At 44.3% G+C, this 140,000-nt stretch overlaps 4 protein-coding genes across 7 annotated transcripts in view; all 4 read right to left on the minus strand.

The window, feature by feature from the left end:
• Positions 1-38,018: 38,018 nt before the first annotated feature.
• uacab (uveal autoantigen with coiled-coil domains and ankyrin repeats b) lies at positions 38,019-88,047 on the minus strand. Of its 2 annotated transcripts, none has more exons than XM_080490455.1 (19): positions 87,820-88,047; positions 61,276-61,406; positions 54,504-54,592; positions 51,412-51,476; positions 49,554-49,611; positions 47,905-47,975; positions 47,684-47,790; positions 45,382-45,563; positions 44,389-44,426; positions 43,651-43,707; positions 43,453-43,560; positions 42,783-42,815; positions 42,257-42,343; positions 42,032-42,062; positions 41,909-41,958; positions 39,025-41,694; positions 38,668-38,820; positions 38,425-38,490; positions 38,019-38,309 (listed from the first exon to the last, which is right to left on the minus strand). In XM_080490455.1, exons 1-19 carry the CDS (start codon positions 87,865-87,867, stop codon positions 38,238-38,240), a joined length of 4,116 nt encoding a protein of 1,371 aa, XP_080346581.1. In that variant the 5' UTR covers positions 87,868-88,047; the 3' UTR covers positions 38,019-38,237. The 2 variants fall into 2 exon arrangements, with proteins under 2 accessions (XP_080346581.1, XP_080346582.1); XM_080490456.1 differs by lacking the exon at positions 87,820-88,047 and adding an exon at positions 62,382-63,050.
• Positions 88,048-91,229: 3,182 nt separating this feature from the next.
• Positions 91,230-103,753, minus strand: LOC308126568 (mortality factor 4-like protein 1). 3 transcript variants are annotated; one of them, XR_013936451.1, is made up of 13 exons: positions 103,531-103,727; positions 103,057-103,103; positions 102,226-102,293; positions 100,966-101,052; positions 100,160-100,240; positions 99,632-99,657; positions 99,125-99,213; positions 98,909-99,010; positions 98,005-98,093; positions 94,762-94,934; positions 94,273-94,357; positions 92,434-92,615; positions 91,232-91,663 (listed from the first exon to the last, which is right to left on the minus strand). XR_013936451.1 is itself a non-coding variant. In XM_080491069.1 (12 exons), the coding sequence occupies exons 1-12, from the start codon at positions 103,568-103,570 to the stop codon at positions 92,531-92,533; spliced, it is 972 nt and encodes a 323-aa protein (XP_080347195.1). In that variant the 5' UTR covers positions 103,571-103,753; the 3' UTR covers positions 92,066-92,530. The 3 variants fall into 3 exon arrangements, 2 of the variants coding, with proteins under 2 accessions (XP_080347196.1, XP_080347195.1); XM_080491069.1 differs by lacking the exon at positions 91,232-91,663 and having other exon boundaries at positions 92,066-92,615; positions 103,531-103,753; XM_080491070.1 differs by lacking the exons at positions 92,434-92,615; positions 94,273-94,357 and having other exon boundaries at positions 91,230-91,663; positions 94,755-94,934.
• A 3,068-nt stretch (positions 103,754-106,821) lies between these two features.
• On the minus strand, positions 106,822-108,299 carry rxfp3.3a1 (relaxin family peptide receptor 3.3a1). The gene has a single exon (XM_080458472.1). It carries the CDS (start codon positions 108,263-108,265, stop codon positions 107,279-107,281), a length of 987 nt encoding a protein of 328 aa, XP_080314598.1. The 5' UTR covers positions 108,266-108,299; the 3' UTR covers positions 106,822-107,278.
• Positions 108,300-114,835: 6,536 nt separating this feature from the next.
• The window catches only part of pias1a (protein inhibitor of activated STAT, 1a), a 57,559-nt gene continuing 32,394 nt past the window's right edge, over positions 114,836-140,000 (minus strand). Inside the window, 14 exon segments of the mRNA XM_080488772.1 lie at positions 114,836-115,584; positions 118,130-118,170; positions 118,945-119,084; positions 119,954-120,179; positions 121,364-121,500; positions 122,371-122,531; positions 123,117-123,190; positions 124,007-124,028; positions 124,030-124,113; positions 124,475-124,609; positions 124,718-124,765; positions 124,767-124,857; positions 124,991-125,075; positions 138,626-139,121. Of these exon segments, the coding sequence (XP_080344898.1) occupies positions 115,228-115,584; positions 118,130-118,170; positions 118,945-119,084; positions 119,954-120,179; positions 121,364-121,500; positions 122,371-122,531; positions 123,117-123,190; positions 124,007-124,028; positions 124,030-124,113; positions 124,475-124,609; positions 124,718-124,765; positions 124,767-124,857; positions 124,991-125,075; positions 138,626-139,118 (2,094 nt within the window). The 5' untranslated portion in view covers positions 139,119-139,121 and the 3' untranslated portion in view covers positions 114,836-115,227.

Raw genomic sequence — 140,000 nt, forward strand, 5'->3', positions numbered from 1 at the left:
GAGGCTCACAACTAATACCCCCGCACCGGGGGGAGTGCGGGGGACGAGAGGCAATATAATTGAGGCCAGGAGGCAGATTGTGATCTATTGACATTAAGCTCGGGCTCTTAATCTGACAGTCGTCCCCTCGGAGGTGTTGACAGACAGCTGGGTGGGCAACAGCAGCCTCGTACATGGAGACGAGTCCCACAGGCCGGCCGTGATATTCACGCCGCACAACACCCACAACAATCCCCCAAACACCAACAACAATCCCTAACACCACCAACACCCCCAACAACTCTCCCCCATGGACCACGTTTTTTTTGGGTTTTAAAACTAATTTTGCAATGACGCTTTTCAGTCTGCTGCCGGGACTCCGCCCACTCACCGCCTCCACCAGGTAGGCCGTCCAGGTGATATCCAGAGTCCAGCATGTTAAGGTTAAGCCAGTCCTCAGTGAGCACTAAAGCACAGCAATTCTTCAATTTCTGTGTGGAAGTTCAGTCTCAGCCTGAGCAGATCGATCTTATTGTCCCGGGTGCTAGACAGGAGCAGAACTGGAAGAGTCCGTTTCTTGATAGCTTTTAGCCTGGTTAGCATTAGCACACCAGCTCTCTTCCCTCTCCTCTGCTGCTGAAGCGCTCCGCCGTCTGTTTCCATGCCGCCGTTTCCATGCCGCCGTTTCCTAAATTCACCGTCTTTCAGGAGACAAATCTCCCCAATGCTGGTTCCAGTCCCGTGTTACGGTTCCTCAGAAGATGTCGGTCGCAGTATTTCAGCCTCGGTCTGTTGTGCAGACTGCTAGTAAAAGTACAAAAAGGCCGGAGCCAAAAAGCTGCCAGAGCATCGTGCACTGCAATCTTAAAGTCTTAAAATAACTTCATACTGTTGTGGGATCATGTCGGTTTCACTGTTGAATAAGACAGTGAGGGAGAGAAAACAGTCAACAGGAATTTCACCATCTGGAAATGTTGCTTGAAACATGTCCCATACGTAAAAGGGTACACAAGCATGTCTCTCCAGATGCAAACTTCTGGCAGTCGAGGACTCGAGAAGACAACAGAAGCGAAAACGAACTATTAACTTCTGTTGCACCGCTACAACCTCCTCAACAACACCCCCACCTCCAACAACACCACCAAAAACAACACAAACACCACCAACACACTGACAAAACCAACAATCTCTCCCCAACAAGCCCAACACCACCACCAACATCTACAACCTCCCAAAAACCAAACAAACTCCACCAAACAAACTCCACCAAACAAACTCCACCATACAAATCCCACCAAACAAACTCCACCAAACAAACTCCACCGAGCGACACAAGAACAAAGGAAGATAAAATGGCGGCGAGAAACTAAAGCTGCTGATCAGTGAATGCACCCAGTGTGAAATTCTTTCATTTCTACATTTCACACACTGCTCTGTGAAACACACACACACACACACACACACACACACACACACACACACACACACACACACACACACACACACACACACACACACACACACACACACACACACACACACACACACTCACACACACACAGCTCTCCAAAGCCAATTAGATTACATGTGTGAGTCACATGCTCGATGGCCTCACCACTTAAGTGTTCCCAAACGGCAGCCATTTTTTCCGGGCCGTGATGTACATTTAAATATGTGTGTCTGCGAGGCATGCCCCCCCCCCCCCCCCCCCCCCCCCCCCCCCACACACACACACACACATCCCACATGCTCGGCGCGCTGATTTACTGAGGCCCAGTGACACGGGGAGGAGATAACTGAGCGAGAAACCCAACGCACCACAACTGATGCGAAACGCAGCCCGGCGTCTGAAATGGTTTGCAGTTGCACTCCCGAGGCCCCGGTGATTTAAAGAGACGTACTTCAGAGGGCCCCGGTGTCTGGCAGGCAAATGTAGTCACATCGCATTAGAACCAAAGACATGCAAATAAATGCTGGGCCGGTGGAATCAATCGAGGCACATCACAGTTTCAAGGTTTCACTTCCCATCCTGGACTGTTCACGGCGACCTCCTGGGTTTCATTCAGCACAGCCGCATGTTTGAATATCATTTGATTGCACGAGCACCTTGAACTGTCAGGCTGAGCCAATCCACAGGAAAGAAGAAAAAAAAACAACTCACATATCTAAAAATGGGCTCATTTGCGACGGAAACTTCGACCACTCCTTTTAAAATCCAGCACCGTGCGATCAATGTGCAGTTTGAGTAACGCCAGGCCCATTAGGGCCAACCGAACTGCTGCGGGAGGCAGACAAAGAGTGTCATCTATTGTGGGAAACGATTGCTTAATATAGCAGCGGGGGCTTGAAGGAGTGCTTACCAGAGCACAATCCGCTAAAATCAATAGCAACAGTCAGGCTATATTGTTTCAAATGAGGAAAAAGTGCGGCTACGATAAAAAGCACTCAATATGGGTGTCTGGGCAGCGGAGACGCTGAGTCAGGAGTCAGGAGTAAGTAATGCAGTGCTGGAGGGAGACGGGGGGGTGGGGGTGGTGGGGGGGTAAACAGAGGGAGCATGCTCCATCCATACTGAAGGTCAGTACAACTCTTCAGGTTACAAACACAATGTATTTCCCTTTACATGCTCCACTCATATCAACAATAATCTCTTCAAAATTCCAGAACTATACAGAAGAATCGGACCGCAGCAGGAAACTATACCAACAATATCATTCAAATTAAGATTATTTGACTAGTTTGTAATTGATTTTTGGATGAAGTGTCAAAAATATTAATCAGTAGTTAGCAGCATTGGGAACAACCCGCAATAAAGTTACTCTAATGTTATCTGAAGGAGTCACATATAAATATGAAACATGTCCCATTGTGAGCGACATTAGCGTTAGTCTGTATTCAAAGTAACTGGGATTAGCTTTAGCAGCCTGTAATAAAGTTTAGGTATCACTTTAGAAGCTTTTCATTTTTCCTGTACATCATGCTGTAACATCTGTTAGCTATAGCATTCGCTGAAGCAAATGTCCTGACATTCACTCTAAATTGTAACTTTTGCTTCATGAATCCAGAGCTAACTGACATGAACAATATCCCTCTGTATGTAGCATTAGCATCAGCCTATAGCCTACAGTGTTTATGATAAGCTTTAGTGTGCTGAAATAGCACTTAGCTTCCCTTTCTAGGAGCTGTCTGCATGGTGGGCGTTTATATCAGCTGTGTTGCTAACCGAACACCAATGTAACATCAGCTAACATCCAGATTATAGAGCATCTTCCTCCACTAACATCCAGATTATAGAGCATCTTCCTCCACTAACATCCAGATTATTGAGCATCTTCCTCCACTAAGATCCAGATTATTGAGCATCTTCCTCCACTAACATCCAGATTATAGAGCATCTTCCTCCACTAACATCCAAATTATTGAGCATCTTCCTGCCACTAACATCCAGATTATTGAGCATCTTCCTGCCACTAACATCCAGATTATAGAGCATCTTCCTCCACTAACATCCAGATTATTGGGCATCTTCCTCCACTAACATCCAGATTATAGAGCATCTTCCTCCACTAACATCCAGATTATTGAGCATCTTCCTCCACTAACATCCAGATTATTGAGCATCTTCCTGCCACTAACATCCAGATTATAGAGCATCTTCCTCCACTAACATCCAGATTATAGAGCAGAGGTCTCCGACCTCGGTCCTCGAGAGCCCTTGTCCTGCATGTTGTAGCTCCTCCCAGTTTCAACACACCTGATTGCAATGAGGGGCTCGTTATTGGGCTTTTTCACAACCTTGGTGATGACATCATCATTCGATTCAGGTATGCTGAAGCAGGGAGAACTAAAACATGCAGGACAGGGGCTCTCGAGGACCGCGATTGGAGACTTCTGTTATAGAGCATCCTCCTGCCACTACCGCACCATTTCCGTGTCAATAGATATCATTTTCCAAAAGTTGCTGTGTAAATGTGAAACTTTTCTGAAAGGAAATGCAAAAAACGACATTTCCCCTGGAAGTGTTGTCACGTAAACGGGACCTCAGAAGAAGCTAATTTACATGTTTGTTTTTTCCAATAAATAACTGAGAACAGTCTTATTTCGTTAGATGATCAATAACTTGAACTTTCAGCCATAAGTTATCAAGCTTATCTCCGGTCTGCATACATTTCACATTTCTTTTAGATTTACAGACAAGCCGCCTCGGTAAATTTCCCGGGTGAAAGAAAAAGAAATGAACCCACATTCCTCCCGCAGACCTCGGTTTCACTGTGATCTCCTCATCCTGGACTCGGCCTCAGCGTGTCTTTGAGCTGCAGCCCGGAGTCCAGCTCCCCTCATCAGTATGTATGCGCCCTCTTCATCCCCCACAACAACACAGGCAGCGGGATGAAACACCGAGCGGGATCCCTTAATAAAACAGGGCTGGATGGAGCCTTGTGAAGCCACATTCCCTTCATTCTGGACCTGATATTTGTTGAGCGCAGACTGCAGACTCTTCAAAGGCAGGGAACATTCCTGCAGGCCTCCTCAGATCTGAGACCGGGCTGCCCTCGCTGCTCCCAGCTCACACGCACGTGCACGTGCACGTGCACACACACACACACACACACACACACGCAACTTCCTCTGCAGACTTATCAGTACACATCGGTTCATTAGTGTGCATCCTGTGTGTCTTTGTTTACCGATGACTTCTCCCCGCAGGATTCAGTAGTAACTAACACACATGCTGCGGTTACACACTCATTTACCGGCCCGAAGCCTGAAGCGGCGGGTGATTTTAGTAGCTGTGGAGCCACGCAAACCGCAGAGTTATAATTACATATATGGGAGGAGGAAGTCTTCACCGCCGAACACGGGAGGGAAAACAATGTCTTTTGAAACATGTCTAATGACAGAACGTCCAGTTTGTTCTAGAAAAAGTGTCCTAGAAAAACTGGGAGGGTCCTAGTTTTGGAACGATGAGGAAAGATGAGGAGGCTGAACCCTGCCTACACCTCACCTCCATGCTGAGATTTCATCACAACTCACAGTGTTAAAAAAAAAAAAGGTTTTAAAAGACATCGTCATGACAATGCAGAGACGTTTTGACGGAGACTGAGGCAGAGCAGCGTGATCAAGTGGAAGTGAAGAACCGTCAGTAGGAAGTGGACGTACAAAGTGATCTGTAAGACGATCCTGTTTGTGCGAAGCGGCTCCATGAAGAGGGAGGATTTCCTTACGGCGGACCCGCTCTCTCCGAGGCGTCGAATGGCGTCGGCCTCACAACGACTAAATCCATTCCCGTTGAGCGAGACCACATTCCTGAATGTCATCCGAGTCACTTCCCAGTTTCCATCGCCGCATCCACTCAGCAGATCAATGGCGTCTGAGTAATTAATGCTTGAGCAGATCCGTGGCGGTAAGGTAACTCTGCCAGGTGAGCGCTAATTCCAGGAGAGTCGAAGTCGTAGCCACGAGACGACGTGCGGCTACGTCGAGACGTCGCTAACAACGTATTAGCCCTGTTGCTTTGTTTACCTTCTGGCTCGGCTTTCCTAGAGGCTACTATAAATTAGCATTAGGCAGTGTGGCGATACACAATTAAGCGCAGTCTGCTCCGTGTGACAGGCGGATCAACAGCGTGCAAAGTCATGCTAATTGGCTTTAGCACTAAGCCTGTTTGAAGTGCACTAGGTAGCAGCACTGGCTTACCACTGATACACAAATCTGGCCTCATCAAAGCGACGCCCGGGCAGCCTAACCTTCGCTTTAGTCATACACCACTGATTGATTTATTCAGGAGCCGCTCCGCAGTTGATTACCGAGGTTCCCCCAACGAGGCGGCGAGAGCGAGGCGGGAACTGGCATCTGGAGCTGAATGAGCAATGAGCTTCTCCAAATCCTCTCAGCACCTCAGCGAGCGACCAACAGGCCTGGAATTAACAACCGTACCCGGTAATACTCTTTTTAGTCAACCAATCACTTTGTTACAATTCACTTCTGATAGGCAAGCGAGAAACACTTCATCCATGTTGGACCTTTTATGGGGCAAATAAGCACTGTAATCACAGGTCGCATCCGTTTTCAAACATGTGATGATAAAGATGGAATAACAGGTGTTTGGGGTCAAAATTAAGTTTAATTGAATAAATATGTAACTTAATTATGTAATTGTAAGAAGATTTGTCACATACTTGAAAAAATATTTAAGTTATTCCCAACTTTCATTTTGAAAGTAGTTCAGCAGATTAAATGGAATAATTAGATACCAGACACGTTACCTTAAAGTAACTAAAAATAACTAAGTTACTCAGTGTATTGAATTAGATTACATGATGTGAATTATAGTCATGAACGCATAATAAAAGAAAATACCCAAGAAGGAAGTAGAAATACTACCTAGAATTGCAGAGCAACTATTTATTTTGGCGCATGCGCATGAACAGTGCTTCAGTAAAGTTGCCTTTCCGCCCGTTTCCACGGAGACAGAGTCAGTGTTTCCAAAAAGTTCCACCTGGGAAGCCATTTTCAAAAAGTGACTCCGAGCACCGTTGTCATGTAAACAGACCCCCAAAACATCACTTGGGAACGTTTTCGTGTGAACATGTCTTCTGATGTTGAAAGTAGCAGAAAGATTGAAAGCACATACTTGAGAAAAGTACTTCTAAAAGTGTCCAAAAATACTACCCGATTACAGTCATGTGACTTCCGCTGGTGTCTGAACATTTATTTCAGGGATTCGGAGGAATGAAGCAGCTTGAGTTGAAATCTCCACTCGGTCCAGGTGCTCACAGCTTATTGGACTTGTTTTCTTCGTCTTCTTACGATGTTTCTTACGACGTTTCTTACGAGACTTTTAAAGAGTTTGGATCGTCTTCTGTGTTTTCGTCTCTTTTCGATCTCTTACATCGGGCCTGTTTCAGGTGATGAACTGAAGTTTGTTTGAAGGAGACGACGGGTGCAGGTGTGAATATGGAGAGAAGAAAGCCTTTCTTGATCTTCCTCTCCTGCCTGCCAGCATCCTCACACCGTCTCTCTTTCCAGGAAGGCATTAGTATTCCTGCAGCGCTTCAATCCCCACGCTGCTTGTTGGGTCAGAGAAATCAAAGCGCTGCACATCTGAGAAATATCAGAGAGGGGACGCATAGATTAGTGCCCACGGGTTGTATCGCTAATTAAAGAATAAGAGGGAAAATGGTGCTTGGCTGCTCTCTGAGGAGACACTGCTGTCAAGTGATTGGCTTCAGGTAATCAATAGGCTCCCTGTGTGGGGAGGCAGCGGGAGCCCACTTTCACTGCTGAATATTGAGCAAAAACAAATGTGTTTCACTGTGAGGGAACATTTGGATTGGGAAAAAGAAATCTAAAAACAGGAAGAGTTTGCTAGAGTTTACAAGTAATCTTTAAAAAAATGTAGTTTCTTCTTCTTATGGATCTGATGCTTCTCTCACTCTGCCCAGATCCGATCATTTGCTGCAGTTTGTTTTAAAATGTGGCCACCATCAGACTCAGTGTGATCAGGATAATCACTGAGCTGAGCTCCAGAATGAAGACGTCACACGTGACTCACTTTGTTTAGACGTCCAGCATTAGTTCTTATATAAAACCAGCCGCTCGTTACTTTCAGTATGAAAGGAAACATTCAAATCAAACTCACTGAGGTTCGGTTATTTTAATTGTCTGTTAATTGAGTCAACTATATACCCAGGTGTTTACTTCTCTACGAATGTCTATGTACTACCAGTCTTAATGTTTTTAGTGTATTGTGTGCTGTGTATTGAAACATTGTGAAGAAAATGACTCGGCTCTTTGACATCTATATCTAATCATCCATCGGAAACACTTGTGTGTCTCAGAGGTGAACCATAGTTCAGCTGCATCGTCACGGAGCCTCTTCGACAGATTCGAGTCGTATTGTTGTGTTTACAGACCACCAACCGTCCAATATGAGACCAGCCTGCATCCTGTGTGCAGCTTAACGAAGCCTGTCAGACACCAAGACGTCACAACACAGTGAGAGCAGGAAGAGGACTCCTCCTCACCTCTTCCCTCCTCCATTTATCCCACAATCCCCTGCTGTGATCCGGGGAACGTGTCCTCAGGGACGCTGCCTACAGCAGAGCAGGTAATTCAGGCTCCCCGCCCTCAAGAGTCCATCAAGTCCGGGGCAAAACAAGCCGCTCTCCCCGAGGAACCGGCCCTGATTTAAACCCAACGCGTCAACCTTTTGTTATCGTCTGAAGAAAAGCGTAGTTTAATACCCTCAGCGTGGAGACAGACGCAGGATTACAGCCAAGGATAGAACACAGACTTATTTACAACCGACAATGTTTGTTCTGTTTTCTGTGGAGAAGCCGCCCTTAATTTGCTGCCTAATAACTGACTTCCACGACCATGTTCACCCCCCCCCCCCCCCCCCCCCCCCCCCCGAGAGGCTTTTGTGGTTTGTTTGCGAGATGTCTCCGCTGCCTGCACTGCAAATTATTAGCCTTTTCAGAAAAAGAACCTCACCTTCCGGCCACAGCTTGCAACACTTTTTTTTTTTCTGTCTTCCCCTGTTCCTTTCTACTTCTCTCTGCCAGTAATAACCTTCAACTAACCTTTAACCACCCTGAATAATTTAAATCCTATTTTCATATCAATGGAGGAGTCGAGCCAGGCAATTATCTTTTATCTGTGTACTTTGCTGTCGGAGCAAAGCATAATAAAGTCTTCCCGAGAGAGAGAGAGAGAGAGAGAGAGAGAGAGGAGGGTAAAATAACAAGGCAGAGATAGTAAAGCCACAGGCCATAAGGCAGCGGTGTCAAACATGCAGCCTGTGGGCTATAATCGGCCCTTAAGAGGCTTCAGTCCAGCCACACACAATACAGAAGAAGACAAACTGCACTTCTTTAGTAAAAAGTCATAAAAGCTACCTGCACTTCCTGATTTGTCCACTGGTCCACTGTCCACTGTGCCATTTCAGTAAAAGTTACGGTCATAACATTCCCACGACGTTATCAAGTGAAAAGGGAAAGTGTTTGTTGGGTTTTGGGGGCTGGTTTACGCAACAATGGTGCTCAGAGCCGGAGCTTTTCGAAAAACGGATTCAAAAGTGGAACTTTTAGCAAACACTTTGTCTCTCTGGAAACAGGAGAAAACAATTTTACGAGAATGCTTCAAGTCTGTCTCAATGGAAACGGGAGAACAGGTAACTTTGAAAACACTCCGACTTAAGGAAAACAGCCTCCTGCTACCGTGTGTGCACACCACGGCTGTAGTAACTCGTTCTGCACATGCTCAGTAGATGGACAATAACAACAATGTTTACTTCCAGAGTGTCATGACTCCATCTTCTCCTGGGACTTGGTAGTTTTTTGTTGACAGTCACCGTGATAACAATCCAACTTGGTCGTCTGTCCATACGAATGTCTGTGTTCTCCCATTCTTAAGGTTTATAGCGTGTTGTTGTCTGTGCGCATGTGTGTGTGGTTTCAATATAAAAACAACCAACAGCATCCCCTTGTGGCCTAGTGTGCCAACTACATCATTTTCGCTGTTTTTGCCGTTTCCCTGTAATCAGACATCGTTTTCAGAGCGTTGCTGTGTAGATAGACGTGAAGCTTTTCTGATGCCAAAACCTGAGAAATTATACCTTTTCACTTGAAATGTTGTGTAAATGGTGCCTTAGTCTGGTTTCTTTTGACTTGTGAAAATCTAATTTTACACCCTTGAAGCAAAGCCAGAGTCCTTTCTTGTCCTTAATGCGACCCCGGGACCACGGGTTGGGAACCACGGTGACAGATGACCGGTGCTCGGTGGTGGAAGGCAGCAAAGAGAGGCGACGAGGCAGAAACACCCGCAGAGAGTGTGGACGTGTGTGATGCTATCTGTTAGGCCCTAATGAAAAGAATGAATAATTCACTAACGAGCAGCAGATCTGTCATGGACAGAAACATCGCTTACATCTGCGCCGGTCGCCAGGAAGTGGGACGTGGCGGGTGCTGCATGTGTGGTTTGGTGGCTGCTGGAAGACAGGGAAGATAAACATGACAAATTGGCAGTTCAATTAGACCTTCGGGTCGTCTGTTTTCTCGGTGCGGAGCCGACAGCTCCATTCAGCGACACGCTCCGTCCGGGGCCAAAGCAGCTCAGTGTTAAAGCTCATTTGTGTGACAGTGATATAGAGGCGTGCAGTCGATGGGTGCATCCCGGGGAAGGAGGGGGGGAGAAAAAAAAAAATGTGAGGAAGAAATTCCCGGTGGTACTCATTAAAATTCAGCAGTACAGCAACACCCCCACCACTTTGCTCTCCTTCCCTCCCTCCCTCCTCCGTCTGTTCCCACTGCCGTCGTCTCGCCTTGTTGCCTCCCTGCACGCCTCCCCGGATTGTCCATGATCATTTTGATGAATTCATAAAACTTGCTGCATTCTTGATTGAGATGGAGCGGAGGAGAAAACAAGAGAGATGGAGAGAAGAAAAGCAATATCCACAAGCAGAGAGGAGGGATGGAGGAAGCACTGAGGCGGGGGTAGGGGGGGTGGAGGGGAAGTGGATGTGTTTGGGAGTGATGGGATGCAGGGATAACAAGAGACAGAGAGGATGAGGGTAGCAGCTACAGGCTTTGCAATATTAATCTGTGGTGCAGAGATAAAAAGAGCAGGTGAGCAGGATTTCCTTTGGTTGGGAGTGAATGCAGGGCACGTTATTGAAAGTGCTGCCATCTTTGAACCCAGGCCAAACTTTTTCCTGACTTGCGAGCGTCTGTTTCACCAAATCCCCGAGCAGGCCGGAGGCAGAGCGCATAACACCGGGGATCAGATCACACAGGGGCCCTCCGGTGTTCACCAAAGCCGGGGTGAGGAAGGATGCACCGTTAACCCTTCAGTGTATGCACAGGCACTGAGTGGGAGGGTTTAAGGCTCCATCGATCCATCTTCAAAACTGCTTTATCTAACTCAGGATCACGAAGTGTTGGATCTGATCCCGGCTAATGTCGGGTGGAGGCAGGTTATCCCAGTGCCGTTATGGGGATGCACAGATCCAAACTCACATTCAGGTCCCGTTTCTATGACAACGTAACATTTTTGCGTTTCACGTTTACACATTTGAAAATGATGTCCGTTTACACAGAAACGTCAGAAATGCTAATAATGATGTAGTTAGTGTGCCAGGCCATATGGTGGTGCTGCTGCTTGTTTTTGTGGTGAAACGACATACACACACAAAATGCAGAGATTAACATGCCAGAAACAACAACAATGGCAGAACACGGACATTCTAGTGGACAGTCGACCAAGTTGGATTGTTACTACATATAAAACTGCCAAGTCCCCGGAGAATCTGGACTGGGAGTCGTGACACTCTGGAGGCAAACATTGTTCTGGTAGTCCATCTACTGAGCATGTGCAGAATTACTATTTACTACGGCCGTGGTGCGCAGGACCAGCAGCAGCAGATTTCTCCCGTTTTCACAAAGACAAATTCAAAAGGGTCCACCTTGGGAGCCATTTTCCAAAAGTTGCCTTTTCAAGGCTTCGGGCACTGTTGTGGTGTAAACGGCGCCTCCTAGTGACCAACTTCAGACATGTTTTTGAATTGTGTGCAGAAGGATCGCTGAGCAATAAACCCCCGATTCAGCGAGCCAACCTGTTTGTCGTGTCGAGAGCTTCCTCATTTCAATATGGAGTTTGCATGTTCCCACCATGCGTGCTGGGTTTCCCCCCAGTTGTCCTGTGACGGACTGATTCCCCGTCCAGGTGGAACCTTCCTTCACCCACAGATGAACTGGTGTAAAGGCTGATGGACGAATCTTTTGACCGATAAAAGAATCCGTTCGGAAAGGCTGTAAACTGAACGTGAGATGACATTTGAGAATGAATCCTGGTGGATTTTCTGCTGAACTTTATCCTCGGTAAGACACGGGAAGCGCAGGGAACTGTAAAGCCATGTGAGATCTGCCCTCTACACAGGAGATTTACTGTATGTATTCCACAGCTGACAGCAGTTAACTGCCGGGGTTAACCGGCGGCCCCGCTCTAACGTAAATGAGAACAATGGCGAGCCAGATGTACGATTAGCCCATCGGACCGCTGGCATTATGCGAGCGTGAGGCGGCTCGGCTTGACGGGGAGACAGACGCTGACTGAGGGGAAAACAGCCATACGTCTACCAGCTATAAATAATAAACCTGCTGTTGAGTTCCGTGAGGTCTGCGACCCTGAAAATTCAATAACACAACTGTGGAGCACACATGATTTCTGCATTAACACGTTTGCATTAAGCTCACAGAGAGAAGTCGAAGTTTCAAAGCTATAAATCCAAAGTCAGCACGAAGACGATCCTCGCGGAGGGAAACGTTCCTGCCCGAAAGCAGATTTTTTTAAAAAAAAGAAGGCGGAGCTTCGGGTGCAGCCAAGCAGATGGAGACGACAAATGAAGTCAAGGCTTTCCTGTGCAGAGTTTGCACCTTCTCCCTGTGAATGTGTAGTTTCCTCCAACAGTCCAAACAGTTCATTTGTGAATATTTTTTCCTCTGCACATCACTCAGCATGAACTTAACATCATTTTCTCAGAACGTCAATGTAAGGATGGATCACCAATCAGTGACACTAGTGACAATGACTGCTGCTGCTCCTCAACAGGGGCTGGAACATTTAGGCTCCACCGACACGTTTCCAGTCAAAATGCATCAAGACCAAGACCGAGGCCGACTCAAGACCGAGACCAGAGCATCGTAAGACCAAGACTGAGCCAAGATCAAGACCTTCAGACTCCTGAGTAATACAACACTATTTTAAGAATTTCCTCTCAGATAACTAAAGTATTTGGATTCTATTTTTAACTTTGTCCCTTTGTCCATGGTGGTGCAGTGGTTTTTACTCGCGGTGAGATCATTTCTGGTACGATTTAAGGTCATTTAATGCTCAGTGCTAAATACGTAATATACTTAACACAGCAATGTTTTAAGTGAAACTTAGTAGTAAAAATACCAAGTCCCAGGAGAATATGAACTGGGAGTCATCTACTGAGCATGTGCAGAACAACTGTTTTCTACAGCCATGGTGTGCGTGACGAGGAGCAGCGTTTAAGAAAAGTTCCGTTTTGCCCTGTTTCTCAACAGTGCGGCAAATGTGGAAAATGATCATTATTTTCTTTTATAATCTAGACATTTTTTAGAATATTACTCATGTTCATGAAGAATGAAGTAAAAAACAAATGACATATTTATGCGTTTATCTTGTCCTGACTTTGACAGTCACCTTAAGTAAGTAATGTACAAAAAAAACAACAACATGTAATTACTGAATCTGTTGTACAGGAGAAAAGCGGCACATCGCTAAACACGAGTTTAGCCTAGAATCGAGTTGGTGTAGTTATTAAACCAGCCTGGTTTGTGTTTGAGGTGTAAAAACTATTATATAAAAACCATTTGTCCTTGGTCTGTTTAACAATGTGGGCACACCCCTGCTGTGGATGTGAGGCAGTTCGATATTTCCCACATTACAAAGACTAGATGGATGACCCTGAGGCCAAACATCCATTAAGCGCACTATTCTTTATTATTATTATTATTATTATTATTATTATTATTATTGTTTCCTGCTCTTTAACACCACCCGTACACACACATACACACATACGCACACGCACACACACGGCTGAAAACACATAATCTCCATCTCCCTCTGGTCGTTTCTCAGCCTTTGAATTACATACATGGACTAATTGACCAACAGGCTGGTGCAGAATCTCTCCCCAGAGGAGGCGCGAGGAGGTGCGGGGATGCTGGTTAGGCACCATCACAATGGGAGAGGACTTAATGATGTGCTGAACATCAGAAAAACAGCAATCCTTAATAAGCTGAGGAAGCCTCTGCCTTCTTCCCCGATGCAGAGAGCTTCTAAAACACACTGTATATATTTCTTTGGAGAAGCACAATTAGACAATTACACTATAAAGTATAAATATCATTAAGACATATTCCGAGCTAATTAATTTAGAGGATGTAGCTCTCTCATGTGGGGAAAGAGATGGAAAATACAGAAATAACAGCGGCAGAGAATGTTGCATTCAATTTTCTTTTTGTTAATTTACAGACTCCCCGCTGGGAGAGGTAAAATAACCCCCAGTCAGACTTTTTTCTTTTGCTGTTAATAATAATAGAGTTGCTTTTTCAGACTAGGCAAACACAGAGCCTCATTTGCATAGCTTAGGATGTGCATCGCTGCAGAAAAAGGGCCAAAATGTCTTTAAAAGCCGCAGCAGCTTCGCTTTTATTTTGTTTCCCCTCCGTATTCTTCTTCTTCTTTTTTTTTTTTAACTTTAATGTGCTAATAAGTTGTCAGAGGCAGTTCTGGGTTTTGGCAGCACACACTTGTACACAAACACACACACACTTTCTCATTATTCCTTTATCAGGGCTCTTTCTCTCTCAGTGCCACTCGTCTCTCTCACCCCCGTCCCCCCCGGGGAAGGGGTGGGGGTGGGGGGGGGGGATTGGGGGTGCCCGGGCTTTTTTTCTGTTTCTGGTGACAGATCTGCTCCCTGCAGATTTGATCCGCACCTCCCGCCTCTCTTCAAGGTGACAGACGGTTGTTTGCCTTTGCTCTAACCCGGTTCGCCCCTGAAGCGAGCCCCGACGTCTCTGCGGCACAAAGCGGGAACGTTTTGCACGGATCAAACTTCACCTCATCCCCTGAACACGCCATCGGAGGAGAGCCGGGTGGGACCTCCAGGGAGAGAGCCCCGATGACCCGCCACAGGTGAGAACACACACTCTCACCTGTGTGCAAGGTTTCTACAGATCTGTGCCAACATGTAGGAAAAAATTTATTAGAGTATACACAAATAAAACTGCAAAATGTTTACCGGAAGAGACAAGGTAAGTGGATGGGGGGGGGGGGGGGGGGGGGGGGGGGGGACGTGGGGGGGGGGGGGGGGGGGGATTACCAGTAGTGTTGTAATACGTGGGAGCTTCTTATCTCTTCTTGTCTCAGTCTCAGGCCCTTAAAGTCTTGAGCTGGTCTTCATTACAACACGACTTACCAACATTGGACCACACTGTAGTGATAATTTACAGCAAATGCAGTGAAATATGAATTAAGCACCAAATATGTAAATTCTATCGGTACATACTTGTTACAGCTTGACAGTAAATCAATAAGACAGATAAATTAATAAGATTTTGCAAACTCACCGGTTTCCTTTCTATCTCATGTTTAACAACATTATTATGAACTGTTACCTTTGAGTATTTTGAACTAAACAGATCTGATGTTTGGAGTTTGAAAGTCAAGATTTTAAATTAGTGACACAAAATGCAGGTTTGAAAGGACTGAACCAATCACACAGCACTACTTACTGTATATGTAGCGAATAAAGAATTCGACCAATGATTGAACAGAGACGGAAATAAACCCTCTTGTCTATTTGCATGTTTTCCCATTTTCAGGCTTTGAGGTAACTGTCGAAGAAAAACTCCCGTTCACCTTGAAATGAGACACGTTTATGTGCTAAATGGAGCGAGATGACAGCAGCATGGCGCTGAGACTGTGTTACCACTCTTCAAGACGTATGAAGGTATCCATCGTTTCCCCCATCCGTCGCATCCAATCAAGGGGAAACAGGAGCACAGGCTCGGATAGGACCCACTTTCCAATCTTTCCTCTCTCTTTCCACCTCAGGCGAGTCACAGCCAGTTAGCATCTCACCCCGACGTGTTCATAATTCAAACGGCAGCACTGTCTGTGGTGCTGACGCCCTATGCATTATTCAGCACAACCCTCAGCGCCTGCGAACAGACAAACACGGCGCTGTTACAGCGTCACCAAGGCAAACAGCAAACAATCAAAGCGCTGTGCATTAATTGCTTAATTAGGAGACAAAACAAATGGAAAGTTGACAGCGAGGGAGCAGCCGCTTCATCCCGGCAGACACACAGATCTGACGCCGGCTCAGGGAGTCATACAGGTGCTTCTGCTGGTTATTACCAAGCCCAGACACAGACCAGCAACAGGACCACCACTGGACTTGTATATCTGTTTACTCTTTATTCAGCTTGAGGCTCAGGTGAGCAGTCCATCACAGGACAACCACTGAGAGACAGACAGCCAGGATCAGAATCAGACGTTAAACTGGATAGAGTGATAATAAAGATGGATGGGTTGAAAATAAAGCAGAGTGGGAGATAGATAGAGCAGAATGGTGGGTTATTTTACCCTGAACCCCACTAAGGAAAACCAACCAATCAAGCCTTCGTTCAGGCTGTCCTCCTGCTGAACCTGAAACAATAAACTCAACACTCTGATTCAGACATCACCTTGTTTAACCCCCATAACAGGTCATTAGTGATATTACTCTGCTCGCTGCCCCCCACAGGTCGTCAATGGTATCACCCGGTTTGAAAAACATCTGTAATCTCCTTGAAGTTAATCAAATTACATACTTAATGAACAAAGAAGTCAGAAGTTCCATCTGAGCGTAAATCAGCCTTTTTTATGCTTTCTGATATTATCATTAATGTTGAATCACTTTTACAAAATACGATGATAATGATGATGATGATGATGATGATGACGATGATGATGATTGTATAGACTAATTAAATGTTTGCAACAGGAAATACTGGCTGCTTCAGACCGAAAGGTAACGGATAATCGTCCATGTTGCATTCGGCGTCCTCTTCCTCACTACAGGACAAAGAAATAAACATTCTGCTCTGAGTCGGTTGAACATTGTTCAGCAACGTTGTCCAGTCTGATGAAGGGTTAAAGAGATAATCTGAACTGAGGAGTGGCTGTTGTTTCTCAGAGGGACAGAGCCACCAGGTGGCCATTGAAGATGAGGACACACACACACACACACACACACACACACACACACACACACACACACACACACACACACACACACACACACACACACACACACAAACACACACACACAAACACACAAGTGAACACACACTGGATGCGTTGTTGTTAATGCATGTGACGGACAAAAACACACACTTGCCACGCCACACACTGGGTGACAAAAGCTTTAAAAGAAAGAGAGAAGGAGACACTTGTTCTAAAAAGACACTGATTTATATTCCAAAGTGCTGGTGTCAGATCCCTCCATGTAAAAAGGTTTCTATTACTAATAAATGAACACGCGATAAAAAAGAAGATTCCCTTCAAATCTGCCGCTGTTGCGTGAATCTTTTATGCAAATGGAATTTCAAATGAGGAGGAGCCATCTTCAGAGACCTTGACTGTTTTTCCACAGCCCTCCATTAAAATTTATGCCACCGCTGATTTATAAATTTTATTAATAGCGTGCTGCTGAGGAAGAAGAGGGAAGCCAAAGTGATGAAACAGCTTCGGTGGCGTCTTTCTTGTGCACGGTCCCTCCGTCCCATCGCTGGTCCAGCAGCTCCCTCGTCCCCCTCCCTCTCTTTCATGCTCCCTCCGACTCCTCTGTGGTGGCTCATAGTGATTTTATAATTGGGCTCCACTCATTGTTATTCAAAACCCTGTAGAACCAATTAGTGGCAGACCTCCCGACCTCCAGTCGCTATGTAATGGTGCTAACTAAAGACTGTAAGTGAGGCAGCCGAGAGCAAAGGTCTGGATTTTCTTTAGTTCCTGATTAATAATTCTGTCAACCGAATCACATGCAGACATTAAACAGCATGGCTAGTTTGAAGCGCCCTCTCCTTTTTTTTTTTTTTTGAGGCTTTCTGGGGTTTTTTTACCGCCTCTTATTAATCTTTAAAGATGGCCTGGATACCCCCTGCCTGCTCTCTTGTCAGATAAATGTTGAAATAAAAGGATAATGAGACTGTGCAGGGAACCTGGAGTCAGTGAGGACCACAAAGTGACCTCTGTCTCACAAAGTGAGACGTTTCATGCAAAGAAGTCCTGGAGAAGGTTTTTGTTGTTGCTGGGACTTAAAAAAATAAAGCTCTGCTCATCTTTTATCACAGCAAACAGGAAGTTTTAGATAATCCTGATCACAGATACTGGTGCTGTAATCCAATGAATCGTTTTCAGGAGAACTTGGTTAATTGATGATTAATGAGGTTACATCAGTCAGTGGGAGGAAGATGCTCTATAATCTGGATGTTATCAGGAGGAAGGTGCTCTATAATCTGGATGTTATCCGGAGGAAGATGCTCTATAATCTAGATAATAGCTCTTCTTAAAAAAAAAAAAAACATTCACAAACTATTAAGAAGCAGCAGCAACAAAACAGCTGAGACAAACTACCATCATGTAGAGACAGACGTTTATTAGACAGACAAGCTATTAATTAAGCACTAATGCAAATTGCAGACACTGTTTGTTAAATACAGGCTAATGCTAATGATGCTACTTACGGTGGGACATCTTTATGTTGCTTTCAGGATTGTGGTCAGGATTAATGAGGCTCTTCTTTGGTAAGCAGGAGTTCAGAGACATGGTACTTGACAAAATCTGGCTCATTAAAAAAAAAACTTCTCCTGTTTTTATCATCTAGTCAAGAAATACTGAGGCTCCGGAGGTAAAAGACTCTGGAACTTCTAATTTTGTAGAACAATCTTTAACTCCTGTAAGGTTTCACATTTCTCTGCTGTGAAAATGAGCTCAGAAGTTGAATTTCCAGCTCGGAGACTGATAAGAAAACATGTCAGAGTCGGCTTTCAGTGACTGGATTCCTTGATCCTTATCTCCAGAGACGTTTCCTCAAATGAAATCCACCAACATGTTATTGAATTTTAGACCTTGTAAAAAGCAGGGGGCATGAAGAACAAAGGAAATGAGAAAAAAAAGAGAGAGAAAGTCAGCTCCACCTGAAGTTGTCCTTTGACATCCACGGAGAAATGTCTGTTATCAGCCTAAACAAAGACAAGCTGCCACAGCCTATCCACGTCTGGCCGGGCCGCGGTCACGCTCCCGACAAACAGAACATGAACTCCCCGCGACCCTGTCAACACCGAGTCTGAGTCAGGAGGAGGGAGGAAGTCTTTGTTCACCTACGACACAAAGCACAGACTAATATCATCAGACAGTCCACAGTCACAACAGATAAGTCACATGTAGCATTAGACCGGGCCGGACGTCAGCCTGCAACGCTGCACCTGACGGCGCTCAGCATCCACAGAAACCTCCAGAAGAAGAAGAAGGAGCCCCGGGAAAGAAACCTCTGAACAAATCTGCACGCCGGCCGGAGAGACGCTGACGGACTGACGGACATGCAGACCGGTGGAAGCAGACAGACTGAGAGGTTTTAAAGAAAGAGAGGGGGACTCCTCAGATTCAGGCCCCGTTTACACGTCGACGTTTCAAATGAAAACTCAGCGTTTTTGCGTCAAAGAAAGTTTTGCATTTACACATAAGAGTCTTGAAAATGACGTCCGTTTCCACAGAAACCACAGCAATGCGGAAAATAATGTAGTTAGCATGGAAGGCCACTAGTGGGCGCTGTTGTTTGTTGTTGTGATGAAGCCACACACACACGTGTGCAGAGAGCAAAACACTGTAAACTTTAACATTGGGAGTACACAGACATTCCTGATTTATGAGGGGGTCACGACGTCCTCCTGAAACTATCTGAATCGACATTTAATCCATTTATGTCACAAAGTTAAGTTTAAAGTGTTTACATTAGCAACGGGAGTAAGAATGGTGGCGCGTCAGGCTACAGAGAAAGACGGATCAGTCAGATAGAAAAAGTACCAAGAGAGTTAAACAGATTATGGCTCAGAGCCGAATTCATGTTTCGTGGTTAACAAAAAAAAAATGTCGAAATAAAGTTTGAAACTCCAAACTGAAGCAACACCAGCCCACCAAACACCTGGAGACCGCTGGTAAACACAAAGAGTTTATGCTCAGAGGAAAAGGAACTGAACGTTACAGAACAAAGAAACTGTACCTCACATTCATGAGTCATGAGGTTCCTTCAACTTTGTTTTGTGGGGGAGGGTCGTCTGTGTTTACAATGGTAAGATTTGGGTCCCTGAAGACAAACGTTGTGTATCACCGACTTAAACAGAGACACAAACTTTTCCATTTTCACTTGAAATCGTTGTTGGTGTGAACAGGGCCTTAATGAAGACCAACCACCTTCTATCAATAAACCACTAATGGAAACCTCATAAAGTACACACCGAAAGAATTTCCCTCTGGGATTACTAAAGTATTTCTATTCTAGATAATTTATTGGAAAAAAAAACACCTTCAGTGGGGCAGTATGGAGCATGTTAGCCTGTACAGACAGATGAACTGTTTGGACTGTACAGAGGGGATCTGCCTCATCGGCCTCAGAAAGCTGTCAAACTCCTACCTGACATCTCGTATGGAATCCTGACAGACAGCACAACATGTTGTTGACAGGACTGGTTGGGGGAACCGTGATTCCGCCGGCGCGTTCGCAGTAAACTGCAGGAGTAATTGGACCTCGAGCCAGACGGAAAGTAAACACTTCTATCGCCACTGGCGTAATGTGCCGTGATTGACATCGAAAAGCAGCGACTGCCATTTGAATAATCTCACTTTAATAAGAATTCACGAGGGCGCTTTGCCTGATTTTCTTCTTTTATTCCCCTCAGCGGCCGTCGGTGTGTGTTTGTGATAGGAGGAGTGTGTGGGTGCAGATTTGTGTATGTGCAGGATGGAGATGCTGCAGGGTGTGATGGAGGAGTGGGTGCAGGACAGAAACAGCAAAACAACATCCATCCGTCTTCTACACCTGAGTTATCCAACCCAGACTCGGTGAGCCGATCCCAGCTGAGTGTGGACGAATCCTGGAGGACACTCTCACCCATTAACCCATTTATCTGCTCTGTTCTACGTCATAACCAATCTGTGTGATGATCTTGTTGGGATTACTTTTGGCTTTCCGGGTTTATTACAGTTTTCCGGAGGAAATATTTAATAAAGACCATTTTCAGTTCGAACCCTTTTCTGCATTTGAGTGCCTGATTTCTGCACCGCTGAAGGAAACCCGAGTAGCCCTAAAACAACGATGCGTGCACGGGGAGAACATGCAACCTCACCAAAAAAAACGCCATCCCCCCCAAAAGCTTAGAAATGAACCTTGAAGACTTGATGATCATTTTAACCACGACACCGCCACGTGGCCGCACAACAACATCAAACAACACGTCAGCTGGCAGAGGACCCAAGAGAAGAAACGGTAGTGAAAAGCAGAAAAGGCCTGTTTCCAGTGTGCAGACACCACACTGTTGTGTAAGAGCAGCTAATGACACAGATGAGGAAACAGCCCTACCATTAGCTTTACTCATAATAAACTTTGGGAGCGTTCACGCAGCAGTCTAAAACCCCTTCAGCGCAGGTTGCTCGGGGCCAGTGTGCGGTGCATAACACCGAGCCATTAAAGGTCTACAGTTCCCATTAATCAGCGCTGCCTCCCTCTCCCGCGTAATAAACACGGCTTTATTTAAGGCCGAGGCTCCCGCTCAACAAACTGCCAGTTAGAGAACCAAACCAATCCAACCACCACAGACTCAAGGGGATTACTTGATTCAATGCATGAACGCATGCATGCGTGAGGACAAACACAAACAAGACGCGCTCCCACGCATGTGTACAGCTCACTCACATCACATGAGGATGAGAGCTAATGAGAGGCAGAGCAGCGCTGCAGGCCGAGGCACGACAGACACGGCTGCTCTTAACGCAGCAGCTTCGGGGAAGTAGAACGTTCAGGTAATTGGCAGGAGAGATATCAGGTGGCATCAGGCTGCACGGCGGCGCAGTGGTCTCGCCTCACAGCACAAACATGCCCGGTTTCAATGTTCTCGCTGTGCAACATATCCAGAATGTACGTTACAGTACAGCAGAGTGTGAGTGTAGTGTGAAAGCAGACACACCAGGGGGCGCAGCAACATCCACAAGTTTGAGGAAGACAAATAGTCCGGTAGTCTGATGAGCAATGCATGGTAGGTAGCGCCGAGATCAAACAGCTTGAAGGAAAACACCAACATATTCAACACGTCTTTCATATTCGATCATTTCAAACAATGACAAGCAAATCATATGAAAAGTGAAGAATAGTAAAATTAAATTCCTTTGTGCAACAGGACTGCATCAAATGTAAATGTGGAATATAACAAAGTCTGATTCCTAAGAAATGGAAGATAAACTGTGGAAAATGAAATTCATGTGCTTCAGCAAGCGACAGAAATTGATTTGGGGAAACACCTGTTGTAGCTTTCATGGAAAAATGAAACTTCCCATGTTGTCAAACTAAGTACATATTCATGGAAACATGACGCCGCTTATGTCTTTAAAACATGATGTGTTTCATGTTGTCATGGAAGCGTGACCCTTCTCATGTCATCACTGACACATGACACTCCCAAGTTTGTCATGGAAACATGATGATCCTCATGTCACTTTGGAAAATCGTGTAGAAATGTCACGTTGTCATACATGACGCGCCTCATGTCGTCATGGAAACCCGCCCCGGGAACAGTTGGCGTGACCTTTGGCTCTGAGCTTAAAAAGCAGTTTTGAACGGGAGCCAAACTAACTCTGATGTATCTTACAGGTTGGTTACCATTGTCCACACTAACAGGGAGGAAAACACTCAACGGGACTTCCTGGTCAAATAAAAGCAAATGAAATGAATATCGAGCAGATTAGCAGTCCTTCCAAGATAACATGATTTGATGTGCATTAAGATGCGTATTATTCATTTCTGCCATTTGCTGTTTGGTTCCGGGTCTCGGTTAAATCCTCTGGGGACAAATATATCCATTCTGTAATGTTTACACACTGTTAAGTCCAATGACGTGTGTGATTCAGAGTCAGACACGCATATAAATGAACCCAAGAGATTTGCCAGCTTTCATTCCGATTGCTGACTGTATTTCATATCTCAAAGTAGAAAAGGTTCACATGTGGCAAAAGAAGAATATGACGTCTGTTTCCGTATGTATGATGTCAAATGTCCATTAACTTCCTGACAGTCCAGTTTGGACCCATGGGCTTGATGTTTGACACACTTGCTGATGAGGAAAAACAAAGTGAAAGAAGTCAAAGTGAAGAACAAGAAAGCAGAAGTAGCTCGATGTGGAGAGAAAAATAGGTGTGAAGCAGAACATGAAGTAGCCATTATTCTGGGCGATGGTTGAAGCGTCATGTGGTTGTGGTGGACACACACACACACCGGCATCCGTTCAGCTGAGTGGAAACCAGGTTGTGAAATACAAATATGCTGAGCCAAACCGACATGTTCCGCAAAAGCGAGGAGCGGTTCCACGTTCACACCGTGAAAAGCAAAAGCTGAAGATTAAAGTTGACTAACGCAGGCAGAAATTCTTCCTCTTTCTCTGTAACCTAATAAACAAACTGAACACGCCGCGGTCGGAGCCTTTATCTGTTTGTTCATCGTCTATTTAAATGTGTGTGTTGCTCTCAAACTACTTAAACGAAAGGTTCAATTCACGGTTTTGCTCTTTGTACCGAACGAAAGAATTCGGCAGGTTTACTCTTTGTACTTAAGGAAAGAAACTAAAATCCAAGTATCAAATACAGGGTCTTATTTTCCTTGTCGCCCTACGAAGGAGTGGGAGCAGAGACTTTGACTGGAGTCCCAAGAAAGGGTAAAGGTCATAGCGCAGGAGGTTCACCTCCTGATCGTCCTCTGGCGAGTTTGTGCTCCTGATACAGCTTCATTATCTGTTTTAATGTTTTTCTTTCATTTCTTTTAAAGCTTTAATGTATTTCTTTGATTAATATATTTCTTATGTCTTTGTAAAGTTTTTCTGGATTTTTTTTTTTTAAAGCACTGTGCCGGCGCTCTATAAATAAATTTGCCTTGCCTTGCCTTGCCTTGCCTTGCCTTGCCTTGCCTTGCCTTGCCTTGCCTTGCCTTGCCTTGCCTTGCCTTGCCTTGCCTTGCCTTGCCTTGCACTGCTCTGGAGTCGACGCAAGTTTCATTGAGTTTTTATGGTTTTCAGTGAGCGTGAGCCAAAGCGCTTCGATATAATGTTGACTGGATAAACATGACGAGTCATTATCCCGGGGTTTTTCCTCCAAACCCCTAAAACCACTAAACAGATGGCAATCCACAAAATTGTTTTCGAAACAAGAGAGAGAAACCAGCCAGCACAGTGACGCGGCAACTCCACGGCCAAATTAAAACCCCCAAACGACGGGCAAACCTAATTGCTTTCACATTGCCGGGTGTGAAGTTAGCGTCGGTAAATCTCCACTCTTATTCCTGCTTCGGAGCGCTGGCACCTGCCCTCAAAGGAGTCCAACCCCAACCCCACCTTCATGTCTGGAGAAAGGTTCAGAAGTCTCCTGCAGCCCGCCATAAATCCCCAACGACAAACTCTATAAACTTCTCTGGGTTTGAATATTTATGCTTGCCTGCGGTTCCCCGGGGTGCCGTTTCCTGTCTGGGCCTCAACACACAACAGAGAACCTCCCCGAGCCGCTGCAGCTCGGTGGAAAAGAGCATGCAGGAACAGACGCGGTGGTCCGCGCAGCTTAAGGTCGTAAACAAAGCAGCCCCCCTGCGGTAAACCAGGAGGAACGTATCAGTTTAAACAAATCCAAAGCACGAACTGCCGTTTCCAGCTGCAGCTCAGACCGCCGAGGGGGGTGGGGGTGGGGGTGGGGTATGGGGGGGGGTGGGAGGGTGGGTGTGGGCGAGGGTGAGGGTCTCCCAGCCTCCTGATCTCATCCAACCTTCTGTGTTTTAGGACATTTTAACGCCACAAAACGACCAGAGTTCACTCCCTGGGACAGGATCCATTGTTTTTTGCGTTTGCGTTTTAGAAAGGTTTTGCGTTTGAACGGCAACATTTTGAAAAGGATGTCCGTTTCCACGGAAACGACAGAAACATTAAAAACAACGTCGTGAGCGTGTTGGGTACACGAGTCGGTGCTGCTGGTTATTTTTGTAATGAAACCACACACACACACACACACACACATGCGCGCAGAGAAAAATACGCTATAACCGTTAACAAGGGGAACCACTTTAGCATGTAGCATCGCTGGTGTGTGGCGTGCTTTAGCGGTTCGACTAATGAGCGACGTCGGGCCAAGTCTGTTGGTCTCTGGTGATTAAGTTGCTGCTGTTGTACAAAAAATCTGTCACCTGCTCTTGATGTTTTGTCAGAGCATGTATCACAGTCCCGTCTTATTTTCGTCATTCGTATTAATATTGAAGAATCTAAAAAAGTGTGGACATCGTACGCGCTCGCTAGCATACCTGCCACGACGATACGTCACGACGATGCTCGCCGGGTTGCATTGGGGGTCTTTCACAAGTACAAGCACTCCGTGGCGTATCGGACCCGATGCTGGTATCAGTGTTAGTGCGTCCTTATTACTAATGATATATTTTGTGTGTTGGCGTCGTAGTGTGTGACATTACTTTCCGCCACGTGTCCCTGAAAACGCTCTCAGGTGCTTCCGAAGCGCCGGCTCGCTCTCTGGATTATTTTCATGGCAGGAAGCAGAAACTCGGAGACACCTCATGAAACTCTGACACCAGCAGAACCCACACTGAGGTTTTATCGTGTCTGCTCACGTGTTTGCGGAGGTGTTAACACTTAGTGGAGCTGGCGGTGGCTCGGCCGGCTCAGACCAAGCACAATACTTTTAATTTTACAAGTCTCCCAGCGCCATTTCACGACGGCACTTTTACATTTTATAATAACTTTCACTCTCACTAATAACAGTTATTCCCCCAGTTTTATTCGTCTGATTCATGAGTATTTTATCTTTAAGGAGAAAACACTATTCGTGGAGGTCTGCCAGCGCTCGGCTGAACAGAAAAAGGGCCTTGCTGGTAATTTCCCCCTGGAGTTGGTGGAAGTTTGAATTCAATCCGACCGCTCTGAAAATGAGCGTTAGTTAGATTTTGAGAGGCGGGTGGAGCGGCGCTAATGCGCTGACATGACTACAATAACAATCAAACAGATTCTGGCAATACTTGGGCCCCGTCTACACAACGGGGTTTCAGGTGAAAAGATATGATGTTTTGCATTTAAGTTTCAGAAAAGTTTTTTGGTTGACAGAGCAACTTAGTGAAAGCAACGACTGTTTCCACGGCAACGGCAGAAACACTGAAAATGATGCAGCTCGCCCCGGCCGGGCCACAAGTTGGTACGGTTGGTTTGTTTTTGTAATGAAACCACACACACGTGCCCACAGAGAACAATATGCTAAAAAGTATTCACCATGGCAGAACACAAACATTCCCGTGGACAGACGACCAACCTGGATTGTTTTTACAGTGACTGCCAAAATAAAAGTACCCAGGAGACCCTGGACTGGGAGTCATGACACTCTGGAGGAAAACGTTGTTCTTATTGTCCGTCTACTGAGTGCAGAACCAAATATTTACTATGACCGTGGTGTGATTAAACAGGAGCAGCATTTCCACCGTCGAACACACGCGTTCCCAGAAATATTCGTTTTTTTTGTGTTTTCAGGGGTTCCGAGCAGCGCCGTCATGTAAACAAACACCAATAACGCAACCTTAAGTTTTGCGTTGTCACTTGAAAACGTTGGGTGTAAACAAAGCCTGAGCATTCCCTCGCAGTGTCACTCAGGTTCGGCCTGTGCTGAGTGACTGTGCTTCGACAGCAATCATTGACTTTTCCCCCGCCGACTCCCAGTGAAAAGTCCTGCGGTGAGCAGCAAAGTTCACCATTGGGTCGAGTGTCAGTGGGCAATTATGGAGACCTGCTTGACGGAGCATGTGGTTTCCACTGATGAATCCGTCCACAACCTGCAGCCCAGTTGCTATTTCTGAATCCCGGCCCGCTGTGACATTAACCTCGCTACGCGGACTTCAAAGTTCACCGAGTGTGAAAGGTTTGATTGTCCATTACAAGCTCCCGGAGCACTTCTGAACGACGGCGCAGGAGGAAATCATTTCAGGAGGGAGGGGGCGATGTTATCGCAGACTTGGAAAAACACGGCGGTGAAATTTAAACTGTACGTTTGACTGCGGCGCAGGTGGAAGCGATTATTACATGAATGCAGAACGTGTCGGGTCGGCGCTGGGCGTCCAGACTCTGACCTCCTCAAACATTCACATTTCGGCGCGGCGCAGACCGGGGACGCGCACCGTTTCCCACCAAGAGAAGTGAATTAGGTTTCACCCTCAGCTGTCACACGGAAGCTCCAGGCCTCGAATTACAGTCCCGTTTACACGACAACGTTCCGAGTGAAAACACAACGTTTTTGTGTCGATATGGGAACATTCTGAAAAGTGTGGAAAAACAATGTAGATTTCGTGGTGGGCCACTAGTGGGCGCCGTTAGTTGTTTTTGTAATGAAACCACACACACACACACACACGAGCAGAGAACAATACGCTCTAAACATTAACAATGGGAGTACATGGACATTCATACAGTGGGGCAAAAAAGTATTTAGTCAGCCACCGATTGTGCAAGTTCTCCCACTTAAAATGATGACAGAGGTCTGTAATTTTCATCATAGGTACACTTCAACTGTGAGAGACAGAATGTGAAAAAAAAATCCAGGAATTCACATTGTAGGAATTTTAAGGAATTTATTTGTAAATTATGGTGGAAAATAAGTATTTGGTCACTTCAAACAAGAAAGATCTCTGGCTCTCACAGACCTGTAACTTCTTCTTTAAGAAGCTCTTCTGTCCTCCACTCGTTACCTGTATTAATGGCACCTCTTTGAACTCGTTATCTGTATAAAAGACACCTGTCCACAACCTCAAACAGTCAGACTCCAAACTCCACTATGGCCAAGACCAAAGAGCTGTCGAAGGACACCAGGAAAAGAATTGTAGACCTGCACCAGACTTGGAAGAGTGAATCTACAATAGGCAAGCAGCTTGGTGTGAAAAAATCAACTGTGGGAGCAATTATCAGAAAATGGAAGACATACAAGACCACTGATAATCTCCCTCGATCTGGGGCTCCACGCAAGATCTCATCCCGTGGGGTCAAAATGATCATGAGAACGGTGAGCAAAAATCCCAGAACCACACGGGGGGACCTGGTGAATGACCTGCAGAGAGCTGGGACCAAAGTAACAAAGGTTACCATCAGTAACACACTACGCCGCCAGGGACTCACATCCTGCAGTGCCAGACGTGTCCCCCTGCTTAAGCCAGTGCATGTCCAGGCCCGTCTGAAGTTTGCCAGAGAGCACATGGATGATACAGCAGAGGATTGGGAGAATGTCATGTGGTCAGATGAAACCAAAATAGAACTTTTTGGTATAAACACAACTCGTCGTGTTTGGAGGAAGAAGAATACTGAGTTGCATCCCAAGAACACCATACCTACTGTGAAGCAAGGGGGTGGAAACATCATGCTTTGGGGCTGTTTTTCTGCTAAGGGGACAGGACGACTGATCCGTGTTAAGGAAAGAATGAATGGGGCCATGTATCGTGAGATTTTGAGCCAAAACCTCCTTCCATCAGTGAGAGCTTTGAAGATGAAACGTGGCTGGGTCTTCCAGCATGACAATGATCCCAAACACACCGCCCGGGCAACGAAGGAGTGGCTCCGTAAGAAGCATTTGAAAGTCCTGGAGTGGCCTAGCCAGTCTCCAGACCTCAACCCCATAGAAAATCTGTGGAGGGAGTTGAAAGTCTGTGTTGCTCGGCGGCAGCCCCAAAACATCACTGCTCTCGAGAAGATCTGCATGGAGGAATGGGCCAAAATACCAGCTACTGTGTGTGCAAACCTGGTAAAGACCTATAGTAATCGTTTGACCTCTGTTATTGCCAACAAAGGTTATATTCCAAAGTATTGAGTTGAATTTTTGTTATTGACCAAATACTTATTTTCCACCATAATTTACGAATAAATTACTTACAAATCCTACAATGTGAATTCCTGGATTTTTTTTTCACATTCTGTCTCTCACAGTTGAAGTGTACCTATGATGAAAATTACAGACCTCTGTCATCATCTTAAGTGGGAGAACTTGCACAATCGGTGGCTGACTAAATACTTTTTTGCCCCACTGTATTTAACAACGACAAAGTTGGATCGTCAAAATAAAGCTACCAAGTCCTAGAGGAATATAAAATGGCAGTCGTGACACTCTGGAGGAAAACTCTGTTACTGTCCGTCTACTGAGCATGTGCAGAACAACTCTTAACTCTAGTGCACATGAGCAGCGTGTCCACTGTCAACAAGCAGACGGAACCGCCCAGCATTGCCGTTTCATTTGACCCCGTTTCCACGGAGACGAGCGTTTTCAAAAAGTTCCATTTTCAGTGGCTCTGAGCATCGTTGTCGTGGAAACGAACACCCAAAACAACCAGTTTTGCGTTTTTGCCTGAAGTTGTTGGCCTTAATCAAAATGCACACCTGCAATATAAAAAAATATAAAAAAAAATTAAAATAAAGTCAGAAATGCTGTAATTTGTTGTCGATTCAATTAATACAAATATGCTTCCAATCCCCATCAGCCTGCTGTTACCTGCGAACGAAATCTATTGATTTCTGGGTTGATTTATAAGTTATTATTCTCTCATTTTACTGCTTGGATCATAAAGCACTAATGTAAACATCAACTTTAATAAAAAAAAACATTTTCTCCTTTTGTCTTTTTTATTCCATAATTAGTTTAACGACCCCGACTGAAGATCCAGTAACTACTCACAGTTTCACACCGTCAAAATCCTGCAGGTTTTATTATGTTTACTCTCCAACAACACACACACACACACACACACACACACACACACACACACACACACACACACACACACACACACACACACACACACACACACAATTACATCAATAAACAGACAGCAAATGAAGGAGCTCATTTGAAATACAGCTCAGTCACAATCAACTATTTTCAGAACAAAGTACGACGGAGATCAAACATCGCAGGAGTTTATTAGCACCCAGAGTATCTCCGCTAACAACCGGCGGATAAATAATTTATAGCTTTTACCCGACAGCTGCCTGGATGTGAACGGCAGCGAGAAAACAAGTGGGCAGTGGAGCAGGAGGCTGTTTACCGGCTGCAGGAGGCAGAAAACGCTTCACAATCCACCGGAAGCAGATGATCAACACGCATCGAGATTCAACCTGCAGATTCATCATCATCTTTAAGTTTTATTCAGTCTGCATTCATGTTCTGGAACAAACAACAACAACAACTCGTGGCCCGGCACGCCAATGACCTCGGCGGCACAAATTGTGAAAACGAGGTCATCATTTCAAAACGTTTTCTGGAATGAGAAAGTAAAAATCGAAGCGTTTTCACTCGAAGCGGCGCGTCAGCGTCTCTGGAGTGCGGCTGCATGACGTCACGTGACCGTGTGGAATGTAGTGAGCTTATTCAGGATCGTCATCGCGATATGATTTGTGAAAAATACAAACACTTACGCAGACGACGTCACGTTCACGTCTTGACCGAGGACCAGTGCTCTTTTTCTGGACGGCCCGTTTGTTTCTACACACACTTTTATTCACTCACGTTTCCTTCAGATTTGTTGGTTTGGAGCCGGAATCCAACATTGAAAAGGTTCAGTCACGACTCAACAACAGATATAGTTTTAAGCAATATTTGCAGAATTCGTGAGAATTTTCAACAAACTTCCTTGTGCTTTACGACTGACATCATATTTCATAATATCCTCTCTGCACATAAAGACTAATGTGGAACAAAGGTAGAACTTTTTTGTTTTGGAATATAAAGTCATAAAAATTGCGATTTAGGTGATTTTCTTCATCAGATTCCAATGTTTAAGTAACAATGTTAAAATATTTTACGATAAGAAGATTCAAATTTTAATTCCGTTAACCTTTATAGTGATTAATACGTCCGTGAGACGTGGAAAGATCCTTGATCGGACTCAAACTGGGGATTTTCTCAGTGTGAGGAGAGAAACTGCACCGCTCTCCTTCAAACTTAAAAAATCCTGTTTAGCGAGATTTAACTCGTAAATGTATATTTTCTTACCTTAAATTTTACGCATTTCATGTGATTCGCTGGAAACTCGTTAAACGTCCTTTAAAATCTGCATATGTTGATTTTTTTTTTTTTTTGTTTAAAAAACACTTTAATGTTCCTTATAAAGAGCAAAGTCCAGGCTGAAACAACCGACCACTGGTCTGTTAATATTGAGATAATGAGTCCAGCTGCCTTTCGATTAGAGAAGAGTAAAACACGCAGATGCTTCCATTAGAGGAGAGTAAAGTGGCTGCAAACACAGATTCTTGAAAATAAACAGTTCGGTAACAGTCTTGAAGCAATTAGCTGCTTTCTGGCTCTCAGCAGACTTTAAACACAGAGGTACGACTTCAGTGGGTAAAACTGAAACACAAATGAGGGATTAAAGAGGCTGAGAGAGAGAGAGAGAGAGAGAGAGAGAGAGAGAGAGAGAGAGAGAGAGAGAGAGAGAGAGAGAGAGAGAGAGATAATCTAATTAAGATCTCAATCACTCAATTAGATTGAAGCAGGAGAAACAAATGGCAAGTAAATTCTTTCATCATAACAACCAGTTTAATTGCTCCAAGACGGAGCGCTGACATCTGGCATGTCCCCTCCAGACTGCTCTCACACACACACACACACTCTGAGTGTTTAGCACAACATGAATGAGGTGGAAGGCGGGAGTTGAGCGATGCTCTCACTGAGCCCCGACTGTGTTTATGAGCAGCGGGCTGCCCCGGCGCGGTGGAGCAGTGGAGCGCTGCTTTATGCATCTGCACTTCAGCCACCTGGTCATCGGAGAGCCGTGGAGTTAATGGGATCGGGGGCCGTGTCTTCCTCCTGAGCGCTCGTCGCTCAGAGCGAGGTCAGCGGCTCTTTGAGGAAGAGGAGAAGTGGTGTAGTCCCACACTCCTGACACACGGTTCGATCCCCCAAACCGCCCGGGGGGAGTTCCTGAGGAATCATGGTGGGGGGGGGGCGGCGGGAGGAGGAGAGGAGGAGGAAGTATTTTGCCAAAGACAAAGAGGATCTGCGTGTTGCTGCGTGTCTGTAACCACTTCCTCATGCTGCAAGCATAGAGGTCAAAGGTCACGCAGGTCCTCAGACAGGCTGCAATAACAAGAGCTGGAAACCAGAACTCACTCACATCACCTCCACCCCCCCCCCCCCCCCTCCCCCATTCCTCCCCCGGTAGAGAGGGTAAGTAAGAAAGTACTGATAAAGAGTATTTATTGTAAAATTGATTGGTAAAGATTTTCCTCACAGTGATTCCCACTCCAGGCGATGGAGTGACGTTAGATTACAACCATCCATCAAAATACACACTCACTGTTCAAAATACACACTCACTGTATATGTTCAGTTCAGGAGAGGGTTTTTTCACTGAGACGACTAAATGATCAAACATCTACGTCCTCATAACCAATCAGAGATCGATTCAAATACGAAGAGGCTCGTCATGCAGCCTCCCACCACCAGGCGGAGCTACTGAGTCGTCAGACGGCCGTCCTCCTCTCTGCAGTGCTCCAATGGTTTGTACTTTTAAAATAGCCGGATAAGATAGAGAGATTTCCTCTCATAAAACCAGCATGGTTTGTCGGAACTTTCTTATTCTGACTTATGAGTCTACGGGAGCGAAGCACGACCACATATACTCAAGTATTCACGTATTAACCGGCACTGGACGGCGAGGGCGTCAAAATACCTTAATACAAACCTTTAAATACATTTAAATACAATATATTAGGAGTAAAATAGGAGAATATGCCAGCTAAAGCAGTCAAAACACAAGAGTTGCACTGAGGGTTTGAATCACTTCAGTGTGTTTCTGATGTGGTTTTGCTGCCCTCTGCTGGATGACAGTGAGACTGCAGTTTCATTTAAGGGCCCAGAAACTCTTTCAAACAGACACATATTTTCCGATTAACAGTAAAACGACACATAAAACTAAATAAGTTAAGGGAAATAAGTTATTCTTACTAAATATTTGAATATGTGGTGATATCTAAAAAAATTTTTTAATTTGTTATAATTTCGATGAAGTGCTGAATTTGAATGAGCGTACTATAACACTGCAACTAGGACTATACATTGTACATGGCTGTAGGATTATATACACAAACAATTGTAAATAATAGACTAAATGTGGTCTGTTGATATATGACAAGCTGAATTTTTACCTTAAATTAGTTTTTCTTAACATGTAAAACGTGTGTTTACATAAACAAAGAAAGAAATGTCATTTCAAGTAAATGTAGTGAAATTTTATCACAAAAGTGTTAAAGCCATTTCTGCACTTTAGACACATGCTAATACGTCAGGCTGTTTATTTATTGGTAGGAGTATGATTTAAGAGTTTTATTATTAACTTGTCAGTATTTCTACCTCAATATATTGTTGATATTACAAAAAAGATTTCAAAATTAAACATGCAAACTGAATTTTAGCCTCGTGTTTGAAACAGTTTCAATTTTAAACTATTCAGCTTCTGTTTTACTTTTAACTTTTAGTCAATAAAAGCTATATTTTTACCTTAAATGTTCTTTTCTGCAGTAATCAGTGGAGTTTCATATAACCCTTCTGGTTATTTGTGCCGTTTGGTTACTTCACCAACAGAAACATGATCTATTTGATCAGTTTTGCTTCATAGTTCAGTCTGACACGTTGAGTATTCTCCTGCTCGTTGGATTTATTGCCGGGATTTGATGGAAAAGCAAGTTTAAAACGTTGTTTTTGTGTGTTTTACGACCTCTGTGACACATTTATTAGTTATGATTTAACTTATGTTGGCACATTTCACCCAGAATACTCTTCACAGATAACAACTTTCGAGCCACTAATAAAAATGTTGGAGATAAATCTTGTAGTTTGTCATGCTGCTCGCCGTAGGTTCTCTTCTCTCCACTTGTCCGGACTCTGGATGAGTCACTCAGCGACCTTCGGAGTTGCTGAAGCCTCCTTTCATATCTTGGCTGTGAGTTTCGGGTCGTTGTCCTGCTGAAAGATGAACCGTTGACCCAGGTCTGAGAACCAGAACACTCCGGAGTAGGTTTTCAGCAGGCAGGATGTCTCTGTAACTTAATCTTTCCCTCTATTCCAGGGAGTCTACCGACAGCATGATGCTGCCTCCACCATGCTTCACCGTGTGGAATTGTCCTGGTGAAGCATGCAGCTGCCTCCACCTAATTTTCGTTTTTTTATGTTAAATGTTTTTCAGTGGCATACACATGAACAAAACGCCCCGTTTCAGCTGCACAACAACAAACTAAGGGTGAGTATATATTTATTTACCAGCACGTTAAAGTTATTTGCTTTAAAATCAAAAGGCCGTGACGGAAGCAACAGAAACAGAGCACACGCCTATGTGTGTGAGTGTGTGTGTGTGTGTGTGTGTGTGTGTGTGTGTGTGTGTGTGTGTGTGTGTGTGTGTGTGTGTGTGTGTGTGTGTTTACGTGCTGAATGGCTTTGGCCTTGCAGGTCAGCTCCAATATTTGTCCTGTGGATGATCCATAAATATTTCCCTCTGGGCCGTGGGAGGAGCTCGCTCTGATCTGAGGCCATGAAAGTGAAGCTTGTGATCATACCTGCTGAAACTCAGACTCGGGTGTAAAAACCCTGGTTCAGCCTCCCGCCGGAGAGAAACAACCGCTGAGAACTTCCCAGCTGATTACAAGCCGCAGCTCCGGAAACCTCCGATCACATCAAACTCTCCAGAATCCTCCATGAAAGAGGAGTCTTCATCACAGTGCCACGCTGTACTTAAACTCTCAACGTGCTTCCAATGACAGGGGCAAGAGGACAGTAATTAAGTCAGGGCAGTTCACAGCGGGGGGTGTGGTGGGGGTGGGGGGGGGTGGGAGTCCGTTTGATCAGCATCACAAGGGGAGATTACAAGAAACGTCACATCAGGAAGTTCTGACCAACCGTTTATTTTGTAGGTATAAACTATTCATTAGACCATAATGGAACTAATGAAGGTCTTGTTTTCATTCGCTGCTTTGCTGCACTAGGAAATATAATTATTCTATTTTATCTCAGGGATGTTTTTAATTGTTTGTTTTTTTTAAATCGCTGACCCTTTCATCGTCATTTCATTCTGCAGTAAACCTCTGTGGTAATTTCCCTGAACAACTATAAAGAAATAGTACAAATGTGAAATACTGGTACAATGCACTAATGTTTATGGTTGATTTGTCAGGATGACTCATATAAACACTGTTGTTCCACCATGGCATCCAGAACCTGAACCTGAACCAGAACCTGAACCTGAGGGAGAGGCTGATGAGAGCGAATTATACAGAAATTATACAGAACTATTCTGTATGTTACTTAGTTTGGTCATACGTGTTGGTCCAGTTACTGCCAAGTATCTAACGCTGGCTCCTGCTCACTGTAAAGGTCGCTGTTATGGGTTTTCATGATGTACTGAATTTATTCAGTACATCAGTAAGGCAGAGCTACATTAACAGAAGGAGTGGTTATCTCCTCAAATGACATCATGAAGGGAAAATGTCTGATTCGCCTGTATGAGCACATATTTGCTAAAAAAGTAGAGCAAGTGAAAAAGAAAGGAGATCCTTTCCTCACTTCCGGGGCCTCGTACACAGGCTGAGGACGCCTACTACTGTTAATCAATCACTGCAAAGATGGACGAAACCTGGAAAAAACAAAGGTAGTGGTTTGCATGCGCTGCTCCCATTGGCTGAATCAGACCCCACTGGTTTTCAGTAAAAAGAAAATAAATAAATAAATACACGTTTTATTAAAAAAAAAATAAAAAAAATGTATTCAGGTTAATTTAACAGATTAATTTCTATTAATCATGATTAATCATGATCAATCATTCATTTTCAATCTACACTAATTGTGTTTTATTTTGCATGAGGAAACAGACTCAAGAAAGAAAGGATTATATCTGCGCTTAATGTACTTTTACACTTATTTTTCGAAGCATTCATCCACATTAATGTGTTGCCGTTACTCCTTTTTTTTCCAGCAACTAACTTGTTGTGGTAATTTAAGCTGGAAGTGCTTCAGTGAGTAGAAAAATGTGGACGGTACTACCAGCTCACTGCCTGAAAACACGTTTCAAATCATTCATCACCGCAGATAGATTCACTGCATCGTTATTAATAACATTCATACTTGGCAGAGTCTGGATGTCCATCCATCCACTGGAAGCATCTTGGGGTTTAGTGTCTTGCTCAAGGACACTTCAACACATAGACAAGCAGAGATGTGAGTCCAACCGGCAACCTTCCTATTGGCAGACGACTGCTCTACCAACCGAGCCACAGACATGATATAGACAGATGCTTAATGGATTGATGGATGGACACACGGAGGGACGGCTCTCCAGTGGACGGTATGAGACACCTTTGGTTAAACAACAAGAAGCTGTTCCAGACAAACAGACTGAGGCGGGAATAGTTTTCTATATTAGCAACTTTAATTGAATTGTTCTGGTCAACAAACAGGAGAAAGGCAGAATGTTAAACAGTTTGATTCAGATCCACGGTGTTCGCGTTAACACTCTGCTGACAGAATCTGAGCTGACAAGAACCAGAGATATAAAAACGGAGTGAGAAATGTCGGCGTGACGAAGACAGGAGTGCTGATGGTTCATGAAATGTGGTCCTACAGTGAATTCACCTCCAGCTACTTCCAGACCTGCTGAACGTCACGACTGTCACACTGGAGTCAACAACGCTACGAAAAAAGACCAAGAGACTCGCTCCACAATCACTACACCACTACACTACACCCGCTGGGAGGGGGGGGAGGGGGGGGGGGTGGGGGACCATCTGCTGGAGGAAATACTACTACACTACACTATCAGGGGGCACAGGGGTGGGGGGGGGGGGGGTTGAATCAGGTTTCACGGAGCTTACAAGGAGTTTTTCCAGTGGACATTGGAGGGTCGAAGGGCGTCACGGATTATTTATTTTTTTATTTTTTGGGGGGGGGGGGGTTTCAAAGGCGGTCTCAGGGGGGCTCAGCCTGTGCTTGAATAAACAAAGCACAAAAAGAGATTTTATTTAAAGACTTATTTTCTTAAAGAATGTAATTAAAGCAGGTTCAGGAGATTTGATTCAAACTGCAAACATGAGAGGGCAAACAAGCTGTGTGTGTGTGTGTGTGTGTGTGTGTGTGTGTGTGTGTGTGTGTGTGTGTGTGTGTGTGTGTGTGTGTGTGTGTGTGTGTGTGTGTGTGTGTGTGTGTGTGTGTGTGTGTGTGTGTGTGTGTGTGTGTGTGTGTGTGTGTGTGTGTGAGACACACACCTTTATTTTCCCTCTTTATAAATCCACCCTGTGTGTAATGAGAAACTTCTTCTCTGTTTAGCAGATGTTTTAGCCTCTTCAGACTGTCCTCCTCCACACCGCCCGAGTCCCTGTCTGGGCCATCTAGGTTCCCTCCAGACCCCCTCCACCCCCTCCACCCCCCCCCCCCCCCCCCCCCCAGCCCCACACACATTATTACACTTCTACCAACTTGGCCTGCCAAGTCTGACCACTAGGGGACACTCAACAAAAAGACGAGGAGTCACTGCAAACTGTCGACACAGCAAGAGAGACACAGCTCAGAACCCCCGAGACCCGAATGCAGCAGGACTGAAGGACACACAGACCTGAACCAGATCCAGATCCCAGACCCAGATCCTCCTCTGACCCTCCTGAACCCGATCGTCCACACGTGGATTTAAACTCATTTCTGTGGCTCCACTTCCATTTAAATGCAACTTTAAAGTATTTGAATTAATTTAGAGAAACTATAAGAGAGTGTGTGTGTGTGTGTGTGTGTGTGTGTGTGTGTGTGTGTGTGTGTGTGTGTGTGTGTGTGTGTGCATGGAGTTCAGAGGAGTGTGTTCAGAAGTGTGTCTCCTTCAGCAGATCCACATCCTCCATCTGAAGGAGTTCAAGCTGCGTTAAATCCAGATTCACATCAGAGTTTGTAAAATATTAGTCAGAAATGTGTTAAATTCTAGTATTATTCACTCAGTACTTCTTTTTTAATGCTCAGTTGGATTTTTCTAGATATTAGGTGTCGGTCGAGTTACAGATTGGTCTTTAAATCCAGAATGAACCGGTCGTACCTCCAACACTTTGTTCATTTTAATTCTTCTGTTGATTAAATTCGTATGAACTTACGAACAGTTTTTCTTTGTGATTACTTTAATCTTCAGTTTATTGATTTAGGTCTTACTGTCCTCTGTATCCACGGCAGAGACAGTTATGTGGACAAAATGCCATGATAGAGGACACAACGATGGTCTGAGAGCAGCTTGTTGGGGGACTTTGACCCACAGGGACCCAGCCAGGGGTCACAGGGTGGGGGTGGGGGTGGGGGTGGTTAGGGTTAGTGTTGGAGGCGCGCGGGAAGCTTCAGCAAACAAACTCCTGCCTCATGCGGATGATCTGCAGTAGAGCGGCCTGGACGTCCTCGTCCATGTGACCCTGTGAGACAAACACAAGAAGTCCAGTTAACAGAACCTGGAATTAAAGACTTATCCAATCCCAGACGGATGGATGGATGGATGGAGGGATGGATGGAGGGATGGATGGAGCTCACCTGTGCTGCGCTGAGCAGGTGAGTCCGGTAAATAGAAACCACCTCTCTGTGTTGCCTCTCAGCATCCTTCATCAGGGCAAAGAGGAGAAGAAAATACAAAACAACAAATTTTAAAATAAAATCTACCGCGTATTAAGTGTGTGTGTGTGTGTGTGTGTGTGTGTGTGTGTGTGTGTGTGTGTGTGTGTGTGTGTGTGTGTGTGTGTGTGTGTGTGTGTGTGTGTGTGTGTGTGTGTGTCTTACAGCCAGCTGCTGCTGCAGGCTCTTGATCTGAGCTTGGAGTGTGTCGATGTGCTGCGTCTGCCTCTTGTGCGGCGTGTTGCTGGTGTAGGCCAGCTGAGACAGACCGTTCAGAGCCTGCTTCAGCCGCTCTACGTCCACCAGCAGCTCTGTGATCTGAGAGAAAGGAAGTAAAGTAACCACAGTGCGTTAACGCCAATGTTCCACATAAAGTCAAAGGCTTTACAGACAAGAATCATTTCAAATAAAGTGCTTGGATTTTCTCTTTAAATGTCATGGAGACCTGGTTTACTGCTACTTCTACTACTACTACTACTACTACTTCTACTACTACTACTATCTCTGGATCAGTGTTCTTACCTTCTTGTCTTTGGCCTCGGTCTGCTGGGCGGATGCCTGGATCCTCCTCTGCAGGTCACAGATGGTGCTCAGGGACTGGTCGTACCTCTCCTTCAGCTCTCGGACCTCCCTCTCGATGGCCCGTCCCTTCTCCTGGACCTCCTCCGTCTCTGTCCTGGCTCTGCTCTCGCCTCCTCGGGCCTGCGCCGCCTCCTGATGAGCTTCCTCGCACTCCTGCGCTAAGCTGAGCAGCTTGTTGCCGAGGCTGGCCGTCTCCTCCTCCAGCTGCTGCTTCTCCTTCTCCACCTGGTTCATCTGGTCCTCCTTGTAGTGCACCTCCTCCAGGGCCTGGGTGGCCCGGAGGAGCTCGGACTGCAGGGCGGAGACGTCCTCCGCCCTCTGGGCGCTGTTCTCCTCCTCCTCTCGGAGAGCCCTGTGCAGCTCCCGGACCTGGGCCTCCAGGGCCTCCTTGGCTTTGTGCTGATCCCTGCGGAGCTCCTGCAGCTCCTTCTGTAAGGAGGCGGCCCTGTGCGCCTCCTCCTGCTGAGCCTCCCGGGCCTTCTTGCAGTCAGCCTGGGCCTGCTGCACGACGTCCTGGAGGCTCTGCAGCTCCGAGTCGTAGGTGGCGATCCGAGTGAGCTCGGACTTGAGGCGCTCCTGCAGGTTCTGGATCTGGGAGGTGTTGGAGGTGTGCTCCTCCTGAAGCTCGGCGTTGTGGAGCTTCTCCTCCTGCAGCTGCTGCTCCGAGATGATCAACTTCTGACTCATCTCCTCGTATTTGGCCTGGAGCTGCTCCTGCAGCTCTCGGTGCTTCTCCCCGCTCTCCAGCGCGGACTCCAACCTCTGCTGGACCGCCTCCTTCTCCTCCCTCAGCTTCTCCGTCTCCTGCTGGATGCTTTCTGAGGCAGATTTCTCCTGATGGTACTTCTCCTCCACCTCCAGCAGCCTGGCGCTCAGCTCCTTCACCTGTGTGCTGTAGGAGCTCTCCTTCTCCTCCGCTGCAGTCAGAGGGACGAACTTGGACAGAATGGCCTCCTGGATGGTGTCCAGCTCTTTCTTCTGGGCCTCCAGTTCCTGAGTGAGCTTCAGGACTTCCTGCCGAGCCGCCGTGTGCAGCGCTGAAGCTTCGTTCGCTCGGTTCTCAGCCTGGACGGCGGCGGCGCTCAGCCTGTCCGTGACTTCTCGGTGCTCTCTGACACTAACGTAGTCCTTCTTCATCGCCAACGAAACTTGATCCAGCTGCTCTTTCAACTTCTCGTTTCCTTCTTTCACATTCTTCAACTCTTCTTCTCTCTCTCTCTCCCTGGTCTCCATCTTCGACGTGCCCTCCTTCGCCCTCTCTAAGGCGGAGTTTAACTCCGTCCTGACCTGCTCGTGCTGCAGTCGGGGGACGTACTGTCCGTCCAGGCTCTGCTGCAGCTCTTCACACTCCCTGTCTCGGTCTTCGCATCTCTTCTGCAGCAGCTGAAGGGTCTTCATGAGCTCGGAGTTCCTCTCCTCCACCGCCTCCATGTGACTCTGCTGCTTCTGGCTGTCGCTGCTCAGCTGGCTGACCTTCTCCTGCAGGCTGCCGCTCTCCGCCTGGAGCTGCTGCACCTGGGCCTCCGCCTTCCCGCACTGCTCGCTGGCCTCCACTAGTTTGTCCTCCAGCTCCTCCAGAGCGGCCACCATGTTGCCGCGGACGTCCTCGTGCTCCTTCAGGGGGATGAAGTCCGCCTCCATCCTGCTGCTGAGCTCCTCCAGCTGCTCTCGGAGCAGATCCCGCTCCTCCTCGCTCTCCTCCACCTCCTGGATCAGAGCCTGGCTCTTGGCCGTCACGTCCACCAGCTTCCTCTTCAGGGAGGCGTTCCGCTCCTCCAGGGCAGCCTGGATCCTCTGTTGCTCCTCGCTGGAGGAGGCTCCCGCTCCTCCCTGAGACGACGGACTGTCCAGCCTCCGGTGGAGCTCCGCCACCTCCTCCAGGACCCGGTCGTAGTCTTCTCGGAGCTCGGCCAGCTGCCGCTCCTTCTCGTCCACGGCGTTGCTCAGCAGGTTCTTCATGTTGTCGAACTTCTCGGCGGGGACGGTGCCGCCGTGTTTGGTCTGCGCCTCCTTCAGGTGAGTCTCCACCTGCGAGAGGGCGTCGGCCAGCTCGTCCCGATCCGCCGTCAGCGCCGTCAGCTCCCGGTGCAGCCGCTCCGTCTCGGCTGCCAGCTGGCTCTCGCTGCTCTTGTACTCCTCCAGGGCCTTCTCGCTCTGCTTCAGCCGGTTCCGGACCCGGCCCACCTCGGCCGACGCCCCCTCGTACTTGGTCTTGACGTCTTGCAGCTGAGCGCGCAGCTCCTCGCTGGCCTGTCCTCCCAGGTGCTCCTTCACGGCCACCACGTGCGCCTGCAGCTGTTTGACCTTACACTCCGAGTCCAGCATCCTCTTCTGGACGTCTCCCAGAGCGTCCTCCAGCTCCTGGACCTGCCGGTCCGCCTGCTTCTGGACCGCGTCCCGACTCTGGACCAGCTCCTGGCACTCTCGGTTCTTCCTGTTGAGGGCGGACTGAAGCCGGGCCGTCTCCTCCTCCGCCGCCTGCTGTCTCCTCTTCACTGCATCCAGTTCACGACGAAGAGCGTCCAGTTCAGAGGGGATGTCCCAGCCCACCGCGGGAGGACTCTTCTCTGGTCTGGACAGCGAGCGGGACATCGGCGGATTCTGCAGCATCTGAGCACATCAAGACAAGTCTACATGTCAGAAAATATCTCGTAATTTTTATTCGGGATATCGTTTGTGTATAAAGTACGAATTAGGTTTAATGGTATTTATTATGTATTATGAATTTCCTTAATGTACCACTGGAGGGCGCTCTACAGGAATTCCTTTTCACACTTGATAGTCTTATCAAGTTGTTTATTAGGAATAAAGAAATTATACTTACGTGTTCAGAATCCAAACTGTGAGCTTGTTTGACCAGAAGATTTTCTTTACCTGCAGAAAGTATTTCATTAACTCATATTCCGCTGAAGCAAAAATATAATAACAACATCGAAGAGTCACTGACCTTTGATAACAGACTGTCCAGAGTACTCCCCCTGTGAGGACACACAGAGAAACACTCAACATGTAAGAATCAAGAAGAATAAATCACGCTTTTACCTTTAGAAGAACACTTTTAAAGAGGTGATAAACTGAAGCAGAACCACAGTGAGTTACAATACAGAAATCAATCTAAATGATAAAAACGACAGATGCTGAAGTTTTCAGATAAAAATCAAGTCAAACTCACCAGCGTGCTGCGGAGTTGGACCTTGACGGTTTCTCGAGCTGCTTCGTCTCTTTCTTTGGAGTTCAGTAAAACCTTCAGCTGCTCCTTCTGAGGAGAGGAGAGGGGAGAGGAGAGGAGAGGAATCAGCACCGCTTCACAGGCACTCCGATAGAAAATAATCAGCAGATTACCTCCAGATTATTTACAGGCTACCTTCAGGTTATTTACTGGTTATCTCCAGGTTATTTACAGGTTGTCTACAGGTTATTTACAGGTTGTCTCCAGGTTATTTACAGGTTGTCTACAGGTTATTTCTAGGAGGTGCTTCTTTGGATGATTTCACAGTCCGTAAATTAAATTATTTCGAAGCTACAAAAACAGTCTGGTGCTTGTCAGATTATTTACTCAGGACTTTTATACAGATTTTGTTTTGGTCTCATAAAAGCTGAGAGTTGAGATAATATTTACTTGTATTGTGTCACTGCTGTTTGAAATCGAATAATCTGCAGGCTTATCAGAGAGGAAACATCCAGTGTGACATGATTACCTCTTTGTGAGTGTCTTCTGCAGCCATCTTCTCCTGCAGAGTAAAAATATCAAAATACTTCAGTGAAATTCACCAGTTTGATTCAGTCAGATTACCTTTTTATAAATTGTGGACTCCATGTTCAGACCACCGACCTGCTGCAGCGAAACCGAGTACACATGTTTTATTTATAAGGCACATTAAAGCTGTTTTAGTCTGTGAAGTACAGAGTCACATACTGCCTCGTTTATTCTCAAAGTGAGAGGAAACTTCTACATTTTGGATAAAATTTAGACCAAAAAAAAAAAAAAAATATATGAAAAAGTGTTGCGCTGAGGTCCTTTTTGAACAGGAGTCCAGACATAAAATCTCAACATACTGAAAATACACAAATGCAAATAACTACGGTAATGACATCAAATTAATGAAAGCATTGAAACCAGACAGTCAGATACAATATTTTGCTAAAAGGATGAAATGATCTATAATAAACCAAGTAAAGTCAAACCAACAAATGGAGAGAAAATAATGCATATAACAGGTGTAAATCCACTAATATTTAAAAGTGGCAAATAGAATTAAAGGACAGACTGAAGGCTCAAGACTTTGGACCCTGGTTCTGGTTCTGACCTGGTCTTCACCTGTGTGAGGTTGTGGATGGAACATGTTCTGGTTGTGACTCGGCTCTGACCTGCGTGAGCTGCTGCTGCAGCATGTTGACCGTGTCCACCAGATTTTTCTGCTCCAGATGAAACTTCCTCAGACTTTCTTGAAGGGTCTCGTTCTGCCGCTCCAGATCCTGACGAACACAAACGTCCATTAAAGAACGTTCACAGAGACTCCCAAACATTTAGTCTGGTCCGTCTGACGTCCTGGTGCTCTCGCTCACCTGTACGGCTTGGTCTCTTCTGCTGGCTTCCGCTGCCTCTGTCCTGTCCACTGAATACTGAGGAAGAGGAGGAGGAAGAGACAGGAGCTTTAGCAAAATACACAACAGAACCACCAGAGGGCAGTCACGTCTCACAGAGACACAAACTGCTCAAATGGCTGTGAAAAGTGGCAGAAAGGGAGGAAAACACAGAAAAGGAGGTTTGAAAATATCAAAATCGAGCTCTGAACATCTCTGACCTTCACCATTATTAAAGGAAACGTCACTCTCAATGAGTATTCATCATTATGTGTGAAAGCATTGAAATACAATATCTTAAAACTTTAAGTAGTTTTCATATAAATCATTAAGTGTTTGTTAATTTAGTCAGTGAGTTCCTAAAACATGACTTCATTGCTTTTTAATTCCCTCAGACTTTTTCACGTTACTTCTCAGACTCTTGCCCAGCTCACAAGGATGAGGTTGAGGTTCAAGGACGGCCGTTGTCATTGTCTTGTGACTAAAGACAACCTGCAATCAAATTCAATCATTTTGTTCACCGTTCAATCGGCACACAGCCAACTTCATAGTTTATTAGATTCATGTCGTACAGTGGAGCGGGCCGTGAAATTATAACATAGTTAAAATTGCAGTGTGTGTGTATGTAATGAGTAATGCGTGTATCAGACCCAATACTGGTATCGATGTCGGTGGTATCTTATCGGTGCATCCCTAACCTGACATAGTCTGAAGGATTACCTGTCGTTTCCACTGCTCGATCCTCGCAGCCTCTTTGTCTGAAAACAAGAGAAAACAGGTTCAAGCTCCATTTTCCTTCAAATCTCATTAATAACATCTCAGTTTACCAAGAAAGGCTCAAAGATCAGCAACATGCAGACTGAAAAACATCTGGATGAAAAGATCTGATCAAAATCTAAAACCTAATGAGAAAACATAAGAAAACCTTTTCAATCCAAACTGATTCAGATAATCAATTATCATATTTTCATGAATTAAATCAATAAATTCAAGCTGGTTTGACTCTGACTTTAGTTTCTTTTGGCTCCTTATTTAACTCCAGTGTCAGTTTAATGTGTTTTTTTTGGTGAATTGTAGTGTTTTAACAGCTTTTCAGATCTTTTATTTCACCCTGTTTCAGTTGGAATTCAGTCTGGATTTCTCTGCTCTGCTTTTCCCCGTTTTTTAAAGTTCTTTTGCCAGATTATGATATAATTTCATCCTGGTTTTATCTCCATTTTTACGGTCTGATTTTCGACCTTAGTTATTCAGGTTTCAGGCTGCGTTCTCTTTGGATGAAGTCCTTTAGTTTGTTGAATAAACTGTTTCCAGTCTGGTTCTTGACTGAATTTGACCTTAAAGTGTGTGTTTGATGGAGAGTTTTCATCCTGTTCTTGTTCTTTGTGCCAGGCTCAATCAGACTGTTGTATAACATGCTTTCAATGTCTATTGCCTTTTGTCCTCATTTGTTGTAATTTATAGATATCTAGCTGCAGACAGATGTTGCTGTACTGTATCAAATCCTCATTCTGCTCTGAGGACTAATAGAAATGTTCACATGATTTATCCAAACACACAGAGAGAAAAGAGAAAGTAGCTGAAGCTTATGTGCTTCAGACTGTTTGGACTTCACAGTTTAAGTAGAAATCCCAGGTGACTGGAGTGAGATGAGGCTTTTTAAATGTGTCTTGTTAATAGATTCTTAGAAGACTTTGAGGTTTGGTCTCGTCTGACCTCTGGTGGCTTTGTCCAGGTAACTCTTGACCAATGAGACGAGCTCCTGGTTCTTGCTGAGTCGAGCGTAGTGATAGGCGTCGTGTCCCAGCCCGTCCACGGCCTTCACCTCGGCGCCGCTCCGCAGCAGAACCTCCACGGCGTCCTTACAGCCGAACTCGCAGCCCAAGATCAACGCCGTCCTGAGTGGGAGCGAGGACAGATATAAAGAACAGGAAATATCGGGGTTATACGGCTGAAAAAAGAAGAAGTGTCAAGGATTTATTTGTGTGTGTGTGTGTGTGTGTGTGTGTGTGTGTGTGTGTGTGTGTGTGTGTGTGTGTGTGTGTGTGTGTGTGTGTGTGTGTGTGTGTGTGTGTGTGTGTGTGTGTGTGTGTGTGTGTGTGTGTGTGTGTGTGTGCCTATAACATGTACAAATATGCTCTCATTCATGATTTTCCTCTTTTCTTTCGTCTCATTTTTACTTTGCTGACGCATTTTAAAATCCTTCAATCGATCAATCATTAAACCTCCTCAAACAGTAAGAACCAGAACCTTTCACAGAATTAAAACAGGTCTTTAAATAAATGTGAGGTAGACTCTAAAACACAGGTTTACTGCCTGCAGAGGAAACAAAACGATGCGTGACAAAGATCTGACTGTTTCAAGAGGAACAGGAAGGAAGAGATTTAAATTTCAAACTGAAAATCATCCTGTTCGTCTGAAGGACTCCACCTTCTCCACCTTCTCCACCTTCTCCACCTTCTCCACCTTCTCCACCTTCTCCTGGTTGAGACTTTGATGGTTTCACAGAAGAGCAGGAAATCCGTGGAGCGAGTCCACTTAACTGGATTAAGTTAGAAATATTACGCGAGTTGCTCGATCAGTGTGAATCTTGGGACATGCAAGGCTAATAATGAGTTTGACAGCTCTGATGTCGCCGGTCCAGCAGATTACTCAGGCGGAAACAACCTGACAGACATTTAAATGAGCTTGACTGAAGACAAAGTCAGTACTACGCTGACTCAGCATCTCCTCTTTCTATCCACAAACTGCCGATTTAACATACTATTATCACTCTGAGGGTTCGTTTACTCGACAATGGTACTTGCAGTCACTGAGAAGGCGAATTTTTGAAAATCCTCAGGCTCCATACTGAGTAGACGACGGGTAGGTTGCTACTGCACATGAGCACCACGGCCGGAATAAAGAGTGGTTCTGCACATGCTCAGTAGATTGACAATAACGAGGTTTTCCTCCAGAGTGTCGTGACTTCAAGTCCATATTCTCCTGGGACTTGGTAGTTTTATTTTGACAGTCAGTGTAATGACAATCCAAATGTCCATGTACTCCTATTGTACAACAACATGCTCACTACATCATTTTCAGCATTTCTGTCGTTTCGTTGTGAACAAACATCGTTTTCAAAACGTTGTCATGTAGATGTGAAAGTCTTCTGTCACTTCAAACATTGTGGAGATGCGGCCTGAGTTATAAAATGAGGTATTAGTGTGCTTGCAACTTGTAAAAGTACTGAGGCCACGTTTACATGTACCCGTTTTGTTTTTTGTTTTATTTAAACTGATATTTCCCCCTCTACGATTACAGAACATTCTTCATAGACAAGGGGCCTGCCTGCACACCAGGTTCAGAGCTGCTATGAGCAGCCACACCTGTAGGGGGCAGTGTAGCGAGAAGCATGAAGCTGTGATAGCCAATCAGAATTCTTGAAAAAAACACGTCACGAATTGTGACCTAAATATCCGCCTAAACAGAGACAGAGTTTTTCCAGACCTCCACTGTGGCCGGAGTTTTCAGGAATCATCGTTTGTGGAGCGTCGTGGCTGCGTTTATGTGACGATGCACAACCCAAACGCAGAGAAATATCACAGTTCTTTTCAAATACCCGGTTACGTGTAAACGTCGTATTTTTCTTATTGTAGCATTTAACAACCAATAATGTCATAATTGTCCTTTTTGATGTAATAAAGCCATTATAATTGAGTAATAGTAATAATAGTGTAATAAGACATTTGATTCAATATCTGAATACTGTTTTGACAATAATTTAATAAGTTTTCACATGACTGAGGTGGCATTAAAAATCCTTTTAAGATATAATAACTGCAGCCAATTGTAATAACACATGAATAAGGCCGCATGCGCCGGAGATAGGAGCCTTAAAAGCCACACTGAGGACAAGCAGCTGCTTCAGGTTCAGGTTCTTCCTCTGATCATTTGCATTAAGAGAGAAATGAATTATTGATGGTTCATTTTAAAGCTTTCTTTCCTCCTTCACACACACAGAGAATGCAGCTCTTACTTGCTCTGTTTGTCTCGGATGCTGATGTCCGCCCCGCGCTCCAGCAGCAGCTGACAGATCCGAGGGTGACACATCTGGGTGGCCAGGACGAGGGGGGTCTTACCCTCCTGGGGGGAAAGAAGGCAAACAGAGTTCAGGTGTAAACGTCCATCGGAGGGACACGTGAGCAGAAAGCAGGAGGATTTCTGAACACGGTGAAATGAAGACGGGCGTAAACGTACAAAGTCGCTGGTGTTGACCGAGGCCCCGCTGTCACAGAGCAGCTTCACACTGGAGGGGCAGCCCGCCATGACTGAGGGGGCAAACAGAGGAAACATTCAGCGGTCCACTCTGCCTCTTTCCCACCGACGTGGGTCCAGGTCCAGTTCGGAGGCAGAGCCCGACTTAGCACCAGTTCTTTGTTTTTCGTGACTTTGTGATTCTAAAAACCTTGGCTGGGCCAGACCGAAGCACCGACACGTCAGCGTTACGGGGGGCGGGGTTATCCAGACCGCTGGAAACGCAGAACCGCAGAACCGCAGGACCGCCATCTTTGAAACTACAGCAGAGCCTCTTCATTCATTTATATTTAATTTGCAGTGGGCGCATAATGAAAGCAGCATTGGAATGAGGCTGAGAACCAGAGCTTCCTGACACTGTGGTCTGACACTGAGGTGCAAATTAAGTTGGAGGAGCCTCTTGGACCAGGCAGGAGGAAAGACAGCGGGACACGGCGGCAGCAGCATCGGCAACTCGTCAAGTCCACCAGCTCAACAACCAGCGGAGTCTCTGTTCCCGAGAAGTCTTCTTGTGATTGGGTTTTAAAAAATGCCGGGGTGAATGAGCTGCTCTCCTGACTCATCTGTGTCCTCACACCCCAGCCAATCAGTGACCTGCCATCTGTCGTCAAAATGTCTCCTTGTCTCGGCCCACTTGGAACCACAGTTGAGGAGGTACTACAAAAGTACTTGGTATCAGGTAATAACATGGAATTAACATGTTAAACATCTGATGTAACTCGGCTCTCTGCACAATGACTTGTTCACCTCTGAGTTAACCTTCAGGTTCACTGGAGCTGAGCGTCTCCAGGTCCAAGGTTCAGGGTCTGTCACATCAGAAATGTTGCTGTATTTTTTATAACTCCCCAACAGAAGACTAAACAAACTGCTTCTCAATCAATGTGGAGAACCGATGGCAGATCATGTCCATGTTTTCTGGACCTGTCCCTCTATTCAGACCTTCTGGAAGGACGTAGGAACAATAATTTCAAATATACTGGGTTTTAGTTTCAGCTCAACCTTTACATCTCTTTATTTCGGTCATATTCCTGATGGACTGAGTAAAGACGACAGGGACCCCTTGAAGATTTTGCTGACTGCAAGTAAAAAGGCCATTACAACATGCTGGCTCCAAAAGAACCAGTCCTACTGCTGGCCTTTTTGTTAATATAGTTAAACACCTACATCTCTTAGAACAGATGACCCACTCCATACGACTCCAAAAAGAATTGGGGAAAAAAACTGGTAAAAATGGTGTATTTATTTAGCCAATGAGACATTTAACTTTATTCTGTGTGACATTACATTGTAAAGATGCTAAATTTGCCTTGATTCACTTTCATCCCGTGACCTTATATGTTCGTTCTGTATTGTGTTGTGTTTGTTTACTCCCGTCAATGTAAAAATATTCATAAATAAAAAGTAAAAAAAAAAAGAAAGAAAACGAAATGTTGCTGTACAAAAGCTCACTGTGCTTTTCTGTCTCCAGCAGCTGCGTGAAGCTTTCAGGCCTTTAAACTCAAACATTAACATGCGTACTCTCAAATAATCCAACATGTGGGACCTTTCTGACACTGACTGGACGAAAGTCTTTTCTTTTCTATCAGTCTTACCAGCGTCGTGTAGAGCAGTTCGTCCCTGTAGGTCCACGTTTCCCACGGGACAGTTGAACTGTTGGATGAAGACAATACGTCAAGAAAGGATATGTTTCTGAGTGTGTGCTTCTGTGTGTACTAATGTAGGGGGACTCAGAAATCCCAGGTAAATTTTTTTTTGCCATTTTACTCATGTATATATTATTCATGATTTATCTGCTTTAAACATTTAGACTTTTTAAGACATTTTGGTTGTTTTCCAATTCAGGCTTCTTCTTTTTTTTTTCGAACAATTTTACCTCCTTCACAAGAATAAAAGAGGTTTTTTTGAATATTTGTCTTTTTACACGCAAACTTTCTTGGCGTTTTGGGGTCTGTTTATACGACAGCGGTGCTCGAAGCCACTGAAACCCGCAGTCGACGCTCGAGCTCTCTTGCGTACCCAAGACGTTCCTGACGCATGACGTCAAGTCGTACTCACCACGTCGTATCGAGGAGCTTTCAGGAGTACGATTGCTCCGTGCAGTATCGGATCCAATACTGGTATCAGTGCATCTCTAATTATAATTATTATTATTATCATAGCTCATTCATACCTGCTGTGACTGGCACTTCTTTCCCCCCGTGCCGTCAGTTGAAATTATAGAACGTTAATTGCATTTTTGTGAATTAATCAGTTCAGTTCATAACAAGTTTGCAGAGCATGAATTCTCCGTGTACAGAAACATTCTTTACTGAATTCCCCGGTCGGTTCTGCAGGCCTGATTTTGATGTTTCTGTGCCGTAAGAGTAGAAGGAGAATGTCGTCGTAAATATGGTTGATTTCTAGACAGTGGACGCTGAGGGTCCGCGGCAGGCGGGTCATATTAGGCGACGCGGTGCTGTGCTGAAATGCCGGTGACATCTCTACACACTGAGTCAGCTGCCGAGCCGCGATGAGGCTCCGCTATGAAAGCCGTGAGGACTCAATGCTAACAGGGCCTGATGTTGCTGGGTAAGCTTGGCTGGCGGCGTGGAGCCCCTCCTCTATAAAAACCCCACTCTCTCCAGCAACAGGGGCCAAAAATGAGCAGCACGCTCAAATGACAAGAGGGGGGGTGGGAGCCCCCGGCAAAGCCTGGAGGGGGGGGGGGGGTATTCTAGACCTTGAGGGTCCGACAGAGCGAGATGGCCGAGGCGGTGGGTGCTATGTCTGGCGTGATGACGGCACTAAGAATGGACGGCAGGTTGGCAGAAGGATCGGCGTGTCAACGCCGCTGACAGCCCCCGCCAACATTAGATCATAGCCATGCAGCACTACGAGGCCACAGATTGCTCCTCGTTGTAAAACCAGGCATGCACCGATACCGATACCAGCATCGGTTCTGATACTGCACGGAGTACTCGCACTCGGAAAAAAGATCTCCGATACAAACCCGGTGAAGCATTACGTGACGCCGTGCGTCAGCAACGTCGCCCGCAGGTACACAAGAGAGCACGAGCGGTGTACACAATTTGGAGATTCTTTAATATTAATCAGAAAGACAAAAGTAAGACAGACTGTAAATTATGAACGTGTGCCGCGCAGACAAAGTGCGGTGGTGGTACGCGGCATCACACAGCCTTTGCACATCGTTTGCGTATGGAGTATGAAAAACACTTTATGGCATTTTAATAAGTAGTAATACTGGTACTCAGTATCAACAAGTAGCTAAAGGTTAGAACCTTTAAAAAAGTGGTATCTCTATTGTAAACACAGATCAAATCCTGTGGCGGAGGGCAGTGACTTGTGGAGTGAGCCGAGCACCAGGCAACAGTTATTTATGGGGTCAGGCCTGGGGGGGGGGGGGGGGGGCAGTATCTGACCAATGATGTGCGAGTATCTGCAGCTCATTACCTGCAGGAGCTTCTGCACACACAGAGAATGTCCGTTCCTCGAGGCCAGATGAAGAGCGTTTTTACCTGAGAGGGAAACAAAACGGTAAACCCAACAACATCCATAGTATTTTTAGAGGTGCGTGACATTGCAACATACAACCACTGCTCAGTTCCACCTCCAACCTTTCACCTCATATTGAGCTGCTCCACAGGAGAGAAAAACATCCAGCTTCCATGGATTTTTCTCTTTTTTTTTTGTACATATCCAGAGTCAGTTTTGCCCTGTTTAAGAACTGAAAGGCTCACTCTTGTCAGACTGCATGCTTTCCCATGTGAACCTTCCCCTGAGCTGTACGATTTATTGAATCTTTGTCGTTATCGTGATATCAACACATGCAGCTACCAATCGGATGGAGTCCGACACACAACAGGTCACCGCTGGGGGGAAATAAGGGGCAAGCCTTTGCGTCACGGTAGTGTTGCCAATTCGTGGCCCAACATACTGAACTACATCGTTTTTAGGGATTCTTGAAACATCATGAACGGGAATGAGAGAATTTCTTATAATTAAACGGCACTAAATTTGCACACATTTTTGTGAAAACTGCCGAGTCTTTCTGACATAGCCTGACCAAGGTGAGCCTGGCAATCTGAATTGAGGGCAACTCCTGCATTAGAAAGTAATTCTCTGTTACTGCTGGAGAAACAAAAACAAAAAACACTTAAAAGTCCAGTTACAGTAGTTTTTGTTGCCCTCAATCTGAACTCAAAGGCTCACCCAGAGCTTTTATTTTTGTATTCACTGCAGTTCTGTTGAGTTTATGAGACACAGCGCAGAGATAAAGGCATAAGTGAGCCTGCCAGTCTTTATCCAGGGCATCAAATCTCCCACACCAGGAGAGCAAAGTTCAGTTGTACAAGAGCTCAGTGAGAGGTCAGCCTGAGGTGGAAACGGAGACGTTTACCAGGTCATAAGAGGCTCTCGTGTATCTCTCTGAGCGCACGCACGCACGCACGCACGCACGCACGCACGCACGCACGCACGCACGCACGCACGCACGCACGCACGCACGCACGCACGCACACAGAGTTAAACTGATGCTTTTTTATGATAGGTTATTTTATCAATGAAATTTGTTTACTTCGCACTGAGATAAATTAAGTTTTAAAAATATGTTTCAAAATAAGAGTTTAAAAAAAAAAGTTTCACATAGAAACACAAGATATACAAACAGAAACACACACACACAAACACACACGGAATCACACAAAAAGACTGCACACAGAGCGCGCACACAGACACGTACAGAAATACACACACACACACAAAGACACACAATGAATACACACACTCTGCGGCACATACAAATCCATGTACGTGTGACTCTAAAGATGTTTTCACAAAGCTCATTACAGACACGAGTCACTTTATACTCCATAGTAATGCCGCATACCCATTAGCACATGTCTGAGCTGTTGCGTTTGCTGTCATCTCATCCGTTTCCATGATCTCACTTTGAATATTTGTTGATAGTTGAATTGGGAGGGGTTTTTTACAGTCCAAATGAAAACAACAGGATGGCGAAACGTCACGGTGAATAAAATACATATCAACACTGGACGTCTTCCTGATCCAACTTCCGTCTGTCAGTGCTTCTCTCTCAGGGGGGAAATAATAAATTCCATTAAAGTCCGACAGTGGAAGTCAATCCATCAGAAACGGGAACATTAATGGACTCGCTGTACTGCGACGTCTCCGTCTTCCCACAGTTGATTAACTTTAAATAAAACATTACGCCCTCCCCGACTCATGCAGTTACAAATCCTCAAATGAGAATGAAAACCTATATATAAAATGTACAGGTCGTGAAATAGAAAAGCTTTTGCCTTGAATCAGGACATGAAGTTACTTCCAGGCGTGTTGCTTCTCTTCCTGTGCTTCTGTTTGAAGTGTTGGGGATAATTGTGACGGGCCTTTATAGAGCTTAATTTCACATGCAATTTATTCTGACACAATAAGGAGAATTAGCTTATCTGCAGCCGAGCAGAACAAACACGACCAATGAAACCAATTTTCTCTCATTGTCGTCGTTCACCAGCTAGACTTGCTTTCTTCTGCCCCCGGAAACCTCATCTACCCTCAGAGGCTCCATGGCCGGTTTTACAGCTTCAAACATCCAGACGTTCTCGAAAACAATGAAATCTACGGTTATGGTGTCAGCTCAAAAACACCGGTTTAATCCTGCAGTGAGACCAACTGAAGCTAACCACGACTTCATGCTAACGGCTAAGCCCATGCTAATTGCTAACGCACTCTAACGGCCCCAGGCTATTTGCTAACCCCCAAGCTAACTGCTATGACAGGCAAACGGCGAACCCCAGGCTAACTGCTAATTGCAGGGTAAGCGCTAACCCCATGCTAACTCTCTAACGCCAGGCTGCTGATGATCCAACAATGACATGATGATGATTAAAAATTACTTTTTTTAAATCCACTGTTATTTAAGTTTTACAAATGCTATGCTGCTATAACCATGTTAGACATTTTAGCTGGTATTTTCTGCGATTAACCATTTTGGCTGTTTTCTGCTTTAGTCACTTTAATCTGTTTAACAGGTTTTTTTTCTGTTTAGTCATTAAAGCTTTTTATTTTTCAAGCTCTTACAGTCATTTTTGTTGCTTCATTTAAGCCACTTCATTAGTTTTAGCTACTTCAGAGGTCTTTTGGTGGGTTAACTTACAGTTTGCTGCTGTTGGTAGTTTAGCCATTTTAGCTCTTAAAGTAATTGTTGCTACTTTACTTAGTTTAAGCATCTACAATATTTTGTTGCTTTAACTGTTCCTTGACGTTTTATCTATTTTAGCTGTTTGGGCTTATTTTTATCTGTTTTTTGTTTAAATTCTCTTCACTGTTTAATTGCAGCGCTCACCTCACATTGTGCACGTTGAATTAAACTCATCATCTGACATGCTGGTGTCCAACAGCTAATCAATTTGTGCTTTGAAAGCGATCTCAAGATATTTAAGGTGGTATTGCACTGTACTGCACCAGATGGCTTTCAGTAATTTTTTACTGAGGGGACGGATGTGGAAAATACTTGAAAATCGCACCTGTAGCATCGCTGGCTGTGATGTCCACATTGTGTCCTAGGATGATGTTGAGACAGTCGAGGTGTCCTCGCGTTGCCGCCAAGTGGAACCTGTGAGACGGGGAAAACAAGCCGGGAGTGAGACGGATGTATGCGGTGGCACACAGCCGAGAAGGGCAAGTGAAAAAGTGATAGGGTGTAAAGAGACGAGGCAGAGGATGAAACTTAAGGACAAGAGAGGAGCCGCGGACAGGCGCCCGGCTCCTCGCTGTCGGCAGCATCAGCATTCCACAAACTAATGGCATGAAACCCGAAGGTTCGTACAGATGTACCACAACCTGGAGCCTAAAAACACTGATTGTATCTCTTATCAGCTTCTCATAGTCTTGATTCCTGTTAACGAGTTGGAGTTCGAGTGAAAACGCATCCGTTTTTGCATTTTCATTTCAGATAAACTTGGAAATTTACATGGCAAAGTTTGGAAAACGATGTCGTTGGCCTGCCAGGCCACGAGTTAACGCTGGAAATTGTTTTTGTAATGAAACCACACATGCACACGCACACGCACACACGAATGCAGAGATCAATACACTATAAACCTTAACAATGGGAGTATGCAGGCATTCGTAGGGACAGATGGTGAATTGGTGAGATGAGAATCTCAACTATAAAATTACCAATATGGATTATATGACTAGAATATTAACTGAGAGTCATGACACTCTGGAGGCCGCCATCTTTGTTATTGTCCATCTATTAGCAGAACAGAAGAACTATTTACAACGGCAGTGGTGCACATGTGCACAAGCGTTTTTAGAAAGTTCCACCTTGGGAGCCGTATATAAAATGTTGCGTTTTCAGTGGCACTTGAAATCGTTTCCACGGCAACAATTTCACTTGAAATCGTGCAAAAGGGCCCTCAGTTAGAGGAATGTTGATCGGCAGTAACATTTCTGCCTTCCGGTCCCGTTACCGTAATGTGGCTGAATTAATGGGCTGAAACAAAATAAAAACCATCTACATCACAATTAAGTCAAGATGAAAAATGATCTTTAAAGAGATAAAGTCCTCCCATGATGAATCTATGAGTGTCTAATGTGACTCAGTGAATTCCAGCAGATGCCAAGTGAAAGTAGAAAGTGGATTTTTCTCTCGTTTCTCTTTGAATTAATGATTATGATCCCTCATTCTGCTCCTCCGTGAATTACTCCCTGGTTAAGCAGTTTCTTGCTGCATGTGTTTGCCAACATGCCATTAATCAACACTTGTGACTGGAAACATTCCTGCTGCTCCTCTCTGGTTCGACCGAGCGCAGCACGGTGGCCGGTAGCCGGGGAAGTCTGCGAGGCACTTTGTGTGTAAACTAATCTCAGTCCGCCGGCCATCGAGCCGCACAAACCTGTTTATACACTAACCCCCAAGTATCTGCCAAGGAGACAGCGAGGCTGTCACCTCAACACTGGCGCGGGTATTAAAAGCCGTGTTGATGGCCGGGAGATGTTGGTCCTTTGGGGGGAGCACTGGAGGGTCGCGACCTCTGGCGCGTAAACAGCAGACAGGAAGCAGATCTGAACTATCAAAGTAAGAGCTATAGTGATGTGAGCAGATAGATCAGACACAGTGGCGAGAGGAATCCTTCTGAGAGTCAGAGTTCTGGTCCGAATACTACACTAACTGCTACAGCCTCATGTTTCCATGACAACAGTGGAAGTGCCAAGTTACCATGACTACTGAATACAACGACAAGGCAGGAATCATATTTTCATGACTGCCTAATATGACAACATGAAAAGTGCCATGTTGCCATGACTTCCTAACATAACATAGGAAGTGTCACTTCATGACCACGGAGCATGACAATATGAGTGACATGTTTCTATGGCAACATTAGAGCATCTTGTTTTTATGCCGACAGTGCAAGAAGTTGTGGAGCGACATGTGTCTATGACAACCTGGGAAGCATCATGTTTCCATGACTACCGTGCATGATAGAATGAGGAGCGACATGTTTCCATGACTACCAAACATGACATCATCTGAAGCTTCATGTTTCTTTGACTACTGGGAGCGACCACATTGGAAGTGCCACGTTTCAAACAAGATGAGAAGAAATAGTTTTTGGACAGTTAGATTATTTCACAGACGTTTTTAGTCTAGTTTTTGTGTTTAGTTTAGTGTAACCCAACACATTCACACATTCACACGTTCACATTCTGTCCGTTCATCTTTACACCTGCTCACTGGAGGATTTCAAGTTGACAGTTTACAGTGTACAGCTGCTATTTTAAAAAGAGTGGACGAGTCTATATAACAACCTGTCTCTCTGAACATGGCACACGACCTCTTCTTTTGTTCAGTATTTTATAAAAGCTTCAGTAAAAACTCAATTTGTTTTAACCTCCTCACACTTGTCACACAGACAGGCAGACATAGTCTGTCAAGTTGATCACCTCATCATAAGAAGTCCTCTTATTGATATAGCGCCTAATGAAAAGCCTTTACATGGCAAACCCTCCGTGCTGTGTAACTTCCACAGCTGTTTTATTCACTTTAAATGGACGTGAAATCAGAGCTATGCGTGTTATGAGAGCAGCCGCACACAATAAAGCCTGGGTGGCTTATCACCCACTCCTCGGCCATGTTTCCAGTAAATGAGTCCGTCCTTAGCAGCTGTACGCCAGGCGGAGGTCAGCTCCATGAACTCAGCAGGTCTTCAGACAGAGTACTGCAGACGTGCTTTACTATTGTGTCTGTCATCAGCTTTTGGACCTCTGGTGCCTCGGCTGGAAGTCAGCGCAGCTTTCATGGAAACACGTTTCCGCCCTCAAACAGAAGTCTGGCAGGTTGACAAAAGGCCCACCCCCCTGGTCCGTCCTGGAGCATCTGGGATGTTTCTGAATGAACTAATTCACTGTGATGATTTTAATGACAGCTTGACCTGCTAGTTTATAGCTAAAAAAGCAGCACTGACATTAGTTATCGTGTTTGAAGGAAATGTCAAGAAAAGTTAGATTTATTGTGCAGCAATATCATGTTATCTTCCAATCTAGCAATAAGTTACTAAGAATCACTAAATACACGATTAAGGCCGCATTTCCATGAGGTTTCTAGTGAAAACACAGCATTTTTGTGTTTACGTTTCACAAAGGTTCTGCATTTACAGGGCAACGTTTTGAAAACCATTTCCTTTTACACTGAAACAGCAAAAAAACTAAAAACTGGAGTTAGCATGCCAGGCCACTAGTGGGTGCTGTTGGTTGTTTTCATATTGAAACCACACACACGGGCACTCAGAGAGCAAAACGCTATAACCATTAACAATAGGAGTGTTATTACAGTGACTGTCAACTGTAAAACTACCAAGTCCTGGAAAATATGGACTGGGAGTCATGGCAAGCATTGTTACTGTTGTCCTTCTACTGAGCATGTGCAGAAGAATGATTTACTCTGGTCGCGGTGCACATGACCAGTGGTAGCGTTTCAGAAAAGTTGTGTTTTAACTTTTCCCAGTGTTTTCAAAAAGTTACATGTTGGGGGCCGTTTTCAAAAAGTTGAGCTTTCAGAGGTTCCGAGCAATGAAAGTTTTCGGTTTTCATTCGAACAAGTTGTTGTGTGAACAGGGCCTCAGGGAATATGTCGATATTTGGTTGATTTCCCTTTTAGCATTGTTGAAGTCTTGTTGAGCGTCAGGGTTGAGCTCACACAATCAAACTCTGGTCCATTAAACACTTGTCTGGTCTGTTTGAAGCTTTTGTCCCTTTTCCACACTTTACTGTTGTTATTCCTTGAAAAATAGTATTAATTCCATTGGAGTTGATTCTGACTGACACTAAGCAGTGTGAGGAGAAGCCCGGTTTGTAGAGACAGGTGGGCTCTCGTCAGTGGATACCAGCTCACACCGTAATCTGTTTACTCAGCTGGAAGCTTCCATCAGGCAGTTGAAGCTGAATTCATTATCAGAACACAGTCGGGCTAATCCGGGCCACACCAAATGATTTATCGAGGGGAGGGGGTCACAGTTTGTAATGAGTTTTCCCAACAGTGGTCCGTGATTACATGAAGTCTCCACTGGACATTCCTGTGTCGGCTTCAACAGAGGCCAGAATACCACAGACACATGTCGGCTGTGTGTGGCCCAAAGAGCCAGAAGAGGACCTGCTGACTTCACTTTTGTTTTTGGGTTGTGTACAGTAATCAGGAGAGGAACCTTGTTTTGTCTGCAGGGAAACATCCAACCGAGTTTCACACAGTCTGACTCTGAAACTGGACTTAAGCTAAATTCTGGCAGCCTATTATGAGACCAGACATGTATCAGGTTTGTGTGTATAAATGTGTTGAATCACATGCATGCACACGACCGTGGGGTGTGAACCATCGGCTAAAACCTAAAGGCTGCATGGATAAAAGCTAAAGGCAGACGCTACAGGATTTAAGCTAAAAGCTAACAGTTAGAAGCTAAAGGCTCAAAACTGGAAGCTAAAGGTTAAATGTTAAAAGCTGAAGGCTAAAAGCTACATGCTTAAAGCTAAAGCTAAAGGTTAAAGACAGAAGCTACATGCTTAAAGCTAAAGGCTAAAGACAGAAGCTACATGCTTAAAAGTAAAAGCTAGAGGCAGAAGCTGAAGGCTCAATACTAAAAGGGAAAGGCTGAGGACTAAAGTAATACTGTAGTCAAGACCACCTAACCCCAGACCGAGCATCCAAAGATGTGTAAAATTAAATGAGTTTTTACTTTGTGCTCTTTCCAATTTTCCCACCGTGGCTTTCAAAGTGAAGAGAAGTCTTAACACAGCAATGAAGGTGTTGCCAAATGGGCAAAGGGAATATAAATCTAAGACATTTCTCGTCATTACTCCTTTAGGTTTTGGTTGATATTTCATATGGACAAGTTCGATCACATGCGAAATGTTCATGAAACTACCCACAATGCCTTGCTTACTGGATTCAAGGCGCCGTTAAGAGCTCAAACCTGCGGATTGAGGAAGGCGGTTGATGAATTCACAACAGTCAAAGTCAGCGAGCATCCCAGCATCAGCATTAAAGCCATGCATCGAGAGATTCGCGTAAACTTGCTGCAGAAATCCTAAGAAGTGACGGGATCTTATTGAGAAAAGCAGAATAGGGTTTGACTTTGCAGGTTCTCTTTCCGTTTGGGTATGCTTCTATATCTTAAATCAAAACAAAGACCCAATTCACTACCCCGGCCCAATTAAGAGCAAACTTACTCTTGCTCATTCCAATTAAACCACCCACTGAAAACCCTCTGCACCTTTGCTTCTGGGCTCCACCGCACCAGAGCTTCCTGGTTTAACAAAGCCTTTGTGAAAAGAAACGTGAAGCACGATCCGGAGCTGGAGGGACTTCTTCCATTATCTGGGATCAAGCGGCTAGTGCCTGGTTGCTGCCGGTTAATTTTAGGAAGAAAACAAAATACCTGTGACGGTAAACAGCTCGCGGGAAAGTTTTTCATGGCGGGGCTATCATGGTCAGTAATACAACCATAATAAAGATTTCCGTTAGGGACGTGCATATCCACTGCCGTCGAATCTCCTCTTGCATTTCTAGTGTGACCTGGTGATGAGTGTAAACTCTTAATATTTAATAGAAGGAGCTTTACGAAGTCACCCTGGCCCAATAATGGACTGCAGCTGGGTCAATGTGTTGTTGTTGCTGGGGCATGACCGTGGATGTGATGATAACTTTCAGGGAGACATTTCCTGTCAGGACTACATAAACAGCCGTCAGCCTTTGTGGTCAATCCTTCAGTGGCCGAGAACATTCTTTATCCCGACTCCCACACTGACCTTCAGTCGCAAAGAGGCTGCAGGAGCACGTCAGCTTATGAAATATTCCACTAAATACTGAGTCAGTGTGCTGGGTTTGTATGAGATCAGCGCGTTTCTGGAACAGCAGTTCACACTGATGCAGTGAAGGGAGGTGAAGCACATGTTTCAGTCAGATAATGAAGGAGTTCTCCTCTGAACAAGACTTATCTGAAAGATTCAGTCAGGAATGTGATGGGAAGCAGAGACCAGGGCAATGTTAGAAATCCTCAGTGCTGAACACATTCTCAGGCCCGGTTTATGCAACGTTATTAAGTGAAAACAATAAACTCTTGTTACATTTTGGGGTCTATTTACACAACGGTGCTCAGAGCCACTGAAAACGCAACTTCTTTAAAATGCTCTGACTTCGTCTCCGTGGAAACGGAGGAAAATTCAATGTTTCTGAAGCACATCTACACAGGTCGCAATAAAAAGACGACCAAGAAGGATTCCTTCAAAACAATGAACGCGATGTGAGCTCTTCTCTCTTGAATTTAACAGCTTCTCTAATAAAGTTCATTGCACCATCATCTGGATCGTATAGAGGAAGAACTTTGTTTTCCTTATACAGATATATATATATATATATATATATATATATATATATAGCTTAAACGTTTACAGCGTATTGTTCTCTGCGTGCATGCAAAGGTAGTTTTATCACAGAAAACAGCATCCACTAGTGGCAGAACATAAAATCTGCATCGTTTTCAGGATTTCTCAGTTATATTCAACAAAAATAGTTTCTATGGTGAACGTAAAGATTTTTATCAGCTTTATCAGTTTCCATCCTTCCAACCCCTAACATTGTTTTTAAGAAAGGCTGCAGACGTTTGGAGAGATGTGTGTGTGTGTGTGTGTGTGTGTGTGTGTGTGTGTGTGTGTGTGTGTGTGTGTGTGTGTGTGTGTGTGTGTGTGTGTGTGTGTGTGTGTGTGTGTGTGTGTGTGTGTGTGTGTGTGTGTACTCACGCAGAGCGTCCTTCCACATCGAGTTTGGTGGGGATGATTCCTTTCTTACTGAGAACAGCAGCTACCTTCTCCACCTCGCCGCGTTCCACCGCCTTCATCAGCCGGTCGTCATATTTGTTCCAGTCCGTATTCTGAACAGGAGGAGAGAGAACAGTCAGACTCTTTTATCGAAAACCACGTGGTCATCGGCAAACTATCAGTATCATAAGTAATATGAGCTAATTGAGACGCAATTATATCAAAACAATTTTGTGACGATTTACCAACCAAAATTCTGAAACCTATTTCGTCTTGCAATTCAGGACTGTGCCACAAAGTGGTGTACTTGAGTCACACTTCAGCTACGACAGCTGACATAACGATAGCTACAAGCTCCTGGCTGCAGGCTATCAAATGTGCAGATGTAAGCCACCAAATGTAACGACAATCAGAACAAACTCATGTGAAAGCATCCGTCTGCAGACACAGGTTTGAGCCCCGATGTGATCTCCTAAATCTGAATCTCTGCAACTACCAACCAGAAAGAGACAAAACTCTGGAAACTGAAAGCAGACGAAGATCAAAATGACCCTGAAGTGAGTCAACACTGCCGCCTACTGTTCAACCGTGCTATGACTTATCTCACATAAACAACTGCTTTTAAAATCAAACGAACAACATAAATATGTTCAGTTAGTCCATTTATGGCAAAAGGTTGTCCACACACACGATGTGCAAGTTGTTTGTCTGTTTCCACAATAAAAATAAACAAGAAAAGACGACAATGCCGAACTTGCCAAGAATGTGCTGTAGTGCAGTTTCACTAAATCCCCCTGTGAGTGATGGTTACAAAGCCTGGGAACATGTCAGTGTGCTGCTTTACACTGGAAACAGAGCTTCCACCGACACTCACTCAATCAGTTAGGAAATCACAGCAACAGTAGAAAACTCAATCAAATCAAAGGGCACAACTCGACATTCAAAAATAGACTTTTGCTTGTGGTGGAATTCAGTAATGACCAAAGTCGTTTCTGAAGCAATGCTTGACTGCAGCCGAGCGTCATGCACCCTGTGTGATGCTATCTGGGACCCGTGAGAACATGGAGTTACTGACACTGGATACCTACAAAGTGCATGGAGGTGCATTTCAGCCAGCGGCTCATCTTGGGTGAGTGGAGCTGGTCCTTGCACCGAGCTACTGAAAACGACGCCAGCGTTCCGGTTTACAAAAGCACAAAATTAGAGGAAAAAAGGCAAAAATGTATAAAAAAAAGAGCTCCTCGGCCTCTCGGTGCACTCAACCAGTGAGCACAGGGGGAAAAAAGGAGAGGACAGAGGTCCTGTTAGCGAGGCTCAGCCTCAGCAGCGTCCTTCAGCGGAGGCGGAGGAGGTTCTCAGCAGTCCTGAAGACTCATCGCTGCACAGCAGCTTGGTTGGTGGTTGAAGGGAGGAGGAGGAGGAGTGAAAGGAGAGAGGAACGGAGGTGGAGAAGCAGTCGGGCCAGCCCTGCCAGCACGGGGACCTGCCCTGGCCGGCAACTGCAACTCCTCCTCTGGGGTGAAGTCAGCTCAGCCTGGCTGCCTCCTGCCTCCCCCCGGGGGTCGCTCCCTCTAGTCTCCTTCAACCTTCTTCTTCACCCGGGCTTCTTATGGTTTGATCTTCTTGTTTTCTGCTCAGTTCTTCCTCTGCAACCTCCCTGCTGGTGGAAACTGAAGAGCTTCTGTATTGCTTCTCTATCAGTGGTCTCCGGCTTCTTCACCCCACCAAATGGCAAGGTCAGTCAGGCTCAGTGGGGTAAATATGTGAGCGCACCCGGGTTTAAAATATCCCCCCCTCCCCGGTAAACAGCGGCGGTGCAGACAGCCCTGCAGACTGGTTACCTCTTTATTTTTTGACCCTCCAACCTTTCTGTAGTGACTGATAGGAAGACGGGGGCTAAGAATACATTCTGCACATGCCTGCACGGTGAGTAATGGCTTTAATGTCTATCAGCGCTGCCAGCATGAAACAAGGCCAGCCAAAAAGACCTTGCTTACCCCCCCCACCTCCCTCCTCCAGAGTGCTCCATGCTTGCCTTCCTCTGAAAATATTAATGTCGGGGGGGGGGGGGGGGATCATGGTTTGCACATTTGAAGTGGTCCTGGCGCTGACCCTCACAGGACACCACTGAGCTGCTGTTAACCCGTCCATCTGAAGAGGGTGGTGTGGTAACAGAACCCTCCGATCTGCACAGCAGCACGCTCACATGTCCCGTTTACAACTCCAACACTGCTGATATCGCAACAGAAACACGAGATCATCGATAAGTTTGATGATAACATGTCATTTTAAACAGGCTTCTCTCTTCTTCTTTTTTTTCTAATTGCAAATTCTCCAAAGAGTGTAAAAAAATCCTCACAGTGGTTAACAGAACAAAGACTTTAGGAAAGACTCTGTCAGCATGTTGCCACGGCAACAAAGGGGAGTTTTTCTGGGTCCAGACTGAAAAGTTAGCAGGTCTTATATTGGGGGGGGGGTCTTTGATTCGTGAATCAGAGAACAAACAAACCACATGCGGTGTTCCTCAAGGTTCTGATCTTGGCCTGAAAATGTTCAGAGGTCAATTTTTTGAAGCAAAGGCCTGGAAGATGAGAATGTCTAACCATTTAGTGTGATTGATATATTTCAGTATGCTCCAGTTTCCTCCCACAGTCCAAAAACAAGTAATGTGAGGTTAATTTGGAACACTAAATTGCCCCTCGGAGAAAATGTGAGTGTGTGTGGTTTGTCTGTCTCTGTGTGTTTGTCCAGTGATGGACTGGAGACCTGCCCGGTGTGCATCCTGCCCTCGTCTATACTGCTATACTGTCTGGACTGCTGATACAATTCTTTCATTTACTAAATAAAAGTCAGGCTCATTTTTCAAAATGAGAGAAAATAAATCAAATGTGAAAACTGGGAATGTTGAAATACAGTGCCTGAGATCAGAACAATAAAATGTATTTTTAACAGATAATAAAATAAATCTAAACGTGTGTTAACTTCTGGAGAAAGACTCACTTCCTCCCTCAGTGAGGAAGCTGAGCTCTTCCTTGTCCTGATAAGATAATCAACCTGTAATTAAAGGAGTCAGGACCTTTTTCAAACACAGCTGGAGGTGCTCAGTGGTAATTCTGGAACCATATTTTGTTTTGATTATGCTCATTGTGGAACAAGCTGCCTCTGTGTTACGTACAGCGCTACTTTCCTCACACCTAGAAAAGTGTCTCAGGGACATTTGGAGCCAGAAAATGGAAGCAACAGTTTTTACAAACTGCTCTTTCAGGGACACATCTGCTTGGAGATCCACCATTAGCACCTAGAGAGACTCAGCATTTAACCATTTAAAGTTCTGTGTGACTTCCTGTGAGAATCTCCGGACATCTGTGATGAGAAATGAATCTGAATGAATATGGTGAGCTGTAGTACAAAGCTGAAGCTGTCGAAACGATTGTTGAAGTTCTGCTTAAGACACATCTGAATGTGCACGTTTGGACTGGTCACACTGGACTCCCAGACGACTGATATTGTGCGATCTCACGGCGTCTGTGTCCCGACCCGCACCGTGGTCCGCCATGTGGTGACCCCTGTTCCAGATGATGGTGTAGTAAATGTACACTTTATTAAAGCAGCATTGTTAAATTCAAGAGTGAGGAGCACACATGAACAGAATGATTTACTATGACACGCGCAGTAGCAGCATTTCAGAAGACTTACATTTTCCCTCATTTCCATGAAGACGGTGCATTTTCAAAAAGTTTCACCTTGAGAGCCACTTTTAAAAAAGTTACGTTTTCAGTGACTCCGAGCACTGCTGACGTGTAAACGGACCCTTAAAACGCTAGAAACGTTTTCTGTTTTCACATGAAAACGTTGTTGTATAAACGGGGCCTCAGGGGAAAAAAAAACCCAAAACCCGGTTTGCACATTAATTAGTAGAAACACATCGAGTTAAAAACGCCACAGAGGCAGAAATCCACTGAAAGAGAGAAGCCGCTTAATTTGCACACCGCCCCGGCTCCTGCATGGCTCCTGTTTCAGCCTGCTGCCAGACTGGCGTTAACAGAGCAACACTGATATCCACAAACATGCAAAAAGACCTTCTCCACATGACATGTCATGTCACATGAAGAAGTAGGTGTCAACTTACGAAAGCTGCTCGGTCCAGCATGGAGACAAAGGCGCCAAAATGGCAGCTCGCCATTAAATACATGGGTCACGTAAATATCTCCCAGGGGTGTGCTGCTGTGTGTATTTGTCGGGGAATCTGTTTATGCACGAGTTAAGAATAGGGCTGTTAGCATGCAGGAGCTGGTTCACTCAGTCAATTTAGACCATTTCTGATTGAAACCAATGGAGCGTTCTCATTTAGCCTTAGAAGACAAATGATCCAAACTCATATCGTAACTGTTCTGCATCTTTAACACCAAGAAATGATAACATGTCGGCATCTCGGCGCACATAGTGATGTGAGTGTGTCTCTAGGTTAATTTAATATGCTGGAACTGCACACTGCAGAGAGTTTATTCTCTGGAGTTTATAAAGATTATTAAACTGATCATCTAAACAGCATCATGTGATCAGATTATGAGAATTGGATCAATGCACTTGGGTTTTTACCTCATAACTCCATGTCTGTGGGCATGTATACCTGATTATCTGATCCGTCTTTAGATCTCAACGTGCAGAATATTTGTCGGAAACGTACGATAAACAAGAAGTGCAGCAGCGGAAAGTCGACTATGACACTTCTGGAGACAAGAGGAGATGCAGTTCAATGAAAACCCTCAACACAGCTAATGCTAATGCTAAAAGTAACGCAAAGACGTTAGAAAGAAGTTATGTTATCGCAACATAAAAAAGAGCAAATGCCACGGACAGCAGTGGTATGTCAAGAAAAAGCGTCTTCTGAAGACAAGAAGAAAACAGGTGCTAATGCTAACATTAAGATTGTTGCGTTGAAAAAGAACAACCGGTGACATCGTAACATGATAGGAGACATAAAAGAAGAAATGCTACATAGAGCAGCGAAAAGTCTACCGAGAGCCACTTATGGACTGAAGAGTATTTCAAATTCAACGCAAACCCTCAACACATCTAACGCTAAAGCTCATGCTTAGACTGTAGCATTATAAAAAAAGGAGTTACATCATCACAACGCGACAGAAGACAAAGGATAACAAACGAGACATGCAGCAGCACAAACTCGACAAAAAGTTACTTCTGACATAATGAGGACAATGATGCTAATGCTAAAGCTAATGCTAAGACTGTTGCAATATAAAAACAGGAGTTACATCATCACAACGCGACAGAAGGATAACAAATGAGACATGCGGCAGGGCAAAGTTACTTCTGACGTAAAGAAGACAAAGACGGCAATGCTAAAGCGAATGCTCAAGCTTACACAAAGATGGCCACGTTCGACAAGATCTTAAAAAAAGAAAAAAGAAAATCGGGTAATAACTTGAGGATTTCTTTTTTGAGAAGCATAATTGTTCCTTGATTATTCCTCAATAATGATACTTGTGATTGCGTACTTTCCTGCACTCTAACAGACATAGTGTTTGACAACAAATGACTTGTACCGTTTCTACTGTGTCCCCCCCTGACCCCTCAGGATTCAGACTGCTACCTGTCCACACTGCTCATTCTGAGTATCTCAGGTTTTCCATCCGTCGCTACAGACTGTAACCGTGTCCAACACCTCGGTTCAGACTCAGCGGGATCTCTCGTGTCCTTGCAGATGAAATCACCAGCAGGAAATATTCATGCGCTCACCCAATAACATACCAAAGCAAAGAGCACAACATAAAGTTCCACGCCAGTCGTGTCAGCTGATAGTTGTGTTAGCGATGTGGTTTCATTTGATGGTGCTCGTCCTGATGATGGGAGACAGGAGACGGGCATCAAGTCAGGAAATGTCCACCTTTGACATTTAGTGGACCAGGCGTAGATGTAATCGGACGTGTAGTGACTTTACTGTGAGATTTTAGTCCTTTGCTTTAAAAGTTTTATGAATTACCCAAAACATGACAGAAGTACGTGAAACCTTCAGCTCCTGGTACCAGAGACCTTTAGCTCCAGGTACGTGAAACCTTCTAATCCAGGTACGTGAAACCTTCAGCTCCTGGTACCAGAGACCTTTAGCTCCAGGTACTGGAAATCTTTAACTCCGGGTAGCTGCAACCTCTAGCTATAGGGAGCTGAAATCTTTAGCTCCAGGTACCAGAGAGCTTTAGCTCCACGTACATGAAACCTTCTAATCCAGGTACGTGAAACCTTTAGCTCCAGGTACCAGAGAGCTTTAGCTCCAGGTACGTGAAACCTTCTAATCCAGGTGCGTGCGACCTTTAGCTCCAGGTACCAGAGAGCTTTAGCTCCAGGTACATAAAACTTTTAGCTCTAGGTATGTGAAACCTTCAGCTCCTGGTACCAGAGACCTTTAGCTCCAGGTATGTGAAACTTTTAGCTCCAGGTACTGGAAATCATTAACTCCGGGTAGCTGCAACCTCTAGCTATAGGGAGCTGAAATCTTTAGCTCCAGGTACCAGAGAGCTTTAGCTCCACGTACATGAAACCTTCTAATCCAGGTACGTGAAACCTTTAGCTCCAGGTACCAGAGAGCTTTAGCTCCAGGTACGTGAAACCTTCTAATCCAGGTACCAGAGACCTTTAGCTTTGGCTATCTCAAACCTTTCGGTCCAGGTAGCCTCAACCTTTAGCTTTAGGAAACCTTTAGCTCCAGGTACTTCTATACGAGGAACTACAAAGATTCCTGTGCCTAACGCTGCCTGTGTTTTCAGTTCTGAATGAAGTATTACAATCAGACCTACGAGGAAAGGAAAAGAAATGAAAAGAGACGCGTTCAGAAGATTGAGGTTGTCAGAGCAGGAAAACATTGTAAACAAGTAGGAACCAAATTTAAAAAAAAAAACACTTCTGGCTAGGTTCGAGACCACCTCTGCAGAGAAAACACTGCAACGTGGGAATATACATCCACTCCAGCAGGGGTGACATAAAGAAGATGAAAGTCATATAACAACAACACAATCAACGCAAGAATAAACTAAGTACATTTCTGTGGATGCAACGAGCTGCAAGTTGTAGTTACATGTGATACCAGTGATCTCTTTATGATCCCATAACAAAACTAAAACTGGTTTTACAGAAAAGTTTCATGTACAAAGGCAACCATAACATTATGAGGTGGTGGGAGAAGGGAGTTTCTTTCTTTCTTTTTTATTCTTTATCTCAGCTCCAAACACGACTGTCTCAGCAATTAGAATCTAAAAACAGATACGCTACGTGGAATCAGAAACACATCATTAGGAGGGTGCAGCAGAACTGTGAAACAGACGTTAAGCCACAGAGACACTGAGAAGAGATCTATTGATGGACAGCACACAGGGTTGCAACACAGATCCACAGAACTACAAATAATGGAATATATATATATAATATATTCTGTTTATATCCTCCTTTTAGGACCAGAACAAATGGTAGAGACGTCCGTGAGAACGCTGTCATTATGAGACTGTCCTAATAAAAGCAGGCGGGACAATTATTATTTACAGGTTACAAAGATGACTCGGAGCGTCCAGCCACACTAAATATAGTGCAGAGTGCTCCGGTCAGCATGTTAACGTGCTGATGTTTAGCAGCTAGAATGTTTAGTCTGCACTCTTTATCAAGGTGCTAAAAGTCCAGCGAGAAGAGTCAATATTTAATGCAAGATTACACTTTAAATCACTTGAGAGCCTACAGAGTCTCAGGACTGGTACAGTGGAAGTGAGCTTACAATATGTATTAAAATTCACCTGAAAATGAGAGAAAAAGAATGTGTCACTAACTAAAAATGTATCCTGCACAAACATATTAGCTCCTATTTGATGATGAGACTTACTTTATCGAACAAAGTTGACTGTGCTGGATTTTCAGCGTTCACGTCTACGCGTACCGTAGACCAAGGTAAATCAGGGATATTTCATGAGTACAAGTACTCTGTGCAGGATCAGACCAAATACTGGTATTGATATCGATGCATTCCTACTCAAGAACATTCTCACATGTTAACCGGACATTGTTCTCCTCCATGGGATGTTCTGGATGTAGGTGAGAGTGGTGTCGAGTGTTTGGCCTCAGTGTAACTTTTCTTAGAGGTAACACGGGGCGCAACTACGAAAGAAATATTGAGAACCAAAGTATCTCGTCCAAAAACTGTGACTTCCATGTTTCTATTAAGTTTAGATCTCAGATTTATTACAATGTGCTGTTTTCTCTTGGTATTTTCCGTTTGCACACCAGATGAAAGAATTACTGAAACGAGTCTGAACAAACCCCGGCTGTCTCAGAGGCGACGACCACTCACCACTCGCACCAAATCTTAACACCTCATTCCAGAAACTGAATCATCTGCTTCTATTTTTAACCGTTTATGCCCGGAGATACCTGTTGGCGACATCGGGATAGCGCCGTGAATGCCTCAGTGACATCTTGATTCATTGGGGCAGTTCACCAAGGAAGGTAAAAGCCAGACCTCCAGCTACTCATGGAAACATCAAGAACAAGCTCCAAAAGCAGAAAGTAGGCTACAAGCATCTCAACGAATCATGAGAGTCACAGAAAGAACAAACACACAATGCTGAGCGGTGATCCATGAATAGGTGACATTAAAAAAAAATGTACATCTTCAATCATTAATCTCTAAAATAACCAGGCTCGACGCAGCCACCACCTTTTCCTCATGAGCAAGAATTCTCAGGGAACATGCGTTTGTGGTAGCAGGTTTACACCAATCTACTCTGTGGCCATAGACCTGTGTGTGAAGTGTGCAACTGTCTGGGCATGTCGAGCGGCACTGAAACCCCCCCACACCCCTTCTCGGGGGGGTGGGGTGAGGAAAGAGACGGAACAGGTGAGATAAACTAATGTGGAGAGGTGTCGAGAGGCGTGAGAGTGACAGGGTACAGCATGCTTCCAGTGTATCTGTCGTGATGGCTCAGGTAGGTTCACGCTCTGCTGGATCAGATGGCTCGGACCAGGTGGGGGGGGGGGGGGGGGGGGGGGGGGGGGGCTCAGAGAGCAGTCTTTGAGGGTGACAAAATCTCAAAAAGAGGCATACACCCCCTCTGCTGGTGATCAGAAGAATGACATCTGAAACAGTTTGTAGCCAGCACAGAGAAGAGGGTGACCAGTAGAGACCATCTGAAGCAAGTGGATCTCTGCCCGCTGAATTGAATAGAGGATCCCGACTAACTACAGGAACTAGGTTTTGAATCCCTCCCCATAATCTCTATATATCTGCATGTCCTCTTATTTTCTCTCCTTCCATTCCCCAACCCACACCGGAACAGCAGAAAGTCTCCACCTTGGATTCTCATTCTGCAGTGAGTCTCCACCTCCGAGTCTGGTTCTGCAGGTTTCTTCATTCTAAAAGAGTTTTTCCTTTTCGCCGTCTCCTCTGCTTGCTCATGTTAAATTAATTTTTCTCTGTAAAAATTCCTGGAAATGATTGTGTTGTATTTGATGCTATAGAAAGAGTCAATTCTACCTCTCCTAACCCTTCCAAATGTTCTCTAGCGCCCCCAAGTTGAGGTCCACCCTTTGAACACCACTGCTTTACCCAATTTCGAACATGGAATTACTGCCCAGCAAATACGATCAACATGAAGATAAAGACAAGTTTGATCAAAAAACTGCTTGATTATTATCATTTATGATGTAAGAGTTCAGCTTCAATAGACAACATCGGACAAAAAAAGTCAAACTTGATCACAAAACTAGTAGTTATCATGTAATTTGGTTCAAACGTTACAATCACATACTTAAGTCGTTCCTGTGTCAGTACATGTAACACACTTCCAAAGTACACCGAGAGTGAAAGAAGCTCCTCGGCGCATTGCATAACAATGCTCCGTTTGAATCAGGACACACCTAAATTATTAAAACAGCAGCCAACTGTTCTTTTGTCTTTTGTCTTGCATAAGAATCACAGAGTCCGGTTTACAGAGGATCAGATCTGAAGAAGTAAATATCTGTGGACGCTACTGCAAGATCAATAACTTTACAGGTCCATCTAAATAAAATCGGAAAATTTATTAATAAACTAAAAATTATTCTATGATTTTGGATCATGGATTTAAAAAAAAAAAAAAAAAAAAAAAAGAAAAAACATCTGACTTTATAGAATAATCTATAATTTAGAGACGACGTTTTGGACTTTTTTGAGTAAAAAGAGGTTTGAAATCTTTCAGTTTGTGTGCAAAAAATCTGGAAACACATGAAGTGAAGTGAAAATGCCTTGTTTTTGTCGTTTCAAAAATGTTCTGCGTTTACACGGCAATGTTTTGAAAAGAACATCCATTTCCACAGAAACCGCAGAAACGCTGAAAAACAGGGTCGTTAACGTGCCAGACCAAGAGTTAGCAATTTTTGTAATGAAACCCCACACACACACATGCACACAGAAAACAACACGATGTGAACATTAACAATGTTCGTAAACAGACACTTGTTATTATGGTGAATATCAACCAAATCTACCAAGTCCCAGGAGAATCTGGACTGGGAGTCATGACATGACAAACATTGTTGTTATTGTCCATCTGAGCATGTGCAGAACAACTATTTCCTCTGGCCGTGGAGCCCATGCATAGTGGCAGCGTTTCCACAATCTACACCGAGAGAAGCCCGAAGCCTTTTCAACGGACACCGAGTCAGATCATTGTCCAAAACTGCCACCTTGGGAGTCGCTTTCAAAACGTTGTTTTCAGTGACTCCGTGCACCGTTGTTACGTAAACTGACCCCTAAAACCCTACGAAGGTTTTCCATTTTCACTTGAGGACGCTATTGTGGGAAAAATGACATTTCAGATGTGTCAGAAGGCGATTTCCTTAAACGGCTGATAAAAAGAGTTCTGTTAACAAAGTGAGCCAGTTTACAGCACAATAAACACTTGTGCTTTTTCCTGGTGACTCTCCCTCGTGTTGAACTTACACCCAGAATGTGGAGCACTCCCTCCAGCTGTTGGCTCTCGCCTCTCTGAATGACCTCTGAACCCCAACCATTCCTCCTCACTTCCGAGACCCGCTGCCAGGGCAGGAGATCAGCCCTCCAGCTGCCCAGACTCAGTGAACTTTGCCCCGCCAACCGCCCAGTGGAGACATTCTTCACCAGATCTCAAAAAACACAGAGTGTAAACTCTGTGAGACGCTCGTCATAAAAAACTATAAAGTCTTTTATGAGTTCCAGGAAACACAACTTCGCTATCAGTCACTGAGAGGCTGTCTTATAAAAACTGAACCCAGAACAAAATATATTTCATTCTCATTTCAACTGGCTTCATCCAAGATCAATATGTTAATTGAGGTTTCATCGCCGTGGAATATAAACAAAACCACCTATATTCAATTTGACAAACTCAAGGTAGAAACATGGTGCCACGTCTTCAAGTGAAAACTCTAAACTTTCATTGCGTAATTATTGGATGTCCATTTTCACGACAAAGGAATCCCAAGGTGGAATTTTTTAAACTCTCCAACTCGTGTCTCTGTGGAAAACGTGGAGGAAAACGCTTTTCTCAAACGCTGCTCCTGCTCATGCGCACCACAGCAATAATAAATAGTTCTTCTACACATGCTGAGAAGATAGACAATTTAAGAAAATGTTTCCCTCCAGAGTGTCATGAGTCCTAGTTTATATTCTCCTGGGACTTGGTAGTTTGATAGTTGACAGTCACTGTAATAACAATCCAATTTGTTCGTCTGTCCATCCAAATATCTGTGTACTCGCCATTGTTAATGTCTATGGCATACTGTTCTCTGCGCGTGTGTGGTTTTAGCATGTAAACAAACAACAGCACCCACTAGTGGCCCAACATGCGAGGTACATCCTTTCACATGTTTCTGCCATTGCCGTGAAAATGCAAAACATTTCTGAAACAAAAACGATGCGTTTCCACTTGAAATGCTGTTGTGTAAACGGGAAGAAGGAAAATGGAAATGTTCATTTGTCCATTCATTCTCAGGGGGACCTTGTGCTTCGTGCCAGTATTGAATTGTTAGCATGTTAGCAAACTCTGGTTAAACTATTGAACAAGTTCCATCTGGGATTAATAAATGATTTCTATTCTATTCTATTTGCAGCAGTTCTCCAGTGACTCCAGTTTCACTCATTAAAGGTTTAAAAGCAGGGATGTCAAACATGTTTTCGTTCGGAGGCCACAAGCATTACAACTTCATCGTGTGTGGGCGGGACTGGTAAAATAATGCCAGAAGGACCTTCAAATATAAACTTTAAAGTTTTTTGCTTTTTTTGTTCTGTTGTGCAGACTATATATGATGAAAATATCTACAGTTTTGCAAAACCAAACAATTAAGGAAAATGACTAGAATCTCAACATAAAGACGATTTCAATGCAAAATCTAGTGAAATGTTCAAGAACTATGTATAGCTGTTGTATTTATATGTGTTTTTACAACCTCACCCTGACCGTATGGCTTTCAGGTGAGTTTGATAGTGATGAGGGAGCTATAAACTCTGATAAATCTGGAAGGTTTTCTTAAAACGCGTAAATTAGTCACTGGGGAACATCAAAGATTACGGCCTATTTACCAATGAGACGCGCCGCGGATGACAACAGGCTTTCAGTTTATTTCCTCTTCCTGAAAGTCTTGGCTCCAAAAAAACCCCCCCTGAAGCCATTTCAAAATAACTAAATTCCGGAGGAATGTAGAGAAAACATTCCTGAGATATTTCAGCTTTTTAAATGAGGTCGAGTTGCTCATTTCCTGAAGGACGTCAGCACCTTCTTTTTCACAGCCATTATTAGAAGAACAATGTTCTCCGGCAGCGGCAGCAGCAGCAGCACTGAAAGATGCAGGCTTTAGGTGTGTTATTCCAACCTGTGTAATGATGTGAAGCCGTAGGGCGATGAAATAATTTTCATTCCTCTCCTGAGGTCATACACACTGCAATCAGCTCGCCTGCTGATTTTCTTTAAAGTACCAAATAAAATGGACCTTGTCATTTCGTCCTCTCTTTGGGGGGGGAGCAGTTGCGTACGGGAGGCAGCGTGACGATTGAAGCGTGTTGTTTTGATCCCTCCTCGGGAGATTGACGAGGCGCCGTTTCGGGTTGAAACCACAGGGGGTCTCGTCCTGAATGCCTGTATATGGTGAAGTGAGGAACTCTGAAGGCATGCTGCTTCTTGGGCACGAATGCCGGTGTTGACGCGGCATTTACAAGTCAACACTGACACAGGACGAGGAATTCGACCGGAGAATTAGTCAAATACGCTTCATTTCACAAGAAACACTAAAGCTTTACAAGAATCAGGCTTCAATTGGCCAAGTCGTGACAAATCACCCAGGCTGCAAGATTGCACCATTTCTATAGCTACTATCAAGGCTGAGGGAGGTTACACAACACACTCAAACTCACTGAAACTCTGAAAAACACTCAACCGCGGCTAAGTCTTAAGTGTAATCACCTCTGGAGAGCAAACTGCAGCATCAAATGGACATATTGCGGATAATAAAAACAGCTCTGCAGTGAAGCGGGGAAAACATGGGGCGGGTACAGACACAGAACAAGCTGTTACTTGCCATTCTTTACCATGAGCAGGCGCCGACTGTCACGTATTCCTGGAAACGACTGCGAGAACTCTATATTCATTATTTTGCGGATTGCAACAAAAGCAGCAGAGAAACAATCATCCAAGCCGAATGAGAACACGTCAACTACATCGGTTGCAACTGTTTTTTAAAGCCGACCAAAACACAGGAAATATAATTTACTCAGAGGAAGATGTTTTCTCAGCTTGTTTTCTTAACTTATATTGTCAAAGTTTCATAAAACATGAGAACAAATAGATGTAAGAAGAGTAGACCATTATGTTCAGGCTGCCAGCAACTGGAAGTAATGTGAAGATACCGCAGTATGGAGATGGTGGAAACATTCCTCAGAGGTTTTGGTCCATATTGTCAGGAATGATTGGCTGAACATCCATGAACATGTCCTGTCCATCCCAGAGGACTGCTCTATTGAACTGAGATACGTTGACTGAGGAAGATTACAATGGGACTCCTGCAGGTCTCCGTTGGAAATTATGCAGACGGTTTTCTCGCTTGTTTTTAGAGGAACTATGAAAAAAAGTCTTTTAAAAAATTACTTAGTGACTTGGAGACAGACTCGTCTGCCTGCAGATTTTAATGTGTTGACATTTTTCTTATATGTTTTATGTGCTTGTTTTGTCTGGAACCTTAATGTACTGCTGCTCGTCTTGGCCAGGACACAAAAGATTTTTTTATCTCAACGAGGTTTTTTCTGGTAAAATAACGGTTAAATAATATGAATTAAAAAAAAAAAAAAGGCAAAATAAAGCCACCTTTACACAACTTTTTCAAGTTGTGCTTTGGGGGTCTGTTTTCACGACAGCGGTGCTCGGTGCCACTGAAAACACAACTTCATGGAAACGGCTCCCAAGGAAGAAATTCTTGAAAATGTCCCGACTCCATCTCCATGGAAACGAGGAAAACGCAACATTTTCTGAAATGCTGCCACCGCGCACCACGACGGTAGTAAGTACTTCTTCTGCTCAAACACAACTTTCTGAAAATGCTCCGGCCTCGTCTGTGTGTCAACGACACAAGAGCCGCTACTTCGCATGTAGTAAGTAGTTCTTCTGCACATGCTCAGTAGATGGACAATAACAACAACGTCGGCCTCCAGTGTCGTTTTAGAGCTCTTATAGTTTTATAGTTGACAGTCACCGTAGTAACAATCCAGCTTGTCCATACGAATGTCGGTATTCTCCCGTAATCAATGTTCAAGGCAGAGTCTCTCTACACATGTGGGTAGTTTCACTACAAAAACAAACAACGGGACCATTTTATGCACTGGCATGCGAACGACATCGATTTCAACGTGTCTGGCGTTTCCCTTTTCAAAACATTGCCGTACTAACATGAAACTTTTCTGAAAAAGAAACGTGCTATAAAAAGAAGGCAACATCGAGAGGAGTGCCAAGATTTCAAGTGGAAAAAGAATTGGTTCAACGTTTTCAGAAAAGTCGTGCGTTTACGTGGCAAGGTTTTGTATCCATGGAAACGCTGAAAACGATGTAGTTGTCATGTTGGGCCAGCAGTGTGTGCTGTAGGTTGTTTTGGTGAAGAACCACACACACATGTGCACAGAGAACAATACATCTATAAACAATAACAATTGGAGAACATAGACACTGTCGACAATAAAACTAGCGACTGGGAGTCATGACACTCTGGAGGAAAACACTGTTCTTATTGTCCATTTACTGAGCATGTGCAAAAGAACCATTTATTGTTGCTGTGGTGTGCATGTGCAGTTCCAGAGTTTTCACCGTCAAAATGGAGACGGGCCCTTTAGTGGCTCTGATGTGAACCGACACTCAAAACACAACAAAAGTTTTGTGTTTTCACTTGAGATCGTTGCCGTGTAAGCGGGCTCTAAACTGCTCCCAGCCAGGTGTTCCTCATGTTTTGGCTGGTGTGTGTGTGTGTGTGGACATGACAGGACTGTGTCCTGCACAGATTAAAAAAATAAATAAAACAATACACTTTTCACCGACTGATAAGATGAAAATCATCCTGAAGACAAAACAAATAACTATCTTTTTCCTTTTATACAGTCTTGAAGGATCGTGTGTGTGTGTGTGTGTGTGTGTGTGTGTGTGTGTGTGTGTGTGTGTGTGTGTGTGTGTGTGTGTGTGTGTGTGTGTGTGTGTGTGTCCTTTAACAGAGCAGGGACACTTGTGTAATCTACAGGGAGACAGAAACATCCAAACACAGAGCTCAGCTTGATGAGGCTTAAATCTGAGCTCCGCTCAGCGGCTTGTTCTCATCGGCAGGGTCGTGCTGCTCTTCCTCCTCCTCCTCCTCCTCCTCCTTCTCCTCTTGTTCTTGTTCTCCTCCTCCTCCTCATGTTCTTGTTCTCCTCCTCCTCATGATGTACTGTGCATGTGTAAGTGCGCGCGTATATGCAACAACGTCCACTGCAGGCCACCCAATAAACGGAGCCCCCTCTCACACGCGAACCTCCCCCAACATTGGTAATCTCTCCATCACGACCCCGAGACACACAAAGCCACACTGCATTAACCCTTTACAGAACACCCACCAAAACACTGTACTTGAAGGCGGAAAATGTAACCCTGTGGGCCTTTTTGAAAAGGGTCAAACTTTATCTCTTTAAACCCATGGTCAGGCATCTTTTTATATTCTTATTGACCAATAATTATACCTTGCAGGAAACAACAGAGTATAAGAGCAATTAGCTCTGCTAATTATTGAGATCTGAGTTATTTTTGCAGTATTTTTTACAACTGCCACCACAATGTTTGTTCTCTTTAGTGAACCGCCTCAAATCGCCAGTAAGAGTCTGATTTGATGCATTTGTCTTTCAGAAACTGTTGAAAATATTGTGACTCTACATACAAAACCATTTAATTGCATGAGGCAGTCTGCAGAAACACACAATAAGCCTTGTAAGTCAGATCGCGATCCAGACCTCCCAGCCTCTCAAAAGGGATGAAACATGTGATTTTAAGCCACTTTTAAACCACTTAATCGTATAATTGTCCAGTAATGATCTTTTATATTGCATTAAAAAGTCCTTGTAGAAATACCTTATATTTTTGTCCTTTTCCGGAAAAATGTCACGCGAGTGCCATATTAAGAGCTAAAATCATTCAAGCAGAAAAATGCCCAGTTTTTGACATTTCTGTATCAGAAAGTGCTTCTGTGGGGAAATGTGCATAACTGACCAAACTTGCACATACTTCATGATTTATAATTGAAAGTGTGACGAAATGGTAGATATTTCTCAATGAATTCCCATAAGTCTTTTTCAGACGATTCAGTGCTACTGTCCTTCAACGTTATGGATTATTTCCAAGAGAGGCAGTGGAACACCTGATTGAATCGTTGACCTTGTGCTCTCACTGGGAGAAACAGGAGCTTACCTAAGAGAGAGGCAGAAAACTCAAAGTCTGTTGGTCTACGAGAGGTTTTTTTATCAACGTCTTACACAAGCAGCCTGTATCTCAACGTGGTACAAATGTGTTTTTTTTATGTGTTATATGGTCTTCATTACCTCATCATTATTACTTTGGAAGAAATGAGGACGTGACGAAATGTTTCAGAAAAATGTGTGATAGTACATTTAAACTCACGACAAACCAAGTGACCGACCCCTGCACCATGAAGATGGTCTCAGCGTGGGAACCGAGCCGGCCCGACCTGGTGGATGCTCCCATGGAGCCAGACGTTAATCCTAAAAACACAGATTGCTGTGCGACCTCGCCCTACATGTCCCGCGTGAAGCTGATCCCGGTGGACGGTTTGCCCTCATGGCTCTATGGGAACATTGTAGGCCAGAAGTGAAACTCACATGAAAGGAGAACCTGAACAAACTGTGGAGATCTCTGTTGTTCTTCATGTCAAAGCCAAACATCAATGACTACCGGCCAGACTGCCATGAAATCTGAGCCTGGTATGCTCGCCGCGCACCAACTTCGCTGACCCCCAACGGGTTTCAAACCGTCTGGAAAATTCACACCCAGACTGAAAAATTCAAAATGCCCTGTTTACAGGACGGCGTCTCAAGTGAAAATGCAAATTTGCAGCAGAAACACTGAAAACGATGGCGTTAGCATGCCAGACCTCGAGTTGGCGCCGTTTGTTTTAGTAATGAAACCACACACACACACGCATGCAGAGAACAATACGATATAAACATTAACAATGCTAGAAGACGGACATTCGTTTGAGCAGACGACCAAGTTGTATTGTTATTACAGTGACTGTCAACTATAAAACTACCAAGTCCCAGGAGAATCTGGACTGGGAGTCACGACACTCTGGAGGAAACGTTGTTGTTATTGCCCGTCTACTGGGCATGTGCAGAACAAATAGTTGCTATGATTGTGGAGCACATACGCAGGAGTAGTGTTTGCGCCGTCTTCTCGGACCTGGGTCTGAGCCTGAGCATTTTAGAAAGGGTTGTTTTCGCCCGTCTACACAACAACAGAGTTGTTGTCAAAAAGGGAGCCGTTTTCAAAAAGTTGGGTTTTTGGTGACCCCGAGCTCAGACACTTGTGTTTTGACCTTAAATGGTTGCCATGGAAACGGGTCCAAAGTACAACGGTCGCAATTTTATTGCGCTCATAAGATTTCCACTCACCTTCCGGTTTCTCCGTCAATTTAAGCCGTCGGTGTCAGAACATGAATGAAATCTACTGCCATTATTCCAGAAACAGGGAAATGATCAGCAGTTCTGGCACTTCAGAATGAAAAAAACCCAGAAAAACATGTATTTTATAACAGAAATAGTTCAGGTAAAAAGTAAGATTAGTGATTTTGTTTTTTTCTCATCTCAAGGATATTAATGTGACTTTGGCTGCTTGCTGGGAGAAGCTGTTTTTTGGGGGTTTTTTAGTCTGGTGGAGGATTTAAGGATTGAACGTTCTTAATGAGGGAACAGATGAGGTCCAGCGTAGGGGGTCCTTTAAAATACAGCCATTTCTGAACGTCACTGAGGGGGGTCTGATTATGATGCCCTGCATCTAGTGGTCACAGATGGTACAGTGCCTTGCCAAAGTATTCACCCCCTTTGGCTTTTTACCTACTTTGTTACGTCACAATTTAACCTCTAATTTAAGTGATTGTTTTAAATCTGAATCTTATTTGATGGATCTGCACAGAATCGTTTTGAAGTGAAATGAGTGGTTTAAGTGGAAACCTATGAATGTGGTGGAATGGACTAGTTAAAGATCAGACCTAAATCCACTGTCATCAGATTGCAGATTTAAAGATTGCAGGTTCACGAAGGCAAAACATCAAACCTGATGGGGCTGGAGCAGCTTTACCGTGACTAATGGGCAAAAATCCCAGTGGCAAGATCTGGCAAGCTCATAGAGACTTATCAAAAATGTCCTGATTGCCACAAAAGGTGGCTCCACAAAGTTCTGACTTTAGGGGAGTGAATAGTTATACACATTGACATTTCTGTTATTTTGTCCTTTTTGTTGTTTGCTTCACAATAAGAGAAAAAAAAAATCATATCTTCAAAGTTTAAGGGATGTTCTGAAAATTTAATGATGAAAATCCTCAAACAAGCAATTTTAATTCCAGGTTGTGAAGCAACAAAACATGAAGAATGCCACGGGGTGGGTGGCACTGTGTGCTGTGAATACAGTAGTTTCATATGTCACTTCTTGAGATGGTAAACATGACTAACTGAACAATTAAAGAAATGTTGACACATAGCCAAGGAATTTTTTAAATATGTAGACATGTCCACACAGAGCCATCTACCAAAACATTATAACTATTTACTATCTCTATATGGTGGCATATAGACTATATAAAAGTTGCATGTTTGCTCTGTGGGTCCGACTAATCAGTTAAAAAATCGTCTTATACATGAATAAAACACAAACCGACTAAGGGACGGTTTACAGGGCAACGATTTCAAGTGAAAACGCAAAACTTTCCTTGCAATTTGGGAGTCGGCAATGGAGCTCGGAGCCAGTGAAAATGCACCTTTTTAGAAACGGCTCTCAAGGTGGACCTTTTGGACAATGCTGGTGGAGACGGGCGAAAATTACACTTTCTGGAAATGCTCTGGCGGAAACACTGCCACTGCTCATGCCCACCACAGCTGTAGTATATAGTTCTTCTGCACATGCTCAGTAGATGGACAATAACATCAATAGCGGCCTCCGGAGTGCCGTGACTCCCAGTCCATGTTCTAAGATGTAATAATAATCCAACTGTCCATAGGAGTGTCCGTTCACTCACATTCTTAATGTTTAGAGCATATTATTCTCTGCGTGCATGTGTTTGCGGTTTCATTACAAAAACAACCAACAGCGCCAACGCATGGCCTGGCATGCTAACTACATCGTTTCCAGAACACTGCCGTGTAAATGTGAAACTTTTCTGAAACGAAAACGCTAAAACGATGAGCGTTACCTTGAAACGGTGTCATATAAACGAGGCCTGATATTCCTGCTTAGTCGGTTAATCGCTCAGTCGTGAGTGTCGGTTTTGTGACCCAGAGCTGAACTTGAATGTCTGTTAACACAGACACTTTCTTTCCTCCTTCAATTATTTATTTGGGGCTTCGCACACACTCCCCGATACCACCACAGCAGAGCTCTCCTGCTTTTAATCTGCCCTAAAAGAGCCACGGGTCTTCTATCAATCCCAAAACCAAGTAAGAGGATGTACCAAGGCGGTGAGGTGGAAAGTCTGATTTAATGCGTCCTTTGTTGCTAAGAAAGGCCTAAATTACTGAACTGACACGGCACCAAATGTGCTGCTCACAATAGTCACCACAAACCACGCTTCACACAAGAGAGGTGGAGTGTGAGTAAGATAATCCAATCGTTTGTGTGAAGAATGGAGCAACTGTTTTCATTCAATAATAACACAAAATCTTACATTTTAGGCAAAGTTCTGTGAAGGAAACAAAGAGGGAGGAAGCAAAATGTGAGCAGTCTGATATACCCGGGTTGCTGTGGGATTTTTCTGTGCATCATTAGAGTTGAAACCACTTGAATAGGGTTGGTTTTCTTGCTTTATCTCTCTCCTCGGCCTGCTGTCACATGCTGAGGCTGAGAAAACCTGTGACTGCTGCAGCTCCTTGGAGACAGCTCGATAATGGTCTGCCGTCAATTCCAACCTGTGCACTGCTTCTCCGAGCCGCGTTACCTCTGCTATCTGAGCAGATTACTTCTCCAACTGACAGTCACGCAATCTACAAGGCAAGAATTATGAGGATTGGGATTATTTGTATGCAGGTGACACTGTAACATGTCATCTATCTATATCAGAGTAGTTTTTTTTTTTTTTTTTTTTTGAATGATGGATTTCTACTGTTGTTCACAGTACAAGAGATTATAATTAACAGCTCTAAGACCTCGAAAGAAGTGAAGCTCTTCTTTCAAGTGAAAACTCATCGAACACGTTGGATCGTTATTACGGTGACTGTCGACTATAAAACTACCAAGTCCCAGGAAAATATGGACTGGGAGTCATGACACTCTGACGCAATCATTGTTGTTATTGTCCACCTACTGAGCATCTGCAGAACAACTATTTACTACGGTCATGGAGCGCAGGAGCAGGAGCGGGAGCGGGAGCAGGAGCAGGAGCAGGAGCAGGAGCAGGAGCAGGAGCAGGAGCAGTGGCAGGAGCAGGAGCAGGAGCAGGAGCAGGAGCAGGAGCAGGAGCAGGAGCAGGAGCAGGAGCAGGAGCGGCATTTCAGAAACGTTTTCAAAAAGTTGTGTTTTGAGTGGCTCAGAACGGCCATTCTCAACGAAGATCTTCCAGAGTTTCATCTCAGATTGTAAATTTGAAGCAGCAGATAATGATCACTGGTCTGGAGTCATCGCGCTCGCTACCGCCACCCGTCCTTTTGTAAGAAACCAATTTGAAATCAGAGTGACCCATCAACACATTCCAGCCGGCTGCTTTCTGCCTTCATCCACACCTCCCAGACCGGCACTCTCATTTTGTCAAATAACACCGGCTGAGTGTGGAGGGAGGCTCGTAACGTTTCGCCCTGAAGGCTCGGGACCATTGGAGCAATTTGGGTGTGATCGGGAACAAAAGAAGCAAAGAAATATGCAGTCAGGCAGAAACCTCCTATTACAACCACAAAGAAAGTTCAGACACCAGTTCAATACATACCAGCAGGAGAGAATAAGAACCAGCTCTGAATGCACAATCAGAAGAGATAGAAAGCAGCGTCCTGAATAATCGATATCTGAAAACGAGAAGTAAGTGCAGTGGAAAAAGATTGACTAAACCCCGAGTCAACAAACACTTGGAGGACAGATTTTGTCCTCCATGATTTGGTAATATTCTATTAGAAAGATCCAGAAGCTTTTGGGGGGGGGGGGGGGGGGGGGGGGGTCCACAACGCTGAGCAGTTCTGGTGAAACGAAAACTCTCTATATCGTGTTTTAGCCATTGTGCTTTGACTCGAGTGTTTCGGCCTATTAATAGATAATAAAATCTTATAACGTTTCTTTGCTGTGAACCTTGTCTCCTTGGCACCAGTTCACAACAAAGAAAATATAATTGTGTTTCACTACCTCAGCATGAAGGACAGCAACACAAAGAAAGTCCGTCCAATGCCACATGTATCTTCTCTGTTTGTCTGTATTGTTGTTGACGACTCTGTCGATATTGAATCACTCTTCAAATATGACAGTGGAGCTCACTTTCAGTCACGATCTCCACTTGTGAGAGCAATTCAAAGACTGTTCATGACTGCCACACCAAAAAAAAACAAAAAAAACAAACATCACAGACAGATCGATGGAGTCTGTTTGGTACCGGCGAGCTCGAAGAACTCCAAGCTCCTGATCTTGAAGTGTGGGACCAAACATTGTGACACGAATCAGACCACAGATCTTCTGTCGTTGATGTCTGTCACAGCCATCAGAGGGAACAAGAGGTACGCGAGGCTCAGGCGGCTTCACACTGGAGACGAGGCAGAAAGGTTCAGCAACATGAAGCAGGAGGCGAGAATAACATCAAGTCTCTGGGAGAAACTTCACAACATGGATGCGCCGTCAGTGAACTCTGTCCAACGTTTAAAGCCTTTGGGAAGTTAGGAGATTAGTTGGAGTTAAAGTCAAATACATTTGGAGAAGATTGTGATTAAAAGGCTTCAAATGGCTCCTTTTTCATACTTCAGGTATAGCGTTTAGGACACAGAGTGAAACTGTTTTTTTTTCCTTTATTTTAATACTTGACTTGAATTGAAATTGTAATTTATTTGAGATCTTCACACTGCTCACGACTGCACCAGACAAATTTAAATCATGGGTTTTTGCAGACTGCCTGAGCTGTGCCGACTCGATGTGATTACGCAAGAATAAAACATCATGAGCGTGCGCCGTCCACTGAGGAAAAATAAAGGCGTTAAACATGGTCAGAACTCTCGCTGGATTCTGATGTTTGGAGAAAAATCCCCTGAAAGGAAGAGGAGAACAGGGACGCGGTCGTGGCTCGGAAAGAGAGGCAAACTGGAGATGCCAATTTTTGAAAAGAGAACTTGAAGTAAGTACTGGTAAGTATTTTACGTTAGCATTCTGGTGTCACTATGTCACGTCATACTGCATTTCTAGAGGTTTGTTTGAGCAGCTGCCTCTATGACTCCCTAAACAATCCGACACGGTCCGATAGTGGTCGTGGGCTTACGACCGACACCTTGACTGTCCGAGGTTGTTTTTGTAATGAGACCACACACGCGCGCGTGCACGCAGAGAACAATACACTGTAAACAACTGAAGTACACGGACATTCCTATGGACAGACTGGACAACTTGTTGGTTGGATTGTTATTATGGTGAAAGAAAAGTTCAGAAAAGTTGTGTTTTTCCCCCCCCGTTTCTACAGAGACAGACGCCGAGCATTTTCAAAAAGTTCCACCTTGGGAGCCGCATCGTCAGTGGCTCCACGCACAGTTGGCGTGTAAACTGACTCTCAAAGCACTACGAAGGTTTTCAGTTTTCCCTTGAACACACTGCCGTGTAAACTGGGCCTAAACGCATCAACTTCGCCGGTGAAGAGTTTGGTGCTTCGGGATCCATGTTTACGACGTCGTTTTCAGCGTTTCCGTTGTTTCCATGGAAACCAACGGCGCTTTCAAAACGTTGCTGTGTAACTGCTAACTCACCTGAAACGTGTAAACGGGGCCTTAATCTAAAGGTTGTTTTAAAGAAATGGATGACAACTGGGCGGAACCTGTGCAGATATAGCTTAATGAGATATAAGAGTGAACATATTGAAGTTTTTCCTCACATTTAGTCCAAAGAAATGAAAATTCATTGTAAATATACTCAGAATAAATGTCACCTCCATCTCCTCCACTCAGGTTAACGTGAGCTTCTTCTCTTAAAATAAAGAGAATCTTGCGAGACAATAAGCAGGAAGCGTTTGCTTTTCTTATAACAGAGTTTTTTTTTTTCTCACCGAGAAATTGGCGCCTCCTCCGAGGCGCCTCTACTCGGTTCCTGCTCTCCGGAGAAAAACAGCCGGATAGTTTACCGCCCGGCTCCTCGGCTTTGTGCCTTTCTCATGCTAATGGCCGGGAGCTGAATGAAGAGACCAAACACCCGCTTCATGCTGAACTCAGCAGAACCGCGGCGACGCCCCGTTGAGGGGAAACTTCAGGGAATCCAGAGAATTGATTCTGGATCAACATCTCACGGTGAAGTCAGGAGCTGCTGGATATCCAACAGCTTCTCAGTGACGACACAGATATTGGTCGGGGACTCCGACACATTCCTGGACTGGCCGGAGGAGTTTCCTCGCTGTCTCAGTTCAGAAAACATTACATATGCTGGGTTTGTGTTTAGTAAACAATCTGCACCAGGTTCAATCAACATGCGTAATCAGACATTCATGCCTTGTTTACACGACAACGTTTCAGGTGAAACACGCATCATTTTTGTGTTTTTCTTGAGGAGAAGTTTCGCGTTTACAGAGCAACAGCAGAGAACGATGTCGTCAGCATGTTTGGCCACGAGCTGGAGAAAAAAACAAAACGCTATAAGAAAACTTTATAAACAATAATAAATGAACCCAACCGTTTTAAAAGAGGCAGCCGAGCACCCGAGACATCGCCCACTCTCTTCTTCTCTTGATGTAATGCAGACACACTCCATCAGTGACTCACTACACCACCTCCTGGTTCAAAGTGGTATTACAACACATGACAGGCTCGGGGTTTTCTTCGACTCTTTCCGAAAACTATCGTGATATTAGTTTTCTTTAAACTGCACATTACACCTTTAAGGAAACAATGCTCGATTATATTGAGAAAAAAAACTAGAGCTGGGATTGAATATGCTAATTTCAAAATAAAATAAAAAATCTCAACACAAAATTCTTCTTGTTGCGCCTGACAAAATTCCTTCCAGTCCCTCACATATCGATCATACCCGTCGGCCAACAAAACCCCAGCGTGTAAAGAAGCTACGAACATTAGCGGCTAACTGATGTCCCGGCGAAACGGAGGAAAGTTTCCGTTTAAAAACTGCGGGATGGAGGCGCGGATAAGAACACGGCTGAATTTACACACCGCCTGGAAATTCAGGTGGTTGTGTCGCCCCAGTGCTAAACATGTAGCCACCAGCTAATGCTAAACACGTGTAAGTGAATTTATAGACTCATTCATCGACTGCAATCAGCTTCAATCTAAATATGTGACTTTATGTATAAAACACTTTTCATCAACTCCTTCCACAAAAAAACATTTTCTTCTTCTCTTTAATTATTTAATGTTGTAGTTTCAACCAGATGGTCTGATGCGGAAAAATATTCTGCTTTATCATCATCATTCCAATGTAAGAATAATTTCAATGTTTTTCAGCTTCGGCCTGAAGGAAGACAAAGTTTGTTTGGTTTGAAAAGTTGTGAACACAGAATCATGGTTGATCACAACTTTCTTCTCCAGCATCATGACAGCGATCATTTTGATCTGCAGCTTATATAAAGACTGAAAGAAACTGTGGTTCAAAACGGGGGTCTCGGCCCCGTGGAGGCCCCTGTGAGGACGACGACGACAACAACAACAACAACAACAACAACAACCTGCTGCAGGTCCAGACTGGGACTGAGGTCTGAAGGTCTAGACCTGGATCTGAAAATCAGAACCTGGATCTGAAGCTCTGAACCTAGACCTGATCCAGGCTCTGTACCGGGCTGATCCAGGGTCTGAACCTAGACCTGATCCAGGCTCTGAACCTAGACCTGATCCAGGCTCTGTACCGGGCTGATCCAGGCTCTAAACCTAGACCTGATCCAGGCTTTGTACCGGGCTGATCCAGGCTCTAAACCTGGACCTGATCCAGGCTCTGAACCTAGACCTGATCCAGGCTTTGTACCGGGCTGATCCAGGCTCTAAACCTAGACCTGATCCAGGCTCTGAACCTAGACCTGATCCAGGCTCTAAACCTAGACCTGATCCAGGCTCTGAACCTAGACCTGATCCAGGCTCTGAAACTAGACCTGATCCAGGCTCTGAAACTAGACCTGATCCAGGCTCTAAACCTAGACCTGATCCAGGCTCTGAACCTAGACCTGATCCAGGCTCTAAACCTAGACCTGATCCAGGCTCTGAACCTAGACCTGATCCAGGCTCTGAAACTAGACCTGATCCAGGCTCTGAAACTAGACCTGATCCAGGCTCTAAACCTAGACCTGATCCAGGCTTTGTACCGGGCTGATCCAGGCTCTAAACCTGGACCTGATCCAGGCTCTGAACCTAGACCTGATCCAGGCTTGGATTGTAGCCGGGTCAAGCACCTCTCCACCACCCACATCCCTCCTAGCGCCCCGTTGCAGGTGCCTGGAGCTGCGGGTGGAGTGTTTTCCGAACACCGTGGGAACACACACACACACACACACACACACACACACACACACACACACACACACACACACACACACACACACACACACACACGCACGCACCCAGTTACTTACTGTGATTGTCACTTCGTGCTTCTTCAGGCGATACTTCAGACTCTTCATCTTCAAACTTCGCTCCACAACAAGCTCACAAACTTTCCACAGACTTCAGACGAAGTAACAAAAAGTTTTATCTTTTCCAGAAAGTTCAAATGAAGTACAAAAAAAAGTTGTAGCCTCTTCTTTTTCCTCACGGAGCGAGTTTCACCTGACGCCTCACCGCAAACTGCCCGCGCTCTGACTGACGACCCGGCGGACCAATCAGAGCGCAGCACGACTCGTGATGGGAGGCGGCTCGGGCCAATTGGCGCGCATAAGGGGCGGGACTTCCGCGTCCGCAGCCGTTGGGAGAAGCTGGAGACGTCCTGGGACGAAGGTGGAAAACAACGTCGTGACGTCACACTCACCTGAAACGCCTGGAAAATAAAGTCATGACGTCAAACTTACCTGGAAAACCTGGAAGAAAAAGCAAAATATCAAGAAATCCATCAATTAACAACACTTTATTACAGAATAATGCATTAAAATACTTTATTAAAAGTTGATTCTTTCACTACTGTCAACATGGGGGAAAAGTATTTAAATAATTAATACATGACACTGAGCCTCTACAAGAGGTGAAAAGAACACTGAAAGTGAGTACTTATTGACCTGTTCAAGTACAAAAACACTCACATTTGACTTCAAAGTACTTTTCTCAAACACTACTGAAAGCATGAGTTAATTTTTAACCACGTTGCCCATTGACATTGTATTTAATTCAGCGCGTCTGTTTGAAATAAAACACATTTGTCCAACAAATGATATTGTGTGTAAACCAGGCGTGTCAAACACATGTTAGTCCAGGGGCCACAAAACAGGCCAAATTCATCTCAAGTGGGCCGGAACAATAAAATGGTGCCAGAACAACCTTTAAATATAAACTTTAAAGTTTCTTTTTTTGTGGCGCTGACTATACATAATGGAAAAGTAATATTTAAGAATTATTTCACAAAACCAAACAATTATTTCAGAAAATGAGTGCAATATCAACAAAAGCCAATTTTAATTAAAACCTTCTGGTGGAAAAAAAAAAAACCAACCCTGAAATGTCCAAAAAGGCACTTGTAGCTGTTGCATTACGAGCGTTTTTACACCCTGACAAAATGACCAGCTCTCATGGCGGCGTCACCAATATCTCAGCTCGGGTCTCATGAATGGGTGTCGAATGAAAGAGGCAAGGCAAATGTATTTATAGCGAACCATTCAAACTCAAGGCAATTCCCAGTGCTTTTCAAAGAAATAAAATAAATACTTTAAAGCTTTGAAAAAATAACTAAAATTAATAATAGAGTAACGGCGAGAAGATAGCTTTTTTTTGTTGTGTGGACGAATTCAAAAAGGTTCACGTTGGCTCACACCACTTGAAAAATGTATGTTCCAAAAAAAATCTGCGTCTTGTATTTTGAACCTTTTTCACTCCAATAACTGTATTTATGTAAAGATGCTAACTGTTTTTGATTTCAAAGTTAAACTCAGATGTATCAGATGTGTGTGAAATGTCTTTCAATTTGGAAAATGAGTGTGATTTTTTCTTTCCGCTTGAGCCCAGAAACCAACAGGCTGCTTTCTGATAAAAAAAACAGCATCACAGACAAAGCTGGAACCTTCTGATGTCTCCACATTGACTTTTCCTTTTATTGATATACGATCCTCTGGAGGTTTATCTTTTGAAGGCTACTTAAACAAAGGCTGGTTGAAATGTTGAGGGTTCCACACATGAACTCAAAATACTTCATTCATTCAGATTCCATTTTTAAATTGTTACTCATTATTGAAAGACGGCAGGCCTATTATTGATTTCATAATCAAATTAATTGTGTGTGTGTGTGTGTGTGTGTGTGTGTGTGTGTGTGTGTGTGTGTGTGTGTGTGTGTGTGTGTGTGTGTGTGTGTGTGTGTGTGTGTGTGTGTGTGTGTGTGTGTGTGTGTGTGTGTGTGTGAAGCTGTTCAAGATCAGCAGGACACTAAGGTCTTATTAACTCAGTTTTTCAGGCGAAACGCTCAATTTAGCGTTTTCATTTCATAAAAGTTTCGTGTTCACACAGCAACGTTTTGAAAACAATGCCCATTTCCATGGAAACAGCAAAAACGACGTAGTTAGAATGAGGGGCCACAAATGGGCACTGTTGGTTATTTTTGTAATTAAACCACATGCACACGGAGAACAATATGCTATAATCATTAACAATGGGAAGAACACAGACATTCGACCAAGTTGGATTGTTTTTTTACAGTGACTGTCAAAATAAAACTACCAAGTCCCAGGAGGCTCTGGAGTGGAAGTCATGACACTCTGGAGGAGATCATTGTTATCGTCCAGCGACTTGCGCAGAACTACTTACGTCAGCTGTGGCGTGCATGTTGCCGCCCAAGCGTTTCCAGAAAGTGCCGTTTTTACCTGTTTGGGTATAAATATAAACAATTGGTGATCATTTTCTGAAAAAAAATCTTTGTGCAGTTACTTAACCCAGCAGCTTGTACTGCAGAGACTCACTCGCTCAGATCTCTTCGTAATAACAAATCAATAATCTGCAAGTTACCGAGCTGAGATAATCGGGAATATAGAAGATTAATAAACCACAAATATTTGTAAATCATCATTTTTCATTCACGGCATCCTGCTGTGGCTTTATGTTGGTCACACATTAACCTGGCCTCTTCTTCAGGTGTCTCCATGGTGACGTCCGTTGCCGTGGAGACAGCTGTCCTGAAGCTCAGAGCGGCTCAAAGACAAACCTGAAGGTTTGTTCACATTTTAGTGAAAACACGAAACTTTGGACGTTTTTTTCTTTTGAAAACATCAAATGAAAAAAAAAAAGCCAAAAACGTTTAACCTGTAAAATGAGGCTAAAAGAGAAAATACAATCCCCCCAAAATGTGTGAGTAGTAGTTTTCTTGCATTTATGAAATTATAGAAAAAAGTCATATTGTCAGTAATGACTAATATTAATAATAATAAAAATAGACATGTTGAGGCCGACTGTGGATGCTTTTCGATAACAAGATCACATTTTCTGCACTCACTCACTGTCTCTCACTTTTCTTTATTCCACTCATTTATTTAAATATTTTTTTTGATTTCAAGTTGGGAGAAGATGAGAGAAAAGCTTATCTGGTCTGGTCAGACTTTGTGAGCATTTACTTTAAATAGAAAAAGAGAAATCACATATAATTGAGTTGTTTTTTTATCGGATTGAAAAGAACATTGCTCTATAACACACACAGGCGCGTGCACACGCACACACACACCCCCACGCCCACGCCCACGCCCACACACACCCACACGCACACGCACACGCACACGCACACGCACACAGTCTTTGGCTCAGCGGGGACTTCCTGTCAGTGACGACGCCACGCAGAGAGGACACAAACACTGCAGAGGTCGTGTAAAAACTTCTTTTTTTAACAAGTCAATACAAACACACAAAATACAAAAAGAGTGACGTGGTTGAAATTTCACCAGAAGGCAGACAAACACTAATAAATACACACATGCAACATAAGAAGTGTGTGTGGGAACACACAGGAACACACACAGAGAGCTGCTGGTGGGAGAGGACCACACACAACTCTTCTCTGATGGAGAGACTTGTCCTCTTCCTCCTCCTCCTCTTCCTCGCCCGCAGGATGATGATGTGTGTGTGTTGGACCGCAGCTATGGTGTCAATTCAGGGCCAAAAACACAAACGGCAAAAAAAAACTGCAATCGTGCACAGTTAGACCACTTTCTGTGTGCTGGCTGTGACTTCTGATCTCTCATCGCGCATGGTGATGTAGAGGTTTGGTACTTTGGGGGCGGGCACCGCATAGACGGCCTCGTAATCCCCCCTCCTTTCTGATTGGCCACTTTAAACGTCACTGTTTACCGGGCATATAATAAATGACAGACTATCAATAGAATGTATAATTAGGGTTTTAATATTACTTTAAAAAAAACAGATTAACATTTCTGCGAACAACTCAGATTAAGGAAAATTGGGCGTCGACCAGACGTCAGCTTAGCTGGCATAGTAAAGGTTAAAACCAGACCAACATGGCGGCTCAGACACAAACGTTCTCTTTTATTACTGAACCAGTTCAGAGAAATGTGTTTCTGAAAGCACTGGAAGTGAGACATAAGCTGCAGTTGAAAAGTTAAAACGCTGCTTCACAGATGTGTGCCTGCCATGAGGGGGCGTGGCCTGTCACGAGGGGGCGTGGCCTACAAGTTCAACAGCTTCTTTACGCAGTATGAAGTCTCCTGCCGAAAAGCTTCTTTTTTTTTTTTTTGGGCAGCTGGCTGACGTCACAGCCCGACTCTTCTTGTTCCTCTGGGTTCTTATGGGAGGATGCAGAGGCCTTAACTTGCACCGCCTTGATAGCCCCTACTGTACCTCTGACCGCCAAACATTAACGTTTAAAGTGACCAATCAGAAAGGAGGGGGGATTACAAGGCCATCTATACAGTGCCCGCTCCCAAAGTACCTAAAACTCAACATCACCGCGCACAGAGAGATCAGAAGTCACAACCAGCTCACAGAAAGTTGTGTAACTGTGCACGATTACAGTTTCTATGCGCTTGTGTTTTTGGCACTAAATTGACGGCATATCCAGCTTCCTCCTCCTCCTCCTCCTCCTCCTCTTCCTCCTCGCCTGCAGGACGATGATGTGTGTGTTGGAGCGCAGCTTCCTCCTCGCCGCCTTCACACGGCCTTGCGGTGGTACTCGGGCGGCGCCACCTCGTAGTCGGTGGCGCTGAAGAGCGTGGACGAGTTCTTCACCAGGTACCTGGAGAACAGGAACAAGCTGCTGTCAGTGCGGACGGAGGAGTTTAATGAGGGCTGAGACGTGGCCGCTCGTCTGCCGGGGACACGGACAGCCTGCAGGACAGACAGACAGACAGACAGACAGACAGACAGACAGACAGACAGACACAGACACACACACACACACACACACACACACACACACACACACACGCACACACACACACACACACACACACACACACACACACACACACACACACACACACACACACACACACACACACGGGAGGAATCCAATCATCCGGGCAAACCTGAAGTAAAACTAAAGAAATAACAGAGTTGGTGTTATTCCTCAGTTTGGTCTCATCTGTGATTGAGACTGATGAGACCTGGACGAGGCTGCAGGAGAGACGCTTTCTCACTAAGATAAATATTATCATTATTATGGAAGGATATTTTTCAAAATGTGACAAAAACTGATTATTCTATCACACCACAACCGGACAATATCACTCCACTCCAACTGGGCAATAAGTGGTGCTATAACTATAATAATCTATAAGAACATATTTACTGTGTAAAATACATCCACCCCCATATTCTGTACATGTCCACACCTATAGGCACCGTGTGCATATTGTTTCTATTATATTGTATTTTTATCTGCTTTTTTTAGTTCCTGCTATGTGTGTTTCTTTCTCTGTACTATCCTGCTGTACCACTGCAAATTTCTCCACATGCGACATAAATAAAGGGATATCTTATCTTATCTTATCTTACAATAGACATTATGATAACAAGCAGGTATTTTAGTTACAGACTGAACGTATATAGTTTCTATTTCATTTGTAAACTTTATGTAGTAAGCTTTGTACAGTGTAAATGTCTATTTATCTGTAAAACACACAAAGCCTCTGCGTCGACGCTACGTCACCTCCAAAAGGCCCGACAGTCAGCTGGAGCAGTAATTTTAACCATTAAGCTTGAAGTAACGAATATTCCTGAGAGTTTGGTTCAGACAGCAGCAAGAACAAGCAAACAAACACACGCGAGGCTCCCGGACATCCACACACACTGACGAGACTCTGTCTCAAAGAAAAATTGAATAAACATAAAACTAAAAAAACGCAACAAAATAAATAAATATCGCCTGTTTAACTTTAATCTTAATGCAAAGAGCTCAGGGAAACTATGAATTTGCAGGATTCTCCCCCAAAAGAATAGTGCTTGTTGTTACTTTGATGGCGATAATAATAATTATAATTACTATTATTATTATCTTGCAGTGTCAATCGAGGTGTTAATCTGTAAGAAGGTGAAAACACAGAGTTTGTGAAAATTACAGAAAAAAAAAAAAGCCTTGCACGTTGTCAGTCGAATGTTTTCCTGTTGCTGCTGTGAGAGAGACGCTCTGAACTGTGCTTATTGTGTTGATGATCAGTTTCCAGTGGCTGTGAGACAAACTGTGTGTCATTATTTACATCCAAAACGTCTGAGCGGCGGCGGCGGCGGCAGAATCTTCTCTGTTTTTTTGTTTTCTCAATCGTCCACAAAGTGTTTCTCAGAGCAGAAAATCGATTTCACGATTCTCAACAAGCCCTGCTGCACTAATGCCTGACATTTGGGAATCAACCAGACGTGATGTGCGGTGTTCGTGTTCGGGAGGCGGGGCTTACTTGAGGAAGTCTTGGAGGTAGCTGAGCAGCAGAGCCAGACTCTTCTCGTCCAGAGGCGTGTAGGCCAGCATGGCTCCGATACGAACTGTCCCAGGAACACACACACACACACACACACACACACACACACACACACACACACACACACACACACACACACACACACACACACACACACACACACACACACACACACACACACACACACACACACACACACACACACACACACACACACACACACACACACACTGCTAAAAGAACTTTACAGGGATGTCAAACTTAAAGCTTGCGGGCTAAAACCGGTCCAGGAGAGACTCCAATCCAGTAAAACATTTTGAAAGTGCTCGGACTCCGTCTCCATGGAAACAAGGGTTAAAATCAGTAACGAGGCGTTTTCTCTCCACACATCAAGGTGTCTTGACACCCCCCCCCCCCCCCCCCCCCCCCAAAAAAAAACACACACTGTGTTTATTTTGTGCTCCGTACCGAAGAGCCGCAGCAGGTGAGGCGCTCCGTACACCTGAGACATCGGCATGTCCGGGTGCTCCGACAGGATCTCTGCGTACTGCGGCCTCTCAAACTTGTAGAGCAGCTGAGTTCCCAGCATCACGTTGAAGTACTCTCGGATTCCCGCCACCACCTCATTGACGGCGTACTCCCTGGAGAGAGAGAGAGAGGAGAGAGTTTAACTGGAGAAACTGGAGGAATCACACTTTCTCTTCATCCACCCATCATTCGTGTCAGGGTCTTGGGCCTTGGATTTATTCAAATGCAGTTTTAAACTGAATTTATTGTGAAGGTCAAGCAGATTAATATGGATGATAAAAACTCTAAGCTGATGACATCAGTGTTCACTTTAGAGAATGAAAACTTTTAATTTGTAATGCGTGTCCACACAAAATAAAGCTTCTGATTGTTTCGCAGGTCTCATGAATTATACCACACCATTGAAATATTTGCACACCTGCTCTCAGCTTTAATTAGGCAGGTGACTACAATTTAGAACGGGACATTAAAGAAAATACTACAAATTTGTAGTATTTCTAATAATCACTTAAAGGAGACATATCATGCTTTTAAATCCTTCCTTTTTACATATAAATCATACAGTTGTGGTCTATATAAAGCGGAACTGCAATGCTTGGGTCTGAATTCCTCATTATTAGAGCTCCACAGGCCCCTTTTCAACCCCTTTTCTGATGTGCTTCTGAGAGCAACTCGTTTTGGGGCGGTCTCTTCAAATGCAAATGAGACACTTCATACCCCGCCTCCTCTCCAGGTTGCAGAGGTGACACTCGGTTCAACTACACCCTGTTCGGCCATCTTTGTAGTTTGATAGAACAGATACAATTATCTAGCGGCGCAGAAACTTTATATTCACACATTATTTACAAAATGTCAACAAGGGAAGATTTGTCCATCCAGCCATACATGTTGGAGCCAGAGTCGGACCCGGCGGAGCGAGATGAAAATGACGATGATGCACCTTCAGAACAACGTCTTCATATGGATGTAACACAATGGTGTGTTACTATATTTACACTAACTTCTCCATCCATGCCCACTACTACAATACTGCCTGTATTACAACGACTATTTAACACAGAAGTTACATTATAATCTAAAACGAGCACACAGCGCTAACATATGAAGACGGTGCAACTGCTAATGCTAACAAAACAATGACAGGGACGTCTTATCATCACACTTTTTAGCGTTATATACAGCTTACCGAAGTGCTCTGTTCGTCGTCTCCATAGATAGAAGGAACTGACCGCTCAATCAGACGAAGTCTTTCGGCAAATCCTTCTTTATACTGGCGGAGGTTGTTGAAGCAGTCATCCTTAAAGTGATTCGCGCACACAAAAATGACCTTACCCACAGATGTGGGTACATTTCTGTGAAAAATAAAACTCAACCAGGCACTTCGAAAAGGTTCTGATGCTGGGAGACGGTGTAACGAAGCTTGTGGGTTACTACATCCAACAACCGAACATTTCGACTTATCCTCTCGTAACTTCGGTTGGACTACAAAATCGCAGCGAGAAACAAAAATGGCGGATTGCTCGAAGTGTCGATGTCCTAATTTGGCAGTTCCGCTGCGAATACTGTGACGTCATTGTTCAAAAAACGTAATAGAGAATAGAAAAATCGAAACCGATCGCAAAATATGACCAAAACAGAATATAAAGATATCAACGGAGCACCTGAAGAGACTACTTTGAACTTTTCTGTACTTCTAAACACTCTAAATATACAACAAAATGCATTTAAGGGCTAAAAAAGTGGATTTAGCATGATATGTCCCCTTTAAATTCCACATGAACGGCAAACAGAAAACTATTTAAAGTGACATTATCTCCTTTGAAACATGGAAGAAATACATCTTGTAAGTTTTATTTAATGTATTATTCTTGTGAAATGCACATTTCTGTCGCGCTAAATAAAGCGTCAGAATGAATGAGCTGAATCCCATCCAGAAAATAGAACAAAGAGTAGTGAAATACCAGGGATTCTAGTTCATTTGGTTTTGCATCACGACGCAAGAAATTAGTTTGCTAGAAATGTATTTAATTTTCCAATGATAAATATAAAAATTAGGGATGCACCGATACCAATATCTGGATCTATACTGTACGGAGCGCTCACACTCATAAAAACTCCTTGATACAACCCAGCGAGTATGACGTGACGTCACTATTCTTCAACGAAAGTTCAAGGTAAAAACTCGGGAAGCACCGATCCACATTTTTTCACTTCGTCGATCCGATACCTAAATTTGCTGACGCTGATACTATTCCGATTCAAGAGCTCTGTTTGCTTTAATACTATTATCATCATTATTGTTGATTTTATATGAGGCTGTAATAAACTCCTCTCTACAGTAAAGTATGAAATGTACTAATGTATACATGTATTCTCTCAAAAGACAACTTGAGGTTAGTATCAGGACAGAAAAGGAAGCAGTACAAAGTATTTTTGTTCCATGTGGACAATGTGGGGGTCTGCGTGACGTCATCATCTCATAATAAACGAGTTCTATCTTTAAAACCTCAGAATCAGTTTATTAATCCCTGGAGAAATTATTTAGCAACGCAGTACCAACAGAATGTTTCCAGCTCGAACGCAGCACAAACGATTGGGACTATTTTCAGGGAGTTTAGCGTGGAGTAGGTGTGGGGTGTGAATCGCCTGCTACAGCGGAGGAGCTGCTCTTCTCCTCGGCGGGCTGGAGTTTTGAGTGTAAAATCCGTCCAAGCAGCGACATGTTGTCTTGAAACGTTGGATAGCACAGTGCTACTTCCCTAGCCTGCTCGCTGGCAGCAAACTGTGGAATGGATTTCCTGACTCATTCGTCCTCGTCTCATTGAGACCCGCCTCCCTTCAGGAAATCCAGTCCACAGTTTGCAGCCAGCGAGCAGAGCAGCAGCAGGGAAACACTTCATTTCAGTAACAGTAAAACACAGACGAGGCTTCATGGATCGGAAAATTTCCGATAAGGGAATCACGACCGGATCGGCCTCCATCCCTAGTTAAAACCTTTGCATCCATCTTAATAAGCTTTGAATAAAAGGTTAAAAGAGGGCAGATGAACTATAGCACCTACTGAATACACAGTTTGTATGAAGTGGAGTAAACAATGGGCACAATCAAAGCAGAATGGAGAAATTATTGTGAATTCACATGGAGATGGAAAATCCCAGCACCGACATAATGAGCAGTCCTCACTTATTGTCCGAGTTTCCTTTTGATTTCTTGTAGTTTGCATAGTCCTCCAGCACAGTCTCCACACTCTTCTTGGCAGGAAGATGAAACAGCTGCAACACACAAACAACTTCTTATTTGCATTTATTTTCAGGAGGATTATGGAACTAAACTGCGACATTTTACAGACTAAGAATCCGCCCTTCTTCTCAACGAGGCCCAGTTTAGGCTTCGTTTACACGACAACGTTTCAAGTGAAAAAGATTGTTTTTGCATATTTGGTTTCACAAAACTGTCGCGTTTAGACTGTAACGTTTTGAAAACGTTGTCCATTCCCATAGCAGAAAACGATGTAGTTAACAAGCCAGGCCACTAGTGGGCGCTGTTGGTTGTTCTGGTAATGAAATTAGTAGTAGCAGAAGCAGCATTACAGAAAAGTTGTGTGTTTTTCTCATTTCCATGGAATCTGAGTGTTTTCAACAAGTTCCATCTTGGGAGACATTTTTTTTTTCTTCCTGCGGTGTCCCCCAGGGCTCTGTCTGGGGCCCCATCCTCTTCATGGTGTAGCTCCACCCCCTTGGCTGTATGTTTCATTAATCTAATGTCCGGTCTCACTGCTATGCAGAGGACATTCAGCTTTATCTTTCCACCAGCAGAGCATTTCTGCTTTTTGTCTGGACACAGTTCAGTCAGTGTTTTTCCAACATATGTTGATCCTACCATGATAAATTTGTGATATATTGTGCATTACAATCAACATTATTTTGGTGTATTGAAAAAAACAACAACCGTGAGTATAAAACAACTTCCTATGACAGGTCTTATATATTTGGGGGGATTTGCACGCCTTCATTTTGCTTGTGCAGCGTTCACATTCAATTTTGAGACGGGATCAAACCACCTGGAAACTGGTACGCAATTACAACACCTGTTTCTGTCGTGTGATGAGGTCCCAGTCATCCACCAGCCAGGGTTTCAGCTCCTCCGGGATCTTCACCTTCACCTCCACGCGGTTGGTGAACATATCCTCCTGGACACACACACACAGCTTTCATTATAAACACTCAACGTTTCCTTTACAAAGACAGAGAGAAGAGAAGAACCGTGCAGGGTGATTTTGTGGTTGATAACTGAAGGTACTCACGCTCTCCACGGTGGGATCGACCCGGGCCCTCTTCTTGCGGGGCCCCTGGGGCGGCTCTCCGCTGCTGGTGCCCTCGCCCGGCCCCGGGGCTGAACGACACCAGGACAGTTAGTACAAACTCAAGCTTTTAGAACACTTTGGCCGGGAGACACAGATCATAACAAGCTGCTTGAACAGCAGGCTGCTCTTAGTCATATTAGACTAAAAGGTAAAAAAAGAAAATAAGTTGAAGCTTATTTCTCGCTGCTAAAAGCACCACTTCACCTTGTTTTTTTTTTATACAAGCATTAACTTCATTTATCCCTCAGTGATTTAATCAGATTCTTTGTGCTTCCAAATGACTTTAATACCACTAAGTACATTTCCATGAGAGATGGTTCTCAAAACAACAATCTAGATCATTTGCATTTTTCCTATTTGTCGGGCTCTTTATATACGTCAGATGGTACGAGCGCTCGTCTCATCACAAAGTCAAAGAAACACTTTGTTCTCGTCCGGTGTACTTACTCTTTTGTTTTGCCTTTTTCACTTTCCTGGAATAAAAGAAGAAAAAGGAAAGATAGTCATGAATGACGTTGCGGTTCAATTACACAGAAGAACAAAATGAGGCTTTAGCGTCATTGAAAGATTTATAGTCGTGACAAAAAGAATGTAATGAATAGACCAGACACGTCTGAATAAGGACGTTTTGGCTAAATGTAATAAACTCACTATTGTTCTCTGCAACACATGCGTGTGAGGTTTCATTATAAAAACAAACAGCGGCTTCTGAAATCACCTAAATGAAGATGGTTTATTCATCAGAATCTTTCTTGATTTACTTTGCATCCAAATAAACAGCCTGTAACAGAACTTCTTCTAAACTCTCATTAAATGTTGGGAAATAACATTTCCTCTGGTCTGAATGCAAAAACAGAAAAAAAAAAAAAAAAAAAAAAAAAAAACCTTCATGATGATCATGTGCCAAGTCAGAGGAGTGTACACGGTTTTACTGAAGCACTAAGTACATCGTGACGTGAACAGGCCAACACTTACAGATCGACATTTTTCTGCTGCACAGCAGCAATCTTCTTGCTTGGTGCTAAACCCCTCATCTTTCCCTCGACATAATGGTCCCTGCCAGAGGAGGAAAACAGAAGAATCAGAACAGAAAACGCTTTCAGGGACAAAATCGTTAAAGCAAACCCGCCAAATGATGGCGCTTCGTTTAAGAAAAGGCGACGGAGGCGTCTCAGAGACTTTTAACTTCCAGTCCAGGTATTCGGTTTCACTTAGAAGTTAAAATGTGAAGATCTCTGGTGTCTTTAAAGCAAATTTCAAGATGAGTCATTTTAAAGAAATAAACAATATACATCATTTGCAGATCATGACCTCCGCTGGCAAGTGTAAAAATCAAGAACAAATTCATTAACCATGTTATTGTTTTGTTTTTTTTATTTAAATAGCCCAAAGAGGTTTTATTACACGTTTGTAAAGTTACTCATTTGAAATTTTAACCTGAAAAGCATCGGTCAAAGATGTTGTTACTAATGTGACGTGAATATTGGAAATGTAACGTTGTGCAATTATTAGTTTAGGAGAAACAGAGGAATCGGGGAGTTCCTCAATATAGTCCAATAAAGGGTTAAAATCTGGATTTATTCTAAAAAGTCTGTTTCAGAGTCTTCTTCGTCTTCTTTTAAGAATCTGAGTCAGGTTTAATGTTTCTGGGTTTAGTTTACAGAATCCATGTCAGTCTGTAAAGGTCCGTCTTTGGTTTATGAAACAATTCTTCTGTTGCTTCTTTTCTTTGAGGATGTTAAAGGGTTAAAATGCTCAGTAATGGCGGTGGGGGAACTTACTGATTGGCCTTTTGAAGCTCTTTTTGTTTCGCAAGGTTGCTGTCCACATATTTGAGAACTCTGCTTTCAGGAACCCATTCATCCCAGCTGCAGGAGAAGAGACATCGAAGACCTTCAACACTTCGTCACAGGTTTTTTTCTTACGACCACCAAACACACAAAACGTCAAATAAAGGAGCGCAGATGTCGAAGAGCTGACGCAGCGACGGGAGAAACCATTAAAGAAACAACAGAACAGAGACTGAGAGATGAGGCTAAGTGCTCAACATGGAAAAATAAACAGAGAGGAGGTGAAGAACGACCACAAAGGGACTGACCGTATGAAGGACAAGATTCAAAACTATAAAATGCAAGAAAAACATGAAGAAATCGCCGGTGCTAAAGTGGTCCAGAAAAGGGGACGGAACCACAGAGACGTGCAACAATCATCAAGAGATGACAAAAAAAAGAGATGCAAGAACGTCACAAATCAACTAGAATAATATACCAAAGAGTAAAATACAATTTCACAGGAAAACATTTTTAAAAATGAACAAAACGTCAAATAAAACCACGTGAACTGGATTAGAATGAAGAACATGAAGAAACAAAACTGGTATAAGTTACTTCAAATAACCATTTTAATGGTTAAATAATATTAATTTACTAAAAGCCACACATGAAATGAGCAAAACTGAAAAAATAAAAAAAAGATTTAAAAATTTATGTTTAAAAAAAGAAAAAACAACAACAAATGGAAGTAAATTAACCATTTATACATAAAATACAACTACTAATAAAGAGAAAACCGATGCAGAAGAATAACGGAAAAGATTTACATGGAACGTGTAAAACAAAACTGGACAAAAACAAGAGAAAAAGTGAAAGCAAAGAGGCAAATGAAAGAAGAAAGGGTGAGAAACAAAAACATTCAACACAAAAACACAAAATTAGGTGTAACATAGGAACAACAACAAAAAAAAAAAAAGTAAAATACTCATGATGGAGCAAAATGGAAAAGAGAAAAGGCCTAAAAAGATGCAAACGCACAAAAACGGATGTAATCCCACAAATTCAAGGCCCCGTTTACACGGCAACGGTTGAAAAGCGCTGCGACTCCATCTCCATGGAAACGGTTTGAAATGCAACGTCTCTGAAGGACTGGTTCTGGACTCGTTTTCAAAACGTTGCCGTGTAAACATGAAACTCTTCCGAAACGAAAATGCGAAAACGAAGCCCGACACACTTTGAATCCGCCGACAGAAAACAAACTCTGCTCACTTTTTGTTCCATCCGCTGTAATGAATGAAGTATTTAATCTGCTTCTCCTTGATGTTGATCTTCACACACTGAAACAGAGACGAGGCTCACAAGATTAACTTATTTCAAGGTAACGAAGTACTTTCTAAATACTTGACATCACTGCAGTATTACAACTATTACATACTTTGAATCTTCTTTTTTGAGGGGGGGGGGGGGGGGGGTACAAGTACTCGAAAGTACAACTTGAAGATTACAGTAGTGTGAATATTCAAGCAATTACTTCAAGTAGTGAAGTAGATTAAAACTACAAACTTGTAAGGTAAAATATGAGTTAATAACTATAATGGGAATATTTGTAATGCATTACTTCCTCATCTCATGTTTTTTTTAAAGTAATCAAGTAGATTAAAGAGTGTAAAATACTACAACTAAAATAACTGTTAATACAATAAAAGTATTCAATAAAAACAACTTAGTTCAAGTAATGTAACAATTTTTCATTTATGTTTCCATTTAAATAAAGAGTACAAATGTAGATTACATAGTGTAAGTTACATAGTCCAAAAGAGTACCCAGAAAAGTACAAGTACTCTGGAATATAATTAAAAAGAATAATGATTAATTCTAATATAATAAACTAATACTCATAAAAGTGACGTAATAGGAGTACTTGTAATTACTTACTTCTGCAAGTCGTTGTGTATACTGATATTAAGTATAAGTTACTCAAAAATAAGTACTTGACTGGTAATGGTTATAAATTGGTATTTGTACTTTATTAGATCGCGCGCGCGCGCACACACACACACACACACACACACACACACACACACACACACACGCACTAACCTTGGCCTCATAGAGCAATGGCCCATGAAAACACAGGACTCTTTCACCTGAAAGGAGGGAAAACAAATGTGAGAAAAATACACCATAGAACACAAAATAACCACAATATTCTAAACTCCAACGACCTGCCGAACAGCCTCGGACAGTTTAAAACTTACTAATGTGTTATTTGAGCGCGTCGGGGAGTCTTTTTGTGCCACTTTGATATGAGCTAACACATGCTAACCGTTAGCATCGCGCTCACGTCAATTAAACGTTTATAATGTGAAAACAGCGCGTTTTAATATGACGTAATGCGATATTAAAGTGGGTCTACGTTCATTTTTAATATGTTAGTGGTGTAATTTGGCCCCCGCGCTCCCCTCTGGAGAACATTAGCCCGGAGCTCCAGCAGCAGCGGCTACAACAACAATAACAACCCCGCCCCCCTGCAGCCGTCCCCGGCGCGCTCGGCGCGGCTCCCCCGCTACAAACCTTCTTGAAATTTAGGTTTAGGGTCCTGTTTTGGCGCCATTCACAGACTCAGCTGGTCGGATCTCCGAGTGATCAAATTCCAGCATTGCCAGAGTCCATTTCGTCCAGGCAGAAACACCCCCGACATCGGAGACAGAGCCAAGGAGAAGCCGAGAATGGGCCGCCTGTCCCCGGTCACCTGACCTCCGTGAAGCCCCGGAGCCGCGGTGCGTTCACGGACTGCTCTGAAAGCTCGGACAACTTCGCTGTCATCCAGGATTCTGAATTCCTGTCAAACCGATGACATAATAAATTAAAAAATATGGATCTCAAAAGGACTTGCAACCTGTCACTCATCTACTGCTGAGCCAATGCACAAGTTAAACTGATAAGTTGATGCGCCAGATCTTTTTACAACTTAACCTCGAAAAAACGGCGGCCTTGGTTTTCGGCCTCAAAGTGGAAAGGTTAAAGGTCAGCACTCATCTTGACTCCTTGTCAATCAAGAGATTTGGGTGTACTTATGGTCTGCGACCTGAAATTCAAAAATCACATTAAGACATCATCCCAAATCCACCTCAGACGCACCATCAGAACCGCTCTCCCCAACCTGCCGGGCAATTCCATCCAACCTGCTCCCCATGTCCACGCCACCGCACTAAGGAGGTTACACACAAGAAATGTCAATAAAAATAGACATTTTTTCTGAAGTCACAGGATTTCTCTGAGTTTTCTGGCCAGCAAACAAGTTGTGAAGGTCAGACTCTTCACATGAACTCTAATGAGCCGTTTCATCACTGAATCGACTTTAACGTGAGCCGAGCAGAAACGTGAAGTCTCCAGACGACTCAAAACCTCAGGTCTGTTTACACGACAACCATTTCAAGTGAAAGCACTAAACTGTTTTTTTTTTACTTTTTCTCACATTAATGTCTATGATCGCATTGTTCTCTGTGCGCGTGTGTGTATGTGTGTGTGGTTTAATTACAAAAACAAACAACAGCACCAACTTGTGGCCCAACATGATAACTACATCGTTTTCAGCGTTTCCAAGGAAACATCGTCACGTGAACGCAAAACTTTTCAGGAACAAAAACACAAAAACCATGCATGTAAACAATCACACACACACACACACACACACACACACACACACACACACACACGGCAGTGTGAAATAACTCGTTTTTTAGTTGAATGAATGAAGAAAGGAGGCAGACTGAGTTTCCAGGGAGAATATACATTTTATAGAATAGTAAGTGGAAGTGTTGACTGGCGAGGAGCGAGCATGAGCAACAGCCAAGAGGGTCAGAAATAACCAATGGGGGGCAGAAAATAATCCCCTCCACATTCCTTCAGCTGGAGCACAAATCAACAAAGCATTTATACATCTTAAGAGTAAGATCAAGAATATGAGTGAGAAAAAAGAGGAGGGAAATGTGAAGTCAAATTTCATCCAGTTTATTGGGTTCAAACTAGACGGAGACGTGACAGAGTGTTTTTTTAAAGATGATTTGTGTGGAGGGTTACTGCACCGTTGATCAGTTCATGTCATTGACGGTCTGAAAGATTATTTTCAGCTCCGTTGATTTCTCTGCTCACCTCGATCTGATCCACGAGTGAAAAACACCAATTCTAAAATCACTCGGCTGATTATTCTGCTCTGAAGTGTCGTGGAGTGGATTGTTGTTTTTTTAAGATTGTACTTTAACAAAAGGTTTGATTGAGGATGATCATCTGGGTATTATCGGATTTGTAAAAGTAACTTGACTTATTATCCTGCCAGTCTCTCCTCATGTCTCTCAAACAATGAAAATAGTCATAAAATCAAACAAAACCAGACGTTTCTTTCTTATTCTCAGTGATTAATTTAATCTGAGGATGATCATCTCATCTCCACTGCACACCTGGGGTTTACACCTGGTGATCACATGACGCAGACACATTGTGAGTCAACCACTTCAGTTTGGATTATAATTCCACGTCTATGTGACCCCGAGCAAAGACTATTCTTCAGACGTTTTAAACGTAAACCCGGCGCACACTGATGATGTTTACCTATCATGTGCTTTCCTGCGATGCCACAGTCCAGGAATGTCTTTTTTTTATTATTATTATTTTTAATCAGGGAGATCCCACAGTCCAGGCTTCATATCAAAACCACGAATCCATCTATATTCATACAGTATATATCATGTATTATATCATTCAGTAGTCCAAGACAAATTTCAATGACATCGATCTATCATCTATTGCTCTCCATTTTTATTTTCATATATTTTCTAATCAAGTATATACATTTCTGAACGATAAGCAAAAGCAAACAAATAAACAAAAAGTAAACAAAACAAACAGAAACAAACAGAAAAGGCTGTCAATCTCACTCATGTATTTATAAGAGGATATATTTAAAGCACGATCTATTTGGTAATCCTGTAGAGTCCATGTTTTAAAGAAGGGAAATTAAAGCAAATCTGGTGTCTGTGGATTAATTCATATACGATCCATTTTTAAAAAAAATCCCAGATCACCTCGATAAATGACTTGGAGTCTGTTTATGGTTGTCGATAGGGCTAGACACATGATCAAATCAGTTCAAACAGGTTAAACATGTTAATCCCAGGTTAAACAAATGTTAATCCCAGGGGTAAACACATATTAATCCCAGGTGTAGACACATGTTAATCCCAGGATAAACACGTTAATCCCAGGTTAAACACATGTTAATTAATAATAAACAAATGTTGCTTTGTCTCCAAAATGTCATAGTTGTGATTAATTGTCAGGTAGCAGCAGACGCCCTTTACAGACACCAGACCTCCTGTAATCCCAGCAGCCTGCAGGAACGTGGCTGATTGGCGATTTACCAAAATGTCCAAAGAATTATAAAAGTTTTATCTTATAGAGCTTCTTCCTCTTCTAACATAAAGATTATAAAATGTCTTCCTCCTCTAAGATCCAGATTATAGAGCATCTTCCTCCTCTAATATCCAGATTATAGAGCATCTTCCTCCTCTAATATCCAGATCATAGAGCATCTTCTTCCTCTAACATTCAGATTATAGAGCATCTTCCTTCTTTAACATTCAGATTATAGAGCATCGTCCTTCTTTAACATTCAGATTATAGAGCATCTTCCACCCACGAACGTCATTTGAATTTGAGTGAATCAAGTGATTTGATTGACAGCTCAAGTCACATCCAGAGTCACTTTCTTTCTTCAATGACTATCGAGTTGTTATTTCAAATCCTCCACTGAAACAGCGGTTGAGAAACTTGCACTTTAGAAATAATGCAGAAACATTTAAGGTCGAGAACATTTTTATTATCACACATAAGCAAATACAAACGTGATGTTTTTAGACTCACACGAACCAGTTTGAACGAATCTTCTTCTCTTTTATTTACAAGCTATTGTCACTTTTGAATTAATCCAGCTCTGATATTCACACAGTATATTTACACTGTCACCACATGCAGGTCACATTATCTGTATTTACAGTGACACAAGAATGGAAACGTCTTGTTCTGGTTCTGGTGCGCTCCAGTGCGCAGGAGAGTGCCACGCGCAATTGCACACTGACAGTGAAGATGTTCCTCAGGTGGAGATTTACAATTAACGGCCACTGTGGTTGTTTCAGAAACCTTTACGCACGGAGTTAGTAGCAACTCTGTATGTGTGGTCCCTTCACTTCATGAGCTCTCCACTTTACGCACGGCCTCACACAGAGTGTCGCCTGGCGGCGGCTCCCTGCGCGCGCTCGCCGCGCTACCTCCTGCGGACCAGACCCCTGAGCTTGTCCCTGAACTCCCTCCTCATCAGGCAGTAGATGACGGGGTTCAGACAGCTGTTGGCGTGCGCCAGGCACACGGTCAGGGGGAACACGTACGTGTGCACCACGTAGTAAGCTTTGTCCCAGTGCGCCGCGTTGAGTTTGACCAGCACGCTCCACAGGGTGATGGCGTGGTTCGGCATCCAGCACAAGAAGAAGGACAGCACCACGATGGTGACGGACTTGGTGACCTGTGACCCCCGCTTGGGGTTTCTGGTTTTCATGCTCCGGCTGCGCACGAAGCGCAGCAGCTTGACGTAGCTGATGGTCACGATGGCCATGGGCAGCACGAAGCCCACGGTGATCTTCTGGATGTGGTACACCGCCAGCCAGTACTGTCCGCCCGGGAACCGCAGCAGGCACAGCTTCTCTCCCGTCACAGAGCTGACGGTGGAGAAGATGGAGGTGGGCGCGGTGGCCAGAGTGGCCAGAGTCCAGATGGCTGCGCACACGCACTTGGTGGAGCAGGAGCTGCGCGCACTGCTGCTCTTCAGAGCCGAGGACACGGAGCAGTAGCGCGTCACGCTCATGGCGGTGAGGAAGAAGACGCTGGCGTACATGTTCATGACGGTGACAGACGGGATGATCTTACACATGGCGTCTCCAAACGGCCAGCTGAAGTCCAGCGCGGTGTCCACGGCCCAGAAGGGCAGCGTGAGCACGAACTGCAGGTCCGTCACCGCCAGGTTGAGCACGAAGAAGTTCACCCGGGACTTCCTGCGCTCCTCCTTCACCCTGATGAAGAAGAGCACCAGCAGGTTCCCCACCAGCCCCGCGGCGCACACCGCAGAGTACACCAGGCAGATGAGGAACCGGAGGACTGGACTCCCGTCCGCCGTCACGTCGATGTCCTCCAGACGGCTGAAGAGGTCCGACTCGATCAGAGAGCCGTTCACACACACGCTCTCGTTGTCGTCCGTCATGGTGTCACCAGGAGAAGCATCTTCACCCTCCTCATCACTCCTCACAGCCCGAACCGGGGGTGGGGTCAAGCATCTGGCGCGATGGCACCGTCGATCCGTGCGTAACGGACCATGCTCAGAGCGCGCGCCTCCAGCGTCATTCCATCCAGCCCAGAAACCCTCGTGTCACAGATCAGGTGGTAACAATTTTATATTTACACATTTATGATGCGTGCAGCGTCCTGTGGCGGCCAGAAAAACTCCCGTTGGAGTTCACAACGCGCGCGTAACGGACTTTGTCTCACAGAGAGGAGGGAACGTTTAGCACGAGTCTCTGCTGCCACCCAATGGTCACATCGGAAAACTGCATGTTGAATGACCCCCCCCCCACACACACACACACACCGAGCCAACGTACTAAATGTCTCCAATAAAATGACAAAACAATTCCATTAAAAATACCTGTGCGAGAAGTTTAAGCAGCAAAAAAAAAAGTTATAAGCATGATAGTTTTCATTTAAAGAGACAGTGATATGTATACTTTATATTTCTTGAACCTAAAGTGTTGCCATATGTATTTCTGTTAGAGCGCACATAATCGAAGGCGTCAAAATAGATATTTAAGATTGAAGGAAACAATCTGCTCCTCCTGGTCAGATTTGTGTGATTAAACAGTTTCAGTATTTGTAATAAAAGGACCAATTTTGAGAAACGTACTCTATAAATCAATAGAAGTGGCCCGACAGTGAGACGACGGAGCAGATCTGTGAGTTTCAGACTGTTTTAGTAAAAGAATGAGGAAGACCAACCATGAAAAGAAGAAGAGCCGTGCCTGGTGGCTGCCCTCCCCCCACCCCCGGCTCACCTGTGTTGGCCCCGCCCCTTCAGCCCCCACAGGAACATGAATGGATCATAAACTCAAACGATTTAAAAATGGAAGGAAAATCTCACGGTGAGATGCGAAAAGACACGCAGACGAGTAGCAGAATGCATTTTATTACATCTAAACTTTTCTACATAAACAGGAAACATTCAATAAGTAAACAATTTCTTTTCAATGCAGGTAATAAATATTTTTTGACTTGGTATATTTGTACAAAGTGACGTGGGTCTACTGTACACCGTCCTCTTCCCTCAGATTGGAGCCGTGAAACCGAACCTGTGAGTGTGTTAAGGCAGTGAGTGCAGATCTCCAGTCCAACTTTACATCACTTCAGCTGTGTGAGACTCTTTATTGGCCACAGTCAAGCTTTTTTTTTTTTTTTTTTAAGTCATAGTACACTTTTCCTTTTCTAAAAAATATATAAATAACTTTATTCTCTCGCTCGACACGCAGACGCAGACACACGGACGTGAACACTCACGTTTGTTTCGGAGGTTTCAGACACAATTTACATTTGAATAATTTTTCCCTTTTTGTTTCCAGTCGAGACGACCGGGGAGCTTCAGACGGTAACTTCACCTGTGTGGCCAGAGCGGAGACGCTTCTGTGCTTTCCCACCATCCCTGCATGCAATCTGGCCTTATACACAAACCTCAGCCGTAACATTATGACCCCCCTCGTGGACTCTGTGAAGGTGAGATATCTGTGAACAGGAAATCCTTTAAACCAGAGGGGTTAAACTCATTTCACTTTCATCTGGATCTGGCCCAGTAAAGTAGTGCCAATTTTAAACTTTCAAGTTTTTAATCAAGCAGAAGATGAAAACGTCGATATTTTCACGAAAACCAAATAATTACTGCTGAAAATGACTACAATCTCAACATAAAGCCAAGTTTAAGGAAACCTTCTGGTGCAAAATGCAGTGAAATGTCCAAAACACTTATCCTGTAGCATTCTGGGTATTTTTTTTACAAACTCTCCCGGACAGCATGGGTTTAAAGCTACTTTGATAGCAACGAGGTAGCTCGCTTTCATGGCAGCATCACCGATATCTTAGTTTGGTTCTCAGTGGGTCTTCGGGAAATTGTTAAAAAAAAGAAAACACAAACTGTTTTTATTTAAATATTTACCAAAAAGGTGTTGGTTTGATTGGATTTGAGGAACTGGCATGCTGGTTGTGGCCAACAGGCCTCATGTTTGACACTCCTGATTTTACACTTCAGTAAGTGAAGCCGGTCTTTGAGCTGCGCTATCTTCTCAGATTACAGCGTCTCAGGGTAAATGATCGCTCATAAGCCTGAGAGTGGCTAACTAGCACTAGCACGGCTTTAGCGTAACGGATTACTACCATCTGTCCTGCACATCCCACAGATGCTCCTTTAAATTGAGAAGTTGGAAGCCACGTTAACATCTCAATATGATCTTTTACGCTTTTTTAGTGACCGATCACAAATACATACAAAAAAAGCACAAAACCAGTCAAGGCAGACTAGTTTTGTCCAAAATGAGTTTTAAATATTTTCCGAACTCGTCAAGAAGAGATGTGCAGAACAAGTCACTATAAGTAGTCCAAAATATGTCTCAAATATGTTCAATGCTAGTTTAGAAGAGCTCCATTCCGAGTGTGAAAGATGCTCCCCAAACTACTGGAAAAGATGTGCAAGACTGTCCCAAAACGAGTTAAAGATTTCCATAATCAGACTGAAGCGGCTCCAGGTCGGCCGCTCTCTGAAGCGGCAACTTTTTACGTTAAAAAAAACTAATCGTTATGCATTTTTGTTTCAGAAAAGTTTCACGTTTACATGGTAACATATGGAAAACCACGTGTTCATGTTTGTTTTTTGTAACTACACAAAGGTGTGAAGAGAACAACGAGCTATAAACATTAAAAATGGAAGCACACAAACATTATATGGACGGACGACCAAGTTTGATTGTTGTTACGGTGACTGTCGACTATAAAACCACCAAGTCTCAGGAGAATGTGGAGTCATGACAGTCCGGAGGAAAACATTGTTGTTGTTGTTGTCCGTCTACTGAGCATGTGCAGAACAACTATTTATCACAATCATGGTGCACAGGACCAGGAGAAGCATTTACACCGTCAACAAGGAGGTGGAGTTGGAGCGTTTTCTAAAAGGAGCTCTTGTCACCTTGTAAACGGAAATCTAAATGCAATAAAATGTTTGTGTTTGCTGGATCGGCCCACCAGGGGCAGTGAGGTGGTCCTTCTCTGGACCTCTGATAGATCCGGACCCCTGCAGGGCTGAAACACCTCACAAGGTCTGCAGGTCTGGAGAAGATCTGATCCAATCGTCATCTAAAACTTCCCCTGCTGCTTGATTTGGGAGTCGTCAGTGGTCATAATGTTATGGCTGATAGATGTCCTGAACAAACCCCGACGTCTTTCTGATTTCACACATTAAGTAAAGTTAAAGGAAGATGTTTGGTGATCCTACAATGAGCCGCTGCTTTAAACAGAAACACATTCGAACGGTTTCATCTTCATCAATAAATTAAACTACGAGCATCTTTCCCCCGAAATATTAATGAATAAACTGACAGAAAAAATAGAATCCAAACCTTTGATAAGTTTTCTTTGCTCCCTGTCAAGAAACGATTTGCTCGTTCAGAAACAGTTTGTTTAAGGCCCCGTTTACACAACAATGCTTTCAAGTGAAAACGCAACATTTTTGTTGTGTTCTGGGCGTCCGTTTCCACGACAACGGTGCTCGGTGCCACTGAAGATGCAACTTTTTGAAAACGGCTCCCGAGGTGGAACTTTGTAAAGACAATTGAACTTGGTCGTCTGTTCAACCTAATGTCTGTGCACTCCCATTGTTAATGTTTATAGCGTTTTGTTTTCTGTACACACGCGTGTGGTTTCATTACAAAAACAACAAACAGCACCCACTCATGGCCCAACATGAAAACGACATCGTTTTCAGCGTTTCTGCCATTTCCATTGAAACGGACATCCTTTTTACAATGTTGCCGTGTAATCATGAAACTTTTCTGAAACAAAAATGCAAAAACAATGTTTTCACTGGAAACGTTGTGTAAACGAGGATCATTCAAATTACAAATCAGCTCCTCTGAGCCCGAAACCAAAAAACAGGACTGACAGGAAATAAATAAGATGAGGCTTTCAGTTCAGGGTCACATGAGCAAAGCGGCTGGGGGGCTGTCTTCATCAGAACGGGGCAGCAAGGTCTGATGGTAACAGAGGAGAGACCTCCGGCGTGTCCAGCAGCCTCCTCATTGGTCGGTACATTCATGAGCGACATACATTGTAAACTCAACGTTATCGCAAAAAAAACCCCAAACAAACCCAGAGAACTTCTGCTGGATCTCATGATTGAACTAGAAGGATCCCTGCTGCCCCAGAAGCCCCGCCCACTGGGTAAATATAAGAGTGTGAGGTCACGAAATCTAAATCGGGGGTGAGAGAAACGGCACTGTGATTTGTAAGAACAAATTTCAGAGCACGAAGACGTGAACATCGTCGGCGTAAAGCGTTTGCCAGAAATCAGATTATTGTACGTTGGTCTGATAATCCGATTACACTGCGAAACACTTCAGCCCGACATCTCAGAGGGATCGAACCGGAGTCCGGCAAGTCTTCAAGGTCTCCAACAAGCTCGTACACCACAGTGACGTTCCCACGGAGGGAATGAGTTCTGTACTACAGAACCACGGAGAACCTGCTGGCTTCGACTCCTCTGTGACGAACACTCCGAGACATCCCATCAAACCTTCAGACGGACGTGGCGGGTGATGATTTAAGACTTTCCAAACTCGCACACAGACAGGCACTAATATCACCTTAGTCATGTTACAAACGTTCGTGCCTAAAAAAAAAAAAAAAAAGGAGGAGACAGCGTCTCTCTGTTTACAGCTCTCCGCCATGCTTCCTTTTAAATCCACTGGAACGACACCATGAAGAGTCTGAAACAGGAAGCGCTGCCGCACAGATGCAGCTGCGCTCCCGTCGCTGCGACTGTTTCCAGGTATCGTGAGACATTTTTTGGCATTGTGCAAAAAAAAAAATAAAACAACCCACACTCGTCCAGCTCAAACAAACGTCGGCAGGCATAAATAGTTTCCTTTCTAAACACGATGTGCCGGCAGAGTCTTGAGACCAAGTTTGAAATTAAAGAACTAGAAATGGCAAATTTCCACCGACACATTCCTACAGCAGAGGTTTTCAAAGTGATGGCCGTGGCTCCTCTAGGGGGCGACACACGTCAGAGCTTCAGCGCAACAAGAAGAAAAAAAAATACAATCATCTCAAATCCAAATGTGTTAAATACCTTCAGAGAGAGAAGAGTCAGATCGAAGAGGAATGATGGTTTTTACCGTGATTTACAATCTGTAAGTCACGATTTAAAAGAAAAAAAGTTTTGGCTGCTCATGTGACATGTATGAAAATATAGACACATACCATCTGTGACCACTAGATGTCACTGCATGACCACAGAAAGATGCTACAGTACCACAGAAAAACCTCCACTACCACTGGATTTAACTGGAGAGCAAGAAAAATGTCTCGAAAAAGAAAAATATACACGGCAGAATTTTGGTTGTTTTTGTCATGAAACCACACGCAGAGAACAAAACGCTCTAAACGTCAACAATGGCAGAACACGGACATTCTCGTGGACAGACGACCAAATTGGATTGTTATTACGGTGACGTCTCCGCTGTCTAATTAAGACGGAGCACAAGCGTTTTTGAAAAGTTTCACCTTGGAAGCTGTTTTCAAAAATGTGTGTTTTCATGGACTCAGAGCTTCGGTGTTGTGTAAACAAAACACCCGAAACACAACAAGTTCTGCGTTTTCACTTAAAATGGTCGGCATGTAAATGGGGCCTGAGTGTCGTGTGTCAAACACGTCTCGAATGAAAATCATAGAAATCTCAATTCACTCTAGTTGAGCGATTCTTGAGTTTTTCTGTGAATCTTAAGTATCGATCGAGTACGGTGCGACTCTTAATCCAGCGTCAAGCGACTCTTGTGAAAATCTAAATGAATCTCGAGCGAGTCGTCGTGTGAATCGCAAAAAAAAAGCATCAAACCAATGTTGATTGAGTTCAGTGAAGCTTCTTGGACAAACAAACTCCAGAAGAATCTTAATTCACGACATGCAAGAGGAGATCCGGAAAATTGTTGCCGATTCTTGTGTTTTTGTGTGTCTAGACTCTGGGAAAGGGACAGGATTACCATTCCAACAACACACTAATCCCAGCTCACGTTCCCTATTAGTGTGTGAACGATCCAATGCTTGGTGAATTCTGCTTCACAATGAAGGGAAGAGCCCAAATTGAAGGACCAATAAGCCACGTGGCTTTGAACGCTAGCGAGTTCTCACTGTGGTTTCTCTTCTGACACCCTCCTGCTTAAAACCCAAAACGTCAGCGTGATGGTGAGGCCCGGCTATCGCTCCAAAACCTTTTTGTATTTGGTGACGAGCTGAAAGAAACCTCCGAAGGAAAGGACACTTAGCACTCCAAATGCTAAACGCGCGGGCTCGTCCTCGCACACTTTGAAAACCTCTGCACTACAGCATTAACCTGAAGGTCAAAGGGAATGCATATATTTATATATATTATATATTTAAAACAGTTTAAATATCATACATAACTTAAGAGCATAATAAAATTAATAGCACATGAAGAAACTGCGAATCTAAAAAAGTTCTCGTCGTCAAATAGAGAAATAATACATCGTGATTTAGAGCTTGGGCGAGAGAGAGAGAGAGAGAGAGAGAGAGAGAGAGAGAGAGAATCCACAGCGAGCGTGAGGTCGTCGACTCGTCGGAAACATCGGTCGGAGCTCAGAAGACCGAAAACGTCCCGATTACAAAAGTAAAAGAGAAAATAGATTTTGTTTTCTGTACACGGCGCCGCTCCTTCTGCTCAGGTAGCGTCTTGGCTGTGTGCCGAGTCAGCAGGACTGAGGGTTCACATGCTGGGCGGGTTCTGAGTCAGTGTACCGTCCCCGGGGGGGGGGGGGGGTCGGGGGTCAGTGCGGGTCAGAAGCCCACGCTGCCGTCGGGCCGGGTCCGAGCGCTCAGGGCGCAGGCCCCGCCCACCTCGGGTCAGTCCAATGAGATCACGTCGGGGATCCCGCCGTAGATGGCCGCCGCCACCGCCGCCGCCTCGGCGCCGCCGCCGCGGCCGGCCACCACCCCGGGGTGCGTGTGCGAGGAGTGTGTGGAGTGTGTGGAGTGTGCGGAGTGCGAGTCGCGCAGGCTGCTGCTGCTGCTGCTGCTCCCCGAGTTGCCGGCCCCGTTGGTGGGCACGGTGAGCGAGGGGCCGGAGGACGCCCCCGACTGGTCCAGGAAGAGATGGGAGGCCGAGGACGACGTGCTGTACGGCAGGAAGCGGTTCAAGAGCAGCTCGTGGTCGTCCGAGGCCGAGGCGGCTGCCGCCGCTGCCATGACCATGTTATAATGCTGAGGAGGGGGAGGGGGAGGGGGAGGGGGGGGGGAGGGGGAGGGGGGGGGGGAGGAGTCAGAGAGACAATCACTGTTTAAAGTTTTCTTCCAGGGAATCTGTGTCTGTAAACACTGGCAGGATTCAAACAGGAAAAACCTTATAAAAGGAAAACTAAGCGTGACCAGCGGGGCAAGAGAAAGAGCACTGTTCATCCTCGCGCAGAGATTAACATCGTCTGTTTGTACTTTGTCTGTAATCGTATTGAAAATACTCAAAAACATTTTCACATGTTGGCTTGATATCGTACAGACGTACTTAAAGAATAAATTAAGATTCTGTTTATGCAGACGTGATTCAAGTAAAACATCGTTTTTCATTTCAGGAAAGGTTTCTGCTTTATGTAGCAATGTTTTGAAAATGATGTCCGTTTCCATGGAAACGGCAAAAACGCCACATGTCTGGCCACGATTTGGTTCTGTTGGTTGTTACATATATATATATATATATATATATATGTAATAATGACTTTATATGCATTGAATCTGTACATCCTCATGTCGCTCATGTTTGATAATATCTGAATGTCGATCTGTTTTTCAAACTGTGAGAGGATGAATTCATCGATTTCTTATAAACAACATAATATTATTAAAATGTTTTCAATCAAAATGCAAAAACAGGCAGAACTAAAATATCTGTTAAGGTTTCAAATATGGTCCGTGATGGTTTATCACTTTGTTTTGTCTCTAATAAGAAACGGTAGTTTTACTAAACACGTCTTTCTGATTCCAGCGAAAAATAAAATGTGAAAATGATGGTGCAACCGAGCGGAGAGTGTGTGTGTGTGTGTGTGTGTGTGTGTGTGTGTGTGTGTGTGTGTGTGTGTGTGTGTGTGTGTGTGTGTGTGTGTGTGTGTGTGTGTGAGTGTGTGTGCTCAGCTGTTTTCCAGTCCGACTGCAGCTGAAGTTCAGCAGAGATAAAAACAAACATCTGGGTTCATTTTCTCGTGTCTTTTCTGCCACAGTCCTGCAGGAGGTCTGATAAAACGACCCCCAGGTCCAGTTTGCATGTTCTCTCTGTGCATGTGTGCTTTTCCTCAGAGCTTCACCTCATCTTAAATTAAGATTAAATCAAAGTTGTTCCGTGAACACGGCTCCATTTTCACAATCAACAGTGAACCCAGTGATCGACAATAATAACCAGCAGCAATAGAGACACTTCAGTGTCTATTTAAAGGTTTTCTTTATTCAAATCACTCAGACAGTTAAAGCTTTCTGGTTGGTTGGTTGGTTGGTTTGTGCTTTTCACTGCTGCTCTGCTTTAAAAAGATTCAGCAGCAGCGACTTGGTGGTGATAATCCTCAGAAAGATCAGAGAGTGAGACGAGTCAGAGAGAGTGAGACGAGTTAGAGAGTTAGACGAGTCGGAGAGAGTGAGACGAGTCAGATAGAGTGAGACGAGTCGGAGAGAGTGAGACAAGTTAGAGAGTGAGACGAGTCGGAGAGAGTGAGATAAGTTAGAGAGTGAGGCGAGTCGGAGAGAGTGAGACGAGTCAGAGAGCGTGAGGCGAGTCAGAGAAAGTGAGACAAGTTAGAGAGTGAGACGCGTATGAGAGAGTGAGACGAGTTAGAGAGTGAGACGAGTTAGAGAGTGAGACGAGTCAGAGAGTGAGACGAATCAGAGAGTGAGACGAGTCAGAGACACAGCTGTGAGAAGTTACTGAAAGGTCATCATAGTTACTAGTTACTCGGAGTCACTGAAACAACTTGTTAGTAAAGTTCCATTTAATACCTTTTGGTAATAGCAGCTGTAAAATTGGAGGGTTAGCATTAGCTGAGCCATCAGCACTGGGACTACGTCAGGTGGTGGGAGGAAGATGCTCTATAATCTGGATGTTCGAGGAGGGAGATGCTCTATAATCTGGATATTAGTTGAGGGAGATGCTCCATAATCTGGATATTGGTGGAAGAAGATGCTCTATTGTCTGGATGTGAGAGGAGGGAAATGCTCTATAATCTGGATATTGGTGTAGGGGGGTGCTCTATAATCTGGATGTTAGCGGCAGATGCTCTATAATCTGAATGTCAGAGGAGGAAGACGCTCTATAATCTGGATATTGGTGGAAGAAGGTGCTCAATTATCTGGATGTTGGTGAAGGAAGATGCTCTATTATCTGAATGTTAGCTGTTAAAAACAGGCTTAAACGAATGGTAATGATAGTTTAACGTCAGATTTGACCACTGACACGGGGATGAAAAATACTGAATGAATTTCTATAAATGTTTTTTTACACCCAACGCTCCTCTGCCGCAGTAATCTGAGGTACCAGTCCGTTAGAAGACCACAGATTGAAATTATTGGATGAAATGTGAGCCCGAGCTCCTGCTGGTCCATCATGATCAGTTTCCTCGGTGATGGAAGGACCACGATCATGAAACACGTCTGAACAACTGAACATGTGATGAATTGAAACGGCACAGATGACTTCAGTTCATTTAAAAGTGAAACCAGATTCTATTTTTTTGTGTATTTTTTTACCCCCATAATGATCAGAGCTCCGTACCTGATGATTGTCTCCTTGAAGAAAAGAGAAGAAGTTCAACTCTGGAGATGAAGAACAAACAGACTCAGGATGAAGCATCAAATTACACTAATTACACACTGATGCAGGAGAATATTCATTCTTTCATTCATCAGAATTCATTCAGGAACATTTTTTGTTTTTTTTCCAAGAATGAAAATAAAAAAAACTCCTTGTTGTCGGGACATTTTCAGAAACACTGCATTTATCTTTTATACGTTATTTTTTTCTACGTGTCGTGACTTTTTCCCCAAAGATTCTGTCAACACTAATCTGTGCAATTTATAATCTGGGAAGTTTAAACTGTCTAAAATTAAACTTAGTTGAGGATGTGAAGCTTAAAAGATTCAGCTCCAGTTTACGAGACGTTTCATGTGAAAATACATAATTTTTTGTATTTTAGTGATTTCGATAAAAAAGCTACAGGAGTTGAAACAGGTTGAACAACAACAGCGGAATCCACCAAAAATGTGTATTTAAAAAAAAGATGGAGCTAAAAGGGCTTAACTGGCTCCCATTTCTAAAACAGCAAAAAAAAGAAAAAGAAAGAAGAGACTAAAATAGGTAAAATAGCTTCAGCAGCTAAACTGCTAAAGGTGCTACAAAGCGGGAAAAAACTACTGGAATGGATAAAAAAGAAGTTTAAATAGCTAAATCTACTGGTTAGAAAACAGTTTAATTGTTAAAATGACTAAAAAGATAAAAAGAAACCGTGAAAGTACAAACAGGGCTGAACGAGCCGTGATATAGATGAAACAAGTGGGTCAAATAGTTCGGGGGGGGGGGGGGGGGCTTACCTGACAGGTCGTTGGGGGTGTGGTAGTAGGGTCTGTAGTCCTGGATGAGGGGGGGGACGGGGGGGATGTAGCTGGTGTCCATGGCGGGCATGCTGGGGGTCCGGCTCACGGGGGACGCCTGGTGGTGGAGGTTCAACACGCTGAAGAGGAAGCAGAGGGGAGGAACTTTAATTCTGGAAGGAGTTCATGAATTTAATCTCAATCTTTATGCATGGAGGGAAAAAATAAATAAGAAATGGATTATTTGGACACCAGGGGGCAGCAGTGAGTTTAAACAGGTGGGTTGAGGCCCAAAAGAGGGTCGCTGCTCTGTTTATACAGGGTCAGCAAAAAAAGTTTATAAACAGAGACGAGTCAAAACAACGGAGCCCGAGTGTTTTCAGGGTTTCAGTCATTGTGGAAACGAGCTCAAACAGAACCCGTCTCTTCTTCAGCTTGTTCTGTACTTGACTCAGAGCGCCCTCTGCTGGACTGAATCGTACCGCTCATCCCAACACAATGAAGTGTTGATGTGGAGCTTAAACCGTCTGTGATCTGAGTGAAGCTTTGTTCAGGACGTACGGAGTCAGACTCCAGACAGACGATGATGGTGGATTCATTAAAGTCAAATGAAGCTTCAGATAAACTTAATGAATCTAATCTGACACAACGTGCATCTGTTGAGGTTAACGCCTCCCTCCCGATCTGCCTCAGGCGGTTTGTCGCGGCGCAGCAGAGAGAGGAGGAGGAGGAGGCGGAGGAGGCGGAGGCGGATGAGGAGGAGGAGGAGGAGGAGGAGGCGGAGGCGGAGGCGGAGGAGGAGGAGGAGGAGGAGGCGGAGGCGGAGGCGGAGGCGGAGGCGGAGGAGGAGGAGGAGGAGGAGGAGGAGGAGGAGGAGGGGAGAAGCCAGAGGAGGCCGACGCCTCTTCCACTGCGAAACTCCTGAATCATTTAACATCCGCAGACATTAACGACCTGAAAATGAGCCGCAGCATCGCATCAAATGAGACTCAAAACGTGGCGGCCTCACCCTTTGTTGATGGCGGGTGGCGAGGTCGGGGACAGGGAGGGACACGCCCTCTTGATGGGGGGCGGCGGCGGGGGAGGCGGCGGGGGCGGCGAGTCCAGCTCCTCCTCGTCCGAGGAGCTGTCCAGTGTCAGGTCGATCACCTCCACCTTCTTACTGCTGCCGTTTCCTCCGCCGTGAGACGACGACGAGCTGCGCTGCTCCGAACCGGCTGACGTCCGACATGAACCTGCTGGGAGGAGCCAGACTCGGTAATCTGGATTATATCTGAAGGTACATCAGGTAGTGGGAGGAAGATGCTCTATAGTCTGGATGTTAGTGGAGGAAGACGCTCTATAATCTGGATGTTAGTAGGAGGAAGATGCACTATAATCTGGATGTTAATGGAGGAAGATGCTCTATAATCTGGATGTTAGTAGGAGGAAGATGCACTATAATCTGGATGTTAATGGAGGAAGATGCTCTATAATCTGGATGTTAATGGAGGAAGATGAGCTTTCATCTGGATGTTAGTGGAGGAAGATGCTCTATAATCTGGATGTTAGTGGAGGAAGATGCTCTATAATCTGGATGTTAGTAGGAGGAAGATGCACTATAATCTCGATGTTAATGGAGGAAGATGCTCTACAATCTGGATGTTAGTAGGAGGAAGATGCACTATAATCTGGATGTTAGTGGAGGAAGATGCTCTATAATCTGGATGTTAATGGAGGAAGATGCACTATAATCTGGATGTTAGTAGGAGGAAGATGCACTATAATCTGGATATTAATGGAGGAAGATGCACTATAATCTGGATATTAATGGAGGAAGATGAGCTATAATCTGGATGTTAGTGGAGGAAGATGCTCTACAATCTGGATGTTAGTGGGAGGAAGATGATCTACAATCTGGACGTTAGAAAGTAGATGATCTATAATCTGGAGGTTAGAAAGTAGATGATCTATAATCTCGATGTTAGTGGAGGAAGACGCTCTATAATCTGGATGTTAGAAGGTAGATGCTCTATAATCTGGATGTTTTGAACGGCTTTTTAAATGGTTGCTTTGTTAAGTTTAATCAATAATCTTAACCAAAAAACCCAAAGAAAGAGTCTTACTTCAGTAAAATGTATAAAAAGACGCCCCCCTGTGGTTCTGAGAGGTATTTACATGTTGCTGGTGTGTCGAAACACGGAGTCGCGCTGATAAACTGCTCCCATTAGTGATACAGAGTGTCTGTTACCATAGCGACAGGCCGTTTACTGATTGATGCTTCACCAAATTGAATCCGGCAAAGCATAAACAAGGAGGGTGGAGATGTTCTGCCTCCTCCTGTGACAGGATTCACACACACACACACACACACACACACACACACACACACACACACACACACACACACACACACACACACACACACACACACCCTCACCGTCCAGCCCGTTGTTGTACGCAGCAGACGAGACCTCCTGCACTTCCTTCTTGGACCTCATGGGGGCCCAGTTCCCGTCTTCTTTGAACTGGATCTCGTCGCAGTCCAAGCAGCTGTTGAGGATCTCCACAAACAGCCTGACACACACACACACACACACACACACACACACACACACACACACACAGTGTAAAAGAGGTTTCAGCGCTCCTCGCTGCGTCAAACACTCCGCTGGAGGAAGAAACACACACTTCAGTCTTCAGGTCCGACTCTTCTGACAGACACACAGCTGACACTGAACTTTCGCAGCATTTTAGACGTCCGTTTACCCGTCAGCGGTGCTCGTGGGCCAAAACTGCCCCGCAAGAGGCTCCAATCAGGCAAAACGACCAAGCATGATGGTAAAAATTTCTCATTTTGAAAACATTTTGAACAAGTTTCTTAAGAGGAGCCGACACAACACAACACGGAGACCCGACACCTCTGATTGAGGTGAACTGTGTGTGATTAATTATTTCCTTGTCATTATTTTGTCCATTTTTTTCCTCTCTTTTCGCGGCTGCGACTCATTTACTACATTTCTGCTCTTGTTCTTCAGCCATTTTTACAGGTGGGACACAGAGAAAGTGACGGAATAACTTTGAAGTGGATGAAACTAGAGGTTAAATCAGCCACATTAAAGCAGAAAGGAAGTCGGAGCATTAAAAAAATTAAAAAAGGCGTTTTCCTCGATGGAGCCCCGAACCCTAACCCAAGGTCCATTGTTGTGAGAACAGACCCACAAATCACTACAGAAAGTTTACGTTTTTCACTTGAATGCAGAAGACTGAAGTGACTCAACATTGCCACCCGGTGGACAATGGAGGAATTTAGACGACGCTTTAATGGCAAAGAAAAGCTGGAATTGTAGGTGAGAGACCCTCAGATATCAGAGGGGGTTGGGGGGTGCAGGGTGGAGTGTGTGTGTGTGTGTGTGTGTGTGTGTGTCGGGGGGGGGGGGGTCTCACCCGTCGATAATGAGGTGCTCGTACGGCGCCTTCTTGTCACAGACGGGACAAACCCATGTGGGCTTCTTCTCGTTCATCTGTATGTAAAGTGTCGCGTCAAAACACTGCAGGTGGGAGCAGGTCAGCGCCCGGCACGGGATCATCAGCCGCATCTTCCCCAGCTGCACACACACACACCACACACACACACACACACACACACACACACACACACACACACACACACACACACACACACACACACACACACACACACACACACACACACACACACACACACACACACACACACACACACACACACACACACACACACACACACACACACACACACACACACACACACACACACACACACACACGAGTTGTGAAGAGGATGCAGCAGGTATGGAGGAGATAAATATGCATGCACGGGCACACACAAAAAACCTGAATCTATGGACACCCGTGCACTCACCTGTTGTTGGTGCGGATGCATGAAACAACGTGCACATGCATACACACAAATACACAGACTAATGCACGCTTGGACACACACACACTCAGCAGGTATGTGCTGAAAACCCACATGGAACAGACAGACGATGGAGGCAGTTTGATGTGTGTGTGTCCACTGTGCAGACAGAGGTGTGTGTGTGTGTGTGTGTGTGTGTGTGTGTGTGTGTGTGTGTGTGTGTGTGTGTGTGTGTGTGTGTGTGTGTGTGTGGTGTGTGTGTGTGTGTGTGTGTGTGTGTGTGTGTGTGTACCGGGCAGAGCAGCGACACTCGCAGGCTGGTTGTTGCGATCTCACTGTCCGGGTCTGCTGTTAACTTCTCTTTGACTGCAGAGTGAAGACAGAAGACACAGAGAGGACTGAGAGAGACGAACCGCAGAACGCTCGCACGCACACACACACGCACGCACGCACGCACGCACGCACGCACGCACGCACGCACACCCTCAGTACATCTCTATCAGCCTGCTGCTTCTCTCACATCACGTCCACACAGCGTATAAATAAATAAGCATCTGCACGGAGAGAGGAGAAGCTGTACGTGTGTGATGCTGCACACAGATTCTTCATTCTACTGAAGATAAGTTCAGAACAAACAACATATTTTATCAAGAAATCATGAAACTTATACACACACACACACACACACACACACACACACACACACACACACACACACACACACACACACTGCAGGCTTTAAGATGCAGAAAATCTCTTTTTAGGGTGCGCAGGCTGACTGGTTTATATTTTCACATTTTAATATTTCATTCACGTCTCAGTATATTCGACTCAATATAGAAATGCCAGAATTATTTTTTCGAAAACACTAAATTCAACTTTTCTCGAAAGGCTGTTTTCTAATTTATTTACTCTTTTCTTCAGAGTTTAATGTGGAAGAAAACAAAGGTGGGACTCAATCACTAAATTATAATGAAAATGCTTCCTTGTTTTATTATAGTCTGTGCTCTCCCTCTCTATCGTGGTCTGAACCTTTAAGCCCCAAAGTTTTGCATTCTCACTTGAAATCGTTTGTCGTGTAAACTTAGTCTGTACTGTCTCCTATAGGCTGAGATGATCATGCAGTATTTCTATATATTCCGTCAGTGTACGAGTACGGGGGGCGGAGGCTGCAGGTCTTACTGAGCGCTCTGGAGTGGTCGGGGGTTCCTGATGCCTTTCGCTCGTAGTCTCTGGAGGAGCACTGTGGACGACTGCTGCTTCACCAGGTACACCGCCATGGAGTAACTCTGTGGACACACAGCGAGGGACAACCGGGTCAAGCGGACGTCGCTCATGCTCTCTCGTCTACCTGCTGCTGATGTCACTGATGCGTGACGTCACAGAACTCTTTGGGTTGTGGTGGGAATCCTGAAGGAGTACGAGTACACCGTGCAGCATCGGACCAGATACCGGTATCGGTACCAGCGCATCCCAAGTTAAAACCAATCACAAGAACCCAAATGGACAAAAAAAATAAAAGTTTTTGTCTTAAAAATTGAGAATTTTGGGGGGAAATTATGTCAAATGAAGACAAGCAATGGAATATCTTTTGGAACATTAAAATCTGACGGTCAGTCTGAGAAGCTTCAGGGGACTTTGGGTTCTCACCCGTCCGATCTCGGCGGTCCACGACACCACGATGGTGTTCGGGACGGTGGTGGACAATCTGACCAGTGAGGTAATGTTGATGGGCCGGCTCGGCCGCTTGGGCTCCACGCCGTTTTTGGTTGGAGGAAGATAACCCTGGAAATGAAGAGGGAGCGTCAGAGTAGAGTGCGCGTGTGCGTGTGTGTGTGTGTGTGTGTGTGTGTGTTGTGTGTGTGTGTGTGTGTGTGTGTGCGCGCGCCTCACCGGCAGGTTGCACGGCTTCCCGTTGACTTTCACACACAGATTTGGGGGGGAAGTGGTCTTCCTGAGGACAGCTGGTCTCCGACAGGCAGAACCGCAGCTGAACTTGAACTGAGAAGTCACATTTGGTCCCAGAGATGTCCCTGGGAGAGAAATACGGAGGGAGAGACAGATGGAGAGACAGACGGAGGAGACAGACGGAGAGACAGACAGGTCATTGTCACATGTCTGCAGACAGCTCCTACATGGAGGAAACTGATCATGAAGGGGTCTTACATGGAGCTGCTGATCTGCTGGACCTGCTGCGGCGTCAACGCAAACGCAAAACACGTCTCCTGAAACCTCTGGCTGTTGTCGGATGCTGTGGAGAGTGGAGGGGGGGGGGTATAAATACTTAGTTACTTCTGGAGGGATAACAGAATGGTGGCATAAGAAGGCTCAGGGTTTTACAGGGGCTGCTGAGGCTGGAACAAACAGCTGGACGCTCACACTGAGGTGAAGACGCTCTATTTATAGACCCGCCCACACGTGCTAGAAATAACTGGCCATTAGAGACGCCGCAGGTCCTCTGAGCTTCCACGTGGAGTGGGAGGTTCAAACCTCGGAGCTGAACCAGAAGTCCGTACTCGGGGAGTGCTTTGTACTCACATTGTTAACGTTATGTAGCAAACTGTTCTCACAAAAAACAAACAGCAGCACCAACGCATGGCCTGGCATGCAAACTACATCCATTTTTGCAATTCAGCAGTTCCCATGTAACGTTGCCGTGTAAACGTGAAACAATTCTGAAACGAAGATGCTAAAGTGAAGCGTTTCACTTCAAACGTTGTGGAACTGGAGCCTTAATCTGTCAGAGAGCCTGACCACACCCACCCCCACACCCACACCCACACCCACACACACACACACACACACACACACACACACACACACACACACACACACACACACACACACACACACACACACACACACACACACACACACAGAGTTCCTCTCCTTGTAGGGCGTTGTACAGATGAAGAGTACTTCCTGGTGGATTACTGGACCAGTCAGCTCCGTCCTCTCATCAGGATTTCAAACAGTCGTCTATCTTGGTGGTAATGACCTGTCTCCCCACCCACATACCTGTATAATCTGGATGTGATGTTTTCATTCTGAGCCCCCCCCCCCCCTCTCAGCACTGCAGAACAAAATCAGGCCTGAGTGTGCTTTCGAACAACAGTCTTCCTCCTCTCCGGGCACACTGGTTATAAATAGAAAGAGCTCTCTCTCTCTCTGTCCTCACCTGCTCCCCCCCCCAAACCCCCCAACAGGGAATTTGTTTCTGGTGTTTTCTGTGTGTGGTTCCACAAGATAGGAGAAGGTTGAATGAACTTTGATTGATGTCTTCCGTCCTCTCTCTCTCTCTCTCTCTCTCTCTCTCTCTCTCTCTCTCCTCTCTCTCTCTCTCACTCTCTCTCTCTCTCTCTCTCTCTCTCTCTCTCTCTCTCTCTCTCTCTCTCTCTCTCTCTCTCTCCTCTCTCCTCTCTCTCCTCTCTCTCTCTCTCTCTCTCTCTCTCTCTCTCTCTCTCTCTCTCTCCCTCTCTCTCTCTCTCTCTCTCCTCTCTCTCTCTCTCTCTCTCTCAATTCTTTTCTTCATCACTAATAGCTGTCGAGCTTCAGTTAGCTTAGCTTAGCATTACACTGGCGGTTTGGTTTGATCTCATCGTTTCAGTGAAGCCCTCGCCTTGTTACACGTCAGCCTGTAGTTCCCTGTTCTCCCCACTGAGGTCACTGTTCAGCTGACTTTACCAGCTCTTATTCTCCACAGAAGAACGTTAACGACATCACACGCAGAAAGTTTTCTACTTTTCTTTCCTGCCAGAAGAAATTAAATTAATGAGGCTCTGAGCAGATCCGTAATTACTGCGAGGAACATTTCTGCAATCTTCTTTCTGCTTAATGGGTCTCATTAGAATATGAACATTAATAAATCATTGGGACATTAATTCTGAGGTGCAAGCATAATTACAATAAATAAATAAGAGCTTCTATCAGTACGGATCTGTAACGCTGCATCACAGAGGAGCCGGCATTTGTTCAGACGTCCTGCAGCAAACAGGAGAAGTCAGATTATTGTAGACATGTGAGAGTGAGTGACTGCATGGCAGGACGAAGCTTTACCCATCAAAATGTGGAGTTCAAACAATCTAAGTGAAGTTAAAAGTGAGGCCTCACGGACTGTTTTCATGATGAGACACAGTCAAAGCCCTTCATATTTTTTTTCATTGAGAAAAACTAAACTACCCATGACGCGTTCAGAATCCCTCCAAACCAAAGATGACCGACGCCCTGGAATGTCCCTGAACTCGGACTGTGCACCGAAACTCTCCGCAGACGACTTTTCTGTTCAGTCTGATGATAAAAAATAGAACAGGGAGAAGAAAATCTGATTTCATTCATAATTAAACTACTTTATTACCACTGAGTCTAAGCTTATAGCCTCACAGTCTGATTAAAGGTGGAAACCAGTGGTGGGGAAAATCAGGATATTGTACACGAAGGGAAGAACTAAGTTGAATAAAGGACAGGAAGTAACAGCGACAGGACTCAGGGCCTCGAGCCCGTTGGTCTTCTGATCTGAGGTCAACAGGTCAGAAGCTCCAGTTTAGAAAGACGTTATTACACAGAGAAGCTCGCCGCTGCTTTATGTGATTGATAGTATACGACTAGACTGCTAAGATTATACAAGACGTTGCCTTACTTTGGAACAAATGTATACATTCTGGTTTAGAGTTGTGGCGTCGAGTTTGTGTGGTCTGCCTCACGGCTTCATCCACACGAGACATTTGTCCATGTTTTGTTTGGGTTTTAGGAACGATATAAAGTCAACGCCGCTGAATTGTCCTTGTATAGTTTGACCCTTTTTGCACATTAAATGATTTATGTATCGCCAGCTCTAACGCTTCTCTGTGGAGCTGAGAATGTTCATCCGAGTCTTGGTGGTTGGTAGTTGAACGCTATTGGTTCAGGGGCGGGGCTTAGTCAAACGTCAATTGTGTCAGTGTAAAGTACTGTATAAAGCAGAAGGACTTGCATATGATGTCCTACAACGACAAAGCTTTGGTGAAGGCATGTTTAACTTGTTAAAAAAAAAGCTTATTTTTATATATTTCCTTTGTTAAGAAGCAAACTAAACCACCTTGGAGCAATTAATTGGATAAAAATAAAGATTTGATGAAAATGCAAACTTTATGTAAAATCCTAGGTTGTTCTTTTTTTATTTTCTTACTTGAGTTGAACAAACGCTCTGTGTGCGTTGAAGACGGACTCTCTATGTGTGTTTGTGAAGTGAACTTCTCAGAAACCTCTGTTGGATCTCAGAGCAGATTCAGAGAAACTGCCCCGGGTGCAGAAACCTGCAGACGCTCCGTCCTTCACAGTACACCTGAGACCCCCGCTGGACCAGCGCCGCGCTGCTTCCTACTTTGTTTTCTAATCTGAAAAGAGGGAAAGGTTCGACAGGCAGATGGTGGCAGGCGTGACAGATGGGGAAGTGACCTTCAGGAGGTTGATGTTTACAGCCAAGAGGAAAGAAACCAGGGACGATGTAAACGACACAGTGAGACGCAGAGTCTGCTGCTCATATAGAAAACAGCTGACGAGGCTGAAATCATCTCTAAACAGGGCCTGCTCTGGGTTAGATCATTTACTCTCAAACAGAAATGAGGCAAATGGAACGAATCCAGAAACTGAGTTTAAAATGGGATTTCTCAGAATGAAATTGAATTTCAGTGAATAATAATGAGTGTAATCCAACCACCCATCTTTTCTTTTGCTTTATCCAGCTTCAGGTCACGAGGTGCTGGAGCTGATGTCAACGGACGACAGGTGAAGGAAGGTTACTCCATGAACAGGTGAGCGGTACGTCGCACAGACTCATATCTAATCCCACCTGCAATCTGAGATTTATGCAGGATTTTAGACTGAAAACAGGGAAGATTTGAGACAGAGAGCCTCGAAAACCTGGAATCAAACTGGATGTTTTCTGGTGCTAACCACTACACCACCATTGCACTTGTGCACCATTTGTGTCCGACGTTTGGACATTGTGCCTCATACACACATAAAGATGATGACTGAGTGACACAAATCTACACATCAGATAGATGGACGAAGAGATTATAGATGAATAAATGGATGATGGATGGACAAATGGACAAACAGATATATATAGCTCGCTATAGATATGTATGCATGTATAGATGAACGGAGGCTGGATGAAAAGACAAATGAATTGACGTATGTAAATGGTGAGCAGCCCCGAAGCGCTCTACATAGTTCATCACATTCATCCCTTCACTCACACACACACACCAATGGAGGCTGCAGCCATGCAAGGTGCTGTCACTCCAATGGGAGCAGTTTGGGGTGTCAGTCTCTTGCCCAAGGACACTTCGGCACGTAGACAGGTGACGATGGGAATTAAACCTGCAACCTTCTGATTGGGAGACAACCGCTCTACCAACTGAGAAGTATGTATGTATGTATGTATGTATGTATGTATGTATGTATGTATGTATGTATGTATGTATGTATGTATGTATGTATGTATGTATGTATGTCTTGCCTAAGGACCCTCTGACTCATGTCCAGGCTGAGACGGGGATCAAACCACAGGCCCTGGGACTGGACGAGGACCATCTGAACCACAGTCGCCGCCCAAAAAGGTTGAAAAGCTTCAAACTGTGAAACTGAGAAATCTCCCTCCTGGAGTCTGAGAAGCATAAATATCATAAAGATTAAATGTTTATTTTTATTTTACTCTGCAGTAAGAAGAAATCCGGTGAAACCTTTGCGGTCCTTCTCTGGTTTGACGTATGAGCTAAACGTGGGAGAATGTGCTCGGCTCTGCAGCTCCTCGGCAGAACCAGACCCAGCTGGACTTCATTACCTTGTTAGTGGCTTTGCTACTTTTTCTCAGTTTGGTAAACCGCAGGCGCACGCACACACAGGAACTCTTTCTGCGTCACTCCAACGCAACGCGACAATGAAAAAAAAAACCTCCACAAAAGGTAGATTCTGGATCTTCCTCCCACAAAGGCAACAAAAGCCTTTCCCAAAGTGGAAGCGTCTCTCCCTCCAAACACCGACTCCCTGTTATTATCTGCATCAGTGTCACAGAGTCACACGCTGACAGACTCTTCCGGAGCTTCCTCGGTCAGTCGCTTGCTCTCTGCGGACATTTCACAACGTCTTGGTGCAATCCAGTCTTTAGGCCGCCACACAGTCGCTGGGAGCCACATTAAAAACTACAACAGTGACGGAAGCAGCGGCGTTACTGATGTTTGAGATGAACCCAAAGAGCAGAGCCACAAATATTTACAGTTATTAAGAACCGAGTCCAAATAATGAGCTGACTTGTGGCGATGACGGCGACGACGGAGGGAAATGGGCTGAATGAGCCCAGCGATGTTTATAGTTGCGAGCAGCCGAGCTCCTCTTGTTGATATTCATGATGTGAGAAGGCTGAGCTGTTTACGGTGAGATAACGGCTCAGCGGGGATCATCCGGGGGTCAGGATCCGAGCCGCCGAGTCTCGGGTTGTGTTTTGAAGCGGAGTGAGGAGGCGTTGGTCGATGTTTTGGAACATCGCCATCAAAAACTGCAGCTTATAGCTGATAAAGAAGGTGCAGCCCTGAAAACCCCTCAAACTCAGTAATAACACGGCCCAGGCTCCTGAAGACGCCCCAACAATGACTACATTTCAACAACTTTTATGGGGTTTGTAAATATGGTATTTCAAAGTATTAGCAGGGAGTTACTGTATAATTCTTAGAGAAAGCTCATCGGTGTTTCAGTCCATGTTTGACCAGATTAAAGCAGAGTTGAGGTGCTTGATCGTTCACGTTTACTTTGTTGTTCATTAGCGATACTTTGTCAGGAACAGAGACATGAAGTCAGTTTCATGCTATGATCGAGCACGAGAAGATAACTCTTCACAATAAAGGTCTGTCCAGGTGAACCTTACTTCACTCACAGTTACATCCTTCACTCACAAAAAGTTAGAGGTATTGGGTTTGCACTATGACCTTTACAGGTGAAGCTGATGAGACTTTATCTAAACCTTTGAATCCACATGTCCAGGTTTTAAAAGTACTGGGGATCTAGTCTTTTCTAGGGATCCAGAGTATGAGCTAGATCCCAGATAAAACTGAAGCACTTCTTCCTTTGGATATTATCTATTGATCTGGCGGATTATAAAGAAATCGGTCAACATTTTCAATGATAAACATAATATATACCTCCTGTGGGAGGGAAATAATGTGTCATTGCAGTCGCTGGAATTGACTTGTGGTTCAGATGATGATCAGGGAGCAAAGTGAGAGAGTGAAACCAGCTTGTGTGTTCCTGGATGAACGTTGTGTTGTTCTGCCGTTTCCCTACTTGATTTCTGAGGTTAAAGAAAAGCCTGCAGGCTTCGTGGACCGCTTCACTGTAAATGAGCTCGGAAACACTGACACCATACCTATACACTAAGGGGTGTGTGTGTGTGTGTGTGTGTATGTGTGTGTGTATGTGTGTGTGTATGTGTGTGTGTGTGCACGTGTGTGGGTGTGTTTCCAATCTGAGATTACATAACTCGCCCTTCTCCTCCTTTATATAAATGCATCCTTCCATAAATCAAAACACATTGTTTGAGGAAGTAGTGTGACTGAAAACAATAAACTCCCAGCAGTGGAGCTGCAGGAACGTTGCTTTACAGTGAAAACCACTGCGACCACGTGAGGAGAAGAAACTTCTGAATGCAGCTTAAACATCAGCCGCTGGGGTAAATAGAGAAAAGTTGAAAACTACATTTGTTCCGATCATTTCATGACTGATAAAGATAAAGAGGCTCCAGAGCTGCGTAATATCTGGAGGGAATCTGTACGACACGCGGAACAGAATTAGTTACGTTATTAATCTGCAGCCGTTAATGTTGCAGATTCATCTGAAGCTCGGAACAAATCCAGAGATCAGACAGTGAGTCAGTGGAAGGAACCAATGAGAAGTTTGTGTGTGTGTCCTGTGATGGACCGGTCACCTGTCCAGAATAGGATCAACTACCTCCAGAAACGGTATGATTGTGTCTGTTTTCATAACCCATGAAAAGCGACTGTAAAGCGGCTCCTTCAGCAGACACGCGGCTAATATCAACAACGCCTCGAGTGAAAATGCATCCGTTCAGAACAGTTTTGCATTCACACTGGAGCTTTTTGAAAATGATGTCAGTTTCCACGGAAACGCCAGGAACACTGATGGGAGTTCACAGACATTCGTATGGACAGACGACCAAGTTGGATTGTTGAGAAGGTGACTGTCAAAATAAAACTACAAGTCCCAGGAGGATATGGAGTCATGACACTCTGGAGAAAACATTGTTATTGTCCATCTACTGAGCATGTGCAGAACAACTATCTACGGCCATAGTGTGCAAGACCAGTAGCGGTGTTTAAGAAAAGTTGCATTTTCCCCCGTTTCTACAGAGTCAGATCATTTTCAAAAAGTTCCACCTTGAGAGTAGTTTTCATAAACTTGTGTTTTCAGTGACTCTGAGCACCAAACGCTAGGAAAGCTTTGTTTTGACATGAAAATATCGTATAAACGGGCCGTTATACAAAGACTTTATTATTGGAAATTTTCCCTTTCTTTTTTTTTTCCTGTATTCTTTGTGACAGATCATCTCACGTCTTTCATGCTCCAATGTGTTTGATAACTTCTTCCGCAGGCTTTGTTTGGGTTATTTGTTTTGGTACCATCAATCACTACATAGTGAACCGTCTCCAGCAGGATCATCCTGCTGTAAAAACGCTCATTTAAATGCTCCTGTGTGCATGTGATGCCTCTTTGTACATTCTCCACAGAACATACACAATCTCAAGACTTCAGATTAGCAGCTTTAGGCGGGATCTCAGTAAAAGCGTTCTGGATGTGAAGTGTGGAGTTATTCACAGTGCTCCTGACATACAGTACAGGCAGGGTTTACGTCCCGTTATCAAACTAAACACTTTACTGCACTGAGAGCAGATTTTATTTCTCTCTCCGGACCTTTAAAAACAAACTGAAGGAAAATATGACTGTGACCTCCTGCCTAAAGGAGTAATCATAAAACATTTGAACAATCAAACCCCAAAAACAACTGCTTTTTATTTTTCTTTTAAGGATTCAGGAGACCAAAGTGAAACCTGACTCATCTTCAGGAGAAGCTGGAGACGGTTTCCAACCACAAGTTTGCCGCGCCGCAATCTTCTCCTCTAACGAGCCATTATGCAGGAAACGCTCATCAAACGCAGAGCGAGCGAGCGAGCGGGCGAGCGAGCATCTCTTTCCTCCAGAAATGGTGATTAGATCATGTATAATGCATGTGCACCACAATGAGATCCTTAAAAAGAGAAGAGAGGACGGAACGTGATGATGCCTACACTAATGCAGGGGGAACTAGTCCAGACTAACCTTTACTAGCCCGGATGGGGGGGTGTGTGTGTGTGTGTGGGGGGGGGGGGGGGGGGGGGGGGGGGGGGTAGACAGTGGGAAGAAGAGCCATAACCACATTTACATGCTCAGCAGAAACCCAATTTCAGGAAATCAGGTTAAAGCAGGAAATGGGCGAACGTGAAGTGTTGATGAAGCCCCTCAGTGACTTCTTGTCCCACATGTGTGAACCACAGCTGTCATGTTCTGATCTTATTAGTGAAATGTTCAGCTAACCTGACGGGCCAGATGGCGTCTCGCACGGGGACGTCGGAGGAGTCGTCCTTGGTAACCGTGTGGAGGAGGGCGGGCTCTCTGTGACGGACAGACGGTTGATCCAATCGTCTGTCCGTCACAAAATGATGCAGAAACACAGACGAGATGCAGACCGAGGGGAAATACCCGCTGCGCTACTTCTAGTCTGCGCGACCAAATTTGTGCAATGATTTCAAATGGTGAAGCTCGGAGCTACTGAAAACCGACTTTTTTTTTAAACGAGCTGTTTTCGAAATTGCTTGATCTCGGTGGCCGTGTAGATGGTCAAAAACTACACTTTCTACCCCGGGAATACCCGGGGCCTTTTCCTTGTAGGCGGTGGAGACACTGCCACTCCACATGGATACCACAGAGTCGTAGAGTCCATATTCTCCAGGGACGTGGAGTCGTTTTATAGTTGTGTGTCACCGTAAGAACTATCAAACTAGGTCGTCTGTCCATATGAATGTCCGTGTTCCCCCTTCGTTAATGTTTATAGTGAAGAAAAAAGACATACGCAGATACAATACAACTGGCAGCGTGTCAACAAGGCCTCCATTTCAAACCAAAGTTTCAACTAATGTCATCATGAAAAACAAAACAAGGAAACAAATAGAAGTGAAACGTTTATATTTCATCATGTTCTTAACTTTTCTGTTGGAAACCTTCACAAATTCTTACTCAGTCAATATTTATAAATTTTTTTTTTTTCAACCAACATTTCATAATATTTCAAAAACAATCTGAATATTCACCTGGTGACACAAAATAAATACTAATTTTGTTAAAACAACTTTGGTTTTTATGATTGTTTATTTTTAGTGCAGTTTGATGTTTGTATTTGTTGTTAATTTCTTTTGATTTAACGACAAATAGTGCAACACAAGTGAAGAATGTGCAGTAAAGGCTGCTTCAGTAAGTCTTTAGTTGTTGCAGCCTTGAAGCAGCCTCCACACATTTAAACACCTTTATTCAGGTCATCCTTTCTTTGATCCGTCTCTGCTACAGAAACATCTCCTTCCATGAGAACAGTGTATTCCCTAAACGTCCAGGGAAAACTTGAAGGTACAGTATGTGATTTTACTTCAGACTTTCGAAATGAAGTGAATCGATGGAAAAGAAAATCCAAAAGGTGTCATAGACACAAAGAACATTACAGATAAATGGAAGGAAATGTTCCTAACGATAATTACTGATCTGCTCAGAGACTCTTTATGGAAATGATTGTGTGTGATCGAGTTATTGTTTGAGGGACAAACGGAACAGCGCCCTCTGTGGCTACACGAGTTAACTACACCTTGTCATGTACTGAAGGTAAAGTAGAATACTTTAAAAGTTGCATATGTAATAATTACTATTATAGTAAAAACCTTTAGGAAAAGGGTATTAAAAGAAAACAACAGTCGTGGTGTCTAACGTGTTGTTCTGCAGGTATGACAACTAAATATAGCATGCTAACCAGCCTGCTCAATCTTGTAACTGCATAAGACTACAGATTGTCTATTACAAAATCTACCCAAGTATTTTTTTTCAATTATCCAGCTCGCCTCAATCATTATGGTAATACCACTTTGTACCACCAGATGGTGCTTCCTGGTAGTGTGGCGGCTGAGTGAAGACCAAGACCGGAGCATTCCGAGAGCAAGTCAAGACCAAGACGTTGAAAATGTGGACTCGAGATCAAAACCCCTCTGGAAAAGTTTGGATTAAGTCCATGACCAGAAGAAGGAGCAGAAAATGAATGAGTACAAAAAGGAAAACAGACGAGTGCAGGAATGAGGGAAAAGTGACTCCCTACTGCCACCCAATGAACAAATGTGACATTATCGAAAACTGACGTACTAAACAAATGGATACTAAAACCATCAGCAGTATTCCTGCATGCCGTCACATCACAATAAATATAGAAGATGAAATATGTTACTTTCATTTTGATTCCAGTCTTGTAAAGATTTATATCAAACTGAGAACTGAAATCGAATGTGAAGCTTGAAGGTTTCGTCTTTTGAAGGTCACTTTCATCTTGTTTTTGTCTCATGAAAAGTAATCATTATGAGGTAATAACAGTTACTGAACACCTCGCTTTTTCATATAAAAACAAGTCAGGGGCACTAAAAAGTGATTAGAATGAAACAACAGGACTGTGAAGACTTTTGTAGACACCCAGTGAGAGTGTTAACCTATTTAGATGTTTTAACTATTAATCAATGTCATTTCACTCAGTTTGTAACAGATTCCCATTACATATAAATCACACTGACTCTCATGGGTTAAACATTAAATACAAAAGTTTCCAAAATGAAGATATTTATAGTCTATATTAACTTTCATTACTGAAAATCAGGAGAAAATTCCTCACAAATCCACTTATCGAGAATCAACAAACCCAGTGCTTATTAAATTAAAGGAGATGAAATTGAGGGCTCTGAGATAGAGCGAGCCAGACACGAAGTCTAGAATAAATCCCTGCCTTGAAGCATCAAAACGAGGGAAGTCAACGCGACAGAAATCTGCATTAAGTTGAGTTAGAAAGGAGAATTTATAGACGAGCTGGGAGGAGGAAGTGAAATAAAGTCAAAGAAGTGAAAAGCTGAGACCACAAACTGCTTCAATCGTTGAATAATCCGACACTTATTAATTGTTTGGTTGGAAAACATCATTTCAGAGAGCCTGAGGTAAAATCTTGTCTCGTAAAAATGTGAGAATGATCACATCTGAGAGGATCGAGGGGTGAAATGATGTTTTTTGTGATTAAACCATGAAGCAATCGCTCGGTTATTAAAACTGGAGGAGTATTATTGACTAATCAGCTCTGAAATTATTTAATGAGCACATAAAGACATGATCTTGGCTTCAGTAAGTGTGTGAAACAATCTTCTTGGATCACAGTTTTTGGATATTAACGAGGGGTTTTTTTTTTTGGGTGGTGTTTTTAAACTGGTAAATTCTGTAAAATCTACGAGAGAAGAAAAGTGGACACAGTCACATAAAGACTGCAAGAAACAGTGAATCCAGAACAGCAGGCTGCCATTGCACACAGACTCAGGCCCCCTGTGTTTTCACTTGGGACGTTGGTTTGTAGACGAGGCTTCAGATTGACTCGTGTTAGTTTCCTTCGGCGAAAACGACGGCTTCGTGTCAACGTCCCATAAAAAAAACGGACATATATGGATCTAAAGTCTAGAAATAGAACACAACCAATACACAAGACTTACGGTTCAGTCTCTCCTAATCAATTCCTTTAGTTCTGATTTGCAAAAGCCTCATTTGATTCCGATTCTGTCACGTTCTTCTGTAAGAATGAAAACGTAAACCCTGACTCTTCCGTTGAGGGAATTCTATTTTACACGATAGTTTGATCATTTTGGAAGATTTGTCAGTGTTGGTTCTAGTTCCCCCTCCCGTCACTCTTCCCCGCTCACCCTCTGCACTCTTCTCAAGACAATCCGACCAGCACGCATTATTTACGGGGGGGTTTGCGGTCTGAGAGTACTGCGCGTGCAGACGTGTGTGAGAACGACGCGAACACGTGATTCTCATCTGAGTGATTCCTACGAGAGGAGGGTGTGTTGGAGGGCAGGTGTACAACCGCCTGGTTTCATCACTCCGCATGCAAATCCTGACCGAGGGCGTCGGCGGGGCAGACGGGGGGGGGGGTCGAGGGGGGAACGTGGCGGAAAGGGGAGGAAGAGGGTGCGATGACAGAGCTGCAGGCGTTGTGTTTGTACATGTATCTGCAGGCAGATTAATCACGAGATGGCCTCTTACTCCATTAAAATGCTAATGTAGGAAAATGTGGACATTTCCATGTATTTGCAATATATCCCAGAGCCCGCGGAGTGTTATTATGCTAAGTGCAGGCAGGCTGCTGGATGTAGAGTTAATGCAATGACAAATCTAACCAAGATAAAAACCAAGATTCAGCAGATCCACGGGACAATGCTAAGACTTTATGGAGTCAGACAAGAGAAAAGCCTGGATATTTAACCCTTCAAAGAGCAAAATTTGAAATTCTTCCAACCTCAGAGACTTTTCTCCTCAACATTCTGACTTAAAGCGGTCATATTAAACGGCTTTTCAACACTTTCACATGGTCTCATTGGTTCAAAAACATTGTATTTAAAGTTTATTGCCCCAAATCCAGCTTCTCCTTGATTTTCCTCCATTTGAATATTGGATCATAGGAGCTGCATTCAGAATCTGCTGTGTCTGTGTGAGCTGGACTGGCTCCGCCCACACACGCCTATCTTGGGAAGAGGAGCCAGTACTTCCTCTCGTGGTGCCATGTGCCAGAGCAGAGCTGCCTAATTGTGGGAGGAGTCAAAGGGAGGGCCTATCTTGATTGAGATTGGCTAAACCCCCGATGACACTATATAGGGTTTGATTTCTGATTGGCTGGTTGGAGCAACACACTTTTTAAAACCTGAAACAAGCCAAGGACAGAGAGGACAGACTGTCTTCACTTCTGGGACGTCAGTCCAGGTATGGGGATGATTATTACTGTTGGAAAACCATCAGAAAGTGAATTTTGCATAATCTGACCCCTTTAAATTAAAACAGCTTAATGTATAATATATATTCATACATTTGTTGGAAAGTGCGAAATTGAACACAATCGTGCACATTTTCACCATTCATCACTACATTTCTGCCAAATGCAACAAAAGGAATCTTAATTTGACAAATACTTAATATTTGAAAAGCGGACAAACTGAAATCTGAGCTGGACAAGAAGAGAAGTTACCAAATATAGTCTCCAGTCTTATAAGAGGTTGAAAAAAAAAAAAAAAAACATTTTCATGAAGCTTCTTCCAGAGACGCTGCCATGATGAGAGCAAACGAGCCTCAAAGTCATGACAAGTTTGTAAAACCATGCAGAATGCAATTTTTCATTTTTTTATTTTTTTTTATTTCATTGTATTTTGCACCAGAAAGTTCATTAAAATTGTGTTCATGTTGAGATTAGAGTAATTTTTGGGATAAATTGTTTGGATTTTGTGAAAATATTGTCACTTTAATCACACATACGTTGCACCACAAGAAAAAAACCTTTAAAGTTTGATATTTAAATGTTATTGTGCCCCACTGTTTCAACAGTCCAGTTCAAAAAGGTAAAATTTACTTTCTCGTTATTTGGTACAAACATGAGAATGTCCTTACCTAGACTGGTGGGTTTGATGAGTTCGTCCAGCAGGTCGTAGAAGGGTAACCTCTGCAGCTTCACGTCTGGATGGACCGGGTGCAGCGTGGCCGAGGCGGGCAGGTGGTGCGTCAGCCCCGTCAGCTCGTGTTTCCCCGGACCGAGCAGCGACAGGGGGAGCAGGGCGGCGGGCGACGGGGCTCCGCCGTGACCGGCGTGCCCCTCGTACGCCAGCTGCGTCAGGCCGGCGGGCAGCGCCGCGCCGCCTCCTCCAACCACACCCGCCGTGGCGGGGTGGTGCGGTCCGGACAGGGCCAGTTCTGAGTGGGAGACCATCTTGGCCGGGAAGCGCCGTCGGTACAGCTCTTTGATCTTCATGTGCACGGCGGGGCTGCAGCCGGCCTTCAGCAGGTGCAGCGCCTTGGTCAGCAGCTCGTGCTTGCGCCCGTGCTTGTTGCGGCCGGCGTAGCCTAGCAGCACCTGCAGCTCCGACACCCGCAGGCTCATCACCATTTGCTGCAATGCAGAAAATTACAAACACACTCAGGATACGGACGCAAACAATGGAAACTGAGGCCGAGTTGATTACCACAGAGAAAAATAACATGTTAAGACATTTGCACCAGAGAATGTTCCTTTCAGTCCCGACCGATCACAGTGCCGTGACTCTATATTGTTCACTGTGTTCGGTGGAATGAGATGGTCGAGGGTCAAGAGGGGAGTGTTTGAGGGTCTTCAGGGACATTGTTGACCTCAGGAAGAGCCCATCCTGCCACTCTCCACTGATTAGAACAACACAGCAGTGGAGGTGATAGAAAGCATCAAGCTCCTGGGGGTGAACATAACAATCTATCCTGGACCCAGAACACATCTGACAAAGCCAGCGCAGGAGAATAAATCTACCTGCCAGCATCCTCACCACTCAGAGAGTGGACTGACCAATGGCATCGCTCTGTGGTGCGGCAGCTGATGAGCTGCAGACTGGAAGGGCCTCCAGAGAGTGGTGAGGATGGCAGAGAAGACTTCTCTGCCTTCCATCACGGAGATGGTCTGTCGTGAGCAAAGATCTAGCCTCTGGCAGCCTGAGGAGCAGAACCACCAGGTTCTGCAACAGCTTCATTCCTCGGGCCGTAAGACTTCGGAACTGCAGATGGTCTGCTGTCAGGTCTGAGGACGATGCAACACTCCAGTGCAATAACTTACGATGCGTCTTATTATAGTTTAATGTCTGCGTTTTTATACATTTTATTGTGTTTTAATGGTATTTATTGTTTTTAGACAATAAATCCTCAAGTGTGAACCTTTTGTAAAGAATGTGTTCACGTGACATGACAACCATCTCAAAACCATCACAGTGTCATAACGCTATAATGTTCATTGTGTTATTAACTGAAA

This window comes from Lipophrys pholis (genome assembly GCF_963383615.2).
Source record: "Lipophrys pholis genome assembly, chromosome: 2".
NCBI classification, from domain to species: domain Eukaryota; kingdom Metazoa; phylum Chordata; class Actinopteri; order Blenniiformes; family Blenniidae; genus Lipophrys; species Lipophrys pholis.

Bases quoted from the DNA above. Each gene is read 5' to 3' on its own strand.
- uacab (XM_080490455.1), bottom strand. From the start codon at position 87,867: ATGAAGAGTCTGAAGTATCGCCTGAAGAAGCACGAAGTGACAATCACA. The intron at 44,427-45,381 runs GTCAGACGAGAC...TCTTGTTTTCAG, and splicing joins CCTGGACAAAGCCACCAGAG to ACAAAGAGGCTGCGAGGATC. The intron at 42,344-42,782 runs GTAATCATGTCA...TCCTCTCCTCAG, and splicing joins CAGAAGACACTCACAAAGAG to AAGGAGCAGCTGAAGGTTTT.
- LOC308126568 (XM_080491069.1), bottom strand. From the start codon at position 103,570: ATGGCGCCAAAACAGGACCCTAAACCTAAATTTCAAGAAG. The intron at 99,214-99,631 runs GTAAGTACACCG...GGTGTCGTTCAG, and splicing joins GAAAAAGGCAAAACAAAAGA to CCCCGGGGCCGGGCGAGGGC. The intron at 92,616-94,272 runs GTAAGCCCCGCC...CCTGTTCTCCAG, and splicing joins TACCTCCAAGACTTCCTCAA to GTACCTGGTGAAGAACTCGT.
- rxfp3.3a1 (XM_080458472.1), bottom strand. From the start codon at position 108,265: ATGACGGACGACAACGAGAGCGTGTGTGTGAACGGCTCTCTGATCGAG.